General features: G+C 47.9%; 2 protein-coding genes and 1 non-coding gene across 3 annotated transcripts; all 3 read right to left on the bottom strand.

The window, feature by feature from the left end:
- Positions 1-46,033: 46,033 nt before the first annotated feature.
- LOC100659141 (metalloprotease TIKI2) lies at positions 46,034-62,035 on the bottom strand. Its single transcript, XM_003411094.3, has 2 exons — positions 59,764-62,035; positions 46,034-50,807 (listed from the first exon to the last, which is right to left on the bottom strand). The coding sequence occupies exons 1-2, from the start codon at positions 60,051-60,053 to the stop codon at positions 50,588-50,590; spliced, it is 510 nt and encodes a 169-aa protein (XP_003411142.2). The 5' UTR covers positions 60,054-62,035; the 3' UTR covers positions 46,034-50,587.
- On the bottom strand, positions 61,196-90,031 carry LOC135227233 (metalloprotease TIKI2-like). The gene is made up of 6 exons (XM_064279946.1): positions 89,498-90,031; positions 79,231-79,405; positions 63,234-63,324; positions 63,108-63,156; positions 61,566-61,622; positions 61,196-61,366 (listed from the first exon to the last, which is right to left on the bottom strand). Exons 1-6 carry the CDS (start codon positions 89,717-89,719, stop codon positions 61,196-61,198), a joined length of 765 nt encoding a protein of 254 aa, XP_064136016.1. The 5' UTR covers positions 89,720-90,031.
- Positions 90,032-136,150: 46,119 nt separating this feature from the next.
- TRNAG-UCC (transfer RNA glycine (anticodon UCC)) lies at positions 136,151-136,221 on the bottom strand. Its single transcript has one exon. It is a non-coding gene; the product is annotated as a tRNA-Gly (tRNA).
- Between the last annotated feature and the right edge of the window lie 7,958 nt (positions 136,222-144,179).

Raw genomic sequence — 144,179 nt, forward strand, 5'->3', positions numbered from 1 at the left:
TCTGCCTCCTCCCTCTTAAAGGTGGAAAGTGACTTACTGTTAGCCAGACTACAATAAACAGGTGTGACCTTGCTACCTTCTCTTTCTTGTTGGGCTCTCCCTGTCTGCAGGATTGATATGTTCTGTCTGCTTCCTCTTTCATGTGGAAAACACACTGGAGTCAAGGCCTGGCCTGCCTTCTGGAGGGTATATGAGGTCAGACCCTCTTTGTGTTCATTATTATGGCTTAGTGAATGTAAAGTTTTTTTTTTTTTTTTTAGTGAATGTAGAATTGTGTTTACTCTGGGTGGCTCACCCCAAAGACTTGACTCAGGTGAGTTTTAGGAAGCAGGATTGTGGCCATACATCCAAGCAATAATTTCTAACACAGATTTGCCAGGAATAAAGGTGACATTTCTTCATCTATATGATTCATGTATCTTTCTCCAGTTGGTTCCACACGAAAGGATTTGACTTATTATCTTAGAGACATCTGGAGCAGATGTCAGATAGGGCCAAAGCTTTGGGAAGAGCTCTGTGCCAGAGAGAAAAGTGAGAGTTACCAGTGAGCAGATCAGAATGGAGGAGAAGAAAAGGGGCCCTCAGGGTGAGCCTTGAGGAACTCCAGCATTAAAGGCTGGGTAGTGGAGGCTGATCTTGCCAAGCAGACAGAGGGGAAAGAGTGGGAGGAAAGTCAGGAGGAGGTAGTGTCCTCAGAGCCCAAAGAAGAGGATGCTTCAAGGAGGGAGTGGCCTACAGGGGCACATGTCTTTGACTAAATGACAAGGAGGCCAGTGGTGACCTTAGCAAGCCATGTTTTAGGAGGGGGATGGGAACCGAAAAAGCCAGATTGCAGTGGATGAAGAGAGAGTGGGAGGTGGACCAAAGGCAGCCAGTGTAGACCGCTGTTTTGAGACATTTGTGTGAGGTATAGAGGTAGACAGCTGTCATTTTTTTTCCTAGTAGCTACACTGCCTCTCTATGTTTGGGAAATTCTGTACCTGTGAATCTTGCTGAGAAGCAGAGCCTGTCTCTCACTATAGATGATGAAGGTGTGGATACATGTCTCCCCATCATTGAACTCGGGTGAGAGCACAGGATGAGACTTGCCAATCCTAAGCATCGCCTCACACTTGGAAACTGTAGCTAGTGAAGCACAAGAGGAGGAACAAGGAGGGATGTTTTCTGAGAGCAATGGTGGTTGCAAAAGGAAGAGTTTCTGGGCTAGCAAGGGCAGCAGGGCTGGGGAGATTTGTGAGTGAGGCTTGCCTGGCACCAAAGGAAAGGGGAGTAGTGGTGGTGGTAGTTATAGAGGCAGATCTAAGCTGGTTTTCCCATCCTCTTTGCAATTCTGCAAGGTAAATAAATATAATTTTTTTAAATATATACATTTTAAACCATCACTCATCTGACAGTTGTACTGTGGTGTCTTGCATGTTGTTAGAATGCTGGAAGCTGTGCCACTGGTATTTCAAATACCAGCAGTGTCACCCATGATGGACAGATTTCACAGAGCTTCCAAACTAAGACAGACTAGGAAGAAAGGCATGATGACCTACTTCTGAAAATTAGCCACTGAAAACCTTATAAATCACAACAGAACATTATCCAACTCACAAGCTTTAGATGTGTCACCCTGAGGGGTCAATTGCTGGAGGAGGACATCTTGTTTGAAGTAGAGGACCAGCAAGGGTGAGGGAGACCCTCGATGAGATGAATCAGCTCAATAGCTCAATGATGGACTCAAACATGCCAGAGATTGTGAAGATGACCCAGAATTGGGAAATGTTTCGTTCTGTTGTAAATAAGATTGGCACGAGTTGGAGTTGAATTGATGGCAGCTATGTAAATTTTAAAATTAATTTTATTGAGGTGTACTTCAATGAGTTTAGAAAAATGTATATATACCTGTGAGGCCACTGCCCTAATCAAGATATAGCATACTTCCATCACCCCAGAAAGTTTCCTTGTGTCCATGTGGTCAAATTGTTCTTCTCATGGAAATTACCAGAACAGAAACTCTTTCATGTCCTCTGCTGTGTCATGTCCACTAACTTTCCATTGGCCAAATTAAGTCACATTGTGTGGCTTCAGTGAGCCAGGTACTTGTTTCTATAACTACAGAGTAGTTTTGCCTGTTCGAGAATTTTATGTAAATTCAATTAATTTTTTTGTGTCTGGCTTCTCTCCCAGGATGCTCCTTCCCTGTATTATTATTTATAAGCTTTTCTTTATTTTCAACTCCTCTGCCTTCCCAAGTCCCACTGATACGAGCAGACAGTGTCACTCTTGTGAGGATGGCGCAGCACCGGGCAGTGTTTTGTTCTGTTGTACATAGGGTTACTGCAGGTCGGAACTGACTTGACGGCACCGAAAAACAACATCCATGTTGTGTGTTTATCAATAGTTATCAATAGTTCATTCCTGTTTGCTGTTGAGTAGTATTCCACCCTGTTAATACACTGTAATATGTGTGTCCATTCACCTGTTAATGAACATCAAAATTGTTTCCAGGTTTTGACTGTTACTGATAAGGCTGCAATGAACATTTGTGTACAAGCCTTTTTGTGGACATATGTTTCAATGTCCTTTTAATCCGTTTCACTTTTGCTTAAGTCAACAAGAGTTGGCTTTTTTTACTTACAGCTAAAAAATCAGAGGGGAGAAGGAAAATTAGGTAGCAGCTAGAAGGGGATTTTGAGTCATGGAAAGAATTTTATGTTTACGATGAGGAAGACTTGGACATGTTTAAATATTGACACTCATGATCTGGTTGAGAGGAAACTGTTGAGAGAAGAGAAACTGACTGTCATGGATTGAATTATGTTCCCCCCAAAATGTGTGTATCAATGGCGCTGGGCCATGATTCTGGGTATTGTGTGATTCTCCTATGTGTTGTACATCCTGCCTCTATGATGTTAATGAGGGAGGATGGATGGCAGTTGTGCTAGAGAGGCAGGACTCAATTTACAGGATTGGATTGTGTTTTGAGGCAATCTCTTGAGATCTAAAAGATAGAAGTGAGCAGAAGTAAGCAGAGAGACAGGGGACCTCCTACCACCAATAGTGCTACTATTCCTGTTATAGCAGCACTAGATAACTAAGATACTGACCACGTGAATTTCTGCAAAGGTGGGAGGGAAAGGCTCTGAAGTCCACATGGCTTTGGGCGGGGGTGGGAGAGTAGAAAGAGCCTCAAATGGAGAAAGGGGGAATAAGGAGAGGGTGGGCATAGGTGAGTATGTAGGTATGGCAGTGGGAAATTGAGGGAGCTCTCATCTGAGGGCTTCAACTTTTACTGTGAAGTAGGAGGAAAGACATGCACTGAGAGCGAGGGAAGAGATAGGGTGGCAAGGATTAGTGACAGAGGGAAATATGAAATGGTCATTGCAAGGGAGGGAGAGGGCAGTGACCAAAGAAATAAGAAGAAATGCCAGGCAGCACGGACAGCCCAGCTGAAGCTCATGGCTATGTTAGAACAATAACAACCAGCCCCACTGCTGACCTCTCCCCACCCACCTCCCCCCCACAAGCAGTGCTTAGGTGCTCAGATGCAAGCTTGAAGAAAGGAATGAGTGAATGGAAGATTTTTGAGAAGCTGGGTAACTGCACTAAAAATCCAGCCACTACCACCAAGATTAACACAGGGCCTTGCACATGGAAAGTTAAATATTGGCTGAATGAATGAACGAATTTAGAAGCATGAAAAATTAGAACTGGTGGGACCTTTAGCACTGGTCTTGTACAGGCTTCTCATTGCATAGATCGGAAAAGCAGAAGTATAGAGAGGGAAGGGACTTACTCAAGGTCACACAGCTAACCTGTGGCAGAGATGGGATCTGACCTCAGGCCTGTCTGACCTAAAGTTCAGTGCTCTTTCCATGACTGCTTCAATCACTGTTTACTCAATGAACGAAGGTCTGTGTTCAAATCCTGTCTCTACCACTGACTTGCTGCTCAACTTTGGGTAAGTCACTTAAATTCTTGAAAGGATTATTTCCTCCATTTTGTAGATGTGGACACTGAGTCTTAGTTTAAAGAGAAGCCTGAGACTAAACAGCTGGGGAAAGGTAGAGCAGAGATTTCACTCATTTAGTCAATACATATTGGGTACTGGGATAGATTGGAGTCCCTGGGTTGCACAAATGGTTATGTACATGGCTACTAACCAACAGGTTGGCTGTTCAAACACATCCAGAGGCACTTTGGAAGAAATGTCTGGAGGTCTGCTTCTGAAAGGTCACAGCCATTGAAAACCCTATGGAACACAGTTTTACTCTACACACATGCGGTTGCCAGGAGTCAGAACCAACTTGAAGGCAACTGGTTTATTGTTGTTTGGGACAGATGAAAGTATTGGTCCCAATTCTTCACTCCATTGTAGCAGGATTATGCATCCACTCTCTTTGCCGTGTACTTTTGCAGTGCTTTCCCACAGTTGGGGGGGGGGCTTCTTCCTCCTCCCATTGACATTGGGCTTGGCCATGTGACTTGATTAGGCCAATGGAGAGGTAGTGGACATGACACAAGCAAAGGACTAAAAGAACTTGTGTTCTGGTGATTGTCTTGAGAAGAGCCTGCTCTAGATAGCTGCTGCCCCTTCAGCCTGCCCCAGAATGAAGACACGAGGACCAGACCTGAACTCAACCTGCAGCATGTAGCTCTCTCTCTGCTGACTACTAACCTGAAACACAGTCACTCCACTGAGCCCAGACTGGAACAGACAAGCTGAAGTGAGTCCCGTGTGCAAGGGAATAAATGTCTGCTATTCTAAGGCACTAAGGAGTCCTGGAGGCACAGTGGTTAAGCGCTCAACTGCTAACCGATAGGTTGCTGGTTTGAACCCACCCAGTGGCTCTGCTGGAGAAAGACCTGGAGATCTGCTGTCATGAAGATTAAAAAAAAACCTGTTGCTGTCAAGTCGATTCTGACTCATAGTGACCCTATAGAAAACCCTATAGGTCAGTTCTACTCTGTTACGTAGGGTAACTATGAATCAAAACTTGACTTGATGGCCCCTAACAACAACTTTCAAAGCCACTAAGTTTGGGTGGTTTGTTAGGCTAGAAGCCACTGTGGCATAGTGGTTAAGAGCTCAGTTGCTAACGAAAAGACCAGCAGTTTGAATCTACCAGCTGCTCCTTGGAAACACTATTGGGCAATTCTACTCTGTTCTATAGGGTCGCCGTGAGTCAGAATTGACTCGATGGCAATGGGTTTAACTGACTAAGGCCAGGCCCTGTGCTAGGTGCAGACTTGGGTTACAAAGATGAATCTGATTGTTCTCAGGAGCTCACCGTTTCATGAAGGTGGGGATAGCATAATTCAAGATAATTTTTTAAATCAGGTTCTATTATCTAAAATTCATATCTAAATCAAAGAAGCCAATACAAATTTGCTCAATGTTTCCTGTAAGAGCAGCCGTAGAATGTCCTTGGAAGACGAAACCAACGCATCAGAAAAACATTTGCTGAATCTCTGAGTGTACAAATGTCAGAACCTAATTCTTGAAAACAAGAGGCAGCCAAGCTGGAAAAGCACCTTTAATGAATGACGACATCAAACAGCACATTTAACGGACTCAAAGACAAACATTAGCAATTGGTTTCATGAATGAAGTTAACTTGACTCTTAACCCTAGAATTGTAGGAAAACATGGATGTTAATGGCTTGACCATTTTATTGGTCTTTTTAATTGTTTTGCTCAATGCATAATGATAATGCCTGTGAAAACGTGTTTTCAAAGTGCGTGAAAACAGTTTTTAACCAAACATGAGTTTTTGGTCAGGGATGTATCTGCTGGACAAATACGTGGCTGTGTGTGCAGGGGACAGATTGGGATGAGGGGCGCCTGCGTCCAGAGGTCACTCACAGAGAACATCTCACCTGGGGCGGGGCGGGAGGTTCTTCTCTATGTTGAGTGTCTTCAATAGGGTAGCTCGAATGATAGATTTTATTAAAATATAAAAAATAAAGGCTTTTCTATAAACCTCTTAAAGTAAATTTTTAACCAGTTCAGAAGTGACTTTGAAAGCACAATTGCTTTTCAGAGATATCAAAAAAAAAAAAACTTGTCAAAGTTTTCAAAGTTTTCGGTCTTGTCATTAGGTGCCGTCAAATTGGTTCTGACTCAGAGCAACCCCATGCACGACAAAATGAAACACTGCCCGGTCCTGTGCCACCCTCACAATTGTTGCTATGTTTGAGCCCACTGTTGTAGCCACTGTGTCAGTCCATATTTTGAGTGTCTTCCGATCTGAGGGGCTCATCTTCCAGCACTGTATCAGGCAATATTCCACTATTATTCAAAAGGTTTTCACTGGTCAAGTTTTTTAGAAGTAGATGGCCAGGTCCTTCTTCCTAGTCTGTCTTAGTTTGGGAGCTTCACTGAAACCTGTACAAGATGGCTGACCCTGCTGGTGTTTGAAATACTGGGGGCAGAGTTTCCAGAATCACAGCAACACGCAAGCCACCACAGTATGACAGGCTGATAGAAGTGTCAAGTTATTTTTTTATTGCCCCCTTGGTAGCTTGAAGAAGTGGTGCTCTATAGTGGAAGGAATTTGAGCCTAGATTTACTCTGAAAAAAGGGACCAAAGGAGAGGAAGGGACTGAGGATGCAGGAGGGAGGGGACAACTGAAGGATCAAGATCCTGGAGCATGTGAGGGGGTTGGGGGTCCCAATAGAGGTGGGGGGCCACCCTTGAAAAGTAAGGGGGATCCTCCATTCACTGAGACTGAGGGTGACCATGTGGAAGTAGTCCATTTGGTGTATATGGGAGTGGGGCAGGGCAGAGAGTGGAGGAAGGTCAAACCAAAGGCCTTGATGAAATAGGAGGCAAAGATAATCCTTTGTGAGTAAGGGCAATGGAGCTGGGAAAGAACCACAGGGAAGCAGCAGCAGAATGAAAGAGGGGTGGCCAGGGGCCAGGGTCTGACAGAGGTGTGGTGTGGGTGGATGAGGGCGGGCAGAAGCCTCCTGATGAGGCTAAGCAAATTGTAAGTTCCTACCTGCTCAGTAATGTGGTTTTATCTTTCCAGAATGCTTATTTTTCATGTTTAATACCTGTGGTGCCTCCTTCAGGAAGCCTTCTTAGAATACACACCCATACGTCCGCTCTACTTCCCCAGGCTGGCTTGGGCCACGCCAGGGTGTTCCCAAAAGCCTGTGTATTTCCTTCTCCCATGGTACTCTTACCAGCGTTCGTTGGTGCCCATTAGCTTTGTATTGTCAGTCCATCCAGGGCTCAGATAGAGGCTTGCCCCAGGCCCCTGGAGGCAGACACAGCATGTCCTCTCTGCCTCTCACTGGGCATGAGTCTGCCTCAGTCACACCTGGGCTGAATGACGGAAATAGGAGGAGTCTGTTTTTGCTGCTTTCCCCATCCCTCACTATAGCTACCTCCAGCCCCACCCTCCCTGCCCCTTCTTCCTATACTCGCTGCCACCATTTCCACCACCCAGTGGCTCTGTCTGCTCCTTCTCTTATTTTGACTCTTCCTTTGGCCCTCAGACTCCAAGAGCTCCCTTCACTCCTGGCCCTTCCTGCAGGTGACCCATGTGCTTCCTCCCTTGAAGCCTGTCCTCTCCCTCAGGGACTTAGTTTTCCCACACGTAAAAGGAGGATGATAAAGAATCCTGTTTCAGGCCTTTGGGGAGATTAAAATGAGGTGGCCCAAATGAAGCACTTAGCACAGAGCAGCTTGGCACAATGAACAGAGGCTCCAGCCACCTCCCATCTGTCCCTTACCAAGGCTCTGCTCTCCGGCTCAGACACTAACTTGCCAGCCAGATTCCCTTTCTGGGCCTCAGTTTTCCCATCTGTATATCACCATCATCAACATAATTATTTAGACCCCACTAGCTTGTGAACAACGTCCTTGGGTGGCACAAACAGTTTTTGTTCAACTATTAACCTAAAGGTTGGCAGTTTGAACCTACCCAGTGGTGCTGAAGAAGGCCTGGTGATTGGCTTTTGTAAAGATGACAGTCAAGAAAATCCTATGGAGCTCAGTTTTACTCTTTAACATATAGGTTTGCCATGAGTTGGAATCTGCTCAACAGCCATTGGTTTGGCTTTTTCGTTTTTTAGCCTGTGAACTCCTTGAGGGCAGGCCTGTGTCTCAACTCACAGCATCTCTAGCATTTGGCCCAGGGCTGAGCCTGTAGATGGACATTGTCAATGATAGTTCATGGCTGTTATTGTTGACTTTGTAGTAGCGTTTGTCACCATCACCCAGAACCATGCCCTAATAGTGCAAGGGTGGGTGGTACAGTCCATGGTTAAGAAAACTTGGTTATTCCCACACATGGCACCAGAAAAATAAAAGGCCTTTACTTTTGTTTTCAGTCATATCCTGAGGAGTGTGTCCTATTTATCTCTGGATCCTGAGGGCCCAGCAAGGGACTGACACAGAGTAAGTACTTGAGACCTGGCCAATGAGTTGCTTCCTGGTTTGGGGTCTGGGGGCCAGGCCTCCAATTTGCCTGCTGTTACACACATTTCATTGGGACCTATGACCCTAAATTCATCACATAAAGAACTTTTCAACATTTATACCACAAATAATTTTTGAGATCTGGTTTGGAGCCAGACAGTGGAGATGCAGTAGTGAATGTAAAGAGAAGGTATGAGCCACAGGGGCTTACGTTCTAGTGGTGGTGGTGAGGGGAGACCTGAGAGAGGTAGTGACTAGTGATATGAAGAAGACTAACGCAGGATAAGAAATAGAGTTGTGGAGCAATGTTTTGTAGAGGCTGACCAGGAAAAGCCTCTTTGAGAAGGTGACATTTAAGCAGAGATGTGAAGAATGACTCAATGGCACTGGGTTTTTTGGTGGGTGGGTGAAGAATGTGAGAGGAAGTCAACAAATGCCTGGGGGAAGCACATTCCAGACAGAAAGAAGAGCAAGCACAAAGTCCTAACACTGAAAGATACCAGGGATGTATTCTCAAGGGATGATATGGAGACCAATATGTTTGGTGCGGAGTAAGCAAGGAGATGGGGCAAGGGAAGAGGCTGAAGTATTCTAAGTATGATGGGAAACCACTAGGGTTCTGAGCAGGGAAATGACATAATTAACTTACATGTATAAGGATCACATGACCATGTGGCATGTAGGCTGGGATTGGTGGCAAAAGTACCAACAGGAAAACTGCCTGGGAAGCTGGAGAGATGATGGTGGGTTGGCCCAGGGTGATAGCAGTGGGGGTGAGAAGTGGTCCATTTCTGGATGTAGGGGATGAGAAAGAGTGATCAAGGTTGACTACACATTGTCTGGTCCAAGAGATCATTTACTGAGTTGGGGATGCTGGGGCAGAGAAAATTTGGCAGCAGAAATGTTCAGCTGGAGATGCTTTCTGACACCTGAGTGCAGGGGTCCCAGTAGCAACAGGATGTCAGGGGCTGGGCTGGAGTGTGGTTTAAGGGCTCATCAGCAGGGTATTTAGAGCCACAGATTGAACAAGGTCACTAAGGAGTGAGTGTAGACCTAGCAGAGGCCCAGGTCCAAGGGTGCCATTAAAAAAAAAATCTGGCTGCCTGTAAGAGAGAGTTGGTAGAGTAGTGTGCTGGGGTCATAAGAGGGGGAGGATTCAGTCTGGGGAGGGTTCTCTGAAAGTTGGAGTTGAGCTAGGTGCTGGGGAGGGTAGGAGCTGGATAATGTGGAGTTTCAGGTTCCAAATGGCAGGGGCTGGGGATGGGACAGTCTTTGGCTTAGGTTTGTTGAAAAAGCACAGATTCGGAGTCTTTTGGGCCTCAAGTCTTATCCTTGTACCCACTTCCCAGCTGTGAGCTCTGGGGAAATATCCTTGAACTCTCCAAACCTCAGTGTCCTTGGCTACAAAACAGGGCCAATGGTACTGGCTTCTTAGGGTTATTGACAGAGTATGAGAGGGTTTATGCAATGCCTTGTGTGGGAACATGAGGAAAACTAGGACTCTAAGATTTAAAAAAAAAAAAAAAGTTGCCATTAAGCTGATTCCAACTCAGGGTGACCCCATGTGTGTTAGAGTACAACTGTGCTCCATCGTGTTTTCAATGGCTGAGTTTTTGGATGTAAACCCAGGCTTCTCTTCCAAGGTGCCTTTGGGTGGACTTGAACCTCCAAACTTTCGGCCAGCAGCTGAACGTATTAACCGTCTGTACCACCCAGGGACTCCAGGGCTTTATGATTGTGGGCATTAATGCATGTTTGATACTTGCCTTTTATATGTGAGATGTGAGCTTGAGTGATTATTTATAAGGTAAGTTTATGAATTAAGATCTTACTTCAAGCCAAAGAGAAGTCATACATAGCGGTTGAGAGTCTCTTATGGTGAATCCTTAAATCAAATGTACACCATATGGTGGTAGCTGCTAAACGTGGACATGGTCCTCTCTGGATCCCAGAATCTGGACTCTAGTGGTCTACCCCAGTTCAGGTATATCCACATAACAAAATCTGCAGGACTAAAAAACAAACAAACAAACAAACAAAACTTGGTCTTTCATTTTGGGGTTGTTTGGGCCATACCCTGGAATAAAATTTATATGCAGATTACTGACCTTGAGTATGTTCCAACTGAATTTAGAGAGCATCTCAAGAAAAGATTTGATGCTAAGGCAAGAAAAAGAAATAAAGGGCATCCATATTGGTAATGAAGAAGTAAAACTGTCCCTATTTGTGGATGATATGATATATACGTAGAAAACCCAAATGACTCCATGAGAAAATTACTGGAACTAATAGAAAGATTCAGTAGAGTAGAAAGATACAAGATAAACATACAAAAATCATTTGGAGTCCTATATACCAATAAAGAGAATGATAGAAATGAAATCGGGAAACCAATACCATTTATAATAACCCCTAAAAAAATTAAAATACTTAGGAATAAATCTAACCAAGGATGTAAAAGACCTATACAAAGAAAACTACAAAACACTACTGCAAGAAACCAAAAGAGATACACATAAATGGCAAAACATGACATGCTCATGGATAGGTAGACTTAACATTATGAAAATGACAATTCTACCCAAAGCAATTTACAAATAAATGCAATCCTGCTCCAAATACCAACAACATTGTTTAATGAGATGTAAAAACAAATCATTAACTTTATATGTAAAGGGAAGAGGCCTTGGACAAGTAAAGCACTTTTGAAGAAGAAGAATAAAGTAGGAGGACTCACACTAGTAGATCTCAGAACCTACTATACAGCTACAGTAGTCAAAACAGCCTGGTACTGGCACAATGACAGATATATTGAACGATGGAACAGAATTGAGAACCCAGCTGTAAATCCATCCACCTATGGTCACCTGATCTTTGACAAGGGCCCAAAGTCCATCAAATGGGGAAAAGACAGTCTTTTTAACAAATGGTGCTGGAAAACTGGATGTCCATCTACAAAAAAAAAAAAAAAAAAAACAGGACCCATACCTTACACCATACACAAAAACTAATTCAAAACGGATCAAAGACCTAAATATAAAACCAAAAACTATAAAGATCATAGAAGAAAAAATAGGATCAACTCTAGAGGCCCTAATACATGGCATTAACAGGATATAAACCATAACTAAGAACACATAAACTCCAGAAGGTAAGCTAGGTAACTGGAATCTTCTAAAAATTAAACACTTATGCTCATCAAAAGACTTCACCAAAAGTGTAAAAAGAGAACCTACAGACTGGGAAAAAAATTTTGGCTGTTTACAAATCTGACAAAGTTCTAATCTCTAAAATATACAGGAAATCCAACAGCTCTACAACAAAAAGACAAATAATCCAATTAAAAAATGGGCAGAGGAAATAAACAGACACTTCACTAAAGAAGACATTCAAATGGCTAACAGATACGTGAGGAAATGCTTGCAATCACTGGCCATTAGAGAAATGCAAATCCAAACTGCAATGAGATACCATCTCACCTCGGCATTACTGGCACAAATCAAAAAAACAGAAAATAACAAATGTTGGAGACGCTGAAGGGACATTGGAACTCTTATGCACTGCTGGTGGGAATGCAAAACAGTACAGCCATTTTGGAAAATGATATGGTACTACCTTAGAAAGCTAGAAATACAAATACCGTATGATTCAGCAATCCCACTCCTAGCAATATATCCTAGAGAAATAAGAGCCATCCAACGAATAGACATATGCACACCCATGTTCATTGCAGTGTTGTTCACAATAGCAAAAAGATGGAAACAACCTAGATGCCCATCAACAGAAGAATGGATAAACAAACCATGGTACATATATACAATGAAATACTACGCAACAATAAAGAACAATGATGAATCTGCAAAGCATCTCACAACATGGATGAATCTGGAGGGCATTATGCTGAGTGAAATAAGTCAATTGGAAAAGTCAATCATAAAAACTCATGAAAAGGTTTACACACAAAAATAAACAATCTTTGATGGTTACGAAGGAGAGGAGGGGTGGGGATGGAAAAACACTAAATAGACAATAGATAAGTGGTAGCTTTGGTGGAGGGTGAGACTGTACAGAATACTGAGGAAGCCAGTACAACTTGTCCAAGGCAAGGTCATGGCAGCTCCAGAGACACATCCAAACTCCCTAAGGGACTGAATTACTGGGCTGAGGGCTGTGGGGACCATGGTCTTGGGGAACATCAGGCTCAATTGGGATAACACAATTTACAAAGAAAATGTTCTAAGTTCTACTTTGGTGAGTAGCATCTGAGATCTTAAAAGCCTGTAAGCAGCCATCTAAGATACTCCACTGGTCTCACCCTTTTGGGAGCGAGGGAGAATGGAGTAAACTAAAGACACAAGGGAAAAATTAGTCCAAAGGACTAATGGACCACAACTCCCACGGCCTCCACCAGATTGAGTCAGTACAAATAGATGGTGCCCAGCTACCACTGCTGACTGCTTTGATAGGGATCACAATAGAGGGTCCTGGACAGATCTGAAGAAAAATTTAGAATAAAATTCTAACTCACAAAAAAAAAAGACCAAACTTACTGGCCTGACAGAGACAGGAGAAACCCCTAGAGTATGGCCCCCAGACACCCTTTCAGCTCAGTAATGAAGTCACTCCTGAGGTTCACCCTTCATCCAAAGATTAGACAGGTCCATAAAACTAAACGAGACCAAAGATGCACACCAACCCAGGAACAAAGACTAGAAGGCAGGAGGAGATAGGAAAGCTGGTAATAGGGAACCCAAGGTCGCGGAGGGAGAGTATTGTCATGTCATGGGGTTGTTAACCAATGTCATAAAACAATATGTGTACTGTTTAACGAGAAGCTAGTTTGTTCTGTAAGCCTTTATCTAAAGTACAATAATAAAAAAAGAATAGATTTGATGCATTGAATGCTAATGACTGAAGACCAGACGAATTGTGGAATGACATCAAGGACATCATACATAAAGAAAGCAAAAGGTCATTAAAAAGACAGGAAAGAAAGAAAAGACCAAAATGGATGTCAGAAGAGACTCTGAACCTTGCTCTTGAACACAGAGCAGCTAAAGTAAAAGGAAGAAATGATGAAGTAAAAGAGCTGAACAGAGTATTCCAAAAGGTGGCTTGAGAAGACAAAGTAAAGTATTACAATGAAATGTGCAAAGACCCAGGGTTAGAAAACCAAAAGGGAAGAACGTGCTTGGCATTTCTCAAGCTGAAAGATCTGAAGAAAAAATTCAAGTCTCAAATCACAATATTGAAGGATTCTATGGGCAAAATATTGAACTATGCAGGATGCATCAAAAGAAGATGAAAGGAATACACAGAGTCTCTGTACCAAAAAGAACAGGTTGATGTTCAGCCGTTTCAGGAGGTAGCATATAATGCAAAACCAATGGTGCTGAAGGAAGAGTCCAATTGCACTGAAGACGTTGGCAAAAAACAAGGCTCCAGGAATTGAGAGAATACCAACTGAGAGGTTTCAACAAACAGATGCAAGCTGGAAGTGCTCCCTCATCTATGCCAAGAAATTTGGAAGACAGCTACCTGGCCAACCAATTAGAAGAGATCCATATTTGTGCCCATTCCAAAGAAAGGTAATCCACAGAATGTGAAAATTATCAAATAATGTCATTAATATCACATGCAAGTAAAATTTTGCTGAAGATAATTCAAAAACGATTGCAGCAGTATATCGACAGGAAATTGCCAGACATTCAGGCCAGATTTAGAAGAGGATTGTAAAACGAGGGATATCATTGCTGGTGTCAGATGGATCTTGGCTGAAAGCAGGGAATACCAGAAAGATGTTTACCTATGTTTTATCGACTACGCAAAGACATTTGACTGTGTGGATCGTAATATATTATAGGCGACATTGGGAAGAATGCGAATTCCAGAACACTTAATTGTGCTCATGAGGAGCCCGTACATAGATCAGAAGGCACGCGTGGTTTAAAATCAGGAAAGGTGTGCGCCAGGGTTGTATCTTTCACCATACTTATTTGGTCTGTATGCTGAGCAAATAATCTGAGAAGCTGGACTATATGAAGAAGAACGGGGCATCAGAAGTGGAGGAAGATTCATTAGCAACCTGCGTTATGCAGATGACATAACCTTGCTTGCTGAAAGTGAAGAGGGCTTGAAGCACTTCCTGATGAAAATCAAAGACTACAGCCTTCAGTATGGATTACACGTCAAGACAACGAAAACAGAAGTCTTCACAACTGGACCAATAAGAAACATCATGATAAACGGAGAAAAATATTGAAGTTGTCAAGGTTTCACGTTACTTGGATCCACAATCAAGGCCCAGGGAAGCAAAAGTCAAGAAATCAAATGACATATTGAATTGGGCACATCTGCTGCAAAGGACCTCTTTAAAGTGTTAAAAAGCTAAGATAACACCTTAAGGACTAAGGTGTGCCTGACCCAAGTCATGGTATTTTCAATCACCTCATATGAATGTGAAAGCTGGACAATGAATAAGGAAGACTGAAGAAGAATTGACACCTTTGAATTATGGTGTTAGTGAAGAATATTGAATATATCATGGACTGCCAGAAGAATGCACAAATCTGTCTTGGAAGATGTACAGCCAGAATGCTCCTTAGAAGAGAGGGTGGTAAGGCTTCATCTCACATACTTTGGACATGTTTTCAGGAACAACCAGTCCCTGGAGAAGGACCTTATGCTTGTTAAAGTAGAGGGTAAGTGAAAAAAACGAAGATCCTCAATGAAATGGGTTGACATAGTGGCTGCAATGATGGGCTCAAGCATAGCAACAATTGTGAGGATGGCACAGGACCAGGCAGTGTTTTGTTCTGTTGTACATGGGGTCATTATGAGTCTGAAGTGACTCTCGATGACACCTAACAAGAACAACAAAAATGTAGTTAACACAGTCTTATTTAATGGTTCTGAAATGCCACGTCAGTGAATTCTGAGATGGGTCTTCTGTGCCCAAATGAATCGGTGAGAACGATTACCCAGTGTGGCCAAGGGCAGAATCCCAGGGATACCCTGGTTTGGATTCCTGTTTTCCCTGCCCTGCCTGGTGCTACTTATGTGGCCCATCCCACTGACCTGGTGTCCGAATGTAAGCTGCTGCTGATCCAGTTGGACTCCATGGAGTAAAAACGGGAAAGTGCTCTAATTTTTTTTTTTTTTTAATAATCATTTCCTCCAACTGGCTGTATGGCAGATCCCTTCCTCACAAGGTCCTTTTGTGTAGATCCAATAGCTTTCCCAGTCAGTATCTCTTAGTAGAAGAGTCTCCTTTTCATGTATTAAAAACTCTCATCTGATCAAAATCAATATAAATTTCTCATCAAATTTGAAATTCCCACTTTCCCCTTTGTCTTATAAATGAGCCAAAATGAGCCTGTATGTATTGGCCCCCAGGCTGTTCACTTCTTCACAGCAAGCTGGGACCTATTAGCCCCCAAATTCTGCTGGTGCCAAATTAAATTTTTTACACATTCAATTGTTTTAAAAACAGCTCAAATAAGCATATTTTTAGCCATTTAGAGCCTGACTGTTTTGCCTACCCTGCAAACCTATGCCCAGTATCTTCTAGCCAGAGGTAAAATAAACCCTGGATTTATAAAGACCCCAAGCTGCTGCTGCCCTTTGTAGCTCTCTGACCCAGAGAGTCCCCATCTTCCTGCTGAGGAACTGTGCCCAGATATGTAAGCCCCCTTTCCACTTCCTCCACCCGCCAGGAGTTCTCTTGCCATCTTCCCCTGCTGGTGCCCCCTCTCCCCCCAGTACTGCTGGCCTTCGGAAGGTCTTCTGCTGCCAGGGACTACCCCTGCGTGCAGCACCTGTTAATGAGTTGGTTGTAATAAATAGCTTGTTGTGCAACATGGCCATCTTGTGGTCATATCTTTTTCCTTGATCAGCCCTGAAATCTCTCAAACTCACTACACTCCCAGCTCAGGGTAAACCCTATGACCTCTTCCCCTCACTGGAGGCTGCTTCTGTGAAAAAATTGCCCACCCATGCCAAAGTATAATTGGTATGAAAGAAAAAGAGGGTATCAGTGCCCTCTCTGTGACAGATGTCAAATGCTGGTTCTTTCTCTGGTTGGTGGCTTATGTGTTTTTCTTTTTTTTTCCAGAGACCTTCACCACGTGGGCCTCAACACTGGGCTCTTCCCTGGCTGGCAAAGCCCTCCCTGGCTGCCATCTTTCAGTTCCCCCACAGTTCCTGGTCTGACAGTCCATTCCTCATTGCCTTGCCTTCCTCAGGATCCTGTGGCCTCAATCTTACCCCTGGGTTGGCTATGGGGGATGGCATATGGGGTGCCAAACCAGTTTCACTATCGCTCAGCAAGTCCTGCAGGGGTGGCCTGGCTCCCTTTATCCAAATGGGGACACATCGTCTTCAGCTTTGGAGCCTCAGCTGAGACTCCCAGACACAAGGACAAGTTTCATGTAACAAATTGTTATATAAGACATTAGTTCCTTTACCTCACATGTTCAAATTTTATCTGAAGTATAGAAGAGTGGTTACGAGTGCAGGTTCTAGGGTTTGACATTAACTAAGTGACCCACAGATCATCTAACTTTTCAGAACCTTGGTTTCCTTTCCTGCAAAGCAGGGGCAATAATCTTCGCTCTCAAGGATGTTGTGAAGATGGAACTGTTCTTTACAGGTCACATGGCGCATGGTAAGTCCTCAATAAATGGAAGCAATCGTGCATTTCTGAGGAGATCTCAGTGCCCCTACCCCAGCTCAGGCTGGTTATCAGTTCTCGTTAATCCAGAGATGGCTTCTACTGTTTGCCTGGCCTACAGGTCTCTCTTTGACAACGATGATAACACTTACTATATCTTGAGTATCATTATCTTATTTATACCTCACAATGACGCTGCAGGATAAATATTATTAACATTCCCATTTACAGATAATAGAACTGAGGCACAAAGATGTTGAGTTGCTTGCACAGAGTCAAATAGCTTATAAATAGTAGAGCTGGGATTTGGCCCCAGACCTGTCAGACACCAATGCCTGAGCTACCACTCATTTTACCTCTCTACCTACTTGCTCTTTGTCCTGTCTCTTTGTTCCCTCTGCCAAGAGTAACTCTTCTGTGCTCTATAACAGGGAATCCTTTTGGATGAAGTCACTTCCTTCTTAGAGTGCACCCTGGAAATGGATTCCCCACTGCCCATAGAACGACACTCCCTGTGTCACATAATGATGAATCCCTAAGCAGCTGCTTGGAGGCAATATTGCCCCTGTTCACTTTCTGTCCACTATTAAGCTATATAAAGTTGCATTTTCAGGAAAAGCATCCAGTTAGCACTGATTGAACATCTACATTATGTCCGACACTATATTTATCATGATGGGGAAGGTGTTACATGATCTTAAGCCTGCAATCTATTTTGAGAGATAAGACATGTAAAAAAATTGCCTAGCAATGACAAGACTTAGATGGTAAATACCAGTGAAGGGATATGGGGAGTTAGGACTACAGGGACTCAAGGAGAGAGCAGTCTGGGGGCTGGATGGGTGGGGAGAGATAAGGATCTGGGAGAGAAATTCACAGAAGGCTTCCTAGAAAATCTGAAATTGGTGCTAAGCCTTGAAGCCCAGGTAGAATTTTATTATTATTATTATTTTGTTTGTATTTTACTGTGATGGAAATACACTTAAAAAATACATAATCTCAACAATCTCCACACGTACATTTCAGTGACATTGATTACATTCTTAAAGTTATGCAACCATTCTTGCTATCCTTTTCCAAATCATTCCACCACCGTTAACATAAACTCAATGTCCCCTAAGCAAAAATTCCCCCTTTCTCCTTCCCTCCTACCCCTGGTAACAACTAATAATCTTTGGTTTCTTTATATTTGGTCATTTCATATAAGTGAGATCATACAGTATTTATCCTTTTGCAACTGACTTATTCACTCAGCATGATGTTTCATCCCTGTTGTGGCGCATGCATCGGGACTTATTTCTCTTTATGACCGTGTAGCCTTCCATTATATGTAGGTACCACATTTTGTTTATCCATTCATCTATTGATGGACATTTCAGTTGTTTCTATCTTTAGGCTACTGTGAAAAGTGTTGTAATGAACATTGGTGTACAGGTTTCTGTTGGTGTTCCTGCCCTCACTTTGTCTGGGTGTATACCTAGGATTGGGATTGCTGGGTCATATGGTAGTTCTACATTCAACTTTTTGAGGAACTACCAAACTGTTTTCCACAGTAGCTGTACCATTTTGCATTCTCATCAGCCATGAATGGGGGTTCCAATTTCTCCACAACCTTGCCAACACCTGTTGTTTTCTGTTTTTTTAATAGTCATCCTAATAGGGGTAAAGTGTATCTCATTGTGGTTTTGATTTGCATCTCTCTTTTAATGCCTAATGAAGTTGAGCATTTTTTTATGTGCTTGTTGGCTATTTGAATAGCCTCTTTGGTGAACTCTGTTCAAGTCCTTTGCCATTTTTTGATTGGGTTGGGTCTTTTTGTTGTTAAGTTGTAGAAGTTTTTGATATATACTGAATATTAGACCCTTATTGGATACATAGTTCCTGAAACTTTTCTCCCAATTACAGGTTGTCTTTTCACCAGGTAGAATTTTGATAGGTGAAGGTGAGAAAGACATGTTTGGTGTATTTGCAGCAAAGTGCACGCAGGGGCCTGGAAAGGCAGGAACCCGGAAAGGCAGGAACCCAGCATAGGTACAGGGATGCATTCTTCCAAAGGAACCTCACTTTACAGCCATAAGCCTTTTTGCTCCCTACTTGGGGATTTTTATTACCCCATCCATCTGTTTGCAGTCATCCTCAGATTTGCTTTGAAATTCAAAAGCTGAAAGGGAAGTGTTATTGGAGCCAGAGCAGTGGGCTGGGCAGCCGTGTCTGAGAAGGAAGGAGTGGCCCCATGGAGCATAAACCACTGTAGGCAAAGCACCTCTTCTTGTTGGCCCAAGTCCCTGTGAAGTATGGGCCTAGGAGTGCTAGAAAAAGGTGGTAGATGATTAGCCAGGGGAGAAGCTTCTAACATGGATCTGAGCTGGCCAACCTTATGCCTACCAGCAGGCAGCTGGCAAGGGTGCCATGTCCAAATGTGAAGACTGACGTCCTGCAGTGGGTGCTTTGTGCCTGGTCCGGATCTGCCAGCCCTTGTGTTTGTTTCTCTTTCCTGCTCTGGCAGACGGGTCTGGGCCCACTGTGAGAGTTGGCTCAGTCCTTGATGCCTTCTGAATTCCCTGGCCCAGCTACCAACCCCTGAATTCCTTAGGAGCCTCAGTATCCCAGAGAGACAAGATTTTTTCCGTTTTTGTAAATAAAATAGGCTTTTAGTGGCAGTTGTAGATCAAATCCAAGATTCACAGTCTGGACTTCCAAGTCCTGCTCCAGACTCCCTAGCTTTGCTCAGCCCCATGTTCCCTAAGACCACGTTGTGGGTAATAGCCTTTGCCTGGCCCCAGACGTCTCCTCTCCTATATCTCTTCATGCCCTCCTTCCCTGCCATTTATATAGCCACCCATAGGTCCATAATCTGCCTCTTTGGGAAGTCCTCCTTGTTGGCTCCCTCTTACTCATCCTGTCCATACCATACGCCCATGGCTGTTTTTTCCTGCCTCCCATTCCAAATACCCTGGACTTGCTCTCCACACCATAACAAACCTCTTACTCCTTGTGTGCCTTTGTGCCTCTGTTTAAATATAGGCTCTGTTTGAATGTGTTTAGAAAGCTTCTAACATGGATATGAAGCTTCTAACCAAGTCCTGGGAAAGTCAAATGGCCCCTTTGAAGGTAGTCTCTTTGTCCAGAGAGTCAAACTGCTGGTGTAGAAGCTGCTAAGGAAGCAGCTAGTTGATACTGAGAGGCCTAGGGGCCAAGGGCCAGAGAGAGGCCTGCCTGCATGCACGGCTGAGAAGAAGCTGTCCTGATTGAAGAACTGTGTCCTCAATTGTGACCTGTTACTTCCCTAATAAATCCCATAACTGTAAGTACAGCTTGTGAGTTCTGTGTGGCCATTGCAGCGAATTATCAAACTAGGTACAGGATAGTGCCGAGGGAAGGATGGCTGTGTCAGAATTTACAGAAAGGTTGGAGGATGGAGGTATGTCTGACATCTCCCTCATAGGAATCAGCCTTGGGCTGTTGATGATGCTAATGATTCTCTGTCCCCGTCATGAAGTCAGATAAAGAGGTCAGATGACTCTTCCACGCCATTATTATAGTTGGCATCAGAAGCAGGATTCTTTGCAATGGCCCCAGACTCATGGAAACATGGGACTTTGTAAGAGAGACAATGAAGGGGTGTGGGAAGTGAAACTTATGATTCTTAGATGGTTACTTTGGTTGTTGTTGTCTATAATGGCTGAAAGGAAGATAGATGTTATGCTGCAGTTGAGGGGAGAAAAGTCACATCTGGAGTGGCTTGGGGCAAAAGCCAGGCTGATTAAACAAGATGATTGATGGGGACCAGGGTCTTTCGGTTCCACCCAGCCAGGAGCCCAAGGCCATATGCATATGAATGGGAAGATAGTCAAGGTGTAGAGAAGATGAAACTGGAATGTTTTCAAAAGGGTTATGTGTTTATTTGAATGTACTCTGTATATTGAAATGTTTCTCCTACCTAGTGTTGTAAAACAGACCTAAAAGTATGATGGAAGTGAATATTAGCTGTAACAGATAAAAGGGATTGTTTAACTCCACCTTCAGCCAATACTTGATTGGATGTGCTAAAAGGGGAAATAGGATTTGCCCAAAAGAAACACAGTCTGTTGGTTTGAATGCAGTAGCCCTGTATAGAGAGTGCTGGGGGCTTAGGTTGAAAACCTGAGCCCCACCCAGGAAATTTGCATTTGAAAAGACATACAGACCAACCCGGAACTTCTGAGAGAACAGGAGATTTGCATTTGAAGGAAGGACCTGCGGAGACAAAAAAAAAAAAAAAAAGACTGTTTTGCTTTTTGAATTTCTAGCAACCTGTTTGCCTTTGAGTGCACTGAGGCAGGAAAATTCAGTGACCATCAGAAGAACCCCCTTCCAAGACTGAAAGTTAAAGGGAGACAGTGAGTAGACAGCCTGGTATGCTTGCTTGAGGTGACCACCTGGCATCATGAAATGAGTGGAAGTGGGGGAGGTGCAACAATGAAGAGATGGGCTGAGTTTGGACATGTTTCATTGGCACCCATTGACCTAGCTCACAGGGGCTAGGGGTGAGAGAGAGAGAAGGGGCTGGCTGGTATGAAGTGCAGAAAGTTGTGTGGACTCCTGAGCCTACGGGTGGTGTCTGTTGACCTAGCCCATAGGGGCTAGGGATGACAGAGAGAAGAGGCTGCTTGGTCTGAAGTGCAGGGAGGTGTGTGGACTATTGAGTCTACAGCTGGTACCCATTGACCTAGCTTGGATAGCTAGGGATGAGCTGACCAGAACCCAAATGAAGAGAGCAAGAGAGATGTTTGACACCGTGAGCTGGGGTATATTGCTGCAATTTGATGGCTTGCTCTAGACTGGACTTTGCTTATGGATAAATTGGATGCAGATGCTCAAAGTTCCAACTGGTAGAGAAGATCCTTCAGATCAAGGAACTTGCTTGTTTCCTCAGGGTACTGCTTTGAAAAAAAAGAAATTTTTTTTTTTTTTTTTTTTTTTTGAGGGATAGGCAATTTAAACATTGGCTATTTAAAATGAGGGGAGATAAAGGCATGAAGTGGATGGCTTACACACTTTTGTGGGTGTGTTTAGACTCAAAATGAGGGGGAAGAGGGAGGATCCCCACTGAATAGTTTCCTCTTTTCCTGATGGATCTGGGGAAGAGAGGGTGGGGGAAAATGCAGATAGGATTATATAATTCAGCTCTGAGTGTTGATTGTTAGCAGGGTTGTGATTGTAAAAAATGTAATTGTAAAGACTGTAAGTGTGAAAGAGTAGACTAAGGGAGAGGCACTGCTGAACTAAAATACATTGGCTGAACCTAAAGGCCCTTAAAGGTTTTGCTATGCTGATACCTTTCGAGACTCAGAGCAAGGGAATAATTTTCTTTCAGTTAAATTTTATCAGGCACCAGAAAGGGTGAAGCTGAGATGACTTTTGGAGAGCCTGATCAGATCAGATGGACACCTGCAGTAGACCTGAATGGCTGGTACCTGAGTAACCTTATCCTGAGGACTCTTTGCCCTACGTGAAGGACTATTGTTAATGACAGTTTTGGAGTGGTAAAATGATTGGGAGGGGGACGCTACCCTCCAAGTACGAAAGAACCATGGCTAGAAAAACCAAGGGGTGGCCTGTGATGTGGTGGATCACTTTTACATGGCCTTTATAGCCATGGTCTTATAACTCCCACCAAATGATTATGAGGGACTATGCAAAATAAGGTGCTTGTGGACCACCAGAGGATTGGACAGCTTGCTAATAATATAAATAAGGTGCACAGCACCCTTGTAGGGGTGGGACCATGCAAGTAAGGTGTATGGAACCCTAACAAGGGGATTGGTCAGCTTTGCCTTCCTGCTAAGCTTAAAATGAGCCATCTGAGAGGCAGAAATGGGGGACCTCAGTCCCAAGAAGAGACAGGAATGGAACATACCCTAAGACCGCCTATTGGGTAATAGCCTTTGCCTGGGTCCAGATGTCTCCTTTCCCATATCTCTCCATGCCTTCTGTCTTAGGCTGGGTTCTCTAGAGGAACTAAACCAATAAAGAGTATAAGTATACAGAGAGATAGATTTATATCAAGGAAATGACTCATGTCGTTGTAGAGGCTGGAATGTCCCAAATCCATGGGTCGGGCTGGAGCCTTCTCTGATTCACGTAGCCACAGGAGCTGGCAAACCCAAGATCGACCGTTCAGACAGCAGGGCTCTTGCTCTCAGACTGTGAAGACTGATGAATCCAAAGACTGGTGGGCAAGAAGGCAGGTAAGCTGCTAGTTTAAGTCCCAAGAACCAGAGGTCAGATGAAGAGGAGCTAGCTGCAGGATTTGGGGCAAGCAAAAGGCCACCAGCCTTGCCATAAAGTCCACTTATATTTGATGCAGGCCACACCCCAAAGGAAACTCCCTTTCAACTGATTCATTTACTCATAGCAGAGCCCATCATGGAGGTGATCCTATTATATCAAATTTCATCATGGAAGTGTTCACATCATCATACTACTGCTAAACTACACCATAACTGCTAAACCACTTAGAATCATGGCTCAGCCAAGTCGACACATAACTTTACTGATCACACCTGTCTTCCCTGTCATTTATATAGCCACCCACAGGTCCATAACCTGCCCTTTGGGAAGTCCTCCTCATTGACTCTCTCTTACCCATTCTGTCCACAGACCACACTCCCACGGTTGTTTTTCCTGCCTCCCATTCCAAACACACCCTGAGCTTACTGTCCATGCCATAGTCAACCACCTACCCTGGCTATGTCTTTGGGCCGCTGTTTAAGGACGGACTCTGAATGTGTTTGGAAAGCTTCTAACATGGATACGAACCTAACCGTGTCCTGGGAAAGTCAGATGGCTCCTTTGAAAGTAGCCTCTCTGTCTAGAGAGTCAAATTGCTGGGCTAGAAGCTGCTAAGGAAGCAGCTAGTTGGTGAGCTTTACCATTTAATGCAAAATAATTATCTTTAGAAGAGTTGTTTTCAAAGCCTAAGAACTTAATTCAAAGGTTGGTGGTTGGAGAAAGATATTGAAATTCCAGCTTGTGAAAGCTAGAAGGCTCTTTAGAGATCATCTGCTCCCATTTCCTTGTTTTTTCAAATAGAGAAACTGAATCTCAGTAAGGGGATTTTGTTGGCCTAGTGCTATTTACGAAGCTAGTGGCAAAGTCAGGACTGGAAGCCAGTTTGGGCCTTGAATTAGCCTAACCTTCCCCTTACTCTATTTGAGGTCTCTGAGTGAGTTGAGGGAGTTTGGAAATTCTTTCTTCTTGCAACAACTATAATAATGTCCAGTGATGCTGACTTTATAGTTATGAAGTACTTCAGATCCATTGTCTGAATTAATCGTTGTTACAACTCTGTAAAGAAAGTCATCCTCATCCCTAATTCCCAGATGAGGGAACTGGGGGCTAAGTGACATAGTGTTCAGGAAACAACCAGTAAGTGGCCAAAGAGGAGGTTGTGCTTAGGCACGTCTCAAGTCCCTTGCTCTTTGTGATATATCACACAAACTCCTTGTCTCTGGGAAGGTTCTACTCTCTTGTGGAATATCACACAGAAAAGGCTAGTAGGAAGCAAGATACACGGATTTCTGCCCCAGGTCATAGGAACTAATAAACAGCTCCCAACTTTTTAACTGAAAGAAACATGTAGCACAGGGACTCTCAACCCTTTATGATTCAACATCATAAGCTTTAAAATAAGTTTAAAAAATAATTTAAATAATTGCATTTTAAAATAATTATATATTATATAAATAATTTATAAACAAACAATTCCGTACATGATAAATAATAAAAACAAAACAAAACGAAACCCACTGCCTTTGAGTTGATTGCGACTCATAGCAACCCTATAGGACACAGTAGAATCACCCCATAGAGTTTCCAAGGAGCGCCTGGTGGGTTTGAACTGCTGACCTTTTGGTTAGCAGCTGTAGCTCTTAACCACTACACCACCAGGGTTTCCAATAAATAATAATTTAAATAAAATAGTAAGTACAAATGTAGTTGTTAGGTGCTGTCGAGTCGCCTCTGACTCACGGCAATGTTATGTATAACAGGAAAAAAACACTGTTCAGTTGTGCACTTCCTAACAATCGTTGCTATGTTTGAGCCCATTGTCGTAGCCGCTGTGTCAGTACACCTCACTGAGGGTCTCCCCCTTTTTCTCTGACCCTCACTTTACCAAGCATGATGTCCTTCCCTAGCAACTGATCCCTCCTGATAAGATGCCCAAAATAAGCGAGACGAAGTCTTGCCATCCTTGCTTCTAAGGAACATTCTGGATATACTTCCTCAAAGATAGATTTGTTTGTTCTTCTGGTAGTCCATGGAATAATTATATTTGTATTTATATTCATGTATATTATAGTTATACATGTATAATTAAAATAATAATAATTACAAATATTTTATAGTACCCCTTTCTATACTGAAATGAGTAGAAACCCTGGTGGTGTAGTGGTTAAGAGCTACGGCTGCTAACCAAAAGGTTGGCAGTTTGAATCCACCAGGTGCTTCTTGGAAACTCTGTGGGGTAGTTCTGCTCTGTTCTATAGGGTTGCTGTGAGTCAGAATTGACTCGACGGTAATGGGTTTGGTTTGTTTTATACTGAAATGAAATTTATGCATAATATACCTACACATATGATTTTAAAATATTAATTTAATATCCTCACTGCAGAGAAAAAGAGAAATAAAAAGAAAGGAGTTTATAATAAAACACTATATAATTTGGTATGTCAGTGCTTGGCCACAGCAACTCTAGAAGACACTATGTGGTTGTCAGGCACTTGTACTTCTCTCTTGAATCACTGCGAGTGTGACAGCCAAAATACAGAGCAATGCAGGTGTGCTGCTTTGATGCCTCAAGTACACAAGCAGTGTGGTCAGTAAGGTGGCTTCTAAAATGGTGAAGAATTCTTGGTAAAGTATGAACCAAAACAAAGTTCATTCTTCTTTTGACATACAGGACAATCACATTCCTGTAGAAGTCAGTGTATGTTAAACTTTGCAAAAATATGTTTACATAAAATGGGTTTAAGTTCTGGGCTCAGATAATTACACGTCTTTCCTCCCTAATGAATCCTTGGCAAGACATACAAATATTGTGCAGGAGGCAAGATAGTGCGTTGAATGAGACTCTTTACAGGACACCAAGCATCCCTGACCCATGACCACAAACCACCCCAACTACCACATAAAAGCCACAGTCCCCCCCAGAGTTCCAAAACACCCCATGCATAGTGATGCTACCCCTGCTGAAAAACACTGGTTTGGAGAAGAAGCTGCGCATTAAAGGGGGAAGGCTTGGACCTGTGTTGTGCCTAGATGTTTGTACTTCTTTCAGTTTTGCTTTTGATAAACATCACTTAATACCAGTCTTGGACAGTGCTTAGTCTTCAGAATTAAAATTAATGAATTAAATATTAATCGCCTGTCCTCTATTTAAAGATTCTGTTTATTCAGGGAATGCAAAGATGAGTCAGAGCTGGTCTCTGCGTACATGAGCTTTGCCTTTTCTAGGGATGATATGACATAAGAAATGGAGTCCCTGGGTGGTGCAGGTAGTTAAGTGCTGACTACTAGCCAAAAGGTTGGCGGTTCGAAACCACCCAGTGGTGCCTTAGAAGACAAGCTTGGTGATCTGCTTCTAAAAGGTCGCAGCCTTGAGAATTGTATGGAACAGTTCTGCTCTGCACACATGGGGTCGCCATGAGTCGGAATCAACTCGATGGCAGCTAACAACAACAGCATGACGTAAGAACACCATAACCTAAGGTTAGATATATATAAAGCATGGCATGGGACTTTAGAAGAGATGTAAAGTGTTAGGCTGGGGGACCAGGGCAGGCTTCTACAAGAAGCTAGAAATTAAACTAGGTATTGAGAAAGTTTTTTTATTGAGAAAGAGGAAGACATTTTTCAGGTGAAAATAGAGAGAATGGGCAACATGCTGTGCAGGGTTGTGTGAGTTGGTAGTTGGAATTAGAAAATGGGGGTATATTCAGGGAACCCCGAGTAGTTCTCTGTGGTTGAAGCATGGGTTTATGGAGTGAGGGGGACATGTGGTTGGCGAGACTGGCTGGGGTGAGCTGTAGAGGGCCTGAGAAGTTGGCCTGTGGGGAAGGAAGGAGGGAAGGACGGGAGGGAGGAACCAAACGTGCACTCCATATTAATTCTGACTCTGACCTTATGGTAACAGTCATATTTCATTGTTGCTCATTAAGAAAGATGCAATTCTCTCTTTTGGAGCACAGCACATGGCACAGTTTGGCTCTCAGTAATTTTTTGTAGGGTGAATTAGGTTTTTGAAGAAATCTCACAAACCTAGTTCTGAGCATAGGGCCTGGCACCTTGTGGCACTCAGGTTGGGGGAACGGAAGGTTTTTGAAGCTAAAGTGAGACGGACTCTTTGGCCCAATGCTTTGTATCCAGGTAAGCACAGAGGCGCAGAGGCCAAAAGAGGGGCCTGGGAGCCAGGAAACCTTGGGCAACTCTGCCCCTTGATAGGACCTTTGTCTGTTCAGTGAGGGGCTTGAGCCCAAAGGCGAGTCAGGTCCTCTCCAGCTCCTTAGGGTCACCTGGTTAGAGCCCAAGGTCAGAGCACAAGCACCACTGCCCCTTAGTGGCAGCTGCCAGATGGCACCTTCCAAGCCTAAACTCCCGCGACTCCTAGGTCTCTGAGGCTGGGGGCCTGGCTGAGGTGGGTTGTTCCTGAGTGGGAGGGGAAGGGCCACTTTGCAGAGTCAACCCCTTCTCAGTGTCTCTCAGTAATACTGCCAGTGCCTTCCCACCCCCACCCAGCATCACAGAGGAAACTGCCTGGGGCCTTGGGACATGATTCTGTGTCCCTGTGACCAGGCATGGGGCATGGGGGAGAGCAAGCCGCTCGGTCAATCTCCTTCATCCTTACCTTAACAGTCATCATCACCACCAGCAGTAAAGAGTGCCAAGCACTTAGGTTGTGCGAAGCTCATACGCATTCAGTTTTTGCTAAGGCCTTTTTCATAGTAACTCTGTGGGGTTGGGGCTATCATTTCTCATTTTACTGATGAGAAAACTAAGACTCAGCAGGAGGAAGAGATTGGCTGGAGGTCATCAGACAACTGACTCCAGGATTTTACATTGCATCATGCCTCTCAACTCCGTTCGAAAGCTCCCTGCTCCCCACAGGGCAAAGGCCCAAGACCTCGGCCTGCTGCGCGCAGCCCCTCACATCTGACCCCAGCCGCACCTCTCCCTCCCCACCCCCAAGCCCAGCTGCTCACTTCCCTGAACCCTACAGTTCAGAAGTTTGTTAGATCCCCTTTCCCCAAAGCACAGGCTACTCAGATCCCTGTGACAGGGGGCAAATCCTCACCTCCAACTGAGAGCTGAGACTTGGGATGAGTCTCAGGCACTGAATTCACAATGTGGATGTCAACTCCCCTCTAGTCAACTCGCCTGTCTCCCGCTCCCCTCCTCCTGCCCTAGTCCAGGAGCATTCTCTCCCACCTTGCTGACTGCCTTGGCCTCCTGGCTGGTTTCCCTGTGCGCCCCTCCACCCCTCTCCCACAGGGCAGCCAGGGTGATTTACAAAATCACAAACCATCAAGTACCCATAACACCAGCATGCACTGCCTTCTTCTATGTTGCAGACATTGGTCTCAGCACCTTACAGGTGTTACCTCACTTAAACCTGAAGACAACTCCCCAAGGGAGTGCTCACAATGCCATTTTAAAGATAGAAAATGTGGAACAGAGAACTTAAATACCGTTCTCAAGGTCACACAGCTAGTAAGTGGCAGCCCCCTCCATGGCTCTCCATTGCCCTCTGGATAAAGTACTGACTTTTAAATGTGGCACAGCACTATTGTCTGAGCCTGGCCCTTGCTTCCCACTCTGACCATGTCCCCCTCGGCTCCTATCTCGAGCCCTGTGCCCACCACGCTGAAACACTTAGAGGTCCCAGCTGCATGGGCTGTTTAACAGCCCTCCGCCTGAGCTGCTGCTGCCTGCAGGACCGACCGACTATAACAACTAACACGTGTGCTGTGCCTTGGTTTCCAAAGCAATTTCACATCCACTATCTCGTTAATATCTCACTTCAGCCCTGCGTCAGAAGTATTTTTATTATCCCCATTATAGAGATGTGGAAAATGAGGCTGAGAGAAGGGAAGGGACTCATTAAGTGTAAGGCAGGGCTAGGCCCCATGTCTCTAGCCACCTGACGACCAGCCGAGGATCCTGGCTTAGCCTGGAGAATCTTGTGGGAGATGAAGTGTAAGGAGGTACCCTACTGAATTCTGAGAGCCCGTTTGGCCCTGAAGCAATTGTATCTTTTCTAGTTTTCCTGTGGGGAAGAGACTGTGGTGGCTTTGAGGAGCAGTCTCTAACACCTCATCTGTCTTAGCCCCTCATTCCAGGCCCCAACCTGTGCTATGAATCCAAACTGGGCCTCCTTGCTCACACTGAGACCCTGCTGTGTTCTGCCTCCAGTCAGTTCTCTCTCTGCCTTGCCCCTCTCTCATCTGTGTTTTCCTATCTCCTCATCCACTGATCACTCTCTCCTTCAGTCTCCCTCTGTGTCTCTTTTCAGCACTGTCTGATTTTGTGCTGCTTTTTCTGTTGATTCTTCCACTCCTCCTTGTCTTTGCTCCCTTTCCATTTTTCTTCCTCTTCTCTTCACCCCCATTCCTTTCCCTGCACCCCTCTGTCACCATCTTACTCATCCCCTCTCCTTCCACCCACTTCCAGGGTGTTAGGGAAGACGAGATGGATGAAAAAATAGGAAAGGACATCCTGGGAAGCCTGCAAGTCTCTTACCCCTGCTTGGGGACAGCATCTTCAGGTGGGAAATTTTATCACTCTGCTTTTGCAACTGACCAGGGAAGAAGAAATAGAAAATGAGAAAAAAGAAAACATAAGAACTGTTTTTGCAAGCCCAGAACTGACATAAAACAGGATTTTATGGATATTTTCTGAAAATAATTTTATTTTATGATGCCATAACAGTGGCTGGCCCAGCCTGCCTGGCATGCTGGGTGCTGTGAGCAACAGCTGGAGGCCCCCAACTCTTGCCCCACCCAGTCCAGTCAGAATCCTATTCCAGCAGGCCAGAGTGCTTCCTCTCCAGCTACTTAGGGTCAACTGGTTAGAGCTCAAGGTCAGAGCACAAGCACCACTGCCCCTCAGTGGTGCTGAGAAGGCTGTGGTGAGGTGAGAAGGCTTTCTGTCCGGCTCAGTGAGCCCTGGGGACCTCATCCTCCTTAGCTCTTGGAAGCCTAAGGCTGGTAGGTCTAAGCTTGTTCCCACTTATCTAACTCAGTGTGGCCAGGGCATCCCTGCACCAAGGTACCTGGTTAACATTGTCTTTGTTACCCAATGGCTTGGGTCCAAATCTCTCTCAGCATTCACGAATTCCCTGGGCTTACACCCTTGTGATCTTCTTGGCCTCTAGCTCCTTGTCATTGAGCTTTCTATTTCTACTTCACCCACTTCAACTTGGACATGTAAATCAGCCCCTCCCCTGGCTCCCCTCCCCCCCCAACCAAGTCTTCATGAGCAATGGGGAATTTTTTATATATAGAAAGCAGATGGAGAAAGGTTCTGTGGCAGCCAGGAAAATGGCCACCCTCTGCAGCCTTCTCCCCACCAAAGAGATGTTGTCCCCAAATCCCCTGGGTTCTCTCCAGCTTCCTAGCTTCTCACCCCTCTTCCTTCTTATATTCTTTCTCAGGAGCAAAATGACAAGAATTCCTCTTTCTGGTCAGAAAGAGCATCTTCCCTCCACCCCCTTTAAAGTGGGAGAAAGTGGTTTTATTTTCTACCTCAAGCCCCAGTGGAGGCAGTCGTCCAAGCAAAGATGTCCCTCTTTTTTTTTTTTTAGTGAATACAGTTTGCTCCAACTCCTTTCATGCACAAAAGGATACTGGGGCCCAGCCCAGGGAGAGGCAAAGCTTGCCCAAGGCAATGCCCCAGGCCACAGCAGAGCTGGAACTAGAACGCAGGGTTTATAGTCCTCATCCCAGGAATCCACCTGCTGCAGGACACTGTCTGTGGTGCCTTTGAAGCGTTAGGCTGTAAAATCCTGGGCCCTCAAGGGTGGGAGTGGGCCTCAGAGGACATGGAAAAATGAAGAGGGAATGAGGATACAGAGAGGAGCGAGAGACCAGCACAGAGACACACACACACACAAAGACAGAGGGAGATAGTGACAAACAGACAGGCAGACAGACAGACTGTACCCTAGAATGGAAATCCCTTCTCAATCAAGGGTTCCCCAAGCCTTGTTCATACACCTCCAGTGTTGGAGAACTTACCACCTCCTGATTCTTGCCAAGATCCTGGGGAGCTCTGTTAGCTTTTTATTATTGTTAGTTCAGTCACATTGTTAATGCCCTTATCTGGAAATGGGACCACCTTGAGTAATCCATACCACTCTTAGTAGGATTCAGCAAGAACTCACTTGTGATGGTGGTGGTGGTGTGCCAACATGTTGATTCCAATTCAAAGTTATCCCATGTGACTGAGTAGAACTGCTCTCATAGGGTTTTCTAGGCTGTAATCTTTAGGTCATCACTCATCTGTCACTTTGTCGTACTTTGGTGGCTTTTCTCAAGCTGAAAGAGCTGAAGAAAAAATTCAAACCTCAAGTTACAAAACTGAAGGATTCTATGGGGAAGATATTGAATGATGCAAGGAGCAGCAAAAGAAGATGGAAGGAATACACTGTGTCATTGTACCAAAAGAATACGTTGACATTCAACCATTTCAGGAGGTAGCATATTATCAAGAACTGATGGTATTGAAGAAAGAAGTCCAAGCTGCCCTGAAAGCACTGGAGAAAAATAAAGCTCCAGGAACTGACAGAATACCAAATGAGATGTTTCAACAAACAGATGCAAAGCTGGAAGCACTCACTTGCCTATGCCAAGAAATTTGGAAGAAGCTACCTGGCCAACAACTGAAACAGACCCATATTTATGCCCATTCCAAAGAAAGGTGATGCCACAGAATGTGGAAATTAGCAAACAATATCATTAATATCACATACAAGTAAAATTATGCTGAAGATAATTAAATGGTTGCAGCAGTACATCAACAGGGAATTGTTAGAGATTCAAGCCAGATTCAAGAGGACATGGAACAAGGGATATCATTGCTGATGTCAGGTAGATCTTGGCTAAAGGGACAATACCAGAAAGGTGTTTACCTGTGTTTTATTGACTATGCAAAGATATTCAACTCTGTGGATCATAACAAATTGTGAATAATATTGGGAAGAATGGGAATTCCAGAACACTTAATTGTGCTTATGAGGAACCTGTACATAGGCAAAGAAGCAGTCATTCACACAGAACAAGGGGATACTGCATGGCTTAGAATCAGAAAAGGTGTATGTCAAAGTTGTATCTTTTCACCATACATGACTGCCAAAAGAATGAACAAATCTGTCTTGGAAGAAGTACAGCCAGAATGCTCCTTAGATGCAAAGATGAGACTTTGTCTCACATACTTTGGACATTTTATCAGTTTTAAGCAGTCCCTGGAGAAGGACATCATGCTTGGTAAAGGGGAGAGTCAGCAAAAAAGAGGAAGGCCCGCTATGAGATGGACTGACACAGTGGCTGCAACAATTGGCTCAAGCAAACAACAATCATGAGGATGGTGCAGGACTGAACAGTGTTTCATTCTGTTGTACATAGGGTTGCTATGAGTTGTAACTGACTCAACAGCACCTAACAACAACAACTACATTCAATCAGTATGCTGAGCAAATAATCTAAGAAACTGAACTATACGGAGAAGAACATGGCATCAGGATTGGAGGAAGACTCATTAACAACCTGCAATATGCAGATAACACAACTTTGCTAGCTGAAAGTAAAGAGAACTTGAAACACTGATGAAGATCAAAGACTACAGCCTTCATTATGGATTACACCTCAACATGAAGAAAATAAAAATCCTCACAACTGGGCCAGTAAACAACATCATGATAAATGGAGAAAAGATTGAAGTTGTCAAGGATTTCATTTTACTTGGATCCACAATCAATGCTCATGGAAACAGCAGTCAAGAAATCAAATGGCATATTGCATTGGGCAAATCTGCTGCAAAAGACCTTTTTAAAGTGTTGAAAAGCAAAGATGTCACTCTGTGGATTAAAGTGAGCCTGACCCAAGCCATAGTATTTTCAATAGCATCACGTGCATGTAAAAGCTGGACAATGAATAAGGAAGACTGCAGAAGAATTGATGACTTGGAATTATGGTGTTGGTGAAGAACATTAAATATATCATGGACTGCCAGAAGAATGAACAAATCTGTCTTGGAAGAAGTACAGCCAGGATGCCCCTTAGAAACGAGGATGGTGAGATTTTGTCTCACGTATTTTAGACACGTTGTCAGCAGGGACCAGTCCTTGGAGAAGGACATCATGCTTGGTAAAGTAGAGGGTCAGTGAAAAAGAGGAAGACCCTCAATGAGATGGACTGACACAGTGGTTGCAACAATGGGCTCAAACATAACAATGTTGTGAGGATGGTGCAGGACCGGGCAGTGTTTTGTTCTGTTGTAATTAGGGTCACAATGAGTTGTAACTGACTTGACAGCACCTAACAACAATCTCTGTGGGAGCAGATCACCATGTCTTTTCTCCCACAGAGCTGCTGGTGGGTTCGAGCTGCTGACCTTTTGGTTAGCAGCTGAGTGATTAACCATTGAGCCATCAGGGCTCCCCAAGCACTCACTAACCATGACCAATGAATTGCCTCTGGTGAAAGTTTTGGGGTTTTAGAAATATAAAGGGAGACATCTTTCACCCTGAACTTCTCAATGACCTGTTCCATCCTCCCCACCAAAGTCTAGTGGCTAATTAAGTCTCTTCTTTGGTGGAACTTGCAGCATGGACACCTTGCGTAGATTCCTGCCAGCTAAAACTTGAAGGTATGATAGAATATTGTCTTAGTCATCTAGTGCTTCTATAACAGGAATACCACAATTGGATGGCTTTAACAAAGAGAAATTTATTTTCTCACAGTAAAAAAAAAAAAAAAAAAAAGTTTATTTTTGTGTTTAGTAGCCTAGAAGTCCAAATTCAGGGTATCAGCTCCAGGGGAAGGCTTTCTGTCTCTGTCGGCTCTGGAGGAAGGTCCTTCACATCAATCTTCCCTTGGTCTGGGAGCTTCTCAGCGCAGAACCTCAAGTTCAAAGGATGTGCTCTGCTTCTGGTGCTGCTTTCTTGATGGTATGAGGTCCCCCTGTCTCTCTGCTTGCTTCTCTCTTTTATATCTCAAAAGAGATTGGCTTAAGACACCATCTAATCTTGTAGATCTCATCAACATAATTGCCACTAATCCATCTCATCATCATTATAGTGATAGGACTTACAACACATAGGAAAAACACACTGGATGACAAAATGGTGGACAATCACACAATACTGGGAATCATGGCCTAACCAAGTTGACAGATATTTTTTGGGGACACAATTCGATCCATGACAGATATGATATAAAAGATGAAACATATTTTAATGGAAGTCTTCTCCCCCTTCCTTTCTTCTTTCTCTCCTTCTTCATTTATTCCATCATTCTTTCGTGAGTACTCATTATATGTCAACTCCTATGCACGGGGGTGACAATACAGAGGTGAACAACCATGATCCTGGTCCTCAGGGAGCCAAGGGGAAGGGGACACATATAGATCACCTCGGCACAACCTAAGTGCTGCAGTGAACAGGTTGCTGTTGGGACAAAGAGTAAGCATGACTCACTCTGCTTGAGGAGCCAGGGAAGGCTTTGTGGAGGAGATGCCACTGGAGCTGGGTCATGAAGGATGTATAGGAACTCAATGAAGCAAAAAGAGAGGTAGAGGAGAGGAAAGGCAGTCAGGGCTGGTGAACAACATGTGCAAAGGCAAAGGATAATAAATGGCATGATGAATCACAGAAGCAAGCTGTACTAAAGGACAAAGACAAGGAAGGCTTAAGAACACAAAAAACCAAAAAAATGGCAGAAGTAAGTCACTTCTTGTCAGTAATTACAGTGAATGTAAATGGACTAAATGCTCCAATCAAAAGGCAGAGTGGCAGAACGGATTAAAAAACATGATCTTTTTAACTCTATTCTGTTTAAAAGAGACACACCTTAAACCCAAGGACACAAACAGATTGAAAGTGAAAGAATGGAAAAATTATTCCATACAAATAATAACCAAAAGAGAGCTGGGGTGGCAATCTTAATATTAGACAAAGTAGACTTAAAGACAAAACCTGTCAGAAGAGATAAAGATGGACATTATATAGTGATAAAAGGGCCAATTAATCAAGAAGATTTAACAGTCATAAATATATATACATCCAACATTGTTGTTTGTTGTTGTTGTTGTTGTTGTTGTTAGGTGCTGTTGAGTCAGTTCTGACTCATAGCAACCCTGTGAACAACAGAACAGAACGCTGCCCGGTTCTATGCCATCCTCACAATTTTTGCTATGCTTGAACCCATTGTTGCAGCCACTGTGTCCATCCATCTTGTTGAGGGTCTTCCTCTTTTTTGCTCACCCTCTGCTTTACCAAGTATGATGGCCTTCTTCAGGGATTGATCCCTCCTGACAACATGTCCAAAGTATGTGAGATGTAGTCTTGCCATCCTTGCTTCTAAGGAGCATTCAGGTTATACTTTTTCCAAGACAGATTTGTTTGTTCTTTCAGCAGTCCATGGTATATTCAATATTCTTCGTCAACAGCACAATTCAAAGGTGTCAATTCTTCTTCAGTCTTCCTTATTCAATGTCCAGCTTTTGCATGTATATGAGGCCATTGAAAACACCATGGCTTGGGTCAGGCGCACCTTAGTCCTCAAGGTGACATCTTCGCTTTTCAATGCTTTAAAGAGATCTCTTGTAGCTGATTTGCCCAATGCAATGCATCTTTTGATTTTCTGACTGCTACTTCCATGTGTGTTGATTGTGGATCCAAGTAAAATGAAATCCTTGAGAACCTCAGTCTTTTCTCTGTTTATCATGATGTGGCTTATTGGTCCAGTTGTGAGGTTTTTTTTTTTTAAATGTGGAGGTGCAATCCATACTGAAGGTATGGTCTTTGATCTTCATCAGTAAATGCTTCAAGTTCTCTTCACTTTCAGCAAGCAGGTTGTGTCATCTGCATAACACAGGTTTTTAATTAGTCTTCCTCTAATCCTGATGCCCTGTTCTTCTTCATATGGTCCAGCTTCTTGAATTATTTGCTCAGCATACAGATTGAATAGGTGTGGTGAAAGGATACAACCCTGATGCATACCTTTCCTAAACCGTGCAGTATCCCCTTGTTCTGTTAGAATGACTTTCTCTTGATCCATTACAGGTTACTCCTGAGCACTTAAGTGTTCCAGCATTCCCATTCTCTGCACTGTTATCCATAATTTGTTATGATCCACACAGTCAAATGTCTTTGCATAGTCAATAAAATACAGGTAAAAACATCCTTCTGGTATTCTCTGCTTTCAGCCAGGGTCCATCTGACATCAGCAATGATATTCCTGGTTCTACATCCTCTTCTAAATCTGACTTGAATTTCTGGCAGTTCCTGCTTATCACTGCATCCTAATTGCATGTTCGAGCAATTCCAGACTGAAGAAATTGGGAAATCTTCAGTTTCTCCATCTTAGGCCTTAGCGGTTGGTGTGCAAATTTGAGTAATAGTCATATTAGCTGGTCTTCCTTGTAGGTGTATGGGTATTATCCTATCACTGACAGCGTTATACTTCAGGATAGATCTTGAAATGTTCTTTTTGAAGATGTATGCAATGCCATTCCTCTTCAAGTCGTCGTTTCCAGCATAGTAGATCATATGACTGCCCAATTCAAAATGACCAATACCAGTCCATTTCAGCTCACTAATACCTAGGATATCAATCTTTTTGCATTCCATTTCATTTTCGACGATTTCCAATTTTCCTAGATTCGTACTCTGTACATTACAGGTTCCGATTATTAATGAATGTTTGCAGGCATTTCTTCTCATTTTAAGTCATGCAACATCAGCAAATGAAGGCCCCCAAAGCTTGATTCTATCCACGTTATTAAGGCCAACTCTAATTTGAGGCGGCATCTCTTCCCCAGTTGTGTTTTGAGTACCTTCCCACCAGAGGGGCTCATCTTCTGGCACTGTATCAGACAATGTTCTGCTGTTATTCATAAGGTTTTCACTGGCTAATTCTTTTCAGTAGTAGACCACCAGGTCATTTTTCCTAGTCTGCCTTATTCCGTAAGCTCAGGTGAAGCCTGTCCTCCATGGATGACCCTGCTGGTATTTGAATAACTGGTGGCATAGCTTCCAGCGTCACAGCAACACACAAGCCCCCGGTTGTTGATAATCCAATATGGGGGTACCTACATATATAAACACTGATAGAATTGAAAGGAGAAATAGGTAGTACTATAATAGTAGTTGGAGATTTCAATACACTACTTTCAATATTGGATAGAACATCTAGAAAGAAGATCAACAAGGCAAGAGAGGGCTTGAATGACATTGTAACCAATTAGACTTAACAGACATACATGGAACACTCGCAAAACAGCACAATATACATTCTACTCCAGTGCACATGGATCATTCTACAGAATAGACCACATTTTAGGTCACAAAACAAGTCTTGATAAATTTAAAAAGATTGAAATCATACAAAGTATTTTCTCTGACCACGATGGAGTCAAGGTAGAATCAATAACAGAAAAAAATCCTGGAAAATACACAAACATATGGAAATTAAACAACAAACTATTAAACCACAAGTGGGTTAAGGAAGAAATCAAAAAAGAAATCACAAGTTTCTTAGAATCAAATAAAAATGAAAGCACAACACACCAAAACTTATAGAATGTAGCAAAAGCAGTACTCAGAGAGAAATTTATACCAATAAATGCCTACATAAAAAAGAAGAAAGATCTCAAATTAACAGCCTAACTCAACAACCCCAAGAACTAGAAAGATAAGAGCAAACTAAGCTTAAATCTTCCAGAAGAAAAGAAATAACAAAGATCAGAGTGAATAAATAAAATCAAAAACAGAAAAACAATAGAATCAATAAAGCCAAAAGTTGTTTCTTTGAAAATATCAATAAAATGACAAACTTTTAGCCAGACTGACAAATGAAAAGATGCAAATAACCAAAATAAAAAATGAACGAGGAGCCATTACAAATGACCTGGTAGAAATAAAGATAATTATAACAGAATATTATGAACAACTGTACGGCAACAAACTGGATAACCTAGATGAAATGGACAATTCTTAGAAGCACAAAACCTACCCAAACTGACTCAAGAGGAAATAGAAAGTCTCAACATATCCGTAACAAGTGAAGGGATTGAATCAGTCATCAAAAACCACTGTGCCACCAGGACTCCACAATAGCGTCTAAGAGGATAAAATACCTAGGAATAAATCTAACCAGGGACGTGAAGGACTTATAAAACAAAAACTATAAAACACCACTGAAAGAGGTTGAAGAAGACTTAAATAAGTGGAAAGATGTTCCGTGTTCATGAATTGGAAGACTTAATATTGTTAAGATGTCAGTACTACTCAAAGTGATCTACAAATTTCAATGCAATTCCAATCAAAATTCCAACAGCCTTCTTTACAGAAATACAAAAACCACTCATCACCTTTATATGGAATGACAAGAGGCCCCGAATATCTCAAACAATGTTGAAAAAGAACAAAGTAGGAGGACTCACACTTCCTGATTTTAAAAATACTATTTAGCTACTGTAATGAAAAAAGCCTGGTACTAGTATAAAAATAGACACATAGACTAACGGAATAGAACTGAGAGTCCAGAAATAAACCCATACATTTATGGTCAACTGATGTTTGACAAGGGTGCTATGTCCATTTGATGGGGGAAGGAGTCTCTTCAATAAATGGTGCTAGGAAAATTGGATTTCCACATGCAGAAAAATGAAACAGGAGCCATGCCTCACACCATATGCAAAAACAAATTCAAAATGGATTACGGACCTCAATGTGCAAGCTAAACCATAAAATTCTTAGAAGAACAAGGAGAGGCAATGCTGTCAGGCCTAGCTTTCAACAATGGATTATCTAATAAAAGCATAAACAGCAAAAGACAGAATAAATAAATGAGGCCTCATAAAAATCAAAACCCTGTGTTCATCAAAAGGCTTTGCTAAAAAAGTGAAAAGACAAGCTATTGACTGAGAGAATATCATTGGAAACCATATATCTGACAAGAATCTACTAACCAAAATATATATAAAACTTTGACAACTTAACAACAAAAAGACAAATAACCCAATCATAAAATGGGCAAAGGACTTGAATAGACATTTCACCGAAGAGAGCATTGAAATGGCTAACAAACACATGAAAAGATGCTCAGTGTCATTGGCCATCAGAGAGATGCAAATCAAAACCACAGTAAGCTGCCATTTCACTCCCACTAGGATGCTAAGAGTCAGAATCAACTTGATGGCAATGGGTGGTGGTGGTGGTTAGGATGCTAAGACAAAATAAAATAACAAATGTTGGTGATGATGTGGGGAAATTGGAGGCCTTATCCATTGTTGGTGGGCATGCAAAATAGTATAGCCATTGTGGAAAACTGGGTGTCAGTTCCTCAAAAAACTAAAAAAAGAACTGCCATACCAAACCCGTTGCTGTTGAGTTGATTCTGACTCATAGCGACCCTATAGGACAGAGTAGAACTGTCCCATAGAGTTTCCAGGAGCTGCTGACCTTTGGATTAGCAGCCGAACTCTTATTCACTACACCAACAGGGCTCCAAAACTACCGTATCACCCAGCAATTCCACACCTAGGTATATTTCCAAAATACTTGAAAGCAGAGACTCAAAAAGAGACTCATACACCAATGTTCATTGCAGCACTATTCACAATAGCCAAAAAGTGGAAAAAACCTGAATGCCCACCAACAGATGAATGGATAGACATACAGCGGAATACTACCTAGTCAGTAGGAGAAATGAAGTCTTGATACATGCTACAGTATGGGTGGAAGACATTATGTTGAGTGAAATAAGCCAATCACAAAGGGATAATGACTGTGTGACCTCACTTACGTAAAAAGACAAGAAAAGGCAAATGTATAGAGACCAAAGTTTATTAGGGGTTACCAGGAGGGAGAGGGAAAATGGTGATGGAAAAATCCTGTTGATTAAGGGTAGAGTTGCACAACTGATTATTGTAATTGCCGTCAATAAGTTGTGCACCTGTAGAAAGTTGAATTGGTACAAGTTGTATGATAGATACATTTACAACAATGATTTAAAAAAAAAAAAGAGCAGCTGCTGAGGCTGTTTATGTACAACCAAACACCTTATCAGAATTCGTTCCTTGGTTTGGAGGTTTAGGGTCATGGTTTCATGGAATATCTCAGTTAATTAGCCTAATAATGTGTTTAGTGCTTCTGTTCTCCTTCCTAATTCGTTGTGTAGTGCTTGGGGTCTTAAAAGCTTGCAAGCAGCTGTCCAAGGCACAATAATTGGTCTCTATTCACCTGGAGCAACAGAGGAAGAAGGAGAGGCAGGAATGGGAAGGGGATATGGAATGTGTGGCTAATTGCCTCCATGTACAACTGCCTCCTTTGCCATGAGACCAGAAGAACTTAATGATGCCTGGCTACTGTTATTAAACATTTGATTAAAGATTCCACCGAAGAATCTTGATCAAAAGGGGGAAAACGCAGACTAGAATTTCAAATTCTGGAGCTATGGAGGTTGGATGAACTCCTGAAACTATTGCCCTGAGACAATCTTTAAAACCAAAAATATACCATGAAGTCATCTTAAAACCAAACAATAGTTTAGCTTAACTAGTAAAAAAGGTCTGCGTTGAGCATTATGCTCTTTTAAGGTCTATATGAGATCGTATTGACAATAGCAACTTGAAAGATTAGATTGGAACCTTAAGGGGCAGTGAGTTTATGTTAATGAGGGAGGAACAACTAAGAAAAGGAGGATGAGAATGGTTGCACAACTCGAAGCATGTAATGTCACTAAATTGTACATGTAGAAACTATTGAAATGGTGTATGGTTTGCTGTGTATATTCCCAAGAAAAACAAAAATAAATAAAATTTTGGGAAAAAAAATGGCATGATGAATTTAATAAACACTGAAATAGTAATTCTGGAGTGTTGAATATTGGGAGAGGATTTGGTAAGAGGTACATTCCATGCTCCGGGCACTTCTGTCAGTTGTCAAACTGTAGTGGCTTACTTGTCGCTGTGATGCCGGAATCTATGCCACCAGTATTTCAAATACCAGCAAGGTCACCCATGGTGGACAGGGTTCAGTTAAGCTTCCAGACTAAGGCAGACTAGGAAGAAGGACCTGATGGTCCACTTCTGAAAAAAATTACCTAGTGAAACTTTGTGAATAGCAGTGAAATGTAGTCTGATATAGTGCCGAAAGATGAGCCCCTCAGGTTGGAAGGCATTCAGAACATGACTGAGGAAGGGCTGCTTCCTCAAAGTGGAGTCGACTTTAATGATGTGGATGGAGTAAAGCTTTTGGAATCTTCATTTGCTGATGTGGCATGACTCAAAATGAAAAGAAACAGCTGCAAATATCCATTAATATTAAGAATGTGGAATGTATGAAGTATGAATCTAGGAAAATTGGAAATCATCAAAAATGAAATGGAATGCATAAACATTGATATCCTAGGTATTGGTGAGCTGAAATGGACTGTATTGGCCATTTTGAATTGGACAATTATGTAGTATACTATGCAGGTTATGAAAAATTGAAGAGGGATGGCATTGGATTCATTGTTTAAAAGAACATTTCAAGATCTATCTTGAAGTATAATGATGCAGTGACTAGGATAATATCTGTATGCTTACAAGGAAGGCCAGTTAATATGATTCTTATTCAAATTACCCACCAACCACTAATGCCAAAGATGAGGAAATTGAAAATTTTTACCAATTTCTGCAGTCTGAAATTGGTCAAACATGCAATCAAAATGCATTGACAATTACTGGTGATTGGAATGTGAAAGTTGGAAACAAAGAGGAAGGAATAGTACTTGGAAAATTTGGCCTTGGTGATAGAAATGACGCTGGAGATCACATGATAGAATTTTGTAAGACCAACAACTTCATCATTGAAAATACCTTTTTTCACTAATATAAATGATGACAATACCTGTGTCCCCTTCCCGATGGAATACTCAGGAATCAAATCAGCTACATCTGTGGAAAGAGACAATGGAAAAGCCCAAATATCATCGGTCAAAACAAGGCCAGGGGCTGACTGTGGAACAGACAAACGGTCATATGCGAGTTCAAGTTGAAGCTGAGGAAAATCAGAACAAGTCCACGAGACCCAAAATATGACCTTGAGTATATTTTACCTGAATTTAGAGACCATCTCAAGAATAGATTTGATGCATTAAACACTAATGACCGAAGACCAGATGAATTGTGGAATGACATCAAGCACATCATACATGAAAAAGGAAAAGGTCACTAAAAAGACAGGAAAGAAAGAAATGACCGGAATGGATGTCAGAAGAGACTCTGAAACTTGCTCGTAAACATTGAGTAGCTAAAGCAAATGGAAGAAATGTTGAAGTAAAGGAGCTGAACAGAAGATTTCAAAGGGTAGCTTGGCAAGACAAAGTAAAGTATTATAACGAAATGTACAAAAACCTAGAGTTGGAAAACTAAAAGGGAAGAACATGCTTGGCATTTCTCAAGCCGAAAGAACTGAAGAGAAAATTCAAGCCTCAGGCTGCAATATTGAAGGAGTATATGGGAAAATACTAAATGACACGGAAGCATCAAAAGAAAATGGAAGGAATACATAGTCACTGTACCAAAAAGATCTGGTTGGCTTTCAGCCATTTCAGGAAGTAGCATGTGATCAAGAACTGGTGGTATTTAAGGAAGAAGTCCAAGCTGCACTAAAAGCATTGATGAAAAACAAGGCTCCAGGAATTGACGGAATACCAATTGAGATGTTTCAACAAACGGATGCAGCACTAGAAGCGCTCACTCACTTAAGCCAAGAAAACTAGAAGACAGCTACCTGGCCAACTGGAAGAGATCCATATTTGTGCTCATTTCAAAGAAAGGTGATCCAACAGAATACAGAAATTAGCTAACAATATCATTAATATCACACACAAATAAAATTTTGCTGAAGATCATTCGTAAGTGGCTGCAACAATACATCGACAAAGAAATGCCAGAAATTCAAGCCAGATTCAGAAAAGGATGTGGAATAAGGGGTATCATTGCTGATGTCAGATGGATATTGGCTGAAAGCAGAGAATACCAGAAAGATGTTTACTTGTGTTTCATTGACTATGCAAAGGCATTAGACAGTGTGGATCATAACAAATTATGGATAACATTACAAAGAATGGGACTTCCAGAACACTTAATTGTGCTCATGAGGGACCTGTACATAGACCAAGAGGCAGTCATTTGAACAGAATAAGAGAATAATGTGTGGTTTAAAATCAGGAAAGTTGTGGGACATGGTTGTATCCTTTCACCATACTTATTCAATCTGTATGCTGAACAAATAATCCAAGAAGCCGGACCATGTGAAGAAGAACAGGGCATCACTCATTAAGAACCGGTGATATGCAGATGACACAAACTTGCTTGCTGAAAGTGAAGAGGACTTGAAGCACTTATTGATGAAGATCAAAGACTACAGCCTTCAGTATGGATTATACCTCAACATAAAGAAAACAAAAATCCTCACGACTGGACCAATAAGCTACCTCATGATAAATGGAGAAAAGATTGAAGTTATCAAGGATTTCATTTTACTTGGATCCACAATGAATAGCCATGGAAGCAGCAGTCAAGAAATCAAACAACACATTTTACTTGGCAAATCTGCTGCAAAAGAGCTCTTTAAAGTATTAAAAAAACCAAAGACTTCATGTTAAGGACCAAGGTGCACTTGACCCAAACCATGGTGTTTTCCATCACCTCGTATGCATGCAAAAGCTAGACAATGAATAAGGAAGACGGAAGAATAATTGATGCCTTCAAATTACAGTGTTGGCGAAGAATATTGAATATGCCTTGGGTTGCCAGGAGAACGAACAAGTCTGTCTTGGAAGAAGTGCAGCCAGAATGCTCCTTAGAAGCAAGAATGGCAAGAATTCATCTCACATACTTTGGACATGTTATCAGGAGGGACTAGTCCCTGGAGAAGGACATCATGCTTGGCAAAGTGAGGGTCAGCAGAAAAGAGGAAGACCCTCAATGAGAAGGACTGACAGTAATGGTTGCAACAATGGACTCAAGTGGAACAAGAAATGTGAGGATGGTGCAGGACCAGGCAGTGTTTAGTTCTATTGTATATAGAGTTGCTATGAGTCGGAACTGACTCAACAGGATCTAAGAACAAAAACACATTCTGTGATGGAGACATGGGCCGGGGCAAGATTTTGAAGTGCCTTGTGTGGCCTTGGTCTTTTTCCTGGGGAAAATGGGGAGCAATCAGAGAGTGTTAAAAGCAGGGAAAGATCTGGTCATTTTTGTGGTTTATGGAGCTCACTCTGGGTACAGTGGGGAGAATGGACCAGAACGAACACAGCTGTAGGTGGCAGTGGTTCCCATGAAGGGGAGGATGGCCTGGAGTAGGGTGGAGCAATAGAGATGGAGAGAGGTGGGCAGAATTGACGAGGTCTTGGTGAGTGTCTGAAAAGGAGGTTGTAAGGGTGAATCCCAGATTTTGCTTTGTTTAAGCACTGGAATAACTCCTTCTCTACCAGCAGCTTATTCTGGCTGGGGAGGTGTATCTGGACCACAGTTAGCATGGGGCCTCTCAAGCCACTGGATCCTGCCTAAAACTGCCAACCCCGCCCCCCTTCTGCCCTCCCAGTTCCTGCCCTGTTCTTTGCAAGGCAAATGAGTGGGCTGCAGTTCCTGGGTTCTGCTGCCTTAAGCCATGGCCCTCCCAGCAGATGAGATTTTCTCCAAACACCTCCTGGCAGGAGGAAAGGAACCTTCAGCACACAGAGTCACCAACCCATTGGATTCATAATGTCTTTTATTAATATATTATGCTACAAAAATATTTTTGGCAAAATAATATTAATAGCATCTTTCTTTTTCTTCTGTTAGACTCTTAAAGATTTTTTCACGATAATTCACAGAGGTGAGGGGAAGATGTGGTTAAAAGAACAACATTATGGATACCTTGCAAATACAGTAAGATCTGAAGCTTGTGTTGCAAAGTGAGAGACAGCGGGGGAACACCTCTTTGAGGAATTGAGGAGGGGGCTCTGGTTTCCCCTCCTCTGGATTAGAACCTTTCTTGGCCAAGAGTCAGCCTCTGCCTGTGCCAGCGGCCAGGGCCTGAGATGTCTGTGAGCTGTTTGTCCCTGGAAGCTCATTGGAAACGTCTAGACTTGGGTCCTGTTTAAGGCCCATGTTCCCAGCAGCAAGCCTAGAAGAAAGGACTTGGGATGGAATGGGACCTTCAAGGAGTGCTAGTTTGCCTCCTTTCCTGCCTGCCACATGGTCCCAGTCCCATGCCAGCCCGTGGTTCTGGGAACAAAGCCAAACGCTGAGCCCAGGAAGGGGTCGCCCCTCACTGTCACGGAGCCCAGAGTTCGCACATGGCATTCCACATCCCCCATCAGAACAGCTCTGGCAGAAACAAGATCTCCATTTGACAGATAAGGAAATGGAGGCTCAGAGTGGACGAGACTTGCCCGTGGTCATCCAGCAAAGGGGTATCCAGGTTGTCTCCGGAAGGAAGAGCCCACGTTCAGCTCTCTGGAGCCATTTTCCTTCTACTGGGGTCAGTGGGGCAAAGAGGGAAGAAGCTCTGGGCTGGGTCAGGGGCCCGGGCTCCAGTTCACCCCCCACCGCCCCGCCCCACACCTCTACTTCACAGGGGACCCTCTGCCTGAGGGCAGCAGGCAAACCTGCCAATTCCCGTCAGACCCAGCCTGGTTGTTGAACAGGGGCTGTAAGGCTGGACTGATTCCTTAACCTTCACTGGTTTAGACAGACAGCTGGGGTGATTTCTTTGGCTGCTTAAATGAATTTTTGAATAAATAGCAATGTTCAAAGAACCTGAGCATCACAAAGCCAGGAAGGGCTCTCAAGGTCATCTACACCAATCCCTTGCCAAGATTTCAATTCTATTACATCTCCAGTCAATAAGCCTACTGCCCCTGTTCACATACCTCTATGATAAGAAACTCACTACCTTCAAGGACAACCCAATCCATCTTTGGTCATCTCTGACTTTGTGGAAAGTGTTCCACTATCAGAGCTAACGTTTACTTCCTCTCTTTTTTCCCTCCCTTCCTTTACTGCTTTCTTACTCCTCCTTCTCTCTAGCCTTCCTTCTCTCCCTGCCTCCACATCTACTGAGCACCACCTTTGGGTTAGGTGAGGATACAAAGACACATTCACATGACCCCTGCCATTGAGGAGCTCAAAGTCTGATAGGGGCAGAGAAACAGTCACAACACAACCCTAAGCGGTGGGTGTTGTGAGAGTTGCTAAGAAATCCCAAAGGAGTCAAAGAGGGCTTCCTGGAGGAGGAAATACCTGAGCTGATCCTTGAAGGATAAGTAATTAGAAGGGAGGAGAAGAGCCAATTTTATAGGCCTAGGGAGGGGTGTAGGTGAGACATCCTGTCTATTTTAGAAAGGACAAATATGATTCAGTCTGGCCAGGCACAGACTGGCATGGTTAGCAGGGCTGGATCATGGCTAGAAAGTTTGGTTCTTAGCTGACTGTCTTAGAAGAACTATCACCAGCCCCAATTCTGTTCTCTGACACACAGGATATGTCCAAGGCTCCATTCCGAGGTAGAAATTCCCTTGTCCTTCATGAATCTTCCTTTTGATAGAATGACCTCTCCCTGCTCTTTGGGATCTGCTGTGACAGTGGTGCCAGGCTGGAGATTGGGCAGGTGAGAAAAGGGGTCTGAGTTCCTAGGCTTGCCTAAGTCTAGCTAAGGCCAGAATGTCCTAGAAGACCAAGCATTCTGTGTGAGGAAAATCCACTCTCAGTCTCTTCGGGCAAGGGCAAATTCACTTGTAGTCAGCACAAGTTTCTGTGATTCAGAGACTTTGGATCCTTGACTCTAGGGTTGGAGGGGTCCTTGGGCTGCCTTGCTAACAGGCTGACTCACACACTTCCACTGTAATGACGAGGTCTCTCTGCCTTCACCTGCTCCCTGGTGTGACAGGCTAGCCTCTGAAGGAAGACCAGAACACATGGCCACTCTGACCTGCCCCAGAGAGCCTGTGCTCATGTGGTCAGCTTTCCTGAGAGAAAGGGGACCTAAGGCCATCGTTCACATGCTAGCTAACCTCAGGCAGTCACTTAACTTGCTGGGTCACAGTCCTTCTGTCTTTTCTGCTTGCCTCAGGTCAAATGTGAAAGCCCTAAGAAATGTACACAGTGCCCTAAGAACAAAAGGAGGCTTTTTAAGAAGGCTAGGCGCATAGGAAGGAGGTCTTGGCGGTCGACTTCTGAAAAAATTGTCCAGTGAAAACCTCATGAATAGCAGGGGAACATTGTCTGATATAGTGCCAGAAGATGAGCCCCCCAGATTGGAAGGCACTCAAAATACCACTGGGGAAGAGGTGCCTCCTCAAAGGACTGGACAGTGTTTTGTACTGTTGTACACAGGGTAGCTATGAGTCAGAGCTGACTCGATGGCACCTAAGAACAACAAGGCACATAGAACATGTTGGAAAAAATGTCAGTAGCAGGTAGGTACATGAGTGGATGATGGAATGGTGGTTCCCTGGCCCAGGATGAGAGAACTTAAGTGCCCCAGCTACGCAGATTCCTGTGTCTGTGCCTCAGACCTATAGGATGGGAGTCAGAAAGTTCAGCTCAGTTCCAAACCCTCGCCAGCAGACAGTCCTGGGGGATTAGCAAACTTTGCCTGCAGATGTCTGACCCACCTTGGCTCTGGCCCTCCTGTCATCACGTCTTCCTATCAGTTGGCCCATGCATCTGGCTGCCCATCCATCTTTCTTTCAATACTTGAATGGTTGGCTGAGGGAGGGTTTAGAATCCCCAAGCTGCCCAGAGGAGAAATCCAGAAAGCCTTGGGGCTGAATCTGCCTGAAGTCAGGGACCTGGACAGGGTAACCTCTAAAGTTCCTTCTAACAAAGCCATCTAAGACTGGGCTGCTTGTCACAACTTGATACTGAGTTCCTCTAAACCAGGAAAGGTGGTTAAATTCGGCCCCAACACAGAGCCTGGCACTTATATGCCCTTGATAATTACCTGCTGCATTAATTTACATCTTTGGTCCCATGCCTCGCACAGATTTGGGCACACTGGAAGGTGCCGGGACTGTTTACTTAGATGCTTCATCTTTAATTAACTTCAGCTCCATCTCACCACATCGCACTGCACACTCTGCCCCAAACAGAGGGGGATCTGGCCTGTGTGTTTCTAATTCCTTTACACTTATCTCATCCAAATATTGCTCTGCTCGATCTGTTTGATGTTCAACAGCCTTTCTGAGCCTGCTTTATAAGTCAGCTAAGCCCCTTCCCACTCAGAAATAGGAAGTCACGTTTTTGCCAAGGATAAACGGACTTCAGCCCTGACTGGGTTCAAGTTCAGTTTAGAGTGTGGTACTCATAAGGCTCTCTGGACCCTCAGAAGCAGAGCTCAGGGCTCCTGCCATGTCTCAAGGTCAAACACGTTTACCCAGGACCAAGCTGAAAAGAATTCAGCTGCTCGCCAAGAGGCCCATGAGACCTCTGAACATCCGATGAGCTGCCCAAGATTCCACTGTCTCAGAGTGGAGACAGCTGTCAAGCTGGGCATGATGGTACTGAGGCCAATTAGTCATTATGAAGCCTGCCAAGGAAACACAGTACAGTGAGGCTGGGAAGCACTGGGCTGGGAGTCAGCAGACCTGACCAGCTGTGCAGCCTTGGGCTAAGTGTCTGCCCTCTCTGGGCCTTATAATTACTCTCATTGGTATCCTTGTTTGTCAAAGAAGGGGTTCTTTCTGCTCTCAGATTCAGGGACTCTAAGTAAGGAGGCATTAGCCCAGTTCAGGGTTCAGGGCTGAGAACTGGGTCTCCATTCTCAGCCACCACCATGGGGGGCAGAGGAGCTGCATAAGCCTCTCTCAGTCTCGGCTGTCTGCCTTTCCAGGCTCTCCATAGCTGTCCCCCACCCCCAGCCTCAGATGTGGCAGAAAAACCTCTCATTGGCTCCAAGATATGGCAAGCTGGGGCATGGGACACGGAGCACCTGTTGATGCCAGAGACCCTTGGCCAAAGGGACCAGCACGAGTAACTGTGGTCAGTTTCCTTAGCTGGAGAGAAAAGCTGCGCTAGCCCGAGTTAAGATGAGGTCTGCCCCCTTGGAGCTGCCCTGTGCAGAGAAAACAGGCAGAACATGGTCCAGGAGACAAGCACTGCTTTTGAATCATACTGATCTGGGTCAGAGCCTGGCTCCTTATTAGCTGGGTGACATTGAGCAAGTCTCTATACTTCTTTAGGGGGCTCAGTTCCCTCATCTGCAAAATGGGGGTAATCACATCTCACAGAGCTGTGCTGAGGATCAGCAGTAAAGTGTACAAAGTGCCTACCACACCACAGGCTTTGGACAGATGGCAGCTCTCATTACGATGATCGCCATGTGACTCCCTAAAAGTGTCTTTCTGTTGTCTGGCCCAGCTTACCCTACTTGGCTGCGACTTTAACAGCCTCTCCTCTAACCCAAGCTGAGAGGTCTAGATTCAAGTCCCTTCTCTCGTCACCTGCTGCATGACCTTGGGTGACCTCCTTCCTCTCTTTGGACCTCATTGTAACCATCGGTCAAAGAGGGCTGGGGGATCACCTTCCTCAGCACCAACATCCCCTCCCCACTTGTCCACCCTAGTGCTTTGGTCAAAACACTTATCAAGAGCTCTGGAGGGCAGTTCACAGACATTTGGGGTTTTCAAAATTAGCAGCAATCTCTTTCCTAAGTATCTTCCCAGGTGCTGGGAGAGGGGAGGATGGTCAGGGTTCACACCTCTGGCTTCCAAATCCAGCTTCACAAAACCTTAGCCTGTCTGCCTTCCCCTCCCTCTGAGGTCCCAGGAGTGGGAAAAACCAAACCCAGAGATGGGAGGCTTCCACTGATCCAGGGACAAGCTAGTTCAAAGCCACGGTCTGCATGAGGTCGCAGATATCCTGGCAACCTAGCTCACCTCCCGGGTTGGTGTTGCGGCTAATTAAAGGGTTATTAACATAGGCCACATAAAAATAGTTTTATGGTAGAATAAATACATTTTTCTTTTTTAATATGGACACATATTTTACAAAAGAGCCCCATAGCACTATGGGAAATTAAGATCCTTCTACAAAAAAGAAGATGTAATTCGGGTACAACGAAGCGCTAGTGTTCTAACCAGTCCTGCCTGGGTTGCCCGTGAGGATCAGGCACCCCTGGAGGTGATGGCAGGGGTGGTGGGGGTGTCTGCAGACCCTATATCGCTCTCTGGCTTCTCTGCATGGAGAGCCGAGGTCAGGAGGGCCCGAGTGTGTGCAGCAGGAAGGTGGCGACGATGGTGGTAGTGATGGCAGTGAGGAGGCCCACGGCGAGTTGTGGGTGGCTGGGTGCTGCACTGCTGGCAAGACCTGGCTGGTCCTGGGGCTGGAGCTGGTCGGAGAGCTGGAGGGGGGGCTTGGCAGTCCTGGAGCTGTGCGTGGGCTGGAGGGGCAGCGGGGGTGGCGAGGCGGTGGTGCTGGAAGGGAGGAAACACATGGTGCAGTGACCGGTCAGTAGCCTTGTCTTGGGCAAGAGGCAGTGGATCTCTTTTATCTCATAGAACAGAGAAAGAAACAAGGGGGTTGAACAGGGAGAATGAGCATCCCAGAGCCACAAAGCCAGCCCAGCTGAGATCCTGAGGCCTCCCTCACCCTTCTGTGCCAGGCTGTATTACATGACTTCAGGGGTCAGGCCAGCTGTTTGGGCTACAGGCCTCAAGTGTGACCACTCTAGAGAAGTGGGTCCCAGGCAGAAGAATAAAAGTGTTCCATGGAGGTGGGCTGGGGTCACATGGGAGCAATCCAGTCTCCATGCCTTTGTACAGAGGTACCCCCAGACCCCCTGCTGCTCTCCCCTCTCCAGTATGAAACAGCCAGAAAACAAAACAAACAAGAACCAACAAAAACCCAGCATCGTCATTGCCCATATTATTATAACTACCATTTACTGAACATCCACTATGAGTCCAACACTTTAGGAACAGTATCTCTGGTCCTCACAACAAATCTTCAAAGTGGGTCTTATTACCCCTTTCAACGGATGAGAAAACTGAGGCCTTAGAGAGGCTACCTGGTGGCCAGGTCATAGGAAGGTGGGCAGGTGCTCTAGGGTCTGCCTCACTTTGCATAACTACAGGGAGTGTTTAGCGAAAGGCACAGTTCTCGTGAACTTATAAAAAGGGCATTGGGGTTTGGGGCTAACAGGTGAGATTCTTGGCTCAAGAAAGCCTATGTGAAAAAGAGGGAGGGAGGGCGCACATGAGAGAGACAGAGAAATTAAAAGAGATTAACATCAGGAACAAATTGGCAGACTAAGCCCGTGCTTGGTGAGGTTGGAAAGTTGGACAGGGGGAGTAGGGACCAGGCAGAGCTCAGGACCAGGCTACTTGCTTGGGTCCAGGAAAGAGACAGATAGGAAATGGACGAATAAAGAGAGAAACAGGGCAAGACAGGGACTGAGGGGGAGGAGGCCAAGACAGAGGAATAACAAAGAGAGGCCACAAGGGGAGAAGTTGGACAGGAGACCTATGGGCAAGAGGAAAAGGCTTTGGTTATGAGGAACCGATAGAGAATGGAGCTGGGCCAGGGCTGGGGAGCCCCCAGTCAGGTGGGCAGGCAGGTGGAGATGTAGACACAGGACACACCAGCCCCAGCACACCAAAGAGATAGTATGTGAGGAGAAGCAGGGGCAGTAGGTGCCCAAAGGGGCCCCCATCCAGTGCAGGGACCAGAAAGGCCACCTGGAAGAGGTAACACTGCAGTCAGACCCTGAAGGCACAGCATGTCTTGTTTGCACAAGGGTGAGAGCCTTCCTAGTGCAGCTGAGAAACTCAGTGCCAGGTTCTGTGCTAAGCACTTCAAAACAAACCAAAGCAAAACAAAACAACAGCAAAAACAAAAACAAAAAGCCAAACCAATTGCTGTCGAGTCCATTCCGACTCACAGCGGCCTATAATGACCCTATAGGACAGAGTAGAACTGCCTCATAGGGTTTCCAAGGCTGTAATCTTTATGTAAGCAGACTGCCACATCTTCCTCCTATGGAGCAGTTGGTAGGTTTGAACTGCTGATCCTTGGATTAGTGGCAGAGCTCTTAACCACTGCGCCACCAGGGCTCCTTGCTAAGCACTTATCCATTAATCCTTGTCACAACACTACGATGCGGCAGGTGTTCCCATTCTACTTATGGAAAACCAAGACACAAAGAGGGTAAGTAACTTGCTCCCACACCCAGAACAGGGCCAGGACCTGAGCCGGTGCCAAGGGGAAGGATCTGAGCCCGCCACACAGTAGGTGTTTCCAGCTGTTGGTAAATGGGCAGGAGGCTAGGCTGGGGGACGATGTAAGCCCTGACAGCTGGGCTAGTGGTAAGATCCCCCTCCTGCTTAGCAGCTGGCCCCTCTCTGATCAGCCTAAGGCACAGGCCATAGAAGTGGGGCAGGGCCGTCTTTGTGGGTGTCTGCAGTGTGGCAGCTTCCTCCATGTGGGAAACTGCCCTCCCTCCCTGCACAGGCTGCCCAATCCCTGGGTTCACCTGGGAGTCCCCCTCCCACCTCCACCCTGGGCCCGTGTTTCCTGCTGCTGAGCCATGAGGTCCTAAAGACTGACCATAATCACTGCGGTGAGCCCCTGTAATTACTGACCACCACAGCCCAGCCCACATGGCCACATGCCAGCCCACCACCACTGTCGGTTCGTCTTACGCAGCCCCGCTCCATCTGGTACCTCTCACACAGCTGGATCCTGGGCAGGTGGGGAGGGGAGTCCAGGGTCACCAAGCCCACCCCTGCCTCTACATGGGCTCAGCAGGGACCTGTGCTCTGGGAGTGAGCATTCCAAATGCCCTCTGGGTGCCCTGTTCCAGGCCGGATGTATCTGAGAATAGGAAGGGCCCTCACTCTCTCCTCTGTGCCCCCCACTCTACTGCACTCCAAAATGCGCTGACCATGGGAACATGCCGTGTCCCTGCATGGGGGTCCTTTCTAACTTGGAGACCACAGCTGTGATGTATCGTGATCCTTGGTTCTAGAAGGTTCCAGAGGAGCCACTAGGAGAAGACACAAAGAGGACATGAGGAGTGTTTTCCTGCATAGATGACATGTGCCTGTGGAACAGAAGGGGAGGGGTGGACCAGGTGGCTTTGAATGCCCCTTTTAACTCACAAAATCTGGCATGTTATGCCTGTCACTCTGTGACACCTTCAGACTACCTGAGACCTGCCCTAGTCTGGCGCCAGCTGACCTCGCCTTTCACAGCTCTCCTCAGCACACACCACCCTCTCCAGCCACACCTCATGTCTTGCTGCCATTTTCCTACACACCTTTGAAGATCTGACTCAATGTGCCTGCCCCTGGAGGGCTGGATGATCTGTCCTCTATCCACCCAGTGCCACTGGGGAGAGTTAAGGCTCCACAAAACCTCGTACAGTTCTCATCAATCACATTGTATCACAGTTATATGTGCTATAGATGCTGAAGTTTTAACGAGTTTCTATACATAATGTGCTTAGAACAGTGCCTGGCACACAAGAAGTACTACATGGTGTTGGCTATTTTTATTGCCATGATTGATACTGTTGCATCTGTCTTTAATAATGACTAATCTAATACAATTAATATAATAACATTCTCCATTTATGGAGCACCAGGGTCACTATGAGTTGGAATTGACTCGACGGCAGTGGGTTTGGTTTTGGTGGGTTTTATTAAGGAATATAAGGCAGCTAGACCCGGGGCTTCTGCTTCCCACCCTGGGTCCTTCCCCTCTCGAGGGGCCCTGTTGGCTCAGAGTAGACTCAGCTCCTTGGTCCATCCAGGAATACTTGGACCCCAGAAACCCAGGAACATCCCAATAATATATATCTTCCACTGATGGGCCAGGAGAGAAGCAGACACTGGGCTATACACACATCACCTCATTTATCCATTCTAACAGCCCTAGAATGTAGATGCCATTATTATTCCCATTTCCAAGATGAGGAACCCAAGTTTAAAGAAGATTAAGTTTCTTGCACCAAACCGCATCAAGAGCCAGGACTGGCACTCCAGCAGGCTGGTTCCTGTCATGAGTGAATGGAGCTGCTCTCCCTAACTGAGTGATGAGCACTCAGTTGATGGAGAGCTCAGGGGGAAGCTGGTGCTTCTTGCTGAGACTGAGCAAATGCGTGGGTGGAGGCTTGCCAAGGTCTGAGACTGAGGCCTCCTCTAGCCTCAGCCCCTGCAGGGGATCAGGGCCTGTGCCCAGCAGGGGTCTTCACTTCAGCTTCTTCCCCCCATTCTTTTCTAATGAAGTTAAAAAAAAAAAAAAAAACCCACATATAACACAAAAAGGCCATAAAAATTCCTTCCAAGCCCCCGCCCCATCCTCTCAGCCTGCGGGGCCAGGAGGTTGGCAGAACTGGTTGAGGAGAGGAGGTTGTGCGCCACTTGAGGTGCCCGGAGCTTGGCTCCAGGCCTGCCACAGCCAGTGCCCGCCCTCTGAAGGAAAGACCCAGCTAAGAGTTATGAAAACTACAACGCGCCCAAAGGCATTTTCTTTCATACTTTGAAAACCAAAGATGAAAACTACCCCTTGCAGCCTGAGCTTGGAAGGAGTCCCAGGGAAATGCGGGAGGCAGGGCAAGAGGAAAAGCCCCTCCACATGCCCCTCAGCCGCCTCCCTGGCCCACTTGCCTCACAAAGCTCCGGCCCCCAGTCCTGATCCCCACCTCCTTCCAGGCTCATGCTGGGGAAAACCCTCATGGCAAAGTGGCCTTGAAGCCAAACGAAACACTCTGAGCATTCCCAGGCTCCACGGATGGCTGGCACCAAAGGCTAAGTCAGCTCTGAGCCACCAGGGCCCCTCGAGTGGGGAAGGGCCCTGGTGGAAGGCAGAAGCCCCAGGTTTAGCCTGCACTATGCTCCTGGTTTGCTGGGTGACTTTGGCTTGGTCCTATCCTCCAGGCCTCAGTTTCCCCACATGCACGGTGAAGGAGCAGAAACAGGCCCACAGACTTTAAAACGTTTCCCAGCAGCAGAAGCCTGCAGTGAGGTTGTAGGCAGAAGCCCAATATAGGAGGCAGAGAAAAGCAGGGCTGGAGGCTGAGACCTTGGCAGTTTCAGCCCCCTAAGCCTCTCCGGAGGTCTCCCAGGAACAGGGGTGAACCTCCGCACTAGAGGGTCTTCCAGAGCTATCTAGGGCTAGGCTCTGGGAGTCTTGGGTTCTTGGGCTTCTTGACAATACAAGGGGCTGGTAGGCTGTGCCCCGGGAGACCTCCTTAGAGGGCTCAAGGAGACATAGAGGAGACAAGGTTTGGTGCCTGGGTTAAAGGTGGCCCTCTGCCCAGGGTGGAACCCTCAACATGATCGGGATGGAGGGGGTCAGGGGACTGGAAACCCCACTATAGTTCTGGTCTGAGCCTCAACCTCTCTGAGCCTCAACCTCGCCTAGGCAGAGATCTAGGTGACTGGTTTGCCTGCACCTCGACTCCCCAGTTCTGGGGCCCACAATTTGCCAACACAGTCTTCTCTGCTAGGAGTGCTCCCCCTCCCCTCTGCCTTGCTGGATGATTTCAGACCCCTGACCTTCCAGCCTGCACTGACCGCATTCCTCTGTAGGCACAGAGCAGATGGTCTGATGGTGTCTTCTAGTTGCTGCATAGGAGGCCAGAGCTGGAGAGCATGGCTGGGCAGCCTCCACAGTACCCACTGTGGGGCAGGGGAAGCAGAGGCTCAGAAGGGCAACAACCCCCAGAGCTGCCATACACCCTCTAGCACAGGGGTCCTGTACCCCTGCTCCTGCCCCTGGGTGGTGGCACCACCAAGGCTCTGTATTTATCACAGGTGTGTGATGCTCACACCTGCGCCTGGCTTGAGGCTGTGCCATATTTGGAAGGTACTCTCTTCCCTATACCTGCCCCATCTTGCTGTCATTCCCATCCTGATTGCCTAGCCACTCTGCTCCGTTTTTATCCATGCCTCCCACGCCCTACCAGTTGTGGAAGCTGAGAACAGAGCTGGCAGGACCTTCAGGGTCCATTCAAGCCCCTAACTGCACACACAGAAAGACTGCAGGATTATCACAGGTCACACATGGCATCATGTGGTGCCCACACACAGCAGGCGTAGGGATGACCTCAGTCATGCCCTACCCTGCTGCCACTTTTTTGGCTCTCAGATGTGGGGGCTCTCTGGGAGTGCTTTGCCACACTGTTGTGCAGCCATCTGCGGCCACTGCTCAGCCCTCTTCTCGGGTCCCCATAAATCATCCTGCCATAGGCTGCTGCTTCTCTAAACTTCCTCTGGTGTGTTTACATCTTGGGTAATGAGGGGTGAGGGGAGGCCAGCCTGCTCCAGGTGGTGTCCTGGCCAGGCGGCTTGCAGCCCTCACCGTTGGGTTCCCTCCCTGTTCACGCACTCACACGTGCAGTCAACACACCCTCAGCCAGGCCTCCGTGACCCAGTGAATTTCTACCCAACTTGGGTCCCCAAGGCTCCCAACCTAGGAACATCAACGAGGAATTACAATCTGGGTGACTGTGCCAGGATGGGGGCACCCACGGGGACTGTGGCTCTGCAGGGGAGGAGAGCTTACAGCCTTAGGGAGAGGACTGGTAGAGCAGAGCAGCAGGGAACACTGTTTGGAGGAAGGGAGACCTCAATAGGTATGCCAGTGAAGATGCCTGCCAGGTGAGGACAGAAGGGTGTTCCCGTGGTGGTGGATGAATGTGATCTTTGGCATTAGAACTGGGTTTGGGTTCTGCCTCCGTACCTGACTCACTGTGTGGTCTTAGACAAGTTATCTAACTTCACTGAGCCTTAGTTTCCCCATTGGTAAAAGAGGCCTAAAGCCCAGCATTCTCGGCAGGATGGGGGGCACAATGGATATAAGTGCTTGGCAGGGTGCCTGGCAGAGATGTCCATTCCCACCCTGTTGCCAGCAGAAACAGCAGTATGTCCAAAGGTGCAGGGGCTGGAGGGCATGGCCTGCCAAGGAAGCAGCCTCTGGCTGGGCAAGGAGGCTGGGAGGGCGCTGACTTTCGACTGGCGGTAGGGGAGCCCTGCGGGGTCTCAAGCTGAGGAGGTGCAGTGTTCGAGAACAAGAGCAGAGGCCTATAGGATCACAGGTGGAAGGTGAGGGGGTTAGAGGTGCTACAGAGGAGAGGATGCTCCAGTGGGATTTAGGCGACAGGACTCGGGGGTGGGGGTGGGGGTGAAAACGGGAAAGCTCTGAATGGAACGAAAGCTCCAGGGAAGATGATTTTGTTAGAAGGGCCACAACTGGGCCTCCAGCTCCCACCAGAGAGCTCTCCTATGCTCGCTGTCAGTGAATTTGGTGCTTGGGAGAGGCCTTGGTGGGGGGGAGGGGAGGGGTGGTGGTGGTGGTGGTGGTGGTAGGACTCCCCCAGGAGCTAGAGAAGCTGTGCCCTGTACCTGGGCCTCCGGGCCTCGGAGAGGAGGGGCTCAGGGCCTGCTCCCCAATAAGCAGCAGGAAACTTTAAACGAACAGGCTGCCCGTGAGGTTCCTTCTCCAAACCAACCAGATGGAAGAAAATGATCCAACCACAGTTTACCTGTTGGGACTAAGAAGGGGCTCCCACTTGCCAAAGAAAAGCAGTTTTCTTCTTTTGAAACCAGGCTCTGTGCCTCAGAGTTGCATGTTGTGAAAAGGAAACCGTTTGGAGTCATTTGCCGAAATTTACCTTTCAGACATGGTTAGGGCTGGGGGGTCTGTGGCTGGACCTGACAGCCCAGTCTCCTGTCACCCCATGGGCTGGACCTACCACTGGCCAGCTTCCTGGTCACCTTGGCGGGTTGATCAGGGCCCCGAGTGACCGGCCTAATTAGAGCTCTTTACGGGCTGCCAGTACCTTCCTTTGCCCGAGTCTCCCTGGCAGCCTGCAAGTCCTCTGTAACTCTATGCCCTTGCTCCCGGTTTGAAGGGTGGGGGGGCCCATGCTGGGTGTGGGAGCCAGATGTGTCGCAGCCAATCTAGCTGCAGCTGTGCCTCTGCCTTAGGCAGGCCGGGCCAGCGAGCAAGTGTTCTGCAGAAGTGTGTTTCCCAATAACCTAAGCCAGGCACTTTGAAACAAACGCCCAAAGGTATTTGCTGGAAATCTTTAAGATGGTTTACACCCTCCCCCAGTTTAAGATACAGGACTGGACCCAATTCAGCCTTCGCTTGAAGGCTCAGAGACCTGGCTGAGGGAGAATCACACAGTGGAAAGAGCAGGAGGCAGCCACTGGTTGCCTGTGTGACTCTGGACAAGCCCCTCTGCCCCTCGGTGCCTTGGTTCACCATCTATAAATGCAGAGTTGGGTCAATGTTTCCCAAACATCCTCAGTAAGAATCACCGGGAGACCATTCAACATTCGGCTTTCCGGTCCCCTCCTCTATAGCTTCTGATTCCCGAGGTCTGAGATGAGGCCTGGGAATTTGTTTACTGAACAAGTACCCAAGGTGATTCTTTTTAGGGGTGATGAGGAAATCCTGGGAGATGATCTTTAAGACCCAGATGGAATACTCTGGGACTCCCAGGGACCCTATGGGAGCACGATGTCCTGGCTGAGCTGCTGCAGGGGATAGGGCTCCCCTCCCCTTTACTGACGGTCCCCTCCCTGGGACATTCCAGGAGCTTTGGAAATATTATACACCACATATGGAGATTCCTGCTGGGAAGTGAAATCTAGGGAGACTGCCTGGTACTGAGACTACAGGCTGAGGTTAGAAGACCGCCTCATGGTTAAGGCCCGAGCTTTGGTGAAGACAGGCCGAGGGGTGGTGGTGCAAGGTAGCAGCAAGAGCATATATGAAGACAGAGAGGTATTGGTCTTGCGTCTGCTCATTTCTAATAAGGCTTATCAGAAATCCTCATCCACTCCAGAGACAGTGCCCATGGCTGGTGTCAACCATCATCTGTCCTACCTCGCTCCAAGGCAGCATCCCCTCTGCAGCCTCCCTGCCAGGGGGTCTGCTGCCCGGACCTTCCAGGCACAGGGATCTCATGGCATTTTGATCTAGCTGCCTGCTCCACTTTCTACTGGTTTCGCCTTCTGGTCCATGGGGCAAATGGACCTTCATTTTGCACTCCTTGTGCATCCTAGAAAAGTTAAATGCAAAGCAGATTTTGCCCACCACACCTGAACAGGCCTCTACAGCCTCACCTTTAAAATGGAGAAAACAGTGCTTGCTCTTGTTTGAGAATAAAGTGGAAAAGTTAGATGGGATTGTACCCTACAAACCCCAAAGGGTGAATCTGGTGGTCCTTTGTGAATGGGAAAAAACCAGCCCTGAGATGCCGGCTCAAATACCCACCAGACTTAGAGCACTTCCTCAGGGCAGGGCTTGCCTGGTAAGTGAGTGCGCTGCCACGGGCTGGCCTGGGGTAGGCTGACCTGGGTTTAGGGGCCCAGCTCTCTGGGCAGGAACTGGGCACACCTGCCTCTCCCAGCTCACCTGTCCTCGATGCGAACCCAGAGGTCATTGAACTGCCGTGGCCGCTGCTGTTTGTTCTGCCTCTTGTGCCACTTCTTCTGCCGCCCAAATTCCTCCAGCTGGCTGAGGCTGTCAGGGAGCAGGAGGTGCGGGGACAGGGCTGGGTCCTCCTCCTCGGGCGGCGCAGTGGGGGTCGCTGAGGGCGCCACGGGGATGGCAGCAGCTGGGGTCGTTGGGGCCGGGCTCTCCGAGGTCCCCTCAGGAGGGGGTGCTGGGCTCCGCGCAGCAGGGCTGGAAAGGGGCAACAGCATGCGAGGCACATGGGTTGGAGCGTGTCATTCACATGCAGTGGGGAATGCAATGCAGCAGGAAGGTTGTCCTGGCAGGGAGACATGCCAGGGTGCCCACTGGGCCCAGCAGCAGTAACATGGGAAAACCACTTTCTGTATCGAGAGGTAGGGCTTTGGCTCATTCTTTCATTTATTTCATCAACCAATCAGTCGATTGATCAATTAATATTTATTGAGCATCTATGCTGCACCAGACACTTTTCTAGGAATCAGCAGTGACCAAAACAAAGCCTATGCCCCCTCAGAGCTTAATTCCAATGTGGGAGACAGAGACGCAAACACGTAGAATGTTCGATGGTGATAACAACAGACGAGAGTCGGGGGTTCAGGGTGCTGGTCAGGGAAGGCCTCACCAGCAGGTGAAAGACTAGTACGAGTTGAGGCATGAGCCATGGGTAAGTCCCAGAGGCAGATGTGATCTTGGTCAGAGGCTCATTCATTCTATACACTCTGGTTGAGGGACTCTAGGCAAATTACCGAACTTCTTTGTGCCTCAGTCTTCTGCTCTGTCAAATGGGGATATTACGGCATCTACCTCACAGGGTGGTTGTGAGGTTAACACACGCAAAGTACTTAGAACACGCCTGGCAAATAGTTGGCAGCTGAAACATTTTTTGTAATGATGACTATTAATGTTGGTTGTTGCTTGCGGTATTCGCCCAACTACCCGTTCATGCATTCAACACATATTTACTAGCACTTTTTCAGTGGAGGTAGGCAGTGTTAAGCAAATTAGAGCCCAAGCTGTAGGTAGAGCTGGAACTATTAGGCAAATGTGGGTTTGTATCCCAGCTCTGCAACCTACAAGCTGTGTGACTATGGGCAAGTTACTTTATCACCTCAGGCAGCAGTTCACTGTATAACAGGAGTAATACTAGTCCCCACTTCATAGGGTTGTCAGGAGAATGAATGAATGAAATGAAATGAAATCTTAAGGTGTCTGGCACCCTTGCATGATCGTTGGCTGACAATCCAGTGGTCCTGGGTAAGGCACTTAAGTGTTGACTATGTGAGTGTTTGTGGAAATAACACTGCATACAGGGGCGCCTCAGCTTCCTGGACACCCTCTGCTCTTCTCCCTTTTCCTCTTTTCTCTCCATGGCTCAGTCGGACTTCCTTTTGTAGACATCTGGCACTGGGATGAGGTTGGAAATGGTTTCAGAAATTGTGTCTGAGCAGGTGGCTTGCAAGGTAAGGTTGGCACCCAAGACAGCATGTAGCTGGTCCTTCCACTGCACACCCATGCTGAGCCAGGGGTGAGGGGCTTCTCTTTCCTTGAAGGAAAGAAGGCCATCAGCACAGCCCATGCTCCTCCCAGCCCCCACAGCAACCCTGATTCCCAGGGTCCAGGCTGCCGGTAGATGCCGCAGCTGCTGGGGAGATAATTCAAAACAGTCAGACAAAAAGATATATCCAGGAAGCACCTGTGGCCGATGATGGCTTTTATTGTTGGAGCCTCCTTAGCCTCCTCACCCGCCGGCTTATGGGCAGGATCTCAGCATGCACTCGGAGACTCAGGCTGAGAGCCTTCTGAGCAGGATCATGGTGAGGAGAAGGGGGACCCATCCCCTAATGCCCAGGCTCCCAGATGAATAGGAGCTGAGCCAACAAGGCTGGTCAGCTGGCCTCCTTACCCTGGACAGACACAATGAGCTTCAAGGTGAAGGTCCTTAGGGCTTCCAGGAGCGAGGGGAGAGGAGGGGGAAGATTTGAGGAATGTCTTGTCACCAAGGCCACCTTGGATCCTCCACCTGGCCCGGTACAGACTGGTATGTGCTGGGCTCAAATGGTTCAGGCAAGAAGAGCGGTCTTGCCAGGTTGACTCAGGGAAGATGAGAAAAGGGGAAAGGCTGGGAAGGAGTCCCCAGGCAAGGGAGTGTCCAAGTTCCTCCTAAAGTGTCACAGAGTGTGGAGAGGGCACGGGCTTGGAGCTAGAGACTAGCAGCTGGCTGTTCTGCATGACCCTTCTCTGGGCTCAGGCCTCCCCTCTGCAGTGTGACAAGCAAGGCCTCAGTCATTTCTGAGTGCCTGCCCCAGAAGGGGTACAGGAAGTGTTTATGGAGGCCCTAGAACCAGACTGCCTGGGTTTGAAGCCTGGTTCCCTTATCTACATGTGCTATGTGTTCTTCTGTAAGTTACTTCACCTCCCTGGGCCTCAGGTTCCTCAGTGATAAGTTGGGGATAATCATAGTTTCTACCCACAGGGTGGTTGTGAGGACTAAATGAGTTAAATATGTTTAGAGCCCAGTACAGAGTGAGCAGTCAATAAATACTGGCTGTGATTATTCAAGATTCTTTTGGACTCTGGGTCTTGTAACATCAGGGGTAGGGGCTAAAATCACATTGTGGCAGCCCTTCTGGGCAGTAGGAGTGTCCCTGCATAAAGGCTGGAGTATGAGCCACACTGACCTCCGTGGCTGTTCAGGACCTCCACCAGGTCAGGCCAGTGCTGGCACTGTGGCGCCACAGATTGACCAAAGCTGGCTCCTGCCTGGGGAAGCTCCCAGTCTGGTGGAGGAGATAGGAAACTCCCACAGGAAGAGAGGGTGGCCACTCCGTGGCTATTTGAGGGGAATGCTGTGTCTGGCAAGATAGTAATGGGTGGGGGCATGATCAAGAGCCAGCAATGTAGAAAGTATAGTCAGAGCAAGGTGAGGACCTAGGTATGAGTGGGGCAGGGCTGTCATGGAAGTGGGCTGGGACACAGGAAAGAGCCCAGACCACTTGCCCCTTCTCCCATGGCATCATCTCCATTCCCAGCCTGGGCACCCATAAGTCCTATAAAGTCCTATAGAGTCATTCCACCCCCACCCAACCACCAGTCTCTAAATCCCAACTATCTCGAAAATCCTAATGCCCCTCTCATGCCCACTGCCACTGCCCTGGCCCAGCCTCCATTACTTCCTGCCAAGATTGCATGACAGCCTCCTTCCCAGTCTTACTACAGCCCAGCCCCCTCCACTGTGGGTTCGGATAACAGAGGGCTTTCCAAGTCCTTGCAAGGCCCCATCTCACCAGAGGCTTCTTCACAACTCTCCCCATACATCTGAGCTGACGATGCACCCTGGGGCCAGGCATGGTCGTGTGCTGGCAGCAGCAGGCCAGGCAGTCCAAAGACACCCCAGATGCCCAGCTACTGACCTGTGGATGGCCTGCCCCGCTGGCGTGTGCTCCACCTCCAGCCCTGCCTGCCGCAGCACGTCGATGACAGTGTTGTTCCCCAGAAAGTGACCTAGAACACAAGAGATAACGTAGGCTCAGCCACAAACCAGGCCACCAGCAACCGGGGATGGCCTTGGGTCATCCCTGGGTTTGTGCCTGAGCTAGTGACCTACACCAAAGCTCAGGCTCTTCAGAGGCAGCATGGTGTGGCATAGTGGGCAGGAAGTGGTCCAGGTGCCATACTGCCTAGGCCCAAGTCCTGGTTCTGCTGCTCACCAGCTGAACCTCCCTGTGCCTCACTTTCCCCATCTGTTAAGTGGGAATAATGGTAGGAGCAACCTCCAGGGTTACTGTGAGGATATCAGTGAGCAGTAACTAACATGTACTAAGGGCTTATAAGTGTTACCTTCTATATCATTGAGCCTCATATCGTTAAGCTGACCCCAGACATAGACTGTCCAGGCTGGGACAGATTCCTGCAGTCACGCAAGGCCCAGCTCTGAGAAAACCCCTGAGGAGCTTCCCTTGAGCCCCCAGCAGTCCTATGGCTCATCCTTCTAAACTCTAACCGCAACTCCTGTATCGCTCCCTTAACATGAGAGTATCTATCTCCTTGCCAGATCCCAAGGGGCAGGGACCATGGCCCCAGTGCCCTGCACATGCTCAGTACATGCTGGCTGGGTCCGAGCATTCATTGAGTTGTCTGTTCACCAACCGACCACTTAGGGCATTCAGGTTCTGGAACGGCCACTGGGGACTCGCTGAGGTGTAAAATCCCAGCAGGGAGACCAACGAATCCCACTGGTTGTGGGAGGGAGACGGTGACGGGGCATAAAAGAGATACAAACACAGAACTGAACTCTCCAGAGGCGGCCCAGCTGTGTGGAGGAAGAGGAGGTGGTCTCCACCTCGGTCCCTTACCCACTATTCATCCATGACAAACATTTATGACACACTTGCTCTGTGGCCACCCTGCACTGGCACTGAGAGTATAGACGTGAACTGTTAGTGCAAAGCCCCAAGTGAGAGTGGGAATCCCCTCCTTCATCAGAGGCAGGTTTGAGGTCTGGGAGCACAGGCGGAAGCTCTCCCAGGCCTGGGTTTGGAAGCATCCTGGGGAGCCAATCGACTGTGGACACAGTAGCTGGTGGGGGTCAGCACACTGGCAAGCCCTCTCCCTCTTTGGGCCTCAGTCTTCCTCCTGTTCAATCTGGGGCAGAGTTGGGGTAGCTGGATGATTGCTGTCAGCCTGCTGGGCCCTCCCAGCCCATCAGTCTGCCCTGCAGCCCCACTCGCGGGCAGGACTCTCCCCTCCTGCTCACTATTCATCCCGGGGTGGGGGGCCTGCACTCTGACTCTAATTGCCTGTGACGGTGGTGACAGGTGGCAAGCTGGAAGGTCAGCATGTTGACAGCCCCAGGGAGGTCTGAGGAGAACAGAAAGTGGACAAGCTGATGGGAATGGAGAGGCTCCACAAAGAGGAGACAAGGCTGGGAATGCCCTGTGGTTGGGCAGAGGGGTGGACCTCCAGCTCTCTGGCATCACTGGCCTCCCACACCTCGAGGCTAGCTCTGCCACTGCCCAGGTCTTCCAGAACAACGAGTTCTCTCTAACTGCTCTGCACGGTCCTGGGATTCCACCTTGGGGCCACTGCCAAAGACCACTGGACTGGGAATGTGACACTTGGGTTCTAGTCCAGGATCCAACCCACTCACTCTGAGATCTTGGGCAGAGCCTTCCGCTCTAAAGCCCTCAGCTTCTCTTTATGTAAAATAGAGGAACTGGACTATATAATATCTATGGGCTCCTCCAGCTCTCCATTCTATGTGGAAGGCTTTTGTTTGACTCCAGCGGCCCTTATGGAAATTTGCTTTTCCTCCCCCCTCCACCTGCACCAATTCTTCCCTGTCTCCATCCCTCCCTCCAACCCCTTCATTCATTTAACAAGCACTGACTGAGTGCCTATCTTGTGCTGGACAGTGGTGAATAGGTAGGATCCTGTTCCAGGCACTCACAGTTTAGAGAATCATTTTATTTCAGCCCAGGTTCTAAGTACTATGCAGACGGAAGCCCAGGAGGTTGAGGGGCACATGGGGAGCATCTAGTCCAACCTGGGCTCAAGGCAGACTTTGTGGAGGAAGCATTGCTAGCTGAAGGATGGGGTAAGAGTCCACTAGGTGAGGATGGGAGTGGGATGGCACCCAAGGGAGAGTGTTTCAGGGAAAGGGAACAGCATGTGCAAAGGCTTCGAGGTCAGCGACAGCAAGGCATGTTTGGGAAGCTGACTGCAGAAGAGATGCAGACAGTTCAGGCATAAACAGGCCCTCCCAGAGCTCTGGCCCTACCCCAGTGCTTCTGAGGACAGAAGACCCAGGGTCCTGCCAAGGCCAAGTTTCCCACTCCGTGTGTGATCCTGGGCAAGTGGCTTTCCTGCCCCCGGTCTCAGTTTTCCCTTTGAGTGACATTTGGGGGCAGTTGTAAAGCCCTAAGGAGGCAGCAGAAGTGAACGTCCTTTGCAAAACCCACAGTGAAGTCCTGAAAAACGGGCTGCAGACAGTCTCCCTACAGTGGGACCAGGGCCGCCGAAGCATCTCACTCTTGCTTGCTCCCAGAACGTGGTCAGGGGAGCTGAAAGGGAGACCCAAGTGACAGCCTCCGGTCCCCAGGCTGCAGGAATTCCCTGCCAACAGCTCTTGGAATCCACTGCTGGCGATGATGGCAATTCTTTCTGTGCCTCCATGGAGACCTGTTTAAAGATGAAGGCCTCCTACCCACTCCAACAGTGGTCCCTGCATCAGCCTAATGGATTTCAAGAGCAGCCAGGGGAAACTGACTGGCCTCAGGCTGTACAGGAGCAGCAGCAGCAAATATTTACTGAGCGCTGCATGGCCCTCCAAAAGGAGCATGTCTACAGACAGAGAAGGAAACATCCAGGGGGCCCCGGTCCCCGGCTTTAAGGCATGCCCACTGGGTCCTGAGCAGTAACTGACCAAACACCTGTTTGATTTGTGCTCCCACCCATCCCCTCAATGGTTCCAGACCTTTATTGCTCTTCTTAAGACCCTCAATAGAAGACTATCTATTTTGAGAAAATGGAAGCAATCAATAGTGACCTTTTCAAATTCTCATCAAATTCTCAAATTCTTATCAAAGAGGAGTCCCTGGGTAGTGCAAATAGTTAACACACTCACTGCTAACCAGAAGGTTGGAGGTTCAGGTCCACCCAGAGGTACCACAGAAGAAAAGCCTGGAGATCTACTTCTGAAAACTCAGTCATTGAAAACCCCACGGAGCACAGCTCTACTCTGACACATACAGGGGGCCATGAGTCGGAGTCTACGGCAATGGGTGGTACTCATCTCAGCCACACCCACCGTCATCATCACTGCAGAAATTGTCTTCCTCCTTCTCTTTAGCTCGCTCTCCATGCTGCAGCTAGAATGATCTTCCCACACTGTCAGGAATGTTTCCAACAACTCACCTCAGGGAGAGCATGTGAGTCTGGCACATGGTGGTGGCTTAGTGAACGTTTGTTGAATGAATGAGTGACAAAACCTGTAAGTCCATATCCTTTCTATGATCTCATCCTATCCCCAGGAGACCTGAGCTCATGGATCCCCTCTTCTTGCTGTCCCAGCCCTGCCCCTTGGTGATGGTCCTCCAGATTCCACCAATCCCAGGAGCTTAGCCATTGGACCAGCCCTGAGTCAGGGCCTAGCTCATGCTGTCCCCAGGGGCTGGCAGACAGGGCTTAGGCTGGCCGCCAAGGTCAGAAATCCTGAAAAAGGCTCCACGCCCATCCTGGAATCTTTAGGGAAGGTTGTGGAAAGTTTCCAGAGGGGCCCCACGGTGTCTGGGCTTAGCCTGCATGGCTTGCCCAGGCTCCCCGGGTCTCCTGGCTACTGCTCAGCAGTTCCTTCCAGCACTGACAGCTGTTCTCTGGCCAGCTCTCCGCAGGAAGGCACGTTCCATTTCATCTGCGGAGGCTGTGTGGACGCGGAGACGGGGAGAGAGAGGGAGAACGGTGGGGGGTGGGGGCACACAGAACTGGAGAGACAAAGAAGGAAGAGAGGAGACACCCAGAGAGGCAGAGAGACATGCAGAGACACTCACAGAGAGAGAGACAAGAAAGAGGAAAGGAGCTCCAGGACACAGAAAAACAGAGAGGAGAAAGACAGCGAGGAGGAGAGAGGGACCCAGAGACAGAGGCAATTGAAAAAAAGAGAAAAGGACAGGCAGAGGCAGAAAGAGAAAAAAATAGGAGAAAAAGATGTGAAGAGACAAGAGATAGAGAGGAAAAGAGGGAAAAGGAGAAAGAGGAGAGATGAGCAAGAGAATCCAGAAATGAACACAAGAGGATGGTGGAGTGGAGGGTAATTCCACCGGGGGTATCTTAGGCGGCTTCCTGGAGGAGGGGACCCAGGATGGGTGGGATTCAGATGGAGATGTAGGGGAGGGCAGTCGTGGAAGGGAAACTGTGCTAGCAAGGTCTAAAGGAGGGATGACAGGTATGAAAAATAGTGGGGCTGGTTTGGTGGCTGTCTCCCCAGACTCCTAAGCCAGGGCCCTGCTTGAAGGACACTTATGTGTAAATAGGAAAAGGCACACTGCTCTGCGTAGACACAGTCCCTATGACATTTTAATGCAGAAGAAAAAGCTCCCCTTCTTCTGGTGGCAAGCAGCCCTGTGCCAGGGCACAAGGCTGGGTGAGCAGAGCACAGACTGGATCTAGCTGTTCCCCATCTCCTGGGCACAGACGATAGCCCCAATTTACTCTCAGACACCAGAAGACAAGGTAGGATAGAACAAAGAATCCTGCCCTGGGGTCAAGACAGAAAACTTGGGGTTCAGACCTGGCTCAGCAACCAACTGGCTGTGGGACCTTCCCCTCTCTGTGCTTCAGTTTCCCTACAGGGGGTTGGACCAGACGGTCTCATGGGCCCTCCCAGCTCTAGGAGTCCATCATTTGAGGATGATGGTGTTCACAAACTCATACTTAGTGAGTATCCTGAGTGCATGATGCTTTTCAAACATGATTTCGTTTCATATTCTTTTCGAGGTATCCCCAGTTTACAGATGAGGAAACTGAGGCTCAATGAGGAGCTGGGACTTGCCCAAGGTCACGCAGCTGGTAAAAGACAAAGCTTGGACTTTCATCCAGAGTTGTCCTAGTTCACTGCATTCCAATACATTCACTTTGAAGGATTTCTGGCGGCAAGGGATCCTGAGTTCACATTTTGGGGCAGGAAATTGTCAGGAACATGTGTACCTTCCAAGGTTCACCAGATTGGAGACAAAATTGTGTGAGTGTTCAGCAAGAACAATGCACCAATTAACAGTGTAATTTCAAGACAGTGTTGGGGGGCTGGACAGAGGGAGGCAGGGAGAACCAGATGTTCCCACAAAGGCTCCAAAGTAGCACCGGCTCCGCTCGGCCTGCACACATATTTTCTCTCCAGTGAGTATGCCGGGTTTCCAGTTTTCTCCTGCTGGAAGAGGGATCCCAGGCCCATATTTATGTTCCGTCTGAAATTAATGCAAGGGAAACTTTCAAATGCTAATCTCACTGCCAGGATCAGCAGGCCGGATATCAAGATACAGTCGTGTTTGTTTTCCTAGGAAGTGTGAGGAGAGTGTTGCACGAATGGACCCATGGATGGATGGACCATTGGGTGGAACCCCAGGGCTTCTCATCTCCAAAGACGTGTCTGGGAGGGAGACTGGCAGAGTGGGGTTTCCTGTCTCCTGCCTTGCGGGCCAGCCCAGAGTAGGGCTGGGGCCTTTTCCACCCAGGCAGCAGTGAGATGACGCCTCCTCTGTACCCAGCCTTGTGCCAGAAGCTGAGACACACGGTCCCCACCCCTGAGGACATTGCAACGTGTGGGGGAGTCGGGCATGCAAATATTAACAGGACAGCATGAGCTGCGCGGTGATGGGGGGACCCACAGGGGTGGGGGGCTGAAAAGAAAGGGGTGGAACCCAGACTAGGGGGGTCAGTGAAGGCTTCCCAGTGTAGAGGACCTCAGGGACACATCTTGCAGCATTAGAAAGTCAGGGGAAGAGAAGAGGGAGGGCTTTCCAGGCAGAGGGTGGGTGTGCGGGCCACCAACAGTGCTTCTAGGCTGTTGAAATATACAGTGAGGAGCAGGTGGGCAATGGTGAGGGTTGGGGCAGAAGGGACAAGCCCTGAGATTCTGAATCGCAGTGGGACAAGGCCAAGGGGCCAAGTTTTAGCTGGAACCAAAGAACATTCTCCCAGGCTCTGTCCAGCTCTGCATGGGAGTAAGTGCCACAGCCCTGGAGGTCTGTAAGTAGAGGATCAATGAGTGCTTGTCAGGCCTGCATAGAGGGGATTCAGGCATCCTGTGGATTGGGCATGTTGACCTGGAATCTGAGATTCTCTCCTCTTTATCACCTGCTCCTCTTTGCAGGCTGCCAGAACTCAGGGGGTCAGAAGTGAAAGAGTCCAGAGACTCCAATGGGTGAAGCTGTCTCGTTAATAACACAAAGATGTCTACAACTACCAATAGAAGCAACTCCACCTACCAATTCTCCAGCCCTGAGAATGTAATGATTCATTTTCTCATTTAACCTCACAACAGTGTCACCAGGCAGAAAGGGGCAGCGTGGGGTTTGACCCAAGCCCATGCCGTGGCACGGGGATGTGCCAGTTTAAAGAGCAATTTGTGGAAGCAGCTGCTGAGGCTGGGGCTCCCTGGGCACAAGGCAGGCTTCTTTGGGGCAGGATCTGTTTTGGGGGCCTGTGACTCATGGCTCTGAAGGTTGCCCAGTTTGGGAGTCTCTTCAGGACCTCCCGCTGTGTACTTCCCCCTCTCTACCCTGCCAGACCCACCCCTGCAAGCCAATCCTCTGGTGCTTTTAAAATCCCCAGTGTTGGAGTCTTTCATTTCCTGGGACCAGATCCTCTTTTAATTAATATTTGGTTTACGGGAGAGGAAGCCTCCCCTGCAAGCCCCTCCCCCTCAAGTAAGTCCCTCCTTGATGAGAACATAAATCTGGGATTTGACCAGTCTCCGCCCTGAGGCCTAGATCTGGCATCGCTCACTCCACAAACCTTTCCTGGACCTCGTGTGCCTTGTGGTCCCCTTCCCCCTTGGGGGAGGCTGCTCCGAATCCAGTAGTGACTGTGCAGGGTGGTTCGAAGCCAGCACAGGGCACTGTGGGGAGTGCCCCAGACAGAGTCTGTGATGGGCTCTGTGAACTGCAGGGGGCAGTGTCCTGCATAGGGACCACCTCCGCCACAGTCTTCATTCTCACAACACCTGGAGGCTCTTTTCCTAGAATTGCAGCACCACTGTGGGCTGACTAGAGATGGGTAGGGACACAGCCTACCCTCTCTGAGCATCACGGTAACTTGGAGCTGAAACCTGAACCTTGGGATTTCCCTGCAGTGTCCCAGCTTGGCCCTCAGAAGCCACAGGGCTCTTCTGCTCCCTCCACCCCAAGGGCCCTACTCCCTTGTGTGTGGGAGTCTTGTCCTTGGGTACTGGGGGCTCCTAGGAGCCAGGGACCCTGAGATAATAATGACAGCACAGAAGCGTACATTGATGGAGTGATTGTGTGTGCCATGACTGGATCATTGAATCTCATACTCATTTTACAGAGGTGAAACCTGAGGGTGAGAGAAGCTAAGTAACTGATTTCCCCAAGGCTACATGGATCCTAGGGGTCCCTGGGTGGTATGAACAGTCAATGCGCTCAGCTGCTAACCCAAAGGCTGGAGTTTCAAGTCCATCCAGAGGCACTGTGGAACAAAGTCCTGGTGATCTACTTCTGGAAAATCGGCCGTTGAAAATGATATGGAGCACAGTTCTACGCTGACACACATGGGGTCACAATGAGTCTGAGCTGACTTCACGGCAACCGGTTACGTGGCTCCTACGGAGGAGCGCTGGTTTTCTAACTCAAGCAGTCTGGATCTGAAGCCCATTTTCTTAATCTACAATGTTCCACTTCCTTCTCCCTGCCCTTCTCCACGTAAATCCTCATTCACTGATACTGCAGACTGGGAGCAGTCTGGGCAATGGGTACAGGGGTTTTCTTGGCTCTCTCCTGCGGTTAGAAATCTCAGGGGCGTCCCTGTTCCAGAGGGTCAGGGGTGGCCCCAGCTGGGAACAAGCCAGCAGCTGGGAGTTTCCTCCAGCAGGACAGATGCTCTGGGCTGAAACAGGAACAGCGACTCTGGCCAAGGACTGCAGCCCAGAGTTGGCGTGCCAGCTGCCAGATGTGGACGTGGTGGGGCAGCAGGGTACTTTGAAGCACTGTTGGAAATTCTGAAACAGTTCCGGACACTGTGGCCTCATGCTCTAGTCTGGGGAGTATGACAGGCCGGGGTGCTTGACTGGGAGAGGAGAAAGTGGCTGGGCATGAGGCTGGTCCTCTTGCTTCTGAAGTTAAAAAGGCAACACATGGAGCATCGCTGTTCTTCTGGGCCCAGCCATGAGCTCTGAGGGACTTCTGTCCCTGAGGCTACTGAGTAGAAAACCAAGGAGGGGAGGAGATGGGAATGGGTCTTGTCCTGAGGACTGCGGGGACCACAGAAGGAACTAGAAGGCATCTGGACCTGCATCAAGATTTCTACTGGTTCTCACCTCCTCCAGTACTCTGACTTACACTGTTGCCTTTCAATGCTAACCATCCAAACCATAGGCGTGGATGGAACTGCTGGATGTTGGGGCTAGAAGGGGCCTTAGCCCTCACTCCATGTAAGCCCTTCATTGTACAGATGCGGGAGGAAAGGGTCTGAGAGGCCACATGAAAGGTTTCAGAATGCAAGAAGTTTCCACAACATCAGACTGTTTCCCTTTTCCACCCTCCTGTCCTTGACTTGGAAACCCTGGTGGCATAAAGGTTAAGTGCTATGGCTACTAACCAAAAGGTCAGCAGTTCAAATCCACTAGGTGTTTGTTGGAAATTCTATGGGGCAGTTCTATTCTGTCTTATAGGGTCACTATGAGTTGGAATTGACTTGGCCACAATGGGTTTGATTTTTTTTTTTTTGGTCCTTGACTTGGAGTCTGCGGGTGGTGCAAATTGTTAAATGCTCGGCTGCTTACCAAAAGGTTGGTGGTTTGAACCCACCCAGAGGCACCTTGGAAGACAGGCCTAGCAGCCTGCTTCCCGAAAGATCACAGCCTTGAAAACTCTATGTTCTACTCTGTAATACATGGGGTCACCATGAATCGGAATCGAATTGACAACAACTGGAGGAGCTGGGTTAGAGACACAAGCCAGACCCAAGGGTAAACCACGTGACCTCTAGGGCCCATTCATTTGAAACTCTTGAGAACCAGTTGGTTATCTCACATCCTGTAACTCTAGCATTCTAATGACGTTAGAAAATTAGAATGCTAGGATAATGCCATGGTGGGATATTAGAACCATATAATCTTCGAACAATAGGATGTTTAGGTCAAAAGATTCTGGAACATCAGAAGTTAGAATTATATTTGAATTACAGCATGCTAGGGTTACAGGATGTGAGATAACCAACTGGCTCTCAGAGCTTCAAATGAATGGGCCCTAGAGGTCACATGGTTTACCTTCGGGTCTAGCTCATGTCTCTAACCCAGCTTCTCCAGGTCCTAAACTACTCATTCTATTCCAGGAAAAAAAAATACATGCTAGAGGATTTCTAGATGGCTAAACAAGTAAAGGAAACCCTGGTGGCGTAGTGGTTAAGCGCTACGGCTGCAAACCAAAGGGTTGGCAGTTCGAATCTACCAGGCGCTCCTTGGAAACTCTATGGGGCAGTTCTACTCTGTTCTATAGGGTCGCTATGAGTCAGAATCGACTCGATGGCACTGGGTTTGGTTTTTTTTTATTTTTTGGAAACAGGTAAAGAACAGCTCAGGAAAGTCCCAGTTTCCCTGGAGCTAGGGACAAAACTGGTATTTTCTTCTAGTGCCTGGGACTGAGACGACCTGTCCCCCACCATGAGGCCTGGGGATTGGCAGATACCATGTGACTGAATGGAATGAACTTGATTCCATGTGACTTGGTCCAGTATGTCTTTATAGACCATCCACCAGGCTTTCCAACTATCCACTAAGTGTTCGTAATTCTGAGGATACATGGACCCTGTCCTGGAGTAGTCCACTCACGTGGGATGACCAATGAGCAGTGGATGCTGGGATAAAATTGGGAGACAGGCCTGGGGGACAGCATCCACACTTACACCGTAGCTGTTCGGTGTTGCTGGAGAAAATCTCAGTCTGCGACTTGGGACAACTGTAGTTTCACGGGCCCTCCTTGCCATTCAGCATCTTCTGGATTCCTAGTACAGACAGAGCAAATATGTGGCGTGTATGTGCCCTTGGCCTGGTCAACAGCAGACATCACTGATCAACCAGGACCTCTTCCCTGTGGTGCTCTGCTGTGGATTTATCATCCCTCACACCAATCAATCACAGGTTTGCCCAGAAAATGACACCTATTTAACTTCTCTGCCCTTGTCACTTCTTGTGGCCAGCCTCTCTTGCATTTATGTCAAATGTTCTGCCCTCTTTGAACAAAGAACCCTCCCACCTTCCTCTTTTTTTCCCACAGGTAACTTCACCTTTTATTTTGTAGAGAAATCAGAAGCCATCAGTTGAGAACGCTCAGCTTTCTACCCCCAAGCCTTCCTGCTGGCCTCCTCCCTCCCACCCTTAGGTAAGAGGTGAAGAGAGATCCTCCTCCACCAAACCTTCCGGCTCCCACTCTCCCTGCCCTCTCTCAACCTCAGGCTAGTGCTCCCCCTTCCATGTATCATCAGCCTTTCTTCTTCTATTGTATTCTTTCCATCACGTTTTAAGATACTCAATTCTTTCCCATCCTAAAAAAAAGGTGGGGGAGGGGGGATCAATACAGTTACCAACTTCTTATTTTGCCAAGTAAGGACTCTGAGAGCCCTATCTGCCTTCTTCTATCGCCATCATTTTTTTTTTTTTTTTTTTAAGCAAAGGATGTTTTAACTCCAAAAACAGTAGAAAGGAAATAATCCCAGAACACAGGATAGCCCTATAAATTGAATAAATTTAGCTATAAAAAATTCACAACCCTTTACTTACTTTCCTCAGTTATTTGTACACCAGAAGAAATCCTAGGACCCACATCTGGAAATGACTAGACTAGAAGATCTTTGGGGGGCCTTTATGCTCAACTCCTCCAGGGGCATGAGCCAAGCAACTGGGAACCGGCCTCCACTCGCCCTTCACCCGCCAGGCCTGCACACCCCTTCCATAGCAGCAGCTGACCTCTTCACCGGCCACAGCCACAGCCACCTTCTGAGAGGCAGGACTTCCATTTGGGCCCCAAGCTCTCACCCAGGCCTGCTCAGAGTTGTTGCACTTGTCCGCACCCCAACCGTCCCTGCTAATCCTGCTTCCCTCTGGGAGCAGTCAAACAGCGCCACGTGGCAGACACATCACAGACACTAAGAAGAGTGCTCTCCTGTGAGATGTAGCAGCTTAAGGGGTACTCCTTCCCTCAAAGTCATCACTATTTCTGCAAGTATGCTAGCAAGGGCACTGTGTGTAGAGGAAAAGGCTGGAACTGGGACCCAAGAGGCTAAGGTTCAAATCAACACTCTGCCTGCCTGGCCTGGAGGAAGCTCTTCATCCTCTCTGGGTCTCAGTTCTCATCCACAAAATGAGTATAAAAGGACACATTGCATGCTGTTAATTTAATCAAAGAGCCTAGTAATGGTGGCTGGCTCATACAGGAGGTTTTTATTATAAGACCTAACCACCACACAATAAAGTTTTAAACCTATGACTTAAAATAAGCATACCTAGCACTCCCCTAGAAGACAGGTGTATTATCCCATTTTACAGATGAGGGACTGAGGCCCTCGGAGATGAAATGGCTTTCCCAGGGTCTCTTTGCTGACAGTGGTAGAGCCACACTTTAATCCTGACCTACTGACTTCAAAACTCTTACCCTTTCCACTAAACCACTCTGTATGCTGGCGTCAGCACTGCAAATCCCAGTCTGTCCTCGCAGGCTCTCAGGGCGGGGCTCTGGAGCTGAGGTGGGCTGGAGACAGGCTCAGTAGCACTGGAGGGGCCAGGCCGGCTGAGCTCTCTCTCACCTTAGCTTGCTTGGTCCTCCCCAGAGCTCCAGGCCACAGAGCCTTTAGGGCCCTTGGCTGCCAGAGCTCCAGGCCCTTGGCTGGATTCTGAGGCTGGGCTCATCCTAGAATGGCAGAACTTCAGCACTGGCCTGGCTTGGACACCGAGCAAGGCTGGGCTTGGGGTAGACCGAAGCGTCTTATAATCATGCTTGTGTTTCCTAGAGACACCCATTGACACTGGAGCTGAGCGTCCTTGGCACGAGCAGGCACATGCCTGGGGGGTGGTTAGGAGGACTTCCAGTGGCCTAGACCCTTCCTTCTTCCTATGGCCTTGGGGGCCCTATCCCTTTTTTGGGACCCAGCAGGGAATAGGCAAGGAGAATTAGGCTGATCCCGGAGGCCCCTACTGTCCAACAGTGGGGGTGACCCCCAGATGGAAACAGAGAGGCATCTGGCACAGGAGTGAGGATGGAGCTGGGTGGCAGGTTGCCTGCTCACTGAGAGGGCTGGGCCTGGCCCACACATAAATCCTTCAGCCTGTCATCGGATGCCAGACTCGGGAGTTACATGACCGTAAGAATGTAATGAGGTGGGAGTGGCCTTTTCCCACCACAGATTGCATGAGTACATGCTCCATGCCAGTATGCTGACTTTGTGCAGGTCTGCTCGGCTGGCTGCCTGCCCCACAAATGAACAGAGAGCCCAGGACCATGGCTCGTGGGCCTGTGGGCCAGTCCTGGCTCTCTCCCTAACTTGTTGTGGGATTTTGTCCATGTCTTGCTCTCTGGGAACCTCAGTTTGCCCCCGGCTATGATGAGGTGGGGCCCTGGTAGCACAGTGGTTAAGTGCTTGGCGGCTAACTGAAAGGTCAGTGGTTCAAATCCACCTGTGGCTCTGCAGGAGAAAGATGTAGCAGTCTGCTTCCATAAAGATTTTCAGCCTTGGAAACCCTATGGGGCAGTTCTACTCTGTCCTGTAGGGTTGCTGTGAGTCAGAATCAACTCGACAGCAGTGGATTTTCTTGGGATGATGACGTGGGCAGGCTCAAGCGAGCTTTGAAATTCCTGGGTTGAGAATGGATTAGCAGCCCAGAGCGAGTCATCTGTTCCTGGTGTGGCTCGAGGGGAGGAGTGACAGATGCCAGCAACATCTGGACATGGCAGCTCCAGACCTGTTGTTTTTGGAGAGCGGATCCATAAGAGCTGAGGCAGCTCAGTTTGCCCTGACTTTACTGCTGGTCTGTAATTGACTGCTAACCTAAAGGCTGGTAGTTCGAACTCACCCACTGGTATTACAGAAGAAAAGTCCTGGTGATCTCATTCTGTTAAGATTACAGCCAAGAAAACCCTCTGGAGCAATTCTACTTTGCACACCTGGGGTCGCCATGAATCAGACTCGACTCGACGGCAACTAACAACTGTCCTAATCAGCTCACCAGGCCCAGAGGACAACTGGACAGGGAGGCTCTGCTCAGCACTCATTCATTTGTCCATTCACGCATTCATTCATTCACTCACCAATCCTGAAAGCTATTACAAGCTACCAAAGACAAAGAGATGATTAAGCCATGGCATCTGCCCTCCCAGAGCTCAAATCCTGGATGGGAGACCCAGCACGATTCACAGGCCACACCGTGTGGAGCAGACTAGAGGCCGGGAGAAGGTAAGGAAGCTAGAGCTGATGGGTGCTTGGACTGGGGCCATGGCAGTGGGAATGGAGAGGGTAGAAGGGTTTGAAGTTTTTTGGTGCTCTGTCAACAGGACGTGACTGGATTCTGGAGATGGGGAAGAAACTGGAGTGTGATGCCTGGGTGCTGGCCTGATACTTGAGTGACATCTGTGAACCCACAGACTTGGGGTTTCAGGAAAAAGAGGTAAGCACTCATGCCCATCTCTAGGCTCTCCCACTTCCTCTCCCACAGGCACAAGCTTGGGCTTAGCTACCTCCAGACCCTGGGTTGATCTGGTCCTGGTGAGGGTGGAGCAGTGAGGTCCTACCAAAGTCAGGTGGGCATGTGGAATGCTGACTCCCTCTGTGGCCTCCCTCAATGACTGGGCTCAGGGGGAGTTCCTCCTGGGCCCTGGAGGAGCCTGGGGGTGAACAAGCCCAGAGTGGCTCCCCTTTGGAAGTCAGCAGGGGGCTGCTCCCACACAGGATACACTGCTGATGCCCACGGAGGAAGGGCTGGGGAGGCTGCTGGGTGGTGAGGGACAGGGTAAGTTGGTGAGCACATCTCTGCATGGGTCCACAAAGCTGCCCTGACTCACACCAGGCCCCCCGGAGGTGTGGGCAGCTGGAAAGTGGCCTAGCCCTCTCCGCGTGGTCATCCAAGGTCCTGCTCATGTTGGTTGGAGTAGGACACTCTGATGGGCCTCCCCACAGGAATCCCTCCCTGCTCTGAAACCTATGTCTGAAGAGATCCTAGAATGTAGGTTGTCCAAGTGAGTCCTAACTCCTTTGGTTCAGATGTGTAAATGGATGCTGCGAGAGGTCAAGACTTGCCGGAGGTTATAATAGGCTGTGACCAAGCTCCAGTGTGAGTCCAGAAACCCCTTCTGTCCAGTTGCAAGTGTGGCCTTAAAAGGGCTGCATCTGTTTCCAAGCCCCTCCCATGTGTCTCTACTTGCTGAGGGCTGCAGAGCAGGGAAGAAAGACACAGACAGAAGTGCTGCTGGCTCTTGCCCTTGAAGGGGGACAGACCTAAAACAGTGGATATGTCCCATTACAATATCAGGATGCCCCAAAAGGTCCTTCTGGGTCAGACTGACTACTCGACTTGATTCAACATGGCCTGGCCTGATATGAACAGTGTAAGAGTAATGAGTCAGGGGCGAGAAGGACCAGAGGATGACAGCAATGTGCACAGCACCAGGCATGGGCTGAGCATGTCTGTGAACCATCTCATTTTATTTTCACAAAAGCAGGAGGTGAAGCCTATTGGCCCAAATTTCAGGTAACATGAGCATGAGATAAATGCTTGTCACTGTCAGCAACTAAGACCTAGCTGATAAAGCAAGCAAATGCAATGTCATGATCTTAACGTGGAGACTGGAGTCCTAGGCAGAGACAGACACCAAGAAAGGAAGAAAGAGTAGAGGAGAAAAGAGGGAGGAAGAGTCATCAGAGAGATGCTGGCGAAGCACTGCACCTGACCATCTGGACTCTCCTTGGCATGAAGAGGCCAGATCCCCCCAGAGGAAAGCATCCAGTTCATGTTTCCACATTGCCATGATGACGCTTCTATTGATTACCACCGTAATGATAGTCATGATAATGGTAGCTGCCATTTTGAGCTCCTACGATGTGGCAGGTTATTTGCATGTTATCACTGATCTTTACAATAATTCTATATGGTAGATATTTCCAATTCATCAAATAGTTATTGCTTTCACTGCCCATTTATAGAAAAAGGGCACTGAGCTTCAGAGAGGGTACTGTGCCAAGGCCATGCAGCCTAGAAGTGGCTGGGTTAGGATCTGGAGCCCTGCCTATGGGATCCTAGAGCCCACCTTCTCCCCACTGGGCTACATGGTGCTCACAGCTTTGCACTGGATTCTTTTGGTGGGGTGAGGCTGGACTGGATAGGGGAAACTGGCTCCTCTTCTAGGCTCTCAACATGGTATCCTGGGACAGGAAAGAACCACAGAGATTGTCCTGACCTCAGCGGGAGTCACTTCCCAGAACTGCCTTGCCCATAGGAACCATTATGGAGGAACGCTTGACTAGCATCAGGAGAGCTCACTTTGGGTTCCAGCTCTACCACTGAATGCTGGGTGGCTTCCCTTGCCCCATTCTGGGCCTCAACTTATTCTCTTATGAAGTAGAGGTAGAGTAGGGTCTAGCAAATCTCCAAGCCCTTAAGGATTCTGCAAATAACCCCTTTCCCACTCTGGCCCAAACCTGCTCCGAAGGCAAAGAAGCAGATCTTGTCTTCATTCTCCTGAAGAAGGGCCATGACCCTCTTCCCCATCCGCTCATTCCTCTTGTAGATCAGCTCCTGGCGGAAGTAGCTGTCGATTTCCTGGGCTGTCACCTGCTCGTGTGGCGGAAGTGTGGTGTTGATAAAGTTGGGCAGCTGCAAAGGCAAGACAGAGGCTGCCTTCAGTTCTCTATGGGGCAAGGTGGGTTTCAAAGAAACATACACAGCCCAGGTGGGGCTGGGCAACTTACCTTAGTTGACTCTTACTGTGGGCTAAATGGTTTGTATGTTTCTCATCATTTTGAGAAGACTTTGAGATGAGTGCTGTTATTCCAGTTTCACAGATGAAGGAACAAGACTGGGAAAGATTTGGAGACATGTGCAAAGTCAAATAGCTAACAAAGTGGCAGAGCTAGGAGAGCCCTAGGCTGCAGGACCCCATGTGTATCATTCTGTCTTGTGTCTCTCTGCCTTATTTAACCTCAGCTTCCGCATACTGTGGTCCTAGGAGGCCGGGACACTGCTCATCTTGTTAACTGCTCTCACTTCAGTGCTGAGCCCAGTGCTGGTGCCTAGGAGGAATTCAGTTCAGCAAGGAGATGTAGAGGTCATCTGAGATGCCTGGTGTAGCAGAAAGGCCGTAGGGTACGGGATAAAGCTGACCTGGGCTTTATAAAGCTGTGCCTGCTCTGACACTGTGTGACTTTGGGCAAACTACTGAACTTTTCTGATCCCCGGGTTTCTCATTTGTAAGATGGGGCTGATGATGTTGTGAGGATTAGATGAGATGATGCTTGCTGTCATGGGCTACATTAAGCCCACCTCACACTATAGAGATGAGGGGAAGGTGTCAGCACCCTCAATTTTTCCCAAGTCTGAGCCTGGGTTGGTCACCATCCGCTGCTACCACCATGTTCCCATCTATCTGCCCAGCTCCACCACCTCTCAGGACATAACCCAGACCTCTCTGTCCGTTCTTGAAAACTTCAACTCTAGGACCACAGCTTCACCCAGAATGATGGGCTGTTCAACAACCTAGCTTGGAAGTGCCCAGATTTCTGTGCTCTGGATCCTTCCCTACTGCCCCATTTCTATACCCAGCCACATGGCTGGAACAGCATCAACAACATACACTTGAATGAGGCAGAAAGGTCCTTGAGTTTAGGGACAGAGCCTTTCCCATTTCTGGGCCCCTGATGCCCGGTATAAGTAAAGGCTTTATTGACTATTGAAAAAAGAGTTGAGCTGCCCCTTCCTAACCACAAGTGCTTCCTCCTGGGTTCTTCCCCTCCCAGCGACCTGATATCTAAGCCCTGGTCTTTCTCTTCCTTTGTCTTTCCAACCTGGATGGCAGGTCCAGGTGTTCCAGAACTGTCTCTTCTAACACATATGTGGGGCCTGAGAGGAAATCATGGGGCCACTGAGAAAACTAAGGCCATCAGTCAGTACATACCTCTCTTTCTCCCAACCCATCAATGTCATTCCAACCTGTCAGCTCTTGCTCACAGAATTTCTTCCACTTGGTGTTGCCTCTTTGGTTTCTCTATCTTCACCAACTCAGGTACAAGGCATAAGACCTGAGGCCTAATTGACTCATGGACTTGCTGGATAGCTAGTCTGGCATGAAAAGACTAATTTCTTTGAGACTTTAACCCCTAGAAGGGGTATGCAACCCAGCCACATGGTGTCTAGAGCCACTACCAAGTTGTCAAGTCTTTCTGAGGAAAATGGAGGAATCAGTGGAGGCTGAGCCCTGAGGGACTCTGAAAAGGCACTGACATCTGCCTTTTCCTGAGACTGAGAGAAGTGGTAGATGTTCATGTACCATAGGCCTTTTCTGCCAGAAAGGCCTGATTCATTTTTCTGGGATGAACAAGACAATGATACCACTAGTATCCCCTAGACTTGTGCAGTGTACCACCTGCACAGCTGTATGTAGCAGTCCTACCAGAGCTCAGTCAGGCCTAGAAGAGAGTGGTGCCTGGAAACTTTTGGGCAAATGCATAAAAGAAGGAATGGAGTTACCCCCACCCACCACCACTATGGAAGGGATGACTGGTTGCCCTGACAAAATAGGCCACACTTGGGCTTAATGCAGCTATAGGAGACACTGTAGGCTTCTGAATGGGCGGAGCACAACAGAGGCTGTGACTCAGAAGGGTTATTTATGGAAGCATGCCCCTCACAGAATTTTTCTTCCTTCCTTGGGTATGGGAGGGAATGTGGAACTATGTTGTGCCAACAAATAAATATTTGTTCAGTGAGTGAATGGATGAAGTTGCTGAGAGGTATTAGAGTTTTAGTGGTTACAAATGTGGGCCTTAAAGTCAGACATCCAGGACAATTTAAAGCAGAATCCCTCTTTTACCACTTACTAGCTGGGTGGCCTCTCTATAATGAGCAAGTTGCTGGGCTTCTCAGATTCAGTTTCAAAATCTATAGTATGGGGGTAATATACATTGTTGTCAGGATTAAATGAGATCAGTTTTGGAAAGTGCCTAGCACAGTGCACAGCACAAAGGAAGACTTTAACGTCAACTGTTATACAACTGGAGCCCTGGTGGCTCAGTGGTTAAGAACTCGGCTGCTAACTAAAAAGTTAGCAGTTCGAATCCACCAGCTGCTCCTTGGAAACCCTATGCGGCATTTCTACTTTGTCCTATAGGGTCGATATGAGTCAGAACTGACTCGATGGCAATGGGTTTGGGTTTTTTTTTTGTTTATTGTAGAACTAGAGTCCCTAGGTGGTGTGAACAATCAATATGCTAGGCTGTTAACTAAAAGTTGGAAGTCTGAGTCCACCCAGAGGTGCCTTGGAAGAAATGCAGGGCAATCTACTTCTGAAAAATTAGCCATCGAAAACCCTACAGGACGAATCTGTGGCAACAGAAAGCGAAGTAGAAAATTGGGACCTCATAAAAAATTAAATACCTATATTCATTAAATGATTTTATCAAAAGAGTAAAAAAATAACCTATAGCCTGAGAAAAAAATCTTTGGGATCCACATATCCACTAAAGGTCTAATATCCAAAATATATATATATAAAACTACCACAACTTGACAACAAAAAGACAACCCAATCAAAAAATGGGCAAAGGACATGAACAGACACTTTGCCAAAGAGGATATTCAAGAGGCCAATGAACACAAGAAGAGATGCTTGCAATCACTGTCCATTATAGAGTTGCAAATCAAAACTACAATGAGATACTGCTTTACTCCTACTAGAATAGCAATGATAAAAAAAAAAAAGAAAGTAACAAATGTTGTTGAGGATGTGGGGAGATTGGAACCCTTATCCATTGCTAGTGGGAACATAAAATGGTATAACTGCTATAGAAAATAGTACGGTGATTCCTCAAAAAATTACAAATACAACTATTATATGACTCAGCAATTCTACTCCTGGGTATATATTCTAGGAACCTAAAAGTAGTAACACGAATGAACGTACACATACCTACGCTCATAGCAGCACTATTCACAACAACAAATAGGTGGAAACAACCTAAGTGTGCTTCAACAGAGGAATGGATAAGAAAATGTGGTACCTAAGTACAATGGAAGCCATAAAGAGAAATGAAGTCCTGATGCAAGCTACAAAATGGATGAACCTCGAAGACATTATGTTGAGTGAAATAAGAAGTCCATCATAAAAGGACAAATACTGTATGATCTCACTTACATAAAAGGACAAGAATAGGTAAATATATAGAGACCAAAGGTTATAACTGGTTACCTGGGGAAGGAGGGCAGAGGAAGAGCGGGGACTTATTCTCTCAGAAGTCATGAGTTTATGTCTGTGGTCATGAGAAAATCGGTTAGACAAGTTGACATATGCAACTGATATCTCTTAAGTTGTACACTAGAAAAAGGGTGAAATACCAAATGTTGTGGAATAAATAATTAAAAAAAAAAACCCCTATGGAGCACAGTTCTACTCTGACATACATGGGGTCATCATGAGTCAGAGTAGACATGACAGCAACTGGTTTGGCTTTTTATTGTATAACTAGCCTGGGGACAGAACTGACTTCATGTCACCTCTTCCCAATAATGCCAGAGGCTACCAGTGAAGGGTGGTCTCAGGCAGAGGCTTCTATTCCCATTTGCCAAGAATCCAGGCGAGAGACCTCCCTGGGATTTGGGGAAGTGCCCCAGGTCTTCTTCTTACGCTCCCTGGCCACAGTGTGCATTTGGGTAAAGACGTATCTTCACTCATTCCTTGGAGAGCTTTTAAAAAAAAAATAACGAGGACAAGAACCCAAAGGTTACAATTCAAAGCTGTGAAGGAGTTAGGCTCTGGTTCCTGGGCTGCCCAGCAGCTGGCCAACACTCTCAGTGTGCTTCATGCTAATGGGCCTGGCTCCAGGCCAAGGGAGAGGCCTAGGTCTGGGCCATGCTGGGATGGAACCAAATTAACGATGTCATTAGACTTGCCGGGAGTCTTAAATCTCTAGTGACAAGCTTAAGTGCAGGATGCACGATAACATTTTAAAGAGGACATGTCAAGTCCCCAGGGCCCTTGAGTGACAGGTCTAGGATGGAATGATGAGGCAGCTAGGCCAGGCAGGCCTGGGTTGGGGCATGTAGGGTCTCCTGACCCGTGACCAGGGCTGGGTCTGGTCTGATGGTCAGGCGCTCAGGTCCTGCTGATGTCACCTACCTCAATGAACTTATTCCTTGTCCTTTATACCATCTATCAAACAGTCTCTGGAAACTAGCATAGGGATAGCCCTGTTTCGGGCTAGGGGGCCACAGAGTGCCCTCAGCCACGGTCTGCTGCCCTTGATGAGGTTCACAGCCCAGTGGAGGAGTCGGACTTGTATGTAGACAAGAACACTGTGGGATACATGCTTTAAGAAGGCAGTGAGGAATGTGGGAGCTCAAAGGAGCTGCCCAATAGTGACCATGTGTCTTGGTTTGCCCAGGATGGTCCACATTTATGGCTAAGGCAGATCACTCAAACCAAAAAATACAAACCCGGTGCCATCCGGTTGATTCCCACTCATAGCAATCCTATAGGACAGAGCAGAACTGCTCCACAGGATTTCCGAGGCTGTAAATCTTTACGGAAGCAGACTGCCACATCTTTCTCCCATAGAGCGGCTGATGAGTTCAAACTGCTGACCTTTTGGTTAGCAGCTGAGTGCTTAACCACTGTGCCACTAGGACTCCTTGCAGGTCGCTCACTGTTAATTATTTGAGCTCCCCCTTCCACTCTCAAAAGTGTCTGGGTTTCACCTGGAGCAAAGGAGAATGAAGAACACCAAGGTCACAGGACAACTAAGAGCCTAAGAGACAGAAAGGGCCACATGAACCAGAGACCTACATCATCCTGAGACCAGAAGAACTAGTTGGTGCCCGGCCACAATCGACAACTGCCCTGACAGGAAGCATAACAGAGAACCCCTGAGGGAGCAGGAGATCAGTGGGATGCAGACCCCAAATTCGCATAAAAAGACCATACTTAATGGTCTGACTGAGACTAGAGGAATCCCGGTGGTCATGGTCCCCAAACCTTCTGTTGGCACAGGACAGGAACCATCCCTGAAGACAACTCATCAGACATGAAAGGGACTGGACAGTGGGTAGGTGAGAGATGCTGATGAAGAGTGAGCTAATTATATCAGGTGGACACTTGAGACTGTGTTGGCATCTCCTGTCTGGAAGGGAGATGGGAGGATAGAGAGAGTTGGAAGCTGGCAAAATTGTCACGAATGGAGAGACTGGAAGGGCTGACTCATTGGGGGAGAGCAAGTGGGAGCACGGAGTAAGGTGTCTATAACCTTATATGTGACAGTCTGACTTGATTTGTAAACATTCACTTGAAGCTCAATAAAAGTTAATAAAAAAAAAAAGTGTCTGGGTTTGTATGATAAATATATATGGCCACCTTATATCTAACCTGGGAGCAGCGGTGGTTCAGTGGTAGAATTCTCATCTTCCATGCTGGACACCCAGCTTTAGTTCCCGGCCAATGCACCTCACGCATGGCCACTACCTGTCTGTCAGTGGAGGCTTGCGTGTTGCTATGATGCTGAACAGGTTTCACCAAAGCTTCCAGACTAAGATGGACTAGGAAGAAAGGCCTGGCTTCTAAAAATCAACCAGTGAAAACCCTATGGATCACAATGGTCTGATTCTATTGTACATGAGGTTGTCATGAGTCAGGGGCTGACCTGATGGCAGCTAACAGCAACATACCTAACCCAGACTGGGGGGTCAGGGAAGGCTTCTCAGGAGAGGGCCCTTTTGACTACCCTGTGATTTTAGGGCATTGGCTGTGTGCATGACCTGGGGCTGTGGGAGGCCTGGGGTGCAGCCATTTCTGGAGGGGACGGTGGGTGGGGAGGCAAGCACAGACTAAGCATGAGGCCCCGTCATCATCCCAGCACTGCAGCCGGGAGCATCTCCTGACCACATCCCTCTCCTGCTCGGACATGCCAGGCTTCTACCCCTCGGCAGCACCCTCCCCTCAGCATGATCTCCAGGGCTCTGGAGATCATTCCGTGGTAACTCCCTCTCTCCTACTCCCCACTGATACTGCTTGTTCTCCTTGCCGTACCCTCCCTTCATCCCACATGGTGGGCTTCACTCTCAAGCCTGGTTCCGATGCCACCTCCTCCCTTAAGCCTTCCCTGACTTCAGGCAGAGGGACTGTCTGTGCCCCACAGCCTTTGCCTCCTCAGCTCCACCCCACAGAACTCAAGGCCTCCCACTGCAGACGCTGCCCCACCTGACCTGAGCCCTCTCTCTATCAGCACCTGGGCACTGGATTTAGCCTTGCTACGATGACACATGGAGCCCTGGTGGCAAAGTGGTTAAGAGCTATGGCTGCTAACTAAAAGGTCTGCAGTTTGAATCCACCAGATGCTCCTTTGAAACCCTATGGGGCAGTTCTAGTCAGTCCTATAGAGTCGCTACGAGTCAGAATCAACTCAGTGGCAATGGGTTTGGTTTTCACCCTGACACTAGGCTTTTTTGGGGGTGGGATTACCTAGCCCCTCCTCAAGGGGCTGGACTCTGCCTGTCCAGCCCTAGGTGCAGCCTGGTTTGCTCTTCTAATTTGGGTGGATTAATCACCCCCCTCTGGCCCATTTCCAGTATGGGCATTGCTGGGAGACCCCAATATAGTTCCCGCTGCCAGAGACGGACCAGTGGTTCTGGACACAGGCCCAGAGAAAGTCTGAGCTGACTATTCCCTGAGGTCACCCCATTTCAGGTCAAGGTCAGCCACAGCCTGGCCAGGTCCCTGCCGTCAACCTGCCATCATGGCCAGGCCATCCTGAGTGGTGACCAGGTCCCCCTGCCACAGAGCTCCCTGGCTGCTCAGGACTCAAGGCTTCTTCCCCAGCAGATGACACAGAGTGGATGGCTGGTGAGATTCCTATGAGCCCTGTGGGTCAAGGTTCTTCTCTCCTCCCTCATCCCTCACCACGGACAGTCAGAGCTCTGAATTCTGAGCCTCCTGAGCAGAGTCTCCGGCTCCTCCCTCTTTCATTCTCTCCAAGGCGCCAAGCGCAATAAAGACCCACATGCGCCAGCGTGACAATCTCTCACTGAGCCAGGTTCTGTGCCTGGTCCCCGGCTACATCTCTAGCTTACACTCTAGCCCCCTCCTGCCCAGCTCTAGGCTCCAGATCTTCGGGTCCTGCCCTCTTGCCTCTGGCGCCTTCACATGTGGATTCCTCCTGTCTCTGGCCAACTCAGGCTCTTCTCTAAAATCTCATTTCCCAGGAATCTTCCTCTCCCCAGATACAGCCCCCACCCACAAGCCCATCTAAACTAGCTGCTCCTGCCTTGGGCTACAACTGCATCTCCTACTCCCTTCTCACAGCAAGAGTCACATTTTTGGACAATCACTTGTTGAATCACCCCGGATAAGATGGAAAGCCCCACAAGGGCAAGTCTCTTGGGCTCTCTACCATATCCTTTTTCTATAGTACTGTGCCTGGCAGTTATAAACTATTTCATTCACTCATTCAGCAGATATTTCCTGAGTCTTCCCCTGTGCCAGGCACTGTCTAGTCAGTTGGAATATATGCATGAAAATAAAACAGAGCAAAATCCCTGCCCTAGTTCTAGTTCATGATTAGCCCTAGTCGGGGAAGAGCAGAAGATACATACCTAATTAAATACATAGCTAATTAGTGAATCAAGTGCATAGTATATTAAAACCAAAAAACCAAATTTGTTGCCATCGAGTTGATGCCAACTCATTGCGAACCCATGTGTTACAGAGTAAAACTGCTCCATAGGGTTTTCTTGGTTGTAATCTTTATGGAAGCAGATTGCCAAGTCTTTATTCCACAGTACCACAGAAAAAAATTTTTTTTTCTTTTTTTACTACAGGGTGGGTTCAAAAACAACCAACCTTTAGGATAGTAGTTGTTTGCAAACCATTTGTGCCACCCAGGGACCTTAGTATGTTCTGTTATGGGTTGAATTGTGTCACCCCAAAATGTGTGTCAATTTGGCTAGGCCATGATTTTCAGTATTGTGTGATTGTCCATCATTTTGTCATCTGATGTGATTTCCCTATGTGTTGTAAATCGTGCCTCTATGACGTTAATGAGGCAGAATTAGAGGCAGTTATGTTAATGAGGCAGGATTCAATCTGCAAGATTAGGTTGTGTCGCTATATTTTTATATCTCTTTTGAGATATAAAAGAGAGAAGTGAGTAGAGAGACAGGATGACCTCACACCACCAAGAAACAAGAGCCAGAAGAATAGTGCGTCCTTTGGAACCAGGGTCCCTGTGCTGAGAAGCTCCTCAACCAGCGAAGATTGATGACAAGGGCCTTTCCCCAGAGTTGACAGAGAGAGAAAGCCTCCCCCTGGAGCTGGCACACTGAATTCAGAGTTCTAGCATCCTAGACTTGAGAGAATAAATTTCTCTTTGTTAAAGGCACCCACTTGTGGTATTTCTGTTACAGCAGCACTAGATAACTCAGACATACTCCAAAACTCAAAACCAAACTCACCATCAAGTGGATTCTGACTCAGTGACCGTATAGGAAGAGGAGAACTGCCCCATAGGGTTTCCAAACTGGTGGATTTGAACTGCCGACCTTTTGGTTAGCAGCCAAGCTCTTAACCATTGTACCCCCAGGGCTCCCTTAGTATGTTAGAAGATGGTAAATGCCATGGGAAAAAGACGAAGCATAATTAAGGGGATGGAGGTGTGGGTGTGAGGGTCAGGGGAGTTGGGGCCAGCCTTGTTGAGAAAACACCTGAATTGAGTCTCCTAGGAAGTGAGGGAGGAAGCCATGGTGGTACCTGGGGAAAAAGCATTCCTGACAGAGGGAACAGCCAGTGCAAAGGCAGAAGCATGCCAGGCAGGCTCATGGAACAGTAAGGTGGCTGGAGTGGCATGTGTGAGGGGACAAGCAGAAGCAGATGTGGACAGGGGGCTGTGGCAGACCACAGGGGCTACACAGGCCCTCACAGATACTCTGGCTTTTACTTTGAGAGAAACAGGGAGCAAATGCAGCATCCAGAGCAGAGAAGTGGTCTGTTGACTAATTCAATAACTTCTTGAGTGAATGGAAATTCAAGCACCATGATAGAGGGAAACACAGGGGGTCTAGAGGAGCTGGGGAAACACCAGGGAATAAAGGAAGGCTTCCCAGAGGAGGTGACAAGCAGGAGGAATCCAGAGTGTGGGAGGAGCCTGAGCAAGCCATAGAGGTCTGGAAGAACTGCAATAGGGAAAGGACTACAAGTTCCATAGGTCAGCAAAACAGGGTCTATGGGTAGGGGACCTGGGCGACAGGGTCAGCAGAAGGAAGACCACAGAGGTCCTAGAGAAAAAAAAAAAAAGGGAAGCATCTTGAAATTCGTCCTGAGGCAATGGGGGGCACGATGAAGCCTGAGCAGGAGCGTGGGCCTCGGTTTTCCCAAATGTTGAACTGCACCTCCCAGGGCCCTCCTTGTTCTGACAGGCTAAGCTTCCAGGGTCCTAGGCCGAAGAGACACACAGACCCAGCTCAAGTTGCTGCTTTGTCACTGATAAGTTGTGTGGCCTTGGGCAAGTCCCCTCCCTCTCTAAGCCTCAGTTTCCCCATCTGTAAAATAAAAATAACAATAGCCCCTGCCTACCACGGCTGGAGTGAAGATTGCTTGTGCCTGGCACGCAATAGGTATCTAATATATGCCAGGTGGGTTCATATGGGCTTGGTTCGAGGCCTTTAGGAGCTGGTGACCCAGAGGCTGTCTGGGCTGAAGGAGGCGAACCTCACCTGGGACGTGTCATGGTTGAAGATGACAGCGTTGAGGTCCCCACAGTTGTAGTGCTTGATGAGGTCCTCGGTGGTGTAGGGCGCCTGTAGGCTCCCAGCCCGCACGCTCTCATGCTGCAGCAGTGTCTGGTTCAAGGCAAACAGCACCTGGGCAGAGGAAGGACAGAGGGGTAAGGGCTGTGCTAGGGTCCCTGGCTGGCCTCGAGGCCGACTCTCCTCCATCTGGACTTCAGGCAACAGGCGCTGAAACAGAGAAGGTATGTGGTGTCCAGCCTAGCTGGCTCAGCCTGAGCGTGTCCACACTTCCTGCTCCTCACTCACTGCTCTCTGAGCATGTTAGCCCTTCTCAGCTCCAGCCCTTTGCCCATTAAGGCCCGCTCCAGTTCTGAGTCTCACATCTTATCTAACAATGCGGTGAAATGAGAGACCTTGTTGTGTCTGAATTTTGGAATGATAGGTGAGTATTTTCTTTGACTCCTTTGTTTTCCTGTGCTTAAGGTATGTTCTAGAATGAGCACAGACTCATTTTGTCAGGAAGAGCTCCCCCAAGAAAGCAAAGGAAACAAATGAACAAAAACAAAAATTCCACTTAGATGTCAAGGCCCAAATTAAATGCCACCTCGTCCAGAAGACTTCCTCAAGCTAGGACAAAGCACTTCGGGGCTGGCCACTTGAGTCAGCACGTGCTTCCCAAGGCTCCTCTGTGCTCTGAGGCACCTTGCAGGGCCCTGGGGTCACAGCTGGGCCCCAGCCAGACCTGTCAGCCATCAGGATCACCTGGAGTGCCACACAAAGACCAGATACCCAGGTCCCACCCTCCGGAATTGCAATCTCTCAAGTGGGGCTTGTATTTTTAATTAGCTCCTTCAGAAATTTTTTTTTTTTTTTTGTATTTTATTTTTTCTTGTTGTTGGCAATGTACACAACAAAACATACACCAAAGCAACAATTTCTGGCAGCCCAACTACGTCTGGCATTTGAGGCCCATGGCCTAATGGAACATGGCCTACTCGAGGATCTGAGAGATGACCTAGCCCAAGGCCTCCATTTTAGATGCGGAAACTGAGGCCCAATAAGGGAAAGGGACTTGCTCAGCTCCTCGAAGCTGGACTGCAGCTTTGCCTTGTGTGACTGCACATCCCAGATGCTTTCGGCCAACAGAAGGGAGGAGCCTGACCATTATTTGAGCTCTTTAGCCTCGGCATAGAGGGAAATGTGATGCGATCCCTTTGCAGAAATGCCAAGAGGCAGTCGCAGGCTGCCTGCCCTGCTGTTTGCCCAGTCCCTGCCCATCCATCAGTTCTCAGTCAGGCCCTGTTCATTCCGTCTCCACGATGTCTTGGACGACTGTCCCCAACCTCTCAGGTAGACACCAATTCAGGCTCCAGCATCTCATGCTGAGTCTGCTCCAACATCACCCTCCTATCTCCCTCCCTCCAGACCCCCGGCCCTCCCTCCTATCCCATGTCCTTCTGCAGGAGTCATCTTTATAAAGCACCAATCTGATAGTTTCTTTTTTTCTCTTAAAACTTTCACAGGGCCCGCCTGCCCTAAGGGCCTAGCTCTTCAGTAGATCCTCCAAGCCAGTGACCTGGACCCTGCTGTGGTCTCTAACTTCATTTCTTAAGCTTCTCCCATACCTCCAAATACCAAACTACTGAGTAGTCTTCAAACAATCGTCTGCCTCTAAGCCTCTGTGCATGCCATTCCCCATGCATGGAAGAACCTCCCCCTCCATCCTGCAAATTCAGACTTGGCCATCCAGGCTCTGCTGAGATGTCGTCTTGGCCATGAAACTTCCCTGACAACCTCAGGCTGGGTTAGGCCCCTCCCCAGTGCTCCCAGGTATCCACATGTGGTAGAATGATTACATTAATGATTCTAGACCTTAACCCTCCTTGTATTCATGCCTTTTGCCATGGAACTTTGTAGCCCTCTCCCACTCTGATTTTGGGTCTTCGGCGATGTGACATACTTTGGCCAGCGTGATATCAGTAACCATCACAGAGACCTGAAAAACATGGGTGTGCTGCTGCTGCCTCTTGTACCTTTGCCATTTCTTTAGGCCCAGGCTGATGGAGGAGGACAGACATGTACAGCACAGCCAAGTGGTTCCAGCTGTCCCAGTCAAGGCCATCCCAGATCAGCCAGTTGCCAGCCAATTCCAAGATATGTGAGTGAGGCCCAGCCCAGACCAGCAGATACACAGCCTACACACAATGAGCTCCAGATGCATGAGAAGTAAACACTGCTTGTTGTTGCTACACAGCCTAATTGAGCAAGGCAGGTGATACACCATGCTTCCCTCTACTACACTGAACATAATATTGTGAACATTATAATTGTTGTTTAGCTACCTGTCTCCCCACTAGGCTGTGAGCTTCTTGAAGACAGGAATTGCATCATATTCATTTTTGTATCTTTAGCACTCATCACCCTACTTGGTACAAAGAGGGTATCACCCCACCCTTTCTTTAGCAATTTGACACCTGCTGTAGTCACTCCATAGTTTAAGGCTACTAGTCAAGCCTTTAAAACTAGTTCCTAGAACTTTGGCACTCAGTCTGCATCTGGGGCATACTACCACCACATGGCAGAAGTTAACACCAATTGAAAGCAGCCGCTTGGTTCAGAAACACAAAATCTGAACAGAAAAGCTCGTGAAATAACTACATACGATGCCACTGTTAGCTGCATTGACTCGGCTCTGACTCATGGAGACCTTATGTATAACAGAACAAAATGTTGCCTGCTCCTGTACCATCTCCCTGATCACTGGTACATTTGAGTCCATTGTTGCAGCATTTGTCTTGATCTGTCTCATTGGGGGTTTCGCTCATTTCTTCTAACCCTCTACGTTGCCTAGCACAATGTCCTTTTCTAGTGCTTCGTCCTTCCTGATGACATTTCCAAGGTAAGAGAGCTGAAGTCTCACCATCTAGTTGTTCTTCTAATACTGATTTGTTTGTTCTTCTGCCATTCCACGGTATATTCAAAGTTCAATCTGAAATACAGTCTGTTATGTACAGCCTGGCCAAGATACTGACATGGGCAATGGGGCCAAGCCTGTGCTCCAGAGATCAGCTCCACCCACCTCCTTCCGTTTCAGCTTCTGGCTGGGCAGCAGAGCTGGAGTGCACTGGGGTGTAGCAGCCCTGCCTGCTCCCCATAACGAGCTGGCTGGGATGAGGTCAGACCCTCTCACCCCACCTCTGGGCCTTCTCCAGGCCTTCTGGCTCTGCAGAACTGACCTGCAACCACCTGGTACGGGGTGTCGATGGCAGTGTCGTGACTGGGATGGGTCACAGGAGGCATGGATGGCCTTGTTATGTGGACATTGCTAAGGCAACGGTCACATCTTTACACACGGCACGTGCCTCGGATGAAAACGTCCATGTCGAGCTGGACTGCTCTCCTCCTCTGCGAGGCTGGGACACACAGACGTCCTGTGACACACCCTGCCCCTGCACACACCTGCTTGCTGCTGCTCAGAGTTGGCGTGGCCAAGGTACCACTTGGCCGATGGTGAGGTCCTTGGCCCAGGCAGCCAGAAAAGCTGGCTGGCGGCAAAATGGCTCCCCTGATCTTTTTTGACTCACAGAGTCATGTCCACCATCATGTGACCCTCATGGAGCTGGGAGGTGTTGCAGTGAATTTAATACGTTCATATCTGCAGGGTGCTAAGAACAGTCCCTGGCACGCAGTAAGTGCTGGATAAATGTTTGTTAAATAAAACTTGGAGGAAAATGGTTAGACCTGGACTTTCCCAGATGGGAGCTGGAAGGGACCCGTGAGGCCATCTGGCCCAGAGGGTTTTCAAACCTTTTTTAGCCATGGAATCCTTTTTGTTGTTGTTTTCTAAAGGAACCTTACTTGGAATTAAAATGTAGCGTAGATAAAAATGGAAACTTTCCTGACTGATGAAAGGGAGGCAGGCTGGGGCCTTAAGTCTAGCTGGCTCAATGCCCCACTCCAGCAAGCACTCCCAAGGCCTCTCTATGGAACCCAAGAGTGCCCTGGAGCCCAGTTTGGGAACCACTGACCTTATCCTGGGCTCTCATCACACAGAGGAGTAGAGGAGACCGAGGCCTACAATGGGCAGATGGAGTTTGCCCAACACTGCACAATAACCTGTAAGGGGAGCATGCTCTAACCCAAGTCTCCTGACTCCCTGCCCAGGACCCTTCGTGCTGCCCTGGACCCCTACACTGATATGGCTTTGTTAAATTAACAAAGAAAACTCTATTCCCAAATGGGATTACATCCACAGGTATGGGGTTAGGATTCCAACACATACTTTGGAGGGACACAGTTCAATCCATAATAGGAGGTAAGAGCTACAATGGGGAGCTTTAAGGTATTGGGCACCCGCAGGGAATCTAGTGTCTCGCCCTGATTTTTGCATGTTTTATTCATCCTGAATTCCAAGCCTGGAGCTGCCCACAGACTCCCAGTCCTTGAGTGTCTCCACTCCTGGCCACTTTAGAATAACAAGCCTTTCTCACATGTAGCCTTGGTGGCCCACTCTGGGATAATGTTTACGATAACGCTTTGACATGGAATAACAAACACCGGGAGAAGGCGAGAGCCTGTCTCTCTCTCCCTGGATGGCTGAGTGTGGAGGCCTGGCCACCAGGAGCCACTGAGCATCCCGGCGGCCCCAATTGCCTGTGCTGGTCCAGTATGAGCTGGCCTGTGGTGTCTGCTGAGTGTAGGACCAGAATTTAAACACATCTTCAAACACGGGTTTAAGATGGAGTGAGGAAGGCGCCAGGAGGGTGGGGACAGGTTTATTGTTCCAGATTCATCTAGTAAACAGTCCTGGATGGGCTGGACTGGTGAATACGGAGGGCTTGTGCTCACTGCAGAGTGCAGCAATATCACTGTGAGGCAGAGGCGATAGGACCTCCTTTGTCAGGAAGGAGGTTTGGGCCCAGGACCCCTTGGGACAGGCCTGGCTCTCAGGCTGGGTTTCTGAGGTAGGCCAATGAGTACTTCTCACCACCCTGAAGTACAGGGAAATAACAGCAAAGCCCCCAACTCACTCAGCACTGCTTACTGAACACCTACTATGTGCCAGACACTATGGTCAGTGTTGGGCACTCAGCTGTGAACAAAATAGACAAAAATCTCTGCTCCCATGCAGTTCACCTGAAAGTGGGGGAAACAGACTAAACAAAATTAATTAGTAAAATGCTAATATATAGCATGTTAGATTATGGTATGTGCTACAGAGAGAGAATAAAGCAAGAAAGGGAGAACAGCAAGTGCAAATGTCCTGGGGCAGGAGTACAGTTAGCATGTGTGAAGCGTAGAGGACAGGGTAGCTGGAGCTGAGTAAACAACGAGGGTGGTGGGAGATGAGGTCAGAGCTGAGAAGCACACCAGGTTACGTGGGCCACTGCAACGACCTGGGAAACCATCCTGCACCATAATCCTTCAGAGTGGGGATTGTTACTCCCATATTATAGATGAGGAAACTGAGGGGTTGAGAATGATGAAGTCACTAGCACAAAGGTCTACACTGAAGAACTGCAACTGGGATTTAAAATCAGGCCCAGCTGGCAGGTCCTGGGTTCTTTCTGTTACCTTGGGCCTGACCCACTAAGCCACGTCCTCTCAACCTGTGGTAGGAAGGACAGACATAAATAGATGAGTAGAGGCCAGTCCATGAGGCCCAGATTCTGAGTGGTCAGCTGGAATGGAGGAGGGGTGCTAGAACCTTAACCATGGAGCCTGGTCAGTGCTGACATAGGACAGGAAAGAGGTACACACGCCCAGGGCCGCTCGGCCATGGCGCTGAGCTCTGGCTCTACTGATTTTGTCTCTGTGTCTGCTGGCTTGTTGAATGCCTGTCTCCCTGGGTGAGAAGGACAATGCCAGAAGGCAGAGGCCTTGTCTCTCTTCTTTACTGCTGGACCTAGCTGTGCCTGGGACATTACTGGGCCTTAATAACAGAGTGAAGGAAGAAGTGAATGAATGAAATGAATGGGGCTTTCAGGAAGATCAGGACACCTTCAAGGCTTGCTGCTGTTCTAAACAAAGCCACACCCCTTAGTCCCTGCTGACCTCTCTGCCCCACCTGTCACACTCCGATTTCACTCTGTGGCCTGGCTTGATGGAACCATGCTCAGATCCCATTGTGCTGGACTTTTTCCAGCCTGGGGACCTCCACCTCCGCTCCTCCTCTGCCTGGACCCCCTCTCCGCCCACCAACTCACACCCACCTTTCACCTCTCTGTAGATGCCCCTTCCTCCAGGGGGCCTTCCCTGAACTGAAGACAGGGCAGGGCCTCTGCTAAGCACCCCCGAGCACCTGACAGTTCCCAGGCCAGGCACTCATGCTGCTGCGTTACTGTTTGATGCCTGTCCTTCCTGCTCAACACTGAACACTCCGAGGCAGGCATGTGGTCTGTCTCGTTCATGACTGCCCACCAGAGAGCACAGTGGCTGATACAGAGTGGACACTTGAGAAACACTTGTAGAATGAATGAATGAACGAATGAAAAGCTGAGTGTGTCACCTATCCTGGGACCCCCTCTTCTGTGCAGCTTGCTACCAGGACCAGTGGCTCCCAGGACACAGAGCTGGGAGGAGCTGAGCCTCCTGGGCCCCAGGGCCACAACAATCTGTCAGCCCTCTGGGTGGGTATAGGCAGCTCTGCTTCACAGGAAGCCTTCTCTGGCCTGGGGGACACTTTCTCAAAGGATAAAACTTGCCAGGTTCAGGCTGAAGGTTTATTTATTTATTCTCCTTGCCCCATCTACGGCAACAAAGTAGTGCTGACTACTTTCCTGCTTCCTGCTCAGTACTCTGAGTCCTCACGGCCTCCGGCACAGAATCCTATCTCTGGACACTGGGCTACTGAGCAGCAGGCATCCAAATAAACACAAGGCTTCCTGGAGCCAGGCACTGGGTGTGAGCTGTGAGGACGATCAGTCACCATCTGGGTCTCTGCTCTAAGGCCCTGGGCAACTCATTTTCTGTCTCTGGGCCTTGCTTTACCAACCTGTGAAATTCACTGAACAAATATTTACTGAGCACTTGTTATGTGCCAGATGCAGTACCAGGCCCTGGGAGTATAGCAATAAACCAAGCAAATAAAGATCCCTTCCCTAATAGAACAGGAGCCCTGGTGGCACAGTGATTAATGCGCTTGATTACTAACAGAAAAGTTGGCCGTTCAAAGCCAACAGCGATCCTCAAAGAAAGATGTGGCAGTCTGCTTCCATAAAGATTTATAGCCTTGGAAACCCTATGGGGTCACTATGAGTCCGAATTGACTGGATGGCACTGGTTTTGCTGGTTTGCCCTAAAAGAGCTTTTACACCAGTAGGAGGAGGCGACAGCAGACAAAAACAAGAAGTGAAATATCTACTATGTTAGGGGGTGATAGTTGCTGGGGTAGAAAAGAGGATAGAAGGTGTCTGTATTGAGGGTTTGCCATTTCACATATGAATATTGTTTTACTATCTATTATCTACTTTGTTCTTGTTGCTAGACGCTACTGAGTCACTTTTTTCTTTCTTTCTTTTTCTGACTTATAGTGATACCATGTGGAAGATTGCCATTTTAGATAAGATGGCCAGAAAAGGCCACAAAGAGGGGTGATATTTGAGAAAAGATCTGAAGGACCCTAGAGAGCTGACCATATGGATATCTGAGAGAAGAGCAAGTGCAAAGGCCCTGAGGCAGAGGCAGGCCTGATGGGTTTGACCATCAGGAGGGAAGCCAGTGTGACTGGACAGGAGTGAGCGAGGGAGAGCTGGGAGATGGCATCTGTCTCACTCAGAGACTCAGCAGAAAACAAACGATGTGTTGCCAGAGAAGTCAGTGTCAGTTAAGGAAACTCATTTGAAAGCATTGTTGAAGAGTGTTCAATGGCGGGAATATTCACAAAGGTGTGCACAGGGTTAAGAGAACCACAAGAGATGGTGGAGCACCCAGGAATTACTGCCCCTAAGCCTTTAGGGGAAGGGGAGGGAGCAAGTACCTGAACCTGGTGAGAGCCACAGCTACTGGAGAGGCAACACAGCTACCACTAGACCATGGCCTGGGCCATGGCCAGAAGGGAGGCAGGGTAGGGGAGGAATATTCCAAATTTCTTCACCTTCTGCCCACCAATGTCCTGTCAGTATCCCCCACTGAAATCAGAGCAAAGGAGCCCAGGTGACGTCGGGTCAGTCCAGGGCACAGGGCAGGGCAGGAGGAGCGGCGGGTGAACCTTAGAGGCATGGAGGCAGAGGAGTGTGGTGGTGCGGGTGGTGGAGTACAGCCCATGTAGGGCCCTGTGGGCCTCTGAGGGACGCTGGCTCCCCGAGTGAGTTGGAGGCCCCTGGAGAGCCTGAGCAGAAGAACACCGCAGTAGCTGTGGTAATAATGGAGCCTAAGGAGGCCAGGCTGAAGCAAGGAGGTCAGACTTGAAGATGAATTCAGCTCTGCCTTCCTCCTGGGTTTTTGGGTGGTGCAAATGTTTAAGTGTTCAACTACTAACTGAAAGGTTAGTGGTTCAAACCCACCTAGAGGCACCTTGAAAAAGTCTGATGATCTGCTTCCAAGAGGTCACAGCTTTGAAAACTCTATGGTCTGCACCCCCCCACCTGCACCCCACCCCCACCTCTTTGTCCTTTACTTTGCAACACACAGGGCTGCCATGAGTAGGAATTGATGGCAACAGTTTTTTTTTGTGTGTGTGTGTGCCCACCCTCCTCCCTTCCCCTCACCATACCCCTATCCCATACCCATCTCGGCATACCTCTATCACAGCCCAAAGGGCCAAGGACTCATCTTCTCGCACAGATTATTACTAGGTGGGCTCGCTGTGGCCACTTCCTCCTCCTGCCCTGTAGTGTGGGCTGGCTAAGCCGCTGCGCCTTCCTGGGCAGGCACCGGGAGGCCTGACTCACCCTAGCTCTCTTTCCTTCTTTTCTCTGAAAGCTTAGTTTCTCCACCCAAAGACCACCCTTAAGCTCCCAGTGTTCCTCTTCTGTCCTTCAAGTCATGCCAGGGAATGCTCATAAATCCCGAGCCACCCACACGATTAGATTAGCATTCTGCCGGGTAGGGAGGCCGAGGGCTGGGGTAGGGACTGGGTGGGAGGGACAGGCCTTGAGGTTTGGGGGTCTCCAGGAAAGGGGTTTATGGAGCTGTCTGTTGGTGGGAGAGATGGCTCCCTTGGCTTTCAGTTCAAGGTACTGACAAGCCTGATAGAGGCTGAAGACCTGAATTCTGGTGTTGCCAGCTCTGACCCAGGTGGGTCACAGGGTCCCTTCCTGAAACTTGAGGATGTGGGTGTACTGTTCAGCTCTGGAAGGACTGTTACATGAGCCCAGTATTTTAGAACAGTGACACACCACTGTCTTATGATGTAAACGGTTTATAATTCCAGGCACTTTACATATGGAGGCTCATTTATGCTTCAAAACAGCCCTCTGGGGTTGGTGTGATTGAGCCCATTTACAGATAGAGAAGTTAAGGCCCAGAGAATAAGTGACTCCCCAAGTTGCCCCAATGCTGGGACTACATGGCCCAGTGCCTTAGGTCTGCCCAGCCTTAACACAGCAAGTTTCCCTATACCTGGAGTCAACTATCTGCCATGAATCTTGTTTTAATCCCCAGTAACCACCTCTAATCTGCTCAAGTGAATACACGCTGGGCTGGAAGGGGACAAAATGTATTGGCAAGTCCCAGAGAATCAACTAGACTGATGTATTCTCTCAATTATAAAACAAAAGCAGACTGCTTGAGGAATTTCAAGGTGATGGAGAAGACGGAAGAAAAACAGGTAATTCTGTCTTAGTTATCTAGGCCTGCTATAACAGAAAAGCTAGAGGTAGATGGCTTTAACAGACAGAAATTTATTTTCTCACAGTTTCGGAGGCTAGAAGTCTGAATTCAGAGTGCCTGCTCCAGGGGAAGGGTTTCTCTCTCTGTCGGCTCTGGAGGAAGGTCCTTGTCTCTTTGGCTTCTGCCTCCTGGTTCCCTGGAGATCTCCAAGTATCTTGGCATCTCTCTTCCCCCATCTCCACTTGCTAGCTTGCTTTTAATCTCCTTTACATTTCAAAAAAGATTGACTCAAGATGCACCCTACACTAATCCTACCTTATTAACGTAACAAAGACAACCCATTCCCAAATACGATTATACCCACAGACATAAAAACCCAAAACCAAACCTGTCGCCTTGGAGTTGATTACGATTTACAGCGACCCTATTGGATAGAGTAGAACTGCCCCATAGGGTTTCCAAGGAGCGGCTGGTAGATTTGCACTGCTGACCTTTTGGTTAGCAGGTGAGCTCCTAACTGTGTGTCACCAGGGCTCCAAGCACAGGCATAGAGGTTAGGATTTACAACACATATTTTTGGAGGGTATTAATTCAATTCATAATAAATACCAAGTGATAAGTTAATGACAAAAGGAAAAACAGACACTGTTGGGGCCCAAGAGGAGGGTTCTCCTTCAGCCTGGGAGTCAGCAAAGAAAATAGTTTTTAAGCCAAGTTGGGAAGAATGAGGGTGGTTGAGAGAGAAGGGTGTTCAAGGGCGAGGGGCATGGAAGCACATGGGAGGAGGGGGTTGAAAAGTATCAGGAGTGAAGCCTGTTCAGAGGACATTGGTGGGAAGGGCCTTCAATGTCACACAAGGACTCTGGACTCTGCCCTGCCCACATACATGACCTTTCTCTACCTGATCTTCAGACCACAGACAAGTCACCTGTCGAGGCAGGATAGATGGGGAACCACAGGTAAGTCACTGAGACCAGTGGAGGGGCAATGATCTACATGGCAGGCAACCAGTCAGCTGTGGCTATGGTTACCATTACCATTACCATTACTGATGTTATTTTTATTATTAGATGGCTGCATCTATTTGGCTCAAAACACACAGTTTTTATTTTTCCTGCTGTCACAGACCTGCCCTGCTGATACAGCTGCCTAGACTTCAAAAGGCAAGTCTCCATTTTCGTTTGCAAAATCAGTATGAAATTCCTAGAGGGCTGTTTAATTCCTTCTGGTCTGACCACACAGCAATTACCAATTTGCAGAAAGGAGCAGGGGAGTCGCGAAGGCCCTCCAGCCATGCAGGAACCTATGCTCGGCCTGGGCCCTGGGCAGCAGCCAGGCAGGAGTGGGTACCTCAAGACGGCCAGGGTGGGAGACAAGGAGCTGGCTCTCTGGGTACCCGTTAGTGGTGAGTGAAATCACGGTACAGCTCCACGTTTGGCACTAAGCCACAGGTCACCAAGTGCTTCAGAGACAAGTTACATGTCGCAGCAGAAAGGGCAGGGCTCCGACCAGGGATCAGACCTGGGTCCTGCTACATACAGTCCATATGAAGTTCCTGTTCTGCTCTTTCAGGACATGTGGCACAGGCTTTTCTCCTCTCTGGGCCTCAGTTTATCCACCTGCCAAGTGAGGAGAATAAGATTTATCCTGCCTGCCCAGTGGTATAAGAGGCTTGAGAGTACATTCTAAAAACTGTACAGCTTACTGCTCTTGCTTGGGAGGCATCCATTTTTGTTCCCTAAGGACTGGGATAGGTCAGGGAAGGCTCCGCTGCAGAGGGTGTTCTGATGAGGGGTAGGAGATCAGAGGTCAGGTGTGTGGATTCCCTCAGTGTTTATAGTGATCAGTGCCAGGCCCTGAGCTGGGTGCTTGGCCCTGTACTGGGTGCTGGGTACTGGGCAGTGGAGCCAAACCAGCACTGTTCCTACCCTTAAGAAGCTCAAGGTCAAGGGAGTGGGTGTAGCAAGGGAGAAGGCACCTGAGGAAGACCCGCAAAGAGATGCTAAGGTCACTCAGGAAAGCTCTGGCAGAGGGAGGGACTAGGTGCTATGTGAGCCCAGCAGGAGGAGGGATTCATCCTGCTGGACCACGAAAAGGGGACGCACAAAGGAGGTGATTTTGCAGCCAGTCCTGGGGACATTCTACCACCTTTGCCATGCAGGAAAGAGAGAAAAGGAATTCCAGGTGGTGCGCACAAAGCCATACAAAGGAATGCTGTTAGGTGTCGTGGAGTCAATTCAGATCCACAGTGACCTGAGGTGACATAGCAGAACTGCCCCATGGGGTTTTCTAGGCTGTGATCTTCAGGGCAGCAGATAGCCAGTTCTCCTGAAGAGCTGCTGGGTGGGTTCAAACCCCCAACCTTTCAGTTAGCAGCAGAGAGTTTAACCATTGCACCACCAGGGTTCTTTATGCAATGGATAAAAACAAAACTCATGGCTGTGGGTCGATTCCAACTCATAGCAACCCTATAGGACTGAAAACTGCCCCACAGAATTTCCAAGGACCACCTGGTGGATTCAAACTGCTGACCTTTTGGTTAGCAGCCACAGTACTTGACCACTACGCCAGCAGGGTTTCTGGATAAAGCTGGCAAGTTGAGGGAGATGTAACTGGTTCCCACTGGTTGTGGTGCAGTATGTGGCTGGTGGAGGGAGGCAGGATGGCCTGAGCAGTGAGCAGAGACTGATTTGGAGCTAAGACTTTTCCCTGGGGCAATGGAAAGCCTCCGACGTTAAAAAAAAAATCAAACCATTGAGTTGATTCTGACTCATGGCGACAAGAGTATTGAACAACCAGGGCGACTTTAGATTTAGAAGTCGCCCTCAGGCTGCTAGGTGGAGAGAGGATTCGAGGGCCCAGACTGCAGGTGGGGACAGTGTTTGCCCTGGATCAGGAGCGAGGAGAGGAAGCCCCAGCTGGACCCGCGGCCTTTGGGGATGCGAAGTTCTTTCTGGTTAGAATTTCAAGCCCTTCCTGGTCTGGATGTTCCACTAGCAGCACCAGTTGCTGTCGAGTTGATTCTGATTCATGGTGACCCCAGGTGTGTTAGGGCAGAACTGTGCTCTGCAGGGTTTTCAATGGCTGATTTTTTGAAAATATATTGCCAGGCTTTTCTTCTGAGGTGCCTTTTGGTGGACTCCAACCTCCAGTCTTTCAGTTGGTAGGCTGAGCACGTTAACCGTCTGCACCACCCAGGGACTCATTGGACATTCTAGAATCATCCAGTTCAGGGCTCTGTCTCTCTCCCATTGCCCTTGCCCCCTCCTAATCCATCTCTGGGACTCTCGAGCCCTACCTGGGGAACAGCTAGAAAGAGGAGCTGGCCCAGAGTGGCTGGGAAGGGAAGAAGGCTTCGTGGCCCTGACGGTGGAGAGTACAGACATTCCTCCTAGGGTGCACTGAAGGAGACGGCCGCAACAACATGGCCTAAAGAAAAAACTAAAGTGCAGTCCCAACTTCTCTCTTAATTTTGCCTGTTTGAAGCCACAGGGACACTTCCTGGCAAGGGCCCTTACTGTGTGCAGGGGACACTAGGGCCCAGAGAGGGCAGGAAGGTGCCCAAGGTCACACAGCAAGCGAGGGGATGCAGACAATGGCAGGCATAAGCCATCCTTCTGCTTTACTTGGGCAGTTTGGGTCTCCTGTGGCCTCCTACTCCCTCCTTCCTCCACCACCACAGAAAGGGAAACCGTTCCTAGGCCTGAGGCAAAAGAATGTGAAACTGAAATCTGAGCCTTGGGTCTTGGGAAAAGAATACAGAGAAGTCAGACACGTTCTGGATGAGTGGAGATCTGCTTACACCGCAGATGGCAAATACTCAGTGCTCTCCGGAGCCTCCCTGTGGTGCCGCTCTGACCTGGGAGGGTGGGCAGAGTGTGAGTGGCTAGGGCAGACAAGGACCCTCAAAGGTGCTGGGGAAAGGGGCCCATGTGCTTCCAGGATCCACCATGGGTGGAGGGGCAGTTGGTAGAACCTTCTCATGGGGCCTCAGGCCCATGCTGGCATCCACTGCCCTGGCTGGCCACTGGGCCTGCCAGATTGGGGCAGGCGAGTCCTTGCTGGCCCCCACCTGTCCACAGCCCACACATCCATCCCGCTCTACCTTGACGCTCGCCTCCTCCAAGAAGGCCTCCCCTTCAATCCTGCCCATATAGGCCTTCCCGTTTGTGAGCTGCTCCAACATGGAAGTGTGGTCACAGACCAGAGATTTTTTATGCCCTGGTGTCTGTGACTCTTAGTGACCCCATGTTTTATAGCAAGTGCACATGCATGAGAAAGAGACACCAAAAACCAAACCAGTTACCAGCTGATCCCGACTCAGGCCAACCCACGTCCGTGAGAGCAGTCACCAGCTGATCCCGACTCGGGCCAGCCCGCGTCCGTGAGAGCGGTCACCAGCTGATCCCGACTCGGGCCAGCCCGCGTCCGTGAGAGCGGTCACCAGCTGATCCCGACTCGGGCCAGCCCGCGTCCGTGAGAGCGGTCACCAGCTGATCCCGTCTCGGGCCAGCCCGCGTCCGTGAGAGCGGTCACCAGCTGATCCCGACTCGGGCCAGCCCGCGTCCGTGAGAGCGGTCACCAGCTGATCCCGACTCGGGCCAGCCCGCGTCCGTGAGAGCGGTCACCAGCTGATCCCGACTCGGGCCAGCCCGCGTCCGTGAGAGCGGTCACCAGCTGATCCCGTCTCGGGCCAGCCCGCGTCCGTGAGAGCCGTCACCAGCTGATCCCGACTCGGGCCAGCCAGCGTCCCTGAGAGCAGCTACCAGCTGATCCCGACTCGGGCCAGCCCGTGTCCCTGAGAGCAGTCACCAGCTGATCCCGACTCGGGCCAGCCCGTGTCCCTGAGAGCAGCTACCGGCTGATCCCGACTCGGGCCAGCCCACGTCCGTGAGAGCAGCTACCAGCTGATCCCGACTCGGGCCAGCCCGTGTCCCTGAGAGCAGTCACCAGCTGATCCCGACTCGGGCCAGCCAGCGTCCCTGAGAGCAGCTACCGGCTGATCCCGACTCGGGCCAGCCCACGTCCGTGAGAGCAGCTACCAGCTGATCCCGACTCGGGCCAGCCCGTGTCCCTGAGAGCAGTCACCAGCTGATCCCGACTCGGGCCAGCCAGCGTCCCTGAGAGCAGCTACCGGCTGATCCCGACTCGGGCCAGCCCACGTCCGTGAGAGCAGCTACCAGCTGATCCCGACTCGGGCCAGCCAGCGTCCCTGAAAGCAGTCACCAGCTGATCCCGACTCGGGCCAGCCTGCGTCCGTGAGAGCAGTCACCAGCTGATCCCAACTCGGGCCAGCCCGCGTCCGTGAGAGCAGAAACGTGCTTCACGAGGTTTTTGGTGCCTGATTTTGCAGACGCAGATCACCAAGACTTTCTTCCGGGCGCTTTTGCATGGGCTCGAGCATCTAACCCTTCCGTTAGCAGCAAAGCACGTTAACCATTTGCACTACCAGGGGCTCTCAAACCAAACCAACTGTTGCCAAACTGATTCTGAGTCACGGTGACCCCATGTGTGTCCGAGTAGAACTACGCTCCGTAGGGTTGTCAATGGCCGTGACCTTTTGGAAGCAGATTAACAGGCCTTTCTTCTGAGTCACCTCTGGGTGGAGTCAAACTGCCAACCTTTTGGTTAGTAGCTGAGCTCTTAACTATTTGCACCACCTAGGCAGCCAGAGAGACAGACTATGCTTCAGGACAGGAGTATGGACTGCCGTGTATGCTAGCCACACAAGTAACAAACATCGCCTGCAGGCCAAGCACTATGCAGGGATTCTGGACAGACTGAGATTCATGGGCCTCAGTCTGCCTTCACTGAGGAGCCCCCTTGATCACCTCCCATGGTCCAGTCTTCCTAGTCTGGCCCTTCAGGCCCACCGTGGTCTGGCCCCTTCGATATCTCCAGCTTCAGTCCCCCTTCCACTCTCTCCCTTTTATTTTATTCCTACTTGCTGTTGGAGGCACTGCAGATGGTGAGCTTGGACGCTGAGCATCCCTCACCTGATGCAGAGCCCGCTGGTTCTGGGCCTTACAGGGAGAGGGATGACGTGTTTGGGTGGGATCTTTAAAATGCATAAATGAGACCATGGCACTCCCAGGTTTAAATCCTTCATGACTCCCCTCTGCTCCTGCAATAAGGATTCGCTTCTTCAGCATGGCCTCTCAGCTCTACTGACTGGGCCTGCCTGCCTCCCCAGACTCATCACACATCCTGCTCTCCTGGTTCTGTGTGTTCAACTCGCTGCCTTTTAATGGGCAGAGAAGGACCCCCAAAGGTGCTTCCCAGTGCCTTTGCACATGCTGGTCCTTCTGCCAGAAATGCCCCTCCCATCTTCCCTTCTTTTTGCCTCATTAACTCCTATTCATATTTCAGATGATCAAGCTTTACCTCCTGAGAAATCCATCCTTGATTCCCCAGATCAATTCAGGGGACCCTGCTCAAAGGTCTCCTATACTCTGTACTTTTTCTTCGGAATGCTAATAGCTTGTCTTCATACATTTATGTGTGTAATATTTGTTTAATGTCTGCTTATCCTGGTAATAATACTATTATTGATTGACCAACTGTTCTACGCCAGGTACTACACTAAGCCATTTACATTTATTTCATTTAGGTGCCACAGCAACCCTGTGAGGTAGATACCATTTTATAGACGAGGCACAGAGTGGTTAAACGACTTGCCTGAGTTCACACAGCAAGTGGTGGATGAGTACCTGTAGCTTGGTAATTTGGACCATGTGCCAAATAGTTTCCAAATAACTGCTCTGCAAACATGATGAGGGCAGAGACCCTGTGTGCTTTGCTCATCCTTATATCCCCAGCACGTAGCAGAGGACCTGCCACTCACAGCCACTTACCAAATATTTACTAAATGGAGAAGGGAAAGAATAAGAGGGGAGGAGGGAAGGTGAGGAGGAAGGAGTGGCTGGGGTGCCAGCTACTAGAAAGATATTCTTGGACAGCTTCTTTCTTACATCCGCTATAGAAGCAGCCTCAGGAGGAGGTGTCTTCCCTGCCCTGGGGTCCTAGACTGGGGAGCAGCTCAATACCAGCAAATGTGCTTTTCCAAGCGAGGATGGAAGGAATACTCTGAGAACATAGATGTGGAGCCAGAACTAGGCAAAAGCCTAAAATGGATCAGAACCTTGGGCTTACAAGAGCTTCAGAAATTGTGGCGTCCTGGTTTCTTTTTAAAGTATATGCCCCTCCCACCCCCACTGTAGGCACCCGTACATCTTCTTTAGAGACATGCCTCAGACGCAGGGAGAGAGGCTGGTGCAGTGACAGGGAGCTCATTATCTGCCCAACCATCCCGGACAAGAGCAGTGATGGTTCAGTGTTGAAATTCTCGCCTTCTACGTGAGAGACTCGGGCTCTATTCCTGGCCAGTGTACCTCGAGCACAGCTACATCCATCTGTCGGTGGAGACCTGCGTGTTGCTATGATGTTGAGCAGGGTTCAGCGGAGCTTCCAGACTAAGATGGACTAGGAATCTACTTCTGAAAATTAGCCTGTAAATATCCTGTGGACCACAACGCTCTAATCTGCAACCGATCTGGGGATGGCGCGGGATGGAGTAGCGCTTTGTTCTGTTATGCATGCGCTGGGGCTACCTCATGGCAGTTAACCAACCAGCCATGTCATTGCTGGGCATGGATGGAGACTACAGAAAGACCTTCCTCATTATCCCCTGGAATCTGCCTCCCTGAGGCTTTGTTTCCCGCTGGAGGAGCTCAAGCTGACCTGCCCTGCCCCCATACTGGCATCTGCCCCTCTGGAGATGGGGGCCCAGTCCCTTCATGCTTGCCTCCCAGGACACAGGAATGAGGCCCTCATCACATGTCAGGTGATTCTGTCTGCTGCCCTCCCTCTTGGCTGGGCCCTGGCCATCCCGGCTGCACCCAGGCCCAAGCAGCCCATGGTCACCGGGAGGGCTGTGGACCAGGCGGTTGGCTTGAAAGGTCACTAAGCCTGGTAGGTTTCCACCCAGCTCCTTGGCCCCCCTTTGAAGGGGATCAGGTTGCCCCACAAACATAATTGAACGAAAATATGAGAGAGAAAAGGTCTTTGTTCTCCCATTTACAGCGTCAGAAAATATGTAACAAATTAGCCGTTTATGAGGTAAGAGAACAGGGCTGTGCGCTGCGGTTGGGAGGCAGGGCCTACCGCACAAGGAGGCCTTTCAATACGCTGAGCGTGGGGGGCAGCCAAACAGGCCGTGGTTGGCCCGACCAGGACGGCTCTGCCACGGGCCTGCCCGCTTACAAGCTGGGCTGCGGGCACCAAGAGAGTGGTGGAGGGGAGGCCCTATCTGACCCCTTAGTGAAGACTTGGGTGAAGCTTAGGGAATGGTGACATGGTACCAATCGGTCAGTCCGTGGATAGGGATCTTCAAAGAATCAGGCAACCAAGAGCGCGAAGTGGGGAGTGGGGTCTGGATTCCAAATCTACCTCTGACAGACACAGCCTGCAGAGTAGCCCTGAGAACTCTCCTTTCCTTCTGTGGACCTGTTTTTCCATCTCTCACAGGAGAGGGTTGTTCAAAATGAGCTCTAAGGCTCTCTCAGCACTCTCAGGGCACAGACGGCTAGCTGTAGAAAGGCCTCTGTCTTAGTTTCTTAGTGCTGCTATAACAGAAATATCACAAGTGGCTAGTTTTAAAGTACCAAAACAAAACAAAACAAAAAAAAACCCCAAACCCACTGCCATAGAGCAGATTCCGACTCATAATGACCCCATAGGGTTTCCAAGGCTGTAAATCTTTATGGAAGCAGGCTGCCACATCTTTCTCCTGAGGAGTCGCTGGTGGTTTTGAACTGCTGACCTTTCAGTTAGCACTCAAGCGCTTTAACCACTGTGCCACCAGGGGTCGAAAAAAACAGAACAAACAAAAAACCCAAACCAAACCCGTTGCTGTTGAGTCGGTTCCGACTCATGGTAGGCCTACAGAACAAAGTAGAACTGCGAAGCAGACTGCCATATCTTTCTTCCGCAGAGTGCTTAGTGTGTTTGATACACCGGCCTTTTGGTTAGCAGCCAGCATTTAACGACTGTGCCACCAGGGTTCCTTTAAAGAACAGAAAATTATTTTCTCACGGTTTAGGAGGCTAGAAGTCTGAATTCAGGGCACCAGCTCTAGGGGAAGGCTCTCTCTCTGTCATCTCTAGGGAAAGATCTCTTTCAATTTCTGTAGACCCAGCATTCCTTGATTCCTTGTCGAGCCCCATGTGGCATCTATCTTTCCCCTATTCTGCTTGCTTGTCTCTGTACCTAAACTTCTCTTTTTATATCTCGAAAGTGAGTAGGTTTAAGACAATCCTACTTCGATGTGGCCTCATCAACATAACAAAGAAAACCCTTTTTCCAAATGGGATTACATCCTCAAATGTAGGGGTTAGGATTCCAACACATATTTTCTTTTGGGGTGGGGGTGGGGGTTGGTGAACACAGTTTAATCCATAATGGCCTCAATGGCTTTGGCCTCAATGGCCTCCCTGGTGATTTTCCTGAACCTTAGCCATGGGGAGTGGGTTCTTGGTATTGGACTTGATTTTTCTTCAATTTTCCTCCAGGGTTTGATCGAGAATTCTAGCTGAAGCATCAAGCAGAGGATGGGGTGGATAGGGGATCTGGGGTATATGTGGAACTGATAAGTTGTAGCTGGCTGAGCAGGAAATACTCCCATCAGCAGGGAGAGAGGGATGAGGATGTCTCACTTCAGGCTCGTCTTAGCCTTTATTTGCTTCATGAGTGTGTCCAGAATCAGAAAATGGGTGGAAGGCGGTATTTTGAAAGAGACTTTTTGAGCTATTTGGTTTAGCGATACTAAGAGCTGTTATTTAACACCCTTGACCTGAACCCTCTGTGCTTCTGATATCTATGATCCTAACAGTCCACAAGTCCATTTCCGCCATTTTTTGTTTTGGTGATCCCATGATTTTGAGTTTTGATTCCATGTTTGGGTCTGGCCTTCTCAGCCAGGCCATATATTCTTGTTGTTAGCTGCTGTTGAGCTAGCGCCTGACTCACGGCAACCCCATGCACAGCTGCCTGGTCCTATGCCATTCCCATGATAGTTGTAGATCGGACCATTGTGATCCATAGAGTTTTCATTGGCTGATTTTTGGAAGTAGATAGCCAGACCTTTCTTCCTAGTCCATTTTAATCTGGAAGCTCTGTTGAAACCTGTTCAGCATCATAGTAACATGCAAATCACCACTCACAGACAGGTAGTGGCTATGCATGAGATGCATTGCCTGGCAGTGGAACCCAGGTTTTCCCCATTAAAAGGCAGAATTCTACCACTGACCCACCAATGCCCCCATATGTTTCTAGGGCTGGGGTTTTCCCATTCTTTATGCAGCCACAGGGCTAGGCACATGGCAGGATGGTATTCTCTCCTGCTGCCAGTGATGGACATAGTACTCTTTCCTGAGTCATGGTGTCCACCATCATGGCTCCGCTTGAGTTTTTTTCTCTGGTCACACCAGGGGCTGAAGACTTACGAGAGCCCCAGGCCTTGAAGAGGGGATGCTGGTGAGCTCATGGGCCAGTGCCAGTCTGGTGTAAGAAATCCCGGGGAAAAGCGGGATTCTGGGCTTCTACATGAATACACCGAGTGTTTCGTCTGCAGTCACAAACACATCGCTTTCCTGGATCTGATTTTATTTATTTTGATTGGATCTTAACAGTTCTTTACAAGGCTGAAACTGAAGCCGCCTGGGGTCCCAGGGAGACTTGCTAAAACTTCAATTGCACCCAGTTTAGCAGAGCAACTTGAAAGTTAATCAGCGGTGAGGGACAATTTGCCTCATTATTTCCAGCCCTGGAATTTGGTGGCAGATGGAATTTGGGGCCTGGCATGGATGCAGTGTTCAGTGATGAACACAGCAGGCCTGTTGCCCCCTTGGTATGTCTATACAGGGTCTGGGGCTGGACAGGCCCAGATGAGGGCAGGTGGTGCCAAGAAAGATTTCCTGCTTGGGGGAGCAAGGGTGACATGTCCCCTATCCCAGGTTCAACGCCAAACCTTTAGATACGGGATTCTGAGCACCTATGCGGCCAAATCCTTTGAAGCATTTGGGGAAGCAGAGGTGGACTTGACACAGTCGCTCGAGGATGCAGCTCAGAGACACGGGGTTATGTTCTTAGAGGAGGGAGCCAAGGGATCTGGGAGCCCACCGGAGGGACACCATGGCTGACACTGACCCCATTAAGCTGCCAAAGACAAGCATGCCCCCTTGTCCTTGCTTTCCCAGTAAGGCCACCCTGACCCCCTGACTGAAAATTGCAATCCCCTCCAACCAAGGACTCCCAAGCCCATCTACTCTATTCTTTCTCTATTGCACTTACCGCCTTCCAACATACTATGTTATTCATTCATTTACCATGTTTATTGCTCATCACACTTCCTCCAGTTAGAAGGTAAGACGCTCTGTGAGGGCAGGGATGCTTGTTTTGTTCACTCATCTCAGCCCTGGCACATGAAACATGCTCAGTAAGTACTTGTTGAATGAATGCATGAATGGGCCTTGTAGCATTTTATTACAAATTATTATTTGTACTCACAGAAAAGTCCAGTGCCCCCAGAGCCCTTATCCTTTTGGCAGCAGGAGTGCTGGTGCCTGAGGAGACAGACCACAAAGTGTACCTACTCATTTTACAGACAGAGGTGAGAGAGGGGTGGTGGTCTGTGGTCACAGAGCACAGGAGGATACATTCTGGCAGCACTTGGGATGTGTCTGTGTGACCATCTGCTCCCACGGCTGGCTGGCCAGTGAGGGCCCGGCCCATGGGGCAACAGGAGCACCCCAGCAGGGAAGGAGGACCAGAGCTTACAGTAAGGTCAGGGGCTATAGGGGGGCAGTGGTGGGCTGCTGGGCTGCCTTTTTCCCCCCCAGCCAGCCCAGCTCCCTCACAGCGTCCCTTGACTCAAGTGCCATCCTACCCTACCAGTCTTACTTCCTGGCCTCCCTTGACAAGAAGGAATATCAGTAAGTGAAGTCAACAGATACCATTTATTAAGTACTGAGAACTTCACACACACACACATACACACAACCTCAATTGATTCTCCACCAAATTTTATGAAGTAATCATTAACATTCCAGTTTAAAAACAAAACAAAACTAAGGCTAGAAAGGTTGAGCAACTTGCCAAGATCACACAGGTAGTGGTGGTCAAGTTTGAGAGTGTGTATGAGTGTGTAAGTAAATGTACGTGTGTGTGTGAGAATGAATTTGAGTGTGTGCGAGAGTGGTGTGAGTGTGAGCAAGTGTGAGCGTGCAAGTGAATGTGTGTGTGGGAATGAGCACACGAGTGTGTGTGTGAGACAGGAAGAGTGTGGATGTGTGTGTGCACACACATCCATAAGACTATGTTCTATGTGTGAATGTTCGCTAGAACACATTCCCCATTGCTGCGGGCTGGGCAGTGAGGTTAATTTCATTTTCTGGTTGGTTAAGAGTTAACGGCACCCCACTGTTCCAACCCCTGTCTTTGGACACCGGGGTCCTGCCTCCTGCAGACAAGAGTGTTGGCAATGGCCCTGCCTGGGGTTCGTTCCATCCCCTCTCCTGCTAGCACAGTTTCTCCTGCTCCGAGGTCAGTGGTGCTCTGGTCTCTCCCAGCAGTCTTCCAGCTGCACCAGGGCATTGCTTTAACACAATGTGCTAAACATAGTCAGAAAGCCTGGCAGTAGCTACGCACCAAGTAGCTATTTTGTATCAGGCTCTGTGCTGTGGTGTCTAGAGACACAGACAGAAAATCATATTAGCAGTTAGAGACTCTGAATTCACGTCCATCCACACACTGTTATGGCAAGTCAACTTATTGCTCTGGTTTTTCCATGTTGTCATCTGAAAAACAGGTATAAAAAGTCTCACGTCTAGAAGTGAGGAGCTTTGGGGCACTTCTTAGAAGCCTGACTCAACTCCAGGACTTGACCATGGAAGCAGGAGTCATCGCCCCAGATCTAAAGCCGGAAGAAAACTCTGTTTCCCCAGGGCAGGCATCATCTTGGCAACATCCCTGCCAGGTAGGTACTTGGGGCTGTGCCACGCCTTGATGGGCAAAGCTCAGTCTGAAGCAGCTCCAACTACTGCAAAGTGCTTTTCATATTGAACTGGACCTTGCCAGTCCATATCAGTCCAGCCCTCTGGCCCCCAGAGCTCGTCTGTGCCCTGTGCCCCAGGAAAGGCCTGCAGAAATGTGGGGTAGCCACCATTGCTGCGTCAGTCAGCCCTTCTCCAGGCAGAGCATCACCTGCTTGAGAGCTAGTTCTACTGGGGTGGGCATGGATTCCAGACCCCCGCCACCCGCCACATCACCCTTTTTGTACACTCTTCAGGCTGTCATTATTCCACTTCAAAAGTGGATGCAGACATTTGAGGGAAAAACATTCTACAGGGATTGGAACAATGAGGCGCCTCTGATTAACTCTCAGCCAACCAGAAAATGAAATTAACCTCACTGCCCAGCCCGGGAGCAATGGTCATGTGTTCTCTCTCTATCACACATTCACACATAGAAGACAAGCTTATGCATGTGCAGGTGTGAACATGCACATGTGCACAGACACTCTCTCCACACACACTCATTCTCACACACTCACATTCACTCACTCAGACTTGCACACACACTCACACGTTCATTCTCACACATATGCACATTCACTCATACACACACTCACACTTGCACACACACAGTACCTCACACTCGTACATGTAAACACAAGCTCTCACACACATTCGCACACACACATTCTCACACCCTCACACACACTCACTCATACATTTGTCCAATGGAAACTCAGCTCATCCCTAGGCCTGACCAATCTACTAGGCAGTGCTCTGGGGCCTCTCCCCACATAGCTGTAGCTCCCTCTGGGGACAAAACTCTCCACTCTGTGCACCTATGCCCCCCAGGTACCAGGCCACTGCTTGGCTTTTAGGCTCTGATGTGAAGTGGCAATTCCACCTCAGCTATCTTGGGCTCAAATAGGCCTCCTTTCAGTACACACCCACCGAACTTCCTCATCGGGGCAGTGATGGGTTGAGGGGGAGCAGGGAGAGGACAGAGAGAGAATCAGGCTGTGGACTCTGTTCAAATCCTAGCTTTGCTACTTACTTACTCCGTGGCCTTGGGCTAGTCACTTGACCTCTTTGAGGGTATTTTCCTCATCTGTGAAATGTGGACATCTTTCTTGCAAGGTTGCTCTGAAAGTTTGAGATAATGTACATACTATGCTTTTCATTTTTTAACTCTTTTACTCCCCTGAGCAACCCTATGAGCTAGGTATTATTATTATCCCCATTTCAAAGATGAGGAAACTAAGGCATAGTTTAATAGTGACATGTGGTTGTGATTATTACTTCTAGTATTTCCCTTTCTCTTGCTGGAAACCAGTGACAAGAACACACTTGTGAGCGCGATTTACTCCCTGATCCGTGTGGTCTTGTAGAAGCCCATGGCCCCACCCAGCATGTCATACAGAGACAGCGCCACCCTACAACATACCCTTAGATCCTGGTCAATCCCACCCTGGACCCCTGCTTCCCTGGTTTGGATCCTGTCTTCACTTCCCTATGCCAGGATCAAGGGCATGTGAGGGACCAGGGATGGGTCTGATGGTAGACAAGCAGCCCCTAACGATGTCACCAAGGGCTGTCGCATCAGCACCTAGAACTTGACAGTCCTGGTAAACCCAGTTCCTGGTGCTCAGGGCCTGGGATGCCTGTGATTTCAGAGCCTGGAGCTGGGACCCTGGACCCGAGGTAGACTTGGCCCTCTGTGAGTATCTTTATGGTGTCGTCTTCCCTAAAGGTACCTTGTCCTGGGGTGGACTCCTCTACCCTGAGAGAAAAGAAACTGGGACCTGATGCTGGCCAGGCCTTCAGGAAGCTGAAGCAAGAGACAAGACTGGCCCAGCAGAACCATTGGTGAGATAAGGTCTCACTGTTGCTTATGCATCCCCTGGGTGAACACCAGATTCCCGGCAGGCCATCCCTGGGGACTGCCATCTGCAGCTTGGGTGCAGGCCAGGAAGGCAGGGGCAGTGAACACGTAGCTCCGTGGTAGAAACTGAGTGCTGCGAGCCTGCCAAGTTGATGCAGTGTCAGCACATTCTTGGAGCAAATGCACTGAAAATCCTGCTCTCAGACTTCACTTCCAAGTGAGAAAGAGGGCCTTGCTGCCCCGGCGGGGTCGTTCCCGGGTCACTGACTCAGGCTGGAGGCTTGGGGAGAGGGGAGAAGCCGGTGAGTTCTGCCAGCTGACATTCTGGCTGATGCAGGCCCCTTTCCGCCCCTCCTGGGCCTCACTGACCCCGAGTACTGGCCTCCACTTATATCCTCTGGTGACAGGGAGCTCACTGACTCGTGGGACCTTGGGAAGGCCACTCTGTGATGGGCATGCCTGGTGCCTGAGAATGGATGTGCCTGTTTGCTGGACCAAGGGGGGCAGGAGAACAGTTGATCTGGGAGGAGAAGAGGGAAGGGCTGGCCATAGGCTGAGAATAGGGCAGTGGGAGAGAGGTCTTCACCCTGGCTGGGCAGGAGGCAGAGCCTTTCCTACAGAATGGCATCAAGGCTGCAAAGGTCTGTAAAGATCTCCCTTCTAGTCAACCCTGTGGGTTTTTACAAGTGAGACCAAGACTCAGAACTGAAGTTTGTGAATTCCCAGTTTAGGATGGCTTCTGCTGGGAAGTCGTGCAAGCGGTGAGATGTAAGGGGCTCCAGGAAATGCCCTCAACCTGAAGAGGGCTACCTTCAGCCAGACTGAAATGGCGCATTACTCCTTCTCTCAGGCTGAGGGTTACAGGTGCCCGGTATGGAGGGAATGGGTGTGCCCTGGATCTGGAGGCCTAGTCACTGCCACTGACCCTCTGAGGGATGTTGACAAATCTCTGATCTTCTCAGAGCCTGGGTTTCCTCATCTGTACAATGCAGGCTGCTAATACCGACCTCAGAGGGTCCCTGTGAGGGTCAGTGACACTCATGGAACTCACCCAGCACAGGGCCTGGCACACGGGGCTTAGGCAAGGACCACCTGGGCTGGGTGTGGGGACAAAGACTGTGGGTGAGGAGAGGCAGGCCCACAAGGTTTGCTGTCACTGGGGGAGAAGGGACCCCACGGTCACGTATTATTCCTCGTCCTCCCTCCCTCCTTCTCCTTTTCTACTTTCCTGGGCAGGCCCACCTCCTTAGACGACAAACATCTGTAATCCAACTTTGGAGGGGAACCCTTCAGTAATGAGGTTATCAGCTCCGCCTTAACATTCTTCAGTTCATTCCTGAACACTGGTGACTGCCTACTGACCACCCGCCTCATCTAGTGCATGCCCTTCACCCCGATCTCTTTTTATCACACAGTCCTGTGAGGTCACCAGCCCCCTGTCACAGAGGAGGAAACTGAGGCCCAGAGAAAGGTAGCAACACGCCCAGGTGCACAGCTCACCTAACAGGTGGAAGAACTGGCACTCAAACCCATGACTCCGAAGTCTACGCCCTATTTACTCCCTTCTCCAACTTGCTGCAAGCCAGGGACACAGGAGGAGAAGGACATGGGGACAGGCGGAGCACAGGCGCAGGCTGCTGGATGAATTATTGAGGGTGACATTCGAGGTTCCTGGCCCTTTAACAGTTTCTTTCCTTCTGCTTTGTTCCATTGTTCCCAGGCCTGGGGCTGCCTGTGGAGCGGCTAATCATGGGCAGTTACCACAGTGGCACATCATAAACAGTCTGTAAAAGGCCCAGGGAGTTCAGCTCACACCCTTGCAGAGAACCCCCCCCCCCCCCCCGCCCCGACACACGCTGCCCACAGGAGAAGGACCAGCCTGCCAACACCCTGCGTTTCAGTTCTGGAGTGACCATCAGATGCTGTGAGACTCTGGGGAAAAACGGAAAGGGCTTTGGACTTCACCGTCCTGACCTGTTAATGGGTACGACACTATTGCCTGCCCAGACCTTCAAGTGCCATGCAAGACGGAGCAGGGATGGGTGTAGCAGGGGTGGGGAAGATGAGGATATCCCAAGGGCCCCTGCTGGGACTGCTCAGGATGGCACCCAGGCTTTCCTGCCCTCTTTAATGCCGTCCATCCCGGCAGGATCCCTGAAGTCAGGCCTCTGGTCTCCGTGTGATGGAAGAGCGGCCAGGGGATTTCCCCACAGACAAGCTCAGAGCTCCAGAGATGTGAATTGATTGGGAAATCTGCATTAGAAACGGCTCTGTTTTTCAGATCAAGAGGCATTTTCTGAGCATCTGCATGTGCTCCGCAGCCAGACCACCTGGGTCTGAAGGGCTGCGTCACCACCTCTAGCTGTGTGGCCCATGGTGAGTGCCCTAACCTCTCTGCTCTGTAGGCGTGACCTTCAAATTTCTGGGACATGAAGTATTCAGGGTGGAGACAGGGCCAAGGGAGCTTCCGGAGGATGCGGGCTGGGCCAGAAAGGAGGGCTTCCCTCTCCCTCAGATTCCTGAGGCACCTGACTTGTTTATGCTGGGGCCAAAGCCTGTCAGTCCAGAGAAAACAAAAGGCAAATTGAGAAGGGGTCTAATAGGAAAAAAAATCATCTGAACAGCCCACATCACTGCCCGGAGAAGGGGATCTGAGGCCCCAGCAGGAGACAACCACCAACACTTTGGCCGACAATGAGGTCCCCACTTTTTTAATGGAAGGGATTTAAATAAAAGATCTAATCAAGCTGAGGCCATTACCACCTGGGGACAGCCACTTCAAAGACTCAGCTTCAAGGCTCAGCCAAGTGAGCTCAGAGGCTGGAGTTTAAGGAGGTGGGAGCCCAAACAGAGTCAGACAGGCTCAGCCACTCCTTAGCTCTGCAAACCCAGGCCAGTGACACCAGGCTGCCAGCCTCAGTTTTCTCATCTTCCTCACAGCCTTGCTGTGAGGCTTTAATACCCAGTCGGTGTTTAAGAGCTCAGCACAGGGCTTCACATAGTAGGTTCTCCCCACATGGGAGATGTTCCCTCTTCTTTAGGGCTTCAGACACCACCCATCTGTCAGTTTGTCCTACTGTGGTGGCTTTCTTATTTCTATAGTGCTGGAAGCTATGCCACTGGTATTTCAAATACCAGCCGGGTCACCCATGGTGGACGGGTTTCATTGGAGCTTCCAGACTAAGGCAGATAAGGAAGAAAGATCTAGGGATCTACTTCTGAAAATTAGCCAATGAAAATCTTATGCATTCACAACAAAATATTGTCTTGACTTGCTTGCTTTGGACATGTCATCAGGAGAGATCACTTGCAAGAGGGGAGCGTCATGTTTGACGAAGTACAGGGCTAGCAAGGGAGAGGGAGACCCTTGGTGAGGTGGATTGGCACAATAGCTGCAACGATGGACTCAAACGTGTTGATGATTGTGAGGACAATGTAGGACCGGGCAATGGATCGTTCTGCTGTACATATACGGTCTCCCTGAGTTGGAGTTGACGTTATGGCAGCTAATAACAACAACAACAGGGCTTCAGAGTTCAGTTCCTACCCACTGCACCCCCACCCCAATGAAACGGCACCTTCCCCTTTGCTGGTTGGTCCACTGGGATTCTGAAGTCTTCCAACCTGTGCTCCTTCCTCACAAACAGGTCCTTGAGAGTGGATGGGAACTAAAGGCTCCTCCAGCAGGTCTCCACGGCAACGGCCTGGAGGCTAGTTGGATTTCCTAAGTTGCTTGTCCCTCGTGTCCCTCCTGTGCCTCGTTCCCCTCTATCCTGAGCTAAAGGGTCACTGTGCGTGGAAGGTGCATGGTGGCCGTGCGGTCAGCAGCTGCTGCTGCTTTGAGGGGATTTACGGCCTGCACTTCACAGAATAAATAATAAAGAAAAACACTCAGTAAATAGTTGTCTTTGTGTGTCAGCTTGCAGAGGTCAGAGGTGCGAGCCCCCTTGTCAGAGCCTTTAAGTGGCCACTTGCCAGGATTTGGGTTCCCAGAGGCTCTGAAGCCTCAGGCCTCTCCTAGAAGCTGCCCCTGGTGTTTCCTATTCAAGATGGCCTGAATTTAACCCAGGGAAAAAGTGAGCCTGGACGTTAAGAACCAGTATCCAAGAAAGCCCCCAGTAGGGACCATTAAAGATCAGGGAGTCCAGACCCTCACGTGAATGGCAAGCAAACAGGGTAAGAGGCGGGGCCAGAACCCAGGCCTCTTTCATCAGTGGTCCAAAGCACCCTCTACTACAACAGGTTGCCTCTGTGCTGTGTGTACCCACATGACGGCAGGGAGAGCAGTGATCATGGCCAGGAAGAGGATACTCTCGTTCATTGCCTACCTTGAGCCTGTGATGTAGGCAGGGGAAGGCTGACCATGAGAGCTGAGGAAACAGTCTTAGAAAGGCGAAGTAACAGGCGCGGGGTAACCCAGAGAGGTCCTGTGCCCCCTTGTCCCTCCCTAGGCTTGGATATCAGGACTGGCCTGGCCTTGGCTTTCCAAATGCTTACAAGAGGCTAATTTTAAATATCCCAGGAGGCAAGAAGCAAGGAATGTTCTGGCTTCTCAGACCTCAAGGCTGCCCAAAGAGCCTGATTTTGGCCTCAAGGGGAAGCCTCTAGCCAGTTCCGGGAGGAGCCCTAGGCTTCACTCACTCCCATTCCCCTGAAAGAGGCGCTCAGCTTCATGGCAGGCTGTGAGGGTAGTGGGGGAAACTCAGGAGCAGCAGCCTAAGGGGCCTGGGAACGGAAGCTCAGCTCCCACACTGACTGCAGGGGCTGCCAGCATATCTCATCTCTGTGCCTCAGTCTCTTCTATTGTCAGTGCAGCTCAGAATCCATATCTACCTGCAGAAGCAGATGGCCTGGCCTGGGGGTCATCCTGGCCTCTACTTTCTTGGTCACCACCACCACCATCGATCCCAAGCCTACCTCCCAGCTCCACAAATCGCCAGTCCTCTCCCTCCCTGATGCCCTGCTCAGGCCACCTCTCTGGTCCTCCTTGCCTCAGCCCTGTCCCCTTCCCTTCTTTCTTCACCACTTCTCAGATCCAAATGGGAACAAGCACCTATGACACATGAAACAAATAGTCCATGAATAAATTCATGCATGACATTTAAAACACTGTTATAAAATAATAACAACAAAAATCCTTTGCTGTGCCCCATTGTTATTAAGATAAAGTCAACTTTGTTATTCCGCTTCAGGACCACAGACCCCATGGCCTCTCCCTCCTCATCTCTTGTCATTGCTCACCCCATGGTTATGCCCTGCTGTACCAGGTTTCTTTGAAGTTCTTCCAAAACATCAGGCCCTCTGGCCTCTGGGCCTTGAACTTGCTTCTGTCTTCCATCCCCCACCCCTCCCACCCCCCTGCCTAACTTCTAATCATCCTTAGAAACCCTGACTGAGCCCCTCCTGAGACCCTTTCTTGCCACACAATTCTGGTCAGGAGCCTTCTTGCCCTCTCTGTGCTCGAACTGCCAATTCTGGGGTCTTCCTGCCCTGCCCCAGAATGGTCTCCCTCACCAGAAAGGGCCTCCCCGAGGCCAGGAACACATCACCCTCATTCACCTCTGACCTCATTCTCAGCCCTAAGAATGGGCCTGGCCCAGAAGATGCCCTTGACACATCTTTGATGAATAAATGAAAGACAAGTTGCCCTATAATGACATTCAATGATGGTCGCTTGGCAAGAAACTTCAGAAGCAAGGCAGACAGGGCAGTGGGGGCTCAGGGGTTTCACAGACACCACACATCTGCTACCAAGAAATAATGCGGCTATACAATACATTCACTTGTATGAGAAAACCCTTCAGACTGAAAACCAGGAGCGACTGGGTTCTAGTCCCAGCTCTGCCTCAAAGCCAAATTACTGCTCTTCTCCAGTGCCTCAGTTTCCCCCCAACAAAGGGGATACTGACCCCGTTTTGCATTTATCAGACAAGATAATGGCGGTGAAAGGGGCTTTGACAAGTACAAAGCGCTAGCCAGATATACAGGATGGCTGATATTATTCGGGCACAGAGAGAGGTTTCTCCAAGGCCTGTTATCTCTTCTTTATTTTCTTTCAAGGAAATAGCTCAGACCAGCCTGCCTGCATTATTGTTGGCACTGTGAGCCAGGGGGAGAGGGAGGCAGAGAGAGAGAAAGAATCTTTAAGAGAGGCTCTCTGGGGGACACTAATATTTTTAATAGTTTGTGGGTTATGAAGCACATCTCTGTTCTCTGTATTATATATCTCAGCCGAGCCCGAAGAATGTTTCCAGCGTCTTTAATGAAACTGAAGCAGTAACCCAGCAGAGAGAGAGAGAGAAAGAAAGAGGAGATTTATTCACAGAGATGTTTGGTCAGAGAGAGGAGAAAGTAGCCGGAGGCAGGGGGCCCAGCTGAGCCATGTTCCCCCAGTCAACGAGTGCCCTGATCCAGTCCTTGGCCAGTCTCTGTCGGACCACCTGTCCACACCTTTGAACAGCGCAGGCGGTGGCCTCGTGCATGGCCTTCACTCCCCATGGCTGGTGGTGGTGGGGCGGGGGGGTGCCTGTGCTTTTCCCTCTAATCTTCTGGAGAGTGGGGCAAACTCACCAAGAGTTGGAGAGATTGGCTTTTACAGCACATAAGAGAGCAGGCTGCAGCCCAGGGGCTCGGTGGGAGAGTGTAATTATTAATAGGTCCTACTGAGGCCTCGGGAAAAATGCAGGACTGCTTGGAGTTTAAAAGGTCAGCATGAATAACCAAAACAGACTTTCTGGGTTGTCAGAATGGATTTAAACTACACTCAGAAGAGCACAGGGCTCCTTTACAATGGCAGGCACAGCGTGAACATCTTTGTGTGTTCGTGGGTGTGTGTGTGCACCTCTGGGCTCTGGAGACATCTGTCAGCTCCCAGGGAGCTTGCTGGAGACTTCAGCTTTATAGGGTGTGTGCTCTGGGCAACTTTTAAGTGCCAAGAATGGCAGCTTGGTGGCTGAGCTGATGTGTGCTGGGTGATCACTAACACTCTCTTCTCTCTCTAAGCAAGGAGGGGTGGACTAGCAGGATCTAAGGACATTTCGAACTTGGATAGTCAAATGTGGAAGATGGAAAGAGCCTGGCTTCTGGCATTGCATGGATCACGGTTCATATCCCCAGCTGTTCACACAACTGGCTAGATGACTTAGGGTGACTTGTTTCATTCCTCCCAGCCTTGGTGTGTAGTTCCCACCCCACAGGGCTGTGGGGATGAAATGAGTGGAGTCTGGGAAATAATGTTGGAAACTGAGATGTTTGAGACACATGGTTCTTTCTCCCAAAGCCAGGGTTCTTCTTTCAGAGTTTGTCATCAATTTTCTTCTACCTGCACTTTTAAAAGATTCATTCAATTTGACCAGTATTTATTGAACATTCACTACATGCCAAGCACTGCTCTAGTATACAATAAAATACACTGTTCTGGGATACAATAAAAAACAAAACAAAACAAAAAACTCTGCCCTCTAGAGCTTACAGTTTATGATCATTTGTCACAGATGAGGGAAAATTGGTGCTGGGTTTTAAGGTTAAAGTCTCAGGTCCCACCTGGATGAGGAAGTATCAAAAGGTGCAGCATAGAAGAGAGGCTAAAACTTGAAAAGTAAAAACAATGCCCCCAGGCTGAGCAGAGATAACCAAGACCCTGGGCAAAGATCTGGTCAAGGAATGACCACTGATGTAAGAGGTTGTCAGGAGAAGATAAGGTGGGTGAACAGGTGACAGACAATGCTGAGACAGACGCAGGGACATTCAGTTCTTCCCTCTTGGCAGCCACAGTAATTCGGGGTCTTACCTTCTCTAGTAACTCTTATTTGTACTTCAATCTACTTTGATCATGCCCTTCTGAGGACTCCTATGACTCTTATTATCATAAACATGCCTTTTGGCACACAGTAGACCTTCAGAACATGCTTATACAATCCTTGAACAAGTCCTGTAACTACCCTTCATTCTTACTATCTTCTCTATGTTGCCTTCTGTGTTCTCCTACCTGCAAGTTTCCCATTCATGCCCATGTATACTCCTTTCATGCAAAAGTGCAAGGAGTTGGAAGTCAGTAAAAACGGCAGAGTAAGGACCTCCAAAAATTCTTTCCTCCATGAAAGCAGAAAACTGCCAACAATAGTCAGAATAAACTTTTTCATAACTCTGGAAATTAGGCAAAGGCTTGCAACAATCTGGGAAGTGTTTATTTAAGAAAAGTGGCCAAATCTCAGCAAGAAGAGTGCATTTTGTGGCACTTTAACTTGCCCTACTCCCATGACCCCTTTTGCAGCTCTGCAGTAGCCTTGAAAACCAATACCCACACTCTAGGTGAAAACCAGCAGCATGATAGCCACTGGAGAGGACAGAATGGTATTGGAGCTCCTTCAAAGCTTCATTCCCAGAGAATTGTCATTATTTGACCTGTCTGGTGGTTCCCCAGAAGACATGACTTGCAAGGCTGTCTGTATTTGACCTAACTTGGAGCTTTCCCAGTGAAACAGCCCCTTCTCCCTGAAGTTGTTTGTCAAAAACAGAGGCAATTTTTAATATTATCACTGGCTAAGGTTGTGGGTAACAGGTGAGGCAAACAAGAGTCTAGCCAAAATGCTTATAAGAAAAAGTTGGGTAATGAGATGTCCACATAGGGCTTTGAAAAGCTCCAAAGTATTCCTGAGAATCTAGAAGGCCATGTGCATGCATATAAATGCGTGCATGCCTAGGGCTGTGCACATGTTCAGGAAAGACATGAGAACCTTGAGCCTTCGCACAAGTAGCAAGTGAAGGCTAAATCAGGACTGTAAATTGCATGTCCAAGGGTTGAAGATAAGCCCCAACACACAGAGCACAGAGCACAGAGCCCCTCAGCAAAATCTGAGAGATTTATTGGTTCCAGACATTTAAAGAAATCTCTGTTCAATTATTAGATGACCACTAAGCTAAACGAGGAGTGCTGGTGATGCTGTGGCTAAGAGCTAGGCTGCTAACCAAAACACCAGCAGTTCAAATCTACCAGCTGCTCCTTGGAAACCCTATGGAGCAGTTCCACTCTGCCTTATAGGGCCACTATGAGTTGAAATCAACTTGATGGCAGCGGGAATTTTTTTTTTTTTTAAGCCAAATGAATAGAGATTTCAGTGATCACACATGACAAATAATACAAACTTTATAGAATTAGTTCCGGAAAGTCACTACATAAGAACAACAAATAGCAACACCAACAAACCCTAGGGTGGGAGAGAATCTGACTTCCAAAGTTAACACATTCTATTATTTAAAATGTCCAGTTTTCAACAAAAGATATATGTGGCATACAAAGAAATAAGAAATTATGACCCATACACAGGGAAAAAAAAAAAAAAAGTCAATAGAAACTGTCCCTGAGGAAGCCCAGGTATTGGACTTGCTAGACAAAGAATTTAAAACAGCTATTTTAATTATGTTCAAAGAACTAGAAGAAACCATGTCTTAAAACCAAAGAAAAGTATGAGAATGATGTCTTACCAAACAGACTCAATAAAAAGATAAAAATTATATTAAAAAAAAATTCTGGAGTTAAAAAGTACAATGACTGAAATGAAAAATTCTCTAGAGGTGCTCAACCATATGTCTGAGTAGTCAGAAGAAAGAATCAGTGAACTTGAAGACAGATAAATTGCAATTATCATATTTTTACACAAATAATGCACACCTTCTATGTTTGTTTGCCAACCGTGCCCTCACCCTGGGAGGTATTTTCATAAGCACCACTACTCCAATTTTTTTACATGTTGCTCTAAAAAAAAAAAAAAAATTAGCAGAGTGTGCTTATAAAAATACCTTGCCAGGGGTCGGGGGAAGCATGGTTGGCAAACAAACACAGAAGGTGTATATTATTTGCATAAAAATATGGTATTCAGTCTGAGGAACAGGGGAGACAAAAAAGAAAAATGAACACAGCCTCAGAAACCTGTGTGACATCATCAAGTATACCAGTAGATGCATAATGGGAATCCCAGAAGGAGAGGAGAGAGAAAAAAGGGGCAGAAAGTTGAAGAAATAATAACTGAAAACTTTCAAAATTTGATTTAAAGAAAATCTTATATTCAAGAGGCATAATGAATTCCAAATAGGATAAACTCAAAGAGACCCAAAATTACACACATCATTATCAAGCTGTTGAACACTGAAGACAAAGAGAGAATCTTGAAAGCGACAAGAGAGATGCAACTCATCAATAGCTTGATGAGTTTAACAGCTGATGTCTCATCAGAAATTATGGAGGCTAGAAGGCAGTTGGATGGCATATTCAAAGTGTTGAAAGAAGAATATCAATGAAAAATTCTATATCCAGCAAAATCAGCATTTAAAAATGAAGAAAAAATTAAGATATTCCCAGATAAACAAAAACTGAGAGAATCTGTCTCTAGCAGAGCAGCCCTTCAAGAAATACTAAAGGTAGTCCTTCCGGCTGAAATGAAGACACTAGACAGTAACTTGAGTCCAAATAAATAAAGAACACTGCCAATGGTAACTAAATAGATAAATATACAGGACTGTATAAATGAAATTTTTTTAGCTCTCTTTGCCTACTATCTGATTTAAAGTATACTTGTATAAATCAATAATTATAAATCTGTGTTGATAGGCTTTATAATGGATAAAGATGTAACTTGTTGGACAATAAGAGCACAAAGGAAGGGGAAGAGAAAGGAGCTCTAAAGGAGCAAAATTTTTGTACACTACTGTAACTGAGTTGGTATTAATATGAACTAGATTATTATAAATTAAGATGTTAATTATAATTCCCCAGGCAGCCACTAAGAAAATAGCTCAACATGTAAATAGCTATAGGCCTGGGTTCACATGATAGAGCTCTCAATTCATCGCTAGATGACCTTGGGCAAGCTACTTACCAGTTTTGAGTCTTAGTTTCCTCATCAGTTAAATGGCTGTAATTATGAACAATCCACAGGTTTATCCATATCTCCAATAAGGTAATAAATGTGATGTGCATGTTAAAGGGAAAAGACTGATCTCCTTCCCTTGCTCTTCTGCCTTCCTAGCTGTGTGACCTCAGCAAGTTATTTAGCCTCTTGGAGCCTCTGTTTCTTCTTCTGTACAGTGGAGGACACAGCGGTCTCTAACCTGAAGACTAAACAGGGTCGTGTGCGTTGTTCTTACTCACCAGAGTGCTTGGCATATAATGGGTATTCAATAAATGTTGGTGATTATTCTTAACTGTGAGCCACGTGAGGGCAGAGATGTCCTCTTAATCATCTCTGGGACCCGGAGTCTGCCCAGTTGATGGAGTGTTTCAAAAATTGAACTGGCATTCACAGTCCCTTTTGTAATCCAGACACAAGCCTAAGATTCCTGTGAAAGTTCACACCACATGGGAGAGGACTGGGTCACAGGAGGCCAGGGCTGGAATCAGGACAGAAAAGTCTCTGGTGGGATCTCGGTCTCTCTCCTGCTGGGCTCTGCAAGTCCACAGCCAGGCCCAGCAGTACAGTGGGCTCCTTAGCAGGAAATGTCATAACCTCAGCACCAAGAGGGAGCGGATTTGCGTTTTTCCCACATGAGGACATCTTTCTAAGAATGGCTTCCTAGCCCTTCAAGATTTTGGGGATTCAAGAGTGACCAGTCACTTCTAAAATCTCTTAAAGGGGCGACTCCATCTTCCCTTGACCCTGCAGTGCTCTCCTCTCCTTCACAGTCCACCTTCTTGACATTCTCCACTTCCCACCCGCCTCTCTCCCACCCATCCCAATCTGTCTTCCACCCCAACCTCCCCCCACTCCCCTCACTGCTCTTGCCAAGGTCTCCAAGAGTTTCCTTGTGACTGAATCCAAATCCAGAGCTTTCTCCACTGTCACTTCATCCATCTCATCTTCTAATTAACAGCATTGTCTGTGCCATTGGGCCTCAGCAGGGCATGGAGGGAAGCTAATTGGGTTTCTGGGGAATGCACCTTCCATGGCCCAAGAGTCCTCCCTAAAACTCCAGGAGTTAGGAGTTGAAAATAAGTCCGGGGGGCAATGAGGGTTGGCACAGTGGGGCAAACAATCAGGGAAATAGTAATAATGTTGTTTACTAAATGCCAAGCCCTCTTTAGGGCTCTTGACATGTGCTTCCTCAATTAATACCGAGGCCCTAGGTGGTAGAAACCATTATGACCTCTAGTTTGAAACCATTATGACCTCTAGTTTGTCACTTGAGGAAACTGAGGGATAGAGAGGTTAAATAATGTGCTTAAGTCCACAGAGTAAGGAAAGAGAGTTAGGACTGGCATTCAAGCAGTCTAAGGGCAGAACTCATGCTCTTCACCAGAGTCCATGTAGCATCTACAGGTAGGACATCCACCCCTGGGCAGGCCAAGAAGGTCAGCAGAGCTCCTGCCTTTAATTTGGGGCTAAGTGACAACTTGGGGTTGAATTCAGAAAAAACAATCAGCTTAAATGTAAGCAATGGGGCAGAAAGCCAGAGAGAGAGAGACAGAGGATATAATTTGTTTGCAATTAGATTTAGGAGTTGTCCTCCCTTCTCATCTCCTCCACTTCCAGGGACATCAGTTTCCCTTGCAGGCACATCCACATCTGGGTTCTGAATCAGGGTAACCTTTCTAGAAGCCATTCACCCAGGGATTGGGTGGCGTCATGGCAAGAACCCGCTCCGGTTGAGTTGGTTCTGACTCATGGCGACCCCGTTTGTGACAGAGTAGAAAAGAGCTCCAAGTAGTTTTCCTGGCTGTAATCTTTACGTAAGTACGTTACCAGGCCTTTCTTCTCTGGTGCTGCTGGGTGGGTTAGAACCATTAACCTTTTGGTTGGTAGCTGAGTGCAAACTGTTCGCACCACACAGGGACTTCCAAAGTCAGTGCTAACTGTTCCCCTCTGGAAGATGGGGCCTGTGTGGGGGAAGATTGAGGCATCTGAGGAAATCATGCCAATATCAGAATGGGACTTCCAAGGAGGGGGTGAGCCCCCATCTCTGGAGGAGGGTCAGTAGAGGTCTGTACCCCTAAACAAAGAGGCTGCAGATTATCTCCGAGGTTCTTCCTGGCTCCCTGAGGCTCTGATTCTCTGACTGTAGCATGCTGGGTGCCCTTGGGTACTTCATTAACCTCTCTGAATCTTCTGTTTCCTGATTGGTTACAAGAGGGTGTTGAAAATGATTTCCAAGGAGAATTACAGCTGACAAGTTTAGATATTTGCCCTCAAACCATTCAACGGGGAAGGCCAACTCCCTTTCCTGCACTTTGAAAAACATATAATGTAAACTGCAAACATCGATATCATAGGCATTGGTGAACTGAAATGGACTGGTATTGGCCATTTTGATTTGGACAATCATGTAGTCTACTATGCTGGGAATGACAGCTTGAAGAGGAATGGTGTTGCATTCATCGTCAAAAAGAATATTTCAAGATCTATCCTGAAGTACAACGCTGTCAGGATAACATCCATACGCCTACAAGGAAGACCAGTTAATATGACTACTTTTCAAATTTACACACCAACCACTAGGGCCAAAGATGAAGAAATAGAAGATTTTTATCAGCTGCTGCAGTCTGAAATTGACCAAACATGCAATCAAGATGCATTGATAATTACTGGTGATTTTAATGTGAAAGGTGGAAACAAAGAAGAAAGATCACTAGTTGGAAAATACAGCCTTGGTGACAGAAACAATGCCGAAGATCGAATAACAGAATTTTGCAAGACTAACGATTTCTTCATTGCAAATACCTCTTTCACCAACATAAACAGCGACTATACACGTGGACCTCGCCAGAGGGAACACACAGAAATCAAATTGACTACATCTGTGGAAAGAGACGATGGAAAAGCTCAATATCATCACTCAGAACAAGGCCAGGGGCCAACTGTGGAACCGACTATCAATTGCTCATATGCAAGTTCAAGCTGAAACTGAAGAAAATCAGAGCAAGTCCACGAGAACCAAAATATGACCTTGAGTATATCCCACCTGAATTTAGAGACCATCTCAAGAACAGATTTGATGCATCGAACACTGGTAACCAAAGACCGGACGAGTTGTGGAATGACATCAAGGACATCATTCATGAAGAAAGCCAGAGGTCACTGAAAAGACAGGAAAGAAAGAAAAGACCAAGATGGATGTCGGAGGAGACTCTGAAACTTGCTCTCAAACATCGAGCAGCTAAAGCAAAAGGAAGAATTGATGAAGTAAAAGAACTGAACAGAAGATTTCAAAGGGCAGTTAGAGAAGACAAAGTAAAGTATTAGAATCACATGTGCAAAGAGCTGGAGATGGAAAACCAAAAGGGAAGAACACACTCTGTGTTTCTCAAGCTGAAAGAACTGAAGAAAAAATTCAAGCCTCGAGTTGCAATAGTGAAGGATTACATGGGGAAAATATTAAACAATGCAGGAAGCATCAAAAGAAGATGGAAGGAATACACAGAGTCTTTATATTAAAAAGAATTAGTCGATGTTCAACCATTTGAAGAGGTAGCATATGATCAGGAACCGGTGGTACTGAAGGAAGAAGTCCAAGCTGCTCTGAAGGCATTGGCGAAAAACAAGGCTCCAGGAATTGATGGAATATCAATTGAGATGTTTCAACAAATAGATGCAGCGCTGGAGGTGCTCACTCATCTATGCCAAGAAATATGGAAGACAGCTTCCTGGCCAACCGCCTGGAAGAGATCCATATATATGCCTATTCCCAAGAAAGGTGATCTAACCAAATGTGGAAATTATAGAACAATATCGTTAATATCACACGCAAGTAAAATTTTGCTGAAGATCATTCAAAAACGGCCGCAGCAGCTGGAAATTCAGGCCAGTTTCAGAAGAGGATGTGGAACCAGGGATATCGTTGCTGATATCAGATGGATCCTGGCTGAAAGCAGAGAATACCAGAAGGGTGTTTACCTGTGTTTTATTGACTATGCAAAGGCATTCGACTGTGTAGATCATAACAAATTATGGATAACATTGCGAAGAATGGGAATTCCAGAACACTTAATTGTGCTCATGAGGAACCTTTACATAGATCAAGAGGCAGCTATTTGAACAGAACAAGGGGATGCTGCCTGGTTTAAAGTGAGGAAAGGTGTGTGCCTATTCAATCTGTATGCTGAGCAAATAATCCGAGAAGCTGGACTATATGAAGAACGGGGCATCAGGATTGGAGGAAGACTCATTAACAACCTGCGTTATGCAGATGACACAATCTTGCTTGCTGAAAGTGAAGAGGACTTGAAGACGACTAATGAAGATCAAAGACCACAGCCTTCAGTATGGATTGCACCTCAATGTAAAGAAAACAAAAATCGTCACAACTGGGCCAATGAGCAACATCATGATAAACGGAGAAAAGATTGAAGTTGTCAAGGATTTTGTTTTACTTGAATCCACAATCAACAGCCATGGAAGCAGCAGTCAAGAAATCAAAAGACTCATTGCATTGGGCAAATCTGCTGCAAAGGACCTCTTTAAAGTGTTGAAGACTAAGGTGCGCCTAACCCAAGCCATGGTATTTTCAATTGCATCATATGCATGTGAAAGCTGGACAATGAATAAGGAAGACCGAAGAAGAATTGATGCCTTTGAATTGTGGTGTTGGCAGAGAATATGGAATATACACATACCATGGACTGCCAAAAGAATGAACAAATCTGTCTTGGAAGAAGTACAACCAGAATGCTCCTTAGAAGCAAGGATGGCGAGACTGCATCTTACATACTTTGGACGTGTTGTCAGGAGGGATCAGTCTCTGGAGAAGGATATCATGTTTGGCAAAGTATAGGGTCAGTGGAAAAAAGGAAGACCCTCAATGAGGTGGATTGACACAGTGGCTGCAACAATGGGCTCAAGCATAACAACGACTGTAAGGATGGCGCAGGACCGGGCAGTGTTTCGTTCTGTTGTGCATAGGGTTGCAATGAGTCGGAACCGACTTGACGGGACCTAACAACAACAACAACAAACCCTCAGTGCTGGAAGGGACCTGATCATCACCTGGTGCAAACCCACAACCAACAGATGGAAAAGCTGAGGTCCGGAGATACAAGGGACTGGCTGAGGGTCACATCGCAGATTCAGTACTTTGCGGCCCTGACCAAGTGTGGGAGCAAGAGACTGAGAAATGAGGGTTCAGCCAGAGGGTCAAGGCTGACCCCTACCCACCCAAAACCCCAGTGCCCTTGAGTCGATTCCGACTCATAGCGACCTCTAGTGTCCCTGAAAGGAAACCGGAATGGGGAAGGGATCTGAAATCAGGGGATTTAGGTGGAACTTCACCTGGCCTGCTTTCCAGGGGCAGGTTTCTGTCACCCTCGTCACTATCTGATAACCTCATGGGGAGAGGGGAAAGCACTGGGTCACCCTCTGCCTTGAGTAAGCCACTCCCCTTCTACTCCAACCCTGTGAAGTGGAGACAGGAAGGCGTGGCTTACAGGTTGTTGTGGGGGTTAAATGAGGTCATGAATGAGAAGCACTGTGATAACAGGACATGCAACACAATGTAGTTGATGTCACCAGAGATGCCACAACCCAGAATAGAAGCTATTCTCAAAGAAGAGCCTGCGGGGTAAAAGGCAGGGCTCTACAGAGACAACTGGGGTTTTCAGGACGGTGACCAAGGGGAGATATGTACCCTACCTCCCATGTTATGTGCCAGAAGCCTGGCCTCTCCTTTAATCCTGCCCTCACTCCCCCACTCCCCATCACACACACACACACACACCAGTCTCCCAGGAAGGCTGAGTCTGCCTTTTAAATATCTCCTGATACCAGAGACTTCCCCTCACCAAGCCAACACCCCTACATTCAGGCTTCACCAGCTTCCACCTGGACTGGCAGATCCACCTCCTCACAGAGTCCCTACAACCTGTGCCTGGCCTGCAGCCAGAGGGGTTTTTCTGAAATGCAAATCACATCTCCTATGAGAAGTAAAGAGAGAACTAAGGCCCAGCTCCTCTGTGAAGTGCTTTGTGACTTTGGACAACATTGACAGTATCACCACCAGTTGATAGTATCACCATCACCTCCTTCACTGCAGCTGCTAGTGATGCTACCATTTACCAAGCAGAGTCTAAGGGCCATGTGCATGATACATGCTGCACCATTTAATCTCTCTGAGATGCTTCCCATATCCATAAGGCAGAGACCCTGTCTTCCTCGTTGAACAAAGGTGTGGGTGAGAAGCCAAGACGTAGCAGTGCTGGGCACCATGGCTTGCCTGTGTGGCACTCTATCAACGGCCCAGCTTGTTGCTATCACTGTTATCACCCTTTCTGCCAATCAGTCCCCACAGACTGGGAGCTCCTTGAGGACATTTACTCCTCTGATTCAGATCTGGGCCCCAAGGTGCAGTGCAGTTAGGCTGGTAGGTGGGAGTCAGAATTCAAACCCAGATCTCTCGAGTCTTTGTCTAACATTCTTTTCTCTGCTCAGATGGACCCTGTAGGCCAGTCTCCTTGGCCCTCCCCCAAGCAGGGCGGGATCTAAAGTGGGCTCCAGACTTGGTTTCCAGCAACCCCCAAAGCACTCATGTCTGAAACAGAATTTGGCAGACCCACTGGGATTAATTAATTACAGGCCTAGCTCCAGGGTGGCCCCGTTGGCTATCAAGGCTGCTGCATACCTGTTGATTGCATAATCCATAAATACATTTGACATCTTTAATTGGAATCAGGCCCCCCAGGTCCTGCCCACAGTTGAGTTATGAGCTCCAAACTCCCTGTTGGCAGCACTGAGCTTCTGCCTGAATCGGGGCCCAGGGAGGAGGAATCTACTTGGGGCTCGATGACACTTCCCAGCAATTAGGAAGCAGAGAGAAATCTGCTGCTTTAGTATAAGTATAGGGATCTTACTCAAACTCTGTGACTGTGGACCACTTTCCAATTCCATCTCCCCTTCCTTCGGAAAACCTTCCTAGACCTTCTGAACCCTGGGCTTCTGGAGTCATGTGACAGTAGAACCATTACCTGGACCCATAGTTGGTTTGATACGAGGGCCTTCTGGGCCTTCTCACCAGAATCCAGTGCCCAGTCTGGATTACCCATCTCATCTCCCAAGGTAAACTGAGTCCCCTCCCCAGTCCAACAAAAGTATACCAGATGCTGCAGAAACAAGACAAGACTCCTTGCTTCCCTGGACACAAGGTCTTCATCGGTTCCCAAGTCTGCAGAGGCATCACGTCAGGGTCTGAATCCCAGAGCTGTCACCTACTTAGTTGGTAACTCTGAATAGTCACACAACCCATCCATGTCATCAGACTCTTGCCACTTACCAGGCCCTCTGAGAGGTGCAGGGGTGTAGGGGATGGGTCAGGGGCTGTACCTGCTAAGGAGATCGCAGCCCAGTGGGAGAAGTATGGACAGAGGGGCAGGGGAGGCACACAGAAGGCAGCAATTACCTCAGCTTGGGGAGGGGCAAAGTGGCACAGAAGGAAGATTCCCCAGAGGCAGGGGTCATGAGCCAGGTCCTGCAGGGCTTCCCCAGTCCTCTTCTCCTCATTGATAACAGAATGTGTTGTTGCGAAAATTTAAGCAAAAGACTTGTAGAAAGTGCCTGGTACATCGCAGCTGTTTGGTATTAGGCTCACTATCCAAACTTTTCTCCATCCAGCCCCACATGGAAAATGACAATATGGTAGAGCAAGCTGGGATAAAAGCAGAGGCTGCTCTTAGTTGCAAGCCATTAGTCCTCGGCCCTGGCCACCCCCAGGACTCAGGGGATCATGTTTTGGCTCACCTGTAAGGAAGCTCTGCCTCTGGGCATGAGACTCCTAACACCCCCAGGCTGCCTCTAAAAGTTGAGTCCCCCTTCCAGAGCATCTCCCCAACCCCCCTGCCTTGCTTTCGTTACTCTGCCTGGTCCCTCTCCTGGGTTGCGATCTCTGAGAGGCAAGGAGCTAGTCCTCCAGACATACGCTTCCTCTTCCCGCAGCACCAGTCTCTGCAGAAAGCTTTCAGGTGTTGTGATTGGAAGTCCAAACCCTGGGAAAGAAAAGAGGCGTTCCATGACAGAAAAAAGAAGTCAGCCAGAGCTGGATTTCATTCCCAGCCTGGCTCTTACTAGCTATGTGGCCTTGGGCAAGCAATTTACTTCTCTGAGCTTCATTTTCCTGCTCTATAACACTTACACACCAGTTGTCGTCAAGTCAATTCCAACTCATGGCGACCCCATGTGTTTCAGAGTAGAACTGCACTCCGTAGGGTTTTTAAGGCTGTGACCTTTTGGAAGCAGATTGCCAGGCCTTTCTTCTAAGGTGCCTCTGGGTATGTTTGACCCCGCAACTTTCCAGTTAATAGTCAAGGGTTTTCCCTTTTGCCCCACCCAAGGACTCCCTATAACACTTACTGAATGATTGATTGGATGATTCATTCATATGCATGTGCTGATTCCATTCAGAAACTGCTCTAAATTCTGGATACGGCAGGGAATAAAATAAGCAAACTCTGTAACACATGGAGATTACATCCTAGTGGGAAAGACTGTGAATTAAACAATTCATAGTCATATGTTGAATGGTGGTAACCACTATGGAGACACAGAAAGCAGGGTGAGGGGGATCAGGTGGGTGGGGTAGGGTTGTGTGCTTTTTTATTTAGTGTGGTCAAGGAAGCCCTCACTGAGAAGGGGGCATTTGAACAGAGGTCTGAAGGGGGTGAGAGAGCAGCCATGGAGTATATATGAAGAATGTTCTAGACAAAGAGACTAATGTGAGAAGGGAGTATGGTTGGCATGTCCAAGGAACAGCAAGGAGGCCACTATGGCCGAAGTTCAGTGAAAGAGAAGTCGGGGGAGGAGAAAGTGTTAGATGAGTTCAGAGCAGTAACAGTGTGGGATTGGAGTAGGGTGTGTGATTTTCTTGTAGGACCTTAGGCCATCATGAGGGCACTGGCATTTCCTCAGAGTGAGGTGGCAGCCGCTGAAGGGAGTTTCACTGGGAGTGATGAGAGCCAACTGGTATTTTAAAACGTTAACTATGAGTTCTGTGTGGGGAACAGAACATGGCGGGGGCGGCGGGGGGCAAGGGCAGAAGCAGGGAGACCAGGTGTGGGGCTACTGTAGTGGCCCAGGGCAGAGAAGTGGGCTTTGGATGAGGGAGGTAGAGTCTGAGACAGTGAGAAGAGGCTGTTCTGGATAGACTGCGGAGGTTGAGCCGCAGAATCTGCTGATGAACTGGATGTGGGGTGTGAAAGGAAAACAGGAGTGAAGGATGAGGCCAGTTGTTCTGGCCTGAGCAACTGCTGGAATGGAGGCTCCATTTCCCAAGATGGAGAAGAATATGGGAGGAGCAGGGTTGTGGGTACAGGAAGAACCAGAATTTGGTTTTAGATGTGCTAAGTTTAAGGGGCCTGCTAGACAACCAGATAGAGATATCAAAGAAACAACTCATGTTCAATGAGTCTGTTGTTCAAGAGAAGAGTCCAAGATGGAGGTACAAATTTGGAAGATGACTTTAAAAATGAGTAAAGACGGAAAAGAGGTTTGAGGATGGAGTCCTGGAGCACTTGATGTGTAAATATTAGGGACATGAGGAAGAACCACCTAGAATACCATGAAAGAGTGCCAGTCAGGTAGGGAATGAAGAGAGAGTGGTGGCCCGAATGTCAAGTAAAAAATTGTTTCAAGAAGAAGGAGTTATCAGCTGTGTCAAAAGCTGCTGACAATAAGACTCCCTCATGGGAGAAAATAGATGAGGTACGTACAAAACCTGCTAGTGGAGAGAACCAAACACAACGTTTTACTTCTCTCCCAAGATGCCATCTCAAAACGAGTCTTTTTGGAAACTGAACGGCCAGGGCTGTTGAATCTCTTCAGATGAGCACGCAGCTCCAGGCCCATAACCCAGGGAAGAAAACTCCACTAGAAGCCGACTTTAGCCCTAAGCCTGGAATGTCTTTGAACCTCACCAGGAAAAGCTGGAGCTCGGAAGCAGGTAATTTCAGCCAAGTGCACTGTGTTTGCTCAGAGTTTGGGAACAGCAACCAGTTAATTACACAAGTAAATCATGTCACCGTCCCCTGAAGCCCCAGTGCAATAACACTGTGCTGACCACACTTTAAGAGTGATATAAGCCTCTGAGTGCGAGCTAAGAGGTTTTATAGGCCACCCTTTGAATGGGCCTCTTTCTCCCAGAGCCCACAAGAGTTGTGTGTGTCCATGCCTGCTCAGTAGTGGGGAAGGAGGGTGGTTCTTGGGGGCCACCTTCTCAGACAAGGTCCATGTGTCTTGGGACCAGTCCAAGGCTGGCTGGCAGCCCAGCTGGGATGTGGGGGAAGTTCATCTCTTCTGTGCCTTCTGCTCATGTCATCGCAATGTGTTTCTCCCACTGCCCAGGCACCCTCCTATCCTCCAACTCAAATCCTTATCAGTTCAACGAACATCTATTGGACCCGGCCCTGTGCTGAGTAGAACTCAGGTGTGCAGAGGTATGGTCCTCATATTCCAGAGAAACGCAAAAGATGGGCAGAAACTGCTCCTAGGGATGAGGCCAAATGAGCTAAGTGCTTCAAGAAGGTAAAATCACGACACAGTGTGAGCCCTGAGGAGAGGAGTGTGGATTCAGGAACATCTGTTGAGCCCAGAAGGATGAGTAAGATTTCAAAAGGCAGGAATCAAGGGTAAAAGAATTCCAGGCAGTGGAAGCAAAGGCACATGGGCTTGGGTGACATTCACAGAAGCTTGTTGTTGTTGTTAGCCGCCACTGAGTTTGTCCCTGAATCATGGCGACACCATGTACAATGGGATGAAATGCTACCCAGTCCTCGCCATCCCCACAATCGGCTGAGGATTAGGCCATTGTGATCCATAGGGTTTTCACTGGCTGATTTTCAGAAGTAGATCAGCAGGCCTTCCTTCCCAGTCTGTCTTAGTCTGGAAGCTCTGCAGAAACCGGTTCAGCATCACAGCAATACACAAGCCTCCACTGGCATGGCTGCACATGAAGTGCATTGGCTGGGAATTGAACCCAGGTCTCCTGCATGGAAGGCAAGAATTCTACTACTGAACCACCAATGAAGCTTAGATCCCTTGAACTAGATGCTCGGATCAGCCTCTCAGGAGCGATGGGACCTTAGAATGCAAGAATGTAGGCTCTTCAAGATTTCTCTCCCCAGGGCAGGAGATCCCCGCACCAGTCACCAGCAGGTGACACCTTCCAAGGTGGGTGGAGATATGGAAGAGGATTCCACCCACACAAGCATCCACGAGGCATCACTATCCCCAGCCATCAATCTCCACACACCGACCAGGTGCGTGTTTGTGACTAGTTTGCCCCCTGCATTCCAACAGCCTCTGCCCCACCCTTTCCTCCTACAGGCAAAGCTCACCTTCCCATCAGAGGGAAAGTGCCTGGTCCATCAGCCTGTTAGTGATTGATAACAGTCTAGAGTTTTGGTTCTGAGCTTGGTCTCTGATCTAACCTTACTCTGACATATTTTCCCTCCCTATTTTTTTTTTTATGCTACAATTTTCTCTTCTTTAAAATTAGGATAATAGCAACAGCAATAGCTAGCAATTATTTTGCTCTTATTAAGTGTCTGGCACTGTGCTAAGAGCATGACCTCTGCTAATCTTCAAAACAATCTATGGTCGTTGGCACTGTTATTCTCATTTTACAGATGAGGAGACTGAGGCACAGAAATGTAATTTGCCTACGGTCATACTTTTTTCATACAGTAAATGGCGCTGGGATACAGACCGAGGAAGTCTGACTCTAGAACTGGCTATTAATGACAATGAGACTAATAACAGTAATGAGGCGTTATCTTTCCCCAGAGGCAGCCGCAGCAAATTCCTTGTATGCGTGGGTGTTCACAGTGTGTCTTCAGAGGCTTTGGTTATAAGGTGCGTGAGTATATGTCCAGAGGCAGCGCGGCTGTTGAGGAATTGTTGGTTTTGTATAGTGAGGAATGTGTTTTTATAATCTGAGTAATTTCCTCCTAATGTGTTTAGTTCCCATTAAAATGTAGGCTTCTTAAGGGCAATTAACGTGTTTTATTCAACTTAAAATTCCCAGAATAATACACGGCAGATAGTAGGTGCTTAGTAAATGCTTTCTGAAGGAACTGAGTTTTCTTTCAGATTCACCCAGTGGGTTTTCCTTCTCCAGGGCTGACCTGCCTGCTGAGCAAGTCGGGGTGGGGGGTGGGGGGGAGGGATGGGAGGTGAGTGGTGGGGCAGTGAGTGGGAAGTGCTGTCTTTATGCATTTGGAAAGCAGGCCTGGGTAAGTGGGCAGGCATATGAACATCCCATGTCTGGCTTTATGGCAATACTTTAACAGCTGCTCTGCAAAGACTCCTAAAGCCTCTCAATGCAGGAGCTTTAAAAAAAAAAAAAAGAGGCAATATATAGCTAAAAATGGTTAATACATTCAGTATGCTTCCCCTTCACTTAATTAGAAAACTTTATTACAGGAAAGTTGAAGTGGCTTTTCTTTCCAGGAGAAATGTACCAACTTCAGAGGAGAAGTGGGAAAGAGTGATGCCAAGGGCTGCTCCATCCTCACCTCCATCTCCACTGGGCCCAAGTGCCCACCCAGCTGATCTGTGAAATGGGCTTGGCTTGGACCTGGGCAGGAAAAAGAAGCAGATGTGGTAGAAAAGGCCCTGGTCCAGGGGTCGTAAGACCTGAGCTCTGATCCTGTTCTCCAATGTGCTGCATGACCATGGGGCTGCATGGAGCTCCATCTGTTCTGGGGGCCTCAGTGTTCTGGCTTGCTTTCCTCATTTTCTGAAGGGCAGATATCTGTGCCTTCCCCTGAGGCGCCAGGGAGGTGACTGTGATAGTGAGAGTGGGGCACAGGGAATATGGAGGCTGGGTCTTGGGGATGCCAACACATCTGGTCAATTTAGGGAAAAAAAGGAAAAAAAAATCCCTGTAGGATCTCACTGGGACCTACATACCAAACCCCTGGGGGACTCACTGGGTTTTTCACAGTTCGATGGGTGGCCATATGGGGCTGTAGCACCTGCCTATAATGGGAGTGACTCACATCCTATAAGACACTCTGGCATAACACAAGGCAGTCCAGGTTAGGGTCACACACACGCACGCACACACACATACTCACACACTCACTCAAAAATGAGGCCTGGGTGCCCTCTGACCCTTGTTCAATAGCTACCTCCCGGGCAATGATCCTAGAGAGACAGGAGTGTCCAGATCAAAGGAAGGAGAGGGACAGATTTATGGGTGTGCAGGGGCGTCTCTCAGGTGTTTCTGCTCCAACGTCCTCCCCACTGGAGCATCTGGAGAGGAGGCGTTGGCCTTGGGAAGGAAGAAAGAATACAGCTTTTTCTGGAACCAGCTCCTTCTCTAGAGTGTTACAGGCGGAACTTGGAGGTGGTCCTGCCCCCCGGGAAACTGGACCCACTGCTAAGGCCCTGGCTGGGCTTGGAGGGGATAGCACCCCCATGGAAAAAGTCTGAAATGGGTTCTTCCTGGCCAGGCAAAACGATTCATCCTTCCTGGTGCCCTTTGCAAGGACCTCCTCCATGAAGCCTTCCCAGTTCCTTAGGGAAGGATCAGTCACCTCTGTGTTCCCAAAACATGCAGCTTGTTTCACAGAACTCTTCCCTGTTGGAGGGAAGGCCCTTATTAAAATCACCCCTGTGCTTCCAATGTCCAGCAATTATTTTGCTCTCATTAATTGTCTGGCACTATGCAAGAGCATGACCTCTAATGCCTGGCACACGGCAGTTATGCAAAAAATAAGTGTAGGGTTGATATGAATTGAATTGTTTTTGACATTCTTATTTAGATTGATTTCAAATAGTGCCCTCCTGCTGGACTAATGGGGAAACCCAGGCCCAGCAGGGGGAGATCGCTTGCCCAAGGTGGCTCAGGGAGGAAGCAGTAGGTGGGGGCTGGACTGGGTATTCCCTTGTACCCTCTAGAGCGCTCTGCAGCTCTTTCACACTGATTTGGGCTTCAGAAAATGGTCTCCCCTCTCCACACTGTCCTAATTCACTTGACTAGACTGTGCACGGCCCAGCCAGGAGAGGGAAATGTCCACATTACAAAAATCATACGAAAGAAATTATGGATGGAAAAATCATTACCTTATAAATCGGCTGAGCTGTTCAGAACTTGTAGGAAACAGGGCATATAAAATTCATACGGCACGCTGGGGCTTTGATAGCGCCTCATTACAGCCCTCAGACTCCAGTGAAAAATGTCCTCACCCAGAGAGGGAGAATTTTCCTTTATTAATGACATGGGGCAGGGCCGATGCCATAACTTCCAGCTACCTGCAGCCCTGGAACTTAAGATAGATTCTTCTGAGTGATACATCTGTCAAGGCTGCACGGCCCCACACCCCTATTTTATTCTGTTGCTCCCAAAGGAAGCAAGACAGGAGAAGATGGCCTCCTCCTGCCCCAGGCCACCAGCCTTCAGACCACAAAAACGAACACAGAAAGAGGGTTGTTGTTTCTGCTGTGATGAAAGCCCAACCTGAAATGTCAAATAATTCAGCCCCTTAATGAGAGGTGGAGTGCTGAGGAGAGGGGATCCCAAATTTTAGGCGTGATCCCTGTCATAGGAATGATGTGCACTGATTCATCCACATTCCCATAATCAGTCTGTGACCAGGACCAGGACTCAGGCTGTGGCCTGCTCAGGGCTCAGACTATGACCAGGATCAGAGCCCAGTCTATGACCAAGGTCAGGTCTCAGCCTATGACCAGAATCAGGGCTCCAGCTGTGGCCACAATCAGGACTCAGCCTATGACCAGGATCAGGGCTCTAGCTGTGGCCATGATCAGGACTCTGGCTAAGGCCAGAATCAAGGCTCAGGCTGTGACCAAAATCAAGACTCAGACTATGACAGGATCAACTGTACCAAGTATGCAGGACTGGACCCTGGTCTCCAGCCCACAGGGAAACCAAAAATAACAGAGTCACAGTCATAATATCACAGAAGAGTTAACTAAAAGTACTTTCGAAATCTTCTGATTTAACCATTAAACAAGTGAGGAAATTGAGGCCAGCCAATATTCCCTGAACGCTCAACATGTGCAAAGCACTGAGCTGAGCACAGTGACATGACGTGTCACTTGACCCCCAGCCTAGGGCAATTTCCCAGCCACCTGCAATTCCTCAATAGCAAACGAAAGATAGTGAATCGTGGCCAACCAGAACTTGGCTCCATGGCTGCCTTTTTTGACCATGTGTCCTTGAGCAAAAAGGAAAGGGGTAGTTTGTTTTCTCGGATAGTCACCACGTACCTAATTATCACTCCTATGGCCACAGCTTCCTGAAAGTCCACAGCCACCTTCATGACTTTGGGCCCACAACTAGCAATCCTTTACATGTATGCATGGTAGTTACAGCCGTCATGTACAATGCCTAATTTGAGCTCCACAGCAGCCTTTTAGTCCTAGGTTACAGAGGAGACAACGGAGGGTCAGAGCAGTTTAGGGGGTTTAGTCAAGCGTTACGAGGGCGTGTTTCTTTGCCAACTCTCTGACTCCCAGTTCCAAGTTCTTCCCTACTTACTTATGGGTACCTCTCAAAGGCCCAAATAGCTAGAATGTAGGTTCTGAGATGACAGAGTTCATCTTTACTTCTATACCTCCAAAGCTTGGCACAGGGCCTAGCATATAGTGGGGATGTTGGGAGGGTTTTGTTCGACCATGTGAGAGCTTATAAGATTGGTTTGCTGGGTGACAAGATGGATGAGTTGTAGGAGCTGGGACTGGGGACAACAGGGCAAGCCTGGCCCCTGAAGCAAGCGAACTTGGCTCCCACTCAGTGGTTTTGTACTTCTACGGCTGCCGTCAGCACCTGGGGTTACACAACTGCCTTCTTGCTCAGTCCCCACCCCCTGCAGTCAAAAGTGGAATCCCCTGATGGGACATCTGGCACAACCTGGCTTTTCACAGGCCTGTTCCTTCCAGAAGAAGCTGCAGATTTGGCCAGTGCTGGCCACAGACTCATAGGAGAATTGCAAATCTGAGGTGTTCAGCCTAGATCAAATTCCCTCAGCTTAGGTCTTTCAGCTATTTGTTTATGCAGAAGAAAAGCTGTTTCCCACCCTCAGCTTGGAGGTGGCTGCACCACAGTCAACTGTGTCAATGGCGCATGGCACAGGAGGTTTGGCTTCTGGGGGAACCTTCAGCTAGCCATGTGCTCTCAGAGGATGCTCCAGACTTCCTGAAGGAGCTGGCCCAATCCTTCTCAGCCAGGCCAGGGGACAAAGGCCTGGACACAGAGTCAGTGGCCATAGATTATGGGTGATGAAGGACTTTCTACAGTCAGAGCTGTCTCATGAAGGTGTAGGCTGTCCCCGGTGGAGCTGAGCTTGCTGACAAGAGTGCTGTGCAAGTTGTGGCTGGAAGTTGAGGAAAAGACACAAACATCATATGAAAGTTGGCCAAAATGACCCTAAAGGCCCCTTCACACCTTGAAAGAATAGAAGTCTAAGAATCTAGACTCATCCGTTGAATGAACATTCACTGAGTATCTATGAGCCCTATGCTGTGATCAATAGAAGAGATTCTGCCCTGAAGGAGCTATGGGCTAGCAGAGAGAGAGAAGAAAACAGATGACTACAGGCCAGTACCATGTATGCAGTGACAGATGGAAGTACAGGATGTTTCCATGACAGATACCATTGGTGCCCCACCCATATTCCCTCACTCTTAGCCACTCCTATGCACACTGGCCAATTTTCTACTGCTTGCATCTGTTTCTTTGCCTGAGGCTTTCTCTAGCCACCAAATCCCAATCTGCCTGATCAGGCCAGTGCTGAGGCCTGCTGAACCAACAGCTGACAGAAATGGGAGTATAAATAGCTCACTTGCCTCTTGGGTAGGATAATTCTGAGGTGTATTTTCTATACCCTTTTCCAGAGTATCCTAGCACATTGAGCTCATCTGCCCACAATAATTATTTGTTCTGTAGTAAACCCTTTATTGTCTCACTTCCCCATGTCCCTTGGTTCCCAGTAAAACTACTTGTACTCAAATCTTTCACTTAAGGTCTACTTCTGGGGGAATTCAAACTGAGACAAATGAAAGATACCCTAGAATCTCCAATAAAGTGGAGACTGGGGAGGGTTGTGGTCAGGATCAACTTCCCAGAAGAGATCCTTGACCTAGCCCTTCTTAGAGAAGGGAGTTTCCCAGTTAGACAAGGGCAACAACAGTTTGGCCGGTACAGAAGACAGGAGAGGAGCCAGAGATCACCCCCAAATGTGGCCTTCTTACTGACCAAACAGAGGAGCACCCACTTAGCCAGCTTAGTGAAGGCTGCATGTCACCCATTGGCCCTTATCTCTGCCTTTGCTCACACGCCCCCAGCCCACTATCTATCCTAATCACAGCCCATCTTCCAATCCTGGCTGCCTTTCCCCTCCTTTGGGAAGTCTTCTTGGCCATCTCCTCATCCCATACTCTCACACACACCGCACTTACTCAGCAGAGCTGAGATTTGGCCCCAGGTCTCTCCCGGTCCATCCTCTTCCCTCTCTGGGCCCCATTATCCGGTTTGGGACTTGGCTCAGACCAGGGGGTGAATAAGTGTTGGTTGAACAACTAAGTGAGGAACTGCAGAAGGAAGGGGGGGAATGAACAACTCCCATGTGGGTGTCTGTTCACATTCAGCATCTTCTCGCTCATTCTGCCTCCTCTATATGGACTTTATACCTGGGAATGACCAGAAAGGACCGGAGCTCAAAGAGGACTGAACTGGTTGACAGACCCCATCTCTCTGTCTCAGGCTTCTTGGATTCTTCCATATGCTTATTACTCTCCTTCCCATCCTACCCTCTACCTCCCACCCCAGTACTCAAGAACTGAAGTAGCTCGTTAACACCTTAAAAATTATGAATAATAAATCATCAAAATGGGAACCTGGCCTCTTAAATATCAAGGCCTCCTCAGGGGTAATAACCATGTCCACCAGTTTAGGGAGGGTCATAAGAACACATCTCAGCATGCAGAATGGTACATACAGAGTTTAGTCATAGATTGAGAGGGTGGATAATGGGAGGAGGGCACAGAAAAAGAGAGAGATTGATTTTTGACATTATGCTTAGCAAGAAATCTAGATCTTCTTTTGAACTGTGCTCAAGTTGAAGAAATATCAGATAGTTTTCTAGAGTCAGAGGCTTCTGTTCAAGTGACCTTAAAACCCAAAGCCAAACCCAGTGCCATCGAGTTGATTCCTACTCACAGCGACTCTATAGGACAGAGTAGAACGGCCCTATAGAGTTTCCAAGGAGCGCCTGGCGGATTCAAACTGCTGTCCCTTTGGTTGGCAGCCATAGAGCTTAACCACTATGCCACCAGGGTTTCCTCAAGTGAACTTAGACAAGTGATACTCAGTGTCCCCAACTGTAACCAGAGTGATAATCCCAACTGCACAGAGCCATTGTGAGGATAAGTGTGATGAGTGTGATGATGATGATGTGTGTGTGTACACACACATTACAGACATTGACTTACTAGGCACTGTTGTTGTTGTTGTTAGCTGCCACTGAGTTGGCCCCTAACTCCTGGTGACCCCATGCACAATGGAACGAAACACTGCCTGGTCTTACACCATCCCCATGATCAGCGGCAAATCAGGCTGCTGTGATCCACATGGTTTCATTGGCTGATTTTTGGAAGTAGATTGCCAGGCCTTTACTTTCTAGTCCATCTTAGTCTGGAAGCTCTGCTGAAACCTGCTCAGCACCATAGCAACATGCAAGCCTCCACCGCAGACTGGTGGTGGCTGCACATGAGGCACATTGGCCAGGAATCAAACCCCCCTACTAAGTACTAAACAAAAATAAATAAAATAAAAACCAAACCCATTGCTATCAAGTCAATTGAACCCTCCCAACAATGCTATGAGGCAGAGATATTAGCATTATCATTTTATTGATTAGGAAGGTGAGTCTGAGAGAAGTCCAGAGAAGAGCCCAAGGTAACTCAGCTACTATGTGCCTGGTGGCATTCAAACCCAGGCCATCTGGCTTCAGAAT

Source organism: Loxodonta africana, chromosome 3 (assembly GCF_030014295.1).
Source record: "Loxodonta africana isolate mLoxAfr1 chromosome 3, mLoxAfr1.hap2, whole genome shotgun sequence".
Classification (NCBI taxonomy): domain Eukaryota; kingdom Metazoa; phylum Chordata; class Mammalia; order Proboscidea; family Elephantidae; genus Loxodonta; species Loxodonta africana.

Coding starts and splice junctions, on each gene's coding strand:
- LOC100659141 (XM_003411094.3), bottom strand. CDS start 60,053: ATGCTGTTGCCCCTTTCCAGCCCTGCTGCGCGGAGCCCAGCACCCCCT. Junction 50,808..59,763: donor TGGGTTCGCATCGAGGACAG/GTGAGCTGGGAG, acceptor CCTCCCTTCCAG/CACCACCGCCTCGCCACCCC.
- LOC135227233 (XM_064279946.1), bottom strand. CDS start 89,719: ATGGAGGAGAGTCGGCCTCGAGGCCAGCCAGGGACCCTAGCACAGCCC. Junction 63,325..79,230: donor CTTCTTTGCCTTCGGAGCAG/GTTTGGGCCAGA, acceptor CTTGTGTTCTAG/GTCACTTTCTGGGGAACAAC. Junction 61,367..61,565: donor TCCTGCCCATAAGCCGGCGG/GTGAGGAGGCTA, acceptor CTTTCCTTCAAG/GAAAGAGAAGCCCCTCACCC.